We start from the raw sequence: 133,123 nt of genomic DNA, 5'->3' as shown, positions 1-133,123 counted from the left end.
AAAATCTACAAACAATAAATGCTGGAGAGGGTGTGGAGAAAAGGGAACCCTCTTGCACTGTTGGTGGGAATGTAAATTGGTACAGCCATTATGGAGAACAGTATGGAGGTTCCTTAAAAAACTAAAAATAGAACTACCATACGACCCAGCAATCCCACTACTGGGCATACACCTTGAGAAAACCATATTCAAAAAGAGTCATGTACCACAATGTTCATTGCAGCTCTATTTACAATAGCCAGGACATGGAAGCAACCTAAGTGTCCATCAACAGATGAATGGATAAAGAAGATGTGGCACATATATATAATGGAATATTACTCAGCCATAAAAAGAAACAAAATTGAGTTATTTGTAGTGAGGTGGATGGACCTAGAGTCTGTCAAACAGAGTGAAGTTAAGTCAGAAAGAGAAAGACAAATACCATATGCTAACACATATATATGGAATCTAAAAAAAAAAAAAATGATCATGAAGAACCTAGGGGCAAGATGGGAATAAATACGCAGACCTACTAGAGAATGGACTTGAGGATACGGGGAAAGGGAAGGGTAAGCTGGGGCAAAGTGAGAGAGTGGCATGGACATAGATATACTACCAAACGTAAAATAGATAGCTAGTGGGAAGCGGCCACATAGCACAGGGAGATCAGCTCAGTGCTTTGTGACCACCTAGAGGGGTGGGATAGGGAGGGTGGGAGGGAGGGAGACGCAAGAGGGAAGAGATATGGGAACATATGTATATGTATAACTGATTCACTTTGTTATAAAGCAGAAACTAACACACCATTGTAAAGCAATTATACTCCAATAAAGATGTTAAAAAAATATATATATATATGACTAGTAAGAATCAAAAAAAAATGAGTGTGTATTCATCAAAAGACATGTACAAGAGTACTCAGAGCAATTTCTTTCAATGGCCAAGAACTAGGGACAATCCAAATGTCCATCAACAGATGAACAGACTGTGGTACATCCATACAATGGAATACCACTCAGCAATTAACAAGAGGGAATTCAGGCAACACAGATGAGTGTCTCAGACCTAATAGTGAATATAATTAGCCAGGCTCAGAAGAGAAGAGGACTCGTTTGGGCATTGCGCTTAGATCAAGTTCAAGAACAGGCATAATGGAATTCCCTGGTGGTTCAGTGGTTAGGACTCAGCACTTTCACTGCCAGTGGCCCAAGTTCAATCTCTGGTCGGGGAACTAAGATCCCGCAAGTCAAGCAGCATGGCAAAAAAACAAAACCAAAACAAACAAACAAACAAAATAGGCAGGATGAATGATGGGGTAGAAGCCAGCAGCTTTGGGGGTTTGGGTGGGAGGGTGCCCAAGGGGATGCTCAAGACTGGCACAGATCATTCCTCTGATCTGGGGGTGGAGAGAGCAGTAGGGGCCACACCTGGGCTCTGGAACACTTGAATACAAGAAGTGTGGGGTATGCCACTAGTAGAAGCCAGACTAGTAGAAGCCAGGAGAAGACGACTTTGGGCTGCAGAAGCCTTCCAGCTGAGAAGAACTTTGAGAGCCAGGAAGAGTTTTTGCCACAGTCAGCAGAGGCTGCGGAGAGACACAGCCCCACAAGAGTTCTCCCTCAGAACTACCAAATGAGGTGAGGACCATGGAGATTCCCATTGTAAAGATGGACAAACTGAGGTATAGAGAGGTTAAGCCACTGCTCAGGTCACCAGCTAGTGAGCATTGGAGCTGGGACCACATCTCCCCAGAAATGTCCCTCTCAGTCCCCAGGACCCTGTGATGCCCGGGTCTCAGCGCCTCAGAGCCGGCTAAAGGGAGAAGGATAAGTCTTCCTCTTCTTCTCCCTTCCCTGTAGCCCAAGAGGATGTAAGCTTAGTTGGAGCTGTGAGGATTGATGTGGCCCAAGTCAGGAGTTGGGGGCTAAGGGGAGAGGCTCCATCGGGACTTTCCGGCCCCTTTGTGAGGCTGTTCCCAGGCCCCGTTGCACTCAAGAGGGTTGGGATTTTGCAGAGTGAGTGACCTGGCAATGATGGTTGATCCAGTCGGACCCAAGGCCAGTATGGGTCGTCCGGGGCCCCTGGTCACACACAGATGCCCTGGAAAGTGATCTGGGGCTGGTTTCGGGGTGGCCAAGATCACAACCAGAGAGAACAAACAGGCTTTGCTTCCCAGCTGGATCGGATTCCATGGCCGGCGCCAGAGCAACCTGGGTGGGACCTGGCAGGTGCTGGCTGCGCCCAGAGTGGAGAGATCCGGGGAGATATCTTAGCATCAGAGGCCTAGTTTTTCCAAGGCAGCTGAAATGGGGTGTGGGGAGGGGGTACCGTCTCCCCCCACCCTCCCCTCCAGGATAGTTCACTGTCTCCGCCCTCAGACTCCCAGGGCAGAGGACTCTTTTCCCTCAGATCCCTGTGCAGAGCAGTATCTCCCCCTTCAGGTCCCCAGGCCAGTGTCGTTAGACACAAGTGCCTGGGTGGGTGGCACATCCCCTTGGGATCCTGTGTGACCCCTTCTGGCCAATGAGCTGTGAGCAGAACTTTGACAAGGCACTTCCAGGCCAGAGCACTTGACAGCGTGAGATCCTTGCCACTATGACGAGCAGCCTGTTGCCGCCCTGCCATGGGCACGTGAAGTGGATGAGAAATAAGCCTTAAGCCTTCCTACGCTGCAGAGATCTGGGGAATGTTCCTGACCTGGGCCACCCTGACGCTATGGGTACCTGGGGAAGAGAGAGTAGAAAAGGAAGCACATGCGTGGGAGAGACAGTGTGAGCCCTGGGGTGGTTCATTTCACAAATAGTTTGTGGAGTCCGTATTCGCCAATTCTCCTACTGGCTCAAATCTGTGACCCCCAGACCGATACTCACAGCGCTTTTGCGGCTATTGGTGGACATGCACAGTGCCGGAAAAAATTTGAGTCCTCAGAGGTGCACGTTCCCAGCTGTGGTAGGACAAGGCGATGTCCTGCCTTCCTGTTCCAGCTCTGACTGTAAACAGGCATCCTTCTTGAGGTCTAGCCAGTGGCCCATTTTGCATTTTTGTGCTTTTTCATTGGTGAGTTTTGCTGTTTGCAAAGGCCCCCAAGTGTAGTGCTGAGGAGCTATCTAGTGTCCCCAGGTGCAAGAAGGCTGGGATGTGCCTCCGGAAGCAAATACTCTCCGACGAGCTTTGTTCAGACGTGAGTTCTAGGGCTGGTGGCCGTGAGTTCACCGTTAACAAATCGGCAGCATGTATATTAAACAAGGTGTCTTGAAATGCACAGAAAACAAGGTTACGTATTGATTACTTGACCAAAATGTGACTAGTGGCTTACAAAAACCTACCTGTATCTCCCCGAGGAATACAGTATTTCCTAATTCGGTTTTCACGCTACTTTACAAGAGGTAACTACCGCAATTCGTGAGTATCCACCGTTTGTGTCTACCACACAGCGGAGGAAAAGGGACGCACAGAACAGAACAGCTTGGTGGTTAAGAGAGCAGGCTCTGGGTTGGAATCCCAGCTGTGAATTTAGCCGCCTCCTGCTTCAGTTTTCCTATCTGTGAAATGGCCACGCAACCAGGGCTTCCCACTGAGCTGGGGGAGGACTAAATGAGATACTGTACATCAGGTGTTGGTGAGAAGGTCCTCGAAGTATAAACGGTGGCTGTTACTATTATTACTGTTATGCGCAATGATGGAGGGGCGGGACCCGGTCTCCTCTGTGATTCGGAATCCCGGCTCAGGCACTCGCTGAGCCTCAGTTTCTCCCTCTGTAGAATGGGAGTGGTGGCAGCGCCCCCTGCCCTCCAGGATTTCACCCGCTTGCTGGGTGTGCGTCCGTCCCTGGCTCCTGCGAGCCACAGAGACCCACAGTCAGAATGGAGACTACAGACGGCCCGGACAGCGTGGTGTTTTATTTCCTGGAGGGAGGACGCCCGCGTGGCCTCCAGGCACCAGCGAATTTTGACACAAATGACTTGAAGGCACTGGTTTCCGTCCAGCCCCCTACCCCTTGCCTTGCCCATCACGGCCCGGAGGGCAGGAGACCCATCACCAAGCAGACCGCTCCCGGCCCCTCCTCCAGGGCTGCTGCTCCGCTGAGTGGCTGAGGGTCCATAATGCCTTGCGCCGCCAAAGCTCCCAAGATTCAATGCGGTGGGCAGCTGCCGGTCCGGAGCTGTCAGGCAGGGGACTCTTCCCTGGGGCCGGTGAGGGGCTAAGAGACGCTAGGGGGCAGGCGGGCAGCTGCCGTCTTCTCCACCACGAAGCCGTAGTTGTACTGGGGGGTGGGGAGTGGGGTGAGCGGAGAGCACAGAGCGGAGGAGGAACCACTGGGGTGCCGGAGAAATGGTGGGGCAGGGGGATCTGGAGCCCTCGAGGTGGGTTATAGCTGGGAGAGAAGAGGGACCCAGGGGAGACTGGGGGGCTGCACCCCCCAACCCCACCCCCTCCCCTGCACCCACCTCCTCCTCAATGTCCGCCAGTGACTTGATGGTCAGATCAGCAAAGGCAGAGAAGACCTGGCAGGCAAGGGGCATGTCAATCTCGGGCACGGACCCCAACGTGGAACCCCCGTTCCCTCGTCTGAAAGGAGGGCCCCCTCAATATTTGCCTGAATGTCCACTCCCCTTTCCTGCCACCATCTCTCGCCCCCAGCATCCAGCTGCTCCTCCTGACTCCCCCATTCCAGGAGACCCTCCCGCCCCCTTGCCTTGGCCTCCAGCCTCCTCTCACCCAGGAACTCCCCTCTGTGCTGAGGTGCTGGTTACACAGATGATGCTCCCTGATTCCTGTTGCCTAGAAACGCAGTGGGAAGGGGCGGACCCGGACTCACCAGGGGACCACAGCTCTTGCCCTCGAATCGGGGGTGCAGCGTGAAGGGAACCCCATCCATGGCTGAGGAAAGCAGGTGGGGGGAAGGAGCTGAGGCCCAGGAGACTTGAGGCCTGCCTGCTTCCCACCCTGAGAAGCCCATCCTGGAGGTCTCGGCTTTTCCCAGTCTTGACAGAATGGGGGAAAGCCCAGGCCTGGTCCAACCCTGCCCTTGCACCTTCCTGGCTGTACAATCTCGGGCCAGTCTAGCCCCACCCCCACCCCTGTGCCTCAATTTCCCTGCTCTGTGCTCACCTGAGATGCCGTAGAGGTTGGAGGCCTCGTAGATGGAGTCGCTCCTCCGAAGTGTAGACGCCCGAGAGCCCAGCCTCGAGAGCGTCCGCTCCGGGAAGCCACCCTTGCTGGTGGAGGCAGGATGACCCAAGTCAGAGGCCTGATAGCCACCGCCCCCCGCCCCATGGTCGCTCCCATCCCTGAGCCCGAGGACTCACCTGGGCTGGCCAGGTGGGTCCAGGGAGAGGTCTCTCATGTCTCGGCTGAGAGCTCGGGGCTTAGGCACTGGCCGCGGGGCCTTGGCCTTCTTGCACCAGATGGCGAAGCCCCCCATGTCCCTAGAGGAGGAGGAAAAGAGAGAAGGGGCTCTGGCCCAGTGTGCAGCCAGGGCTGAGAAGAGCTGCCAGGGGAAGGCAGGCCTCCGGTGACCTCACATCGCAGCCCACACGCGCGGCAACATACTAACTAGTATGATGGGTGCAGTCACCATACCAGGTGCTTCAGACACACCAACTCATTTGGTTCTCACCATCACCCTATGAGATTGGTACAACTGTCCCCACCTTAACATGTGGAAACTGAGGCACAGAGAGGTGGCAGAAGGGACGGAAGGACTCATGGGGGTCCCTGAGGGTCAGAGGGGTAGGTATGGGGGTTGGGAGGCCAAGGAAGGAGGGCTGGGGGGTGGCCCTACCCTACTCGCAGGTATCCAGGCACCGTCTTGGTTTTCCCACTCAGCCGGACGTCAAAGACAGCTGTGTCCGCGACCCCCAAGGGCACCAGCTTCACACACATGCGTTTCTTCTTGGACACGGAGGCCTCTGGGAGTGAGGGACAGGGGAATGAGAAAAGGGGAGAAGCAGGAAAGGGGTCCAAAGATGGCTCCAGGAGAATGCTCGCCAAGGTGCTGTTTAAGGCAGCCATCTGGATGGAGCTGGGTCAGCAGTTACATCATGAATGGTAAAGCCATAGGAGGGGAATCCATGAAGCTTTCAGGAGCCATTGGGGCAGGCTCATCTTTGGTGACATGGAGGAGCATTCATGGGGTGGCCATGGGCACCACAGTGAGGGTGGGTAGCTGTGGGATCAGACAGAACTGGACACCCATCCTGGCCCTCCAAACACACTTTCCCTCAGCCCTCTAATCCCGAGGTCAGCAAACTACAACCTATGAGCCAAATCCGTTTTTGTCTGGCTCATGAGCAAAGCATGGCTTTTACATTTTTAAAGAGGTATATATTATATATATGCAACAGAAACCATCTGGGCTGGAAAGCCTAACATATTTACTACCTGGCCCTTTACAGGAAAAGTTTGCCAAGTCCAGTACCAGTAGATATATGCTGAGAGCCAAACAGAAGTGACAAGACATGGAGAGGGCATGAGAGGAAGGGAGAGCCTGATGGTTAGAAAGCAGAGCAGTCGGGACTGGGAGGGCAGCTCCAGGGTAACCGGAGCCCGTGTGCAAAAGCGTGGAAGTGGAAAATAGAACTGCGCGTGGATCAGCTTAGCTACAGTGTAAGAAGAAGGCGGAGTAGTAAAAAACAGGTCGCATTGACTGAACACTTACTCTAGAACAGAGACTGTACCAATGGCACATTTTTACGCAGGGTGGGGTACATCGTCCCGCCCTAGATCAGGCCTCTGAGTCCTCAGCCAACACTGTCATTACCCAGTGCATCAAGGGGGCGGCCAAAATTCAAAAATCGCATGCCTGTGGTCCCTCCATTCCTTTCCTGGACCCTCCCCGCAGAGACGCGAACGTGCCCCTGACCCCCCACCCCACTCCCGCCTTCGACAGGGGACTCACTGGAGTCCAGGGGGTCGCAGACCGGGGAGAATCCCGGCGGAAGGGGGCTCTTGTCCACCAGGACCTGGATATCGACCACCACGTTCTCCTGTGGATTCTGGCGGGGGGGGGGGGAGGGGATACATCGAGAATCACTCAGCAGCAGGGACCGTGTGCCTAGCATAGAGCTCAGCGAATGGACAAAGGGGAGTGGGAGGACCCCGGGGACTCCGAAGGTGAGGGCCCCTTACCTCTAGGCTGCCCAAAGGATTGAGACACAGGAAGTAGCCGGATTTCTGCCCGAAAGTCTTGCCGAAGCTGGCGGGCGCCCCCTCCACAGTGCAGGAGATCTACAGCGCGGATGCGGGTCAGCGCCAGGCTCTTACCCGGCCGCAGCCGACTCTGCCCCCATTCAATCCCCGGCCCCTGGTGTCGCCGCCTCTCTCCCTGTTCGTCCCTGGTCCCCTGACATTGCTCACCGCACTGAACCCCCGCGGCGGGGGCCCCGAGGCCGACGACCAGGCCAAACCAGCCAACGGGGCCGCGTCGGCCCCGGACCCCGGATCCATCCTCCAAGCCAAGCACCGAAGGCGGGGGACGGCCTCTGACCTCCTAGCCGCAGCTGGACTTCGGAGTTCGGGCAAGAGTCTGAACTACAACTCCCAGACGGCCTTGCAGGACCGGGGGCCCGGAAGCGCCGTATGAGCGTGCCGGGGAAGCCGCCGGCCAAATGCGCAGGGACAAGCAGCCACACCCTTCATGCCCACCCTCCCCGCCCCACAACCCCCCAACCCCACGGTGGGCCTTTGAGCGACGTTTGCGGAAAACTGTCTCGCTTTCTTCTCACGCCCAGCAACTTCTGCCGGAAATGTCTCGCTAGCTGCAAACCAAAACTACATTCCCCAGAATTCCTTGCGGTATCAGCCTCTACTCCAGAGATACGGTCGGTGTTTCACGGAAATTGGGGGGAGAAATATGAAAAACTCGCAATTCTAGCTCCAGGAGGTCATCCGAAAGGACACTTACATGTGTTATGCTGCGATTAGTTTAACGAAAAATACGGACCAACTTGAGCCATGAAATCTTGGTGTAACTTGAGGAATTATTCACAGATACAATTAGTTTTTTTAAAATGTTATAAAAGTATTTAGCATGGCTACATGCTTTTACACGCCTCAGGGGGAAATATGGAAAACTAGGGAAGAGAATATTATCTACTCCTGTATATTTTCCAATTTTTTACAATATCCTGGGTTAGCCCACTGCCTGTTTTTTGTACCACCTGTGAGAAAAAAAAAATGGTTTTTATATTTGTGATGAAATAAAATTGTTTTTAAGGCAGGACAAAAAAACTTTTAACATAAAATTCTCTCTGCCGTTTGGGCCACTACCTGCTCCCCTTTAGCGTGCATTGTGCATCTGCATTATACGTTAACTAGATATCCTTAACACAGTCGTGCCTGCTTGAAAGAAAAGAGCTTCCGGCGCCAGGAAGGTAGCTCCTTAGGAAATAACATTTCTTTCTCAATCCTGTAAAGGGTCATGATAACCCACTACTCACCTTGTATGTGCAGATCTGGACTACTTAAACTGTCAAAACCTTGACTCAAAAACTATACAACTGTGCTTTGACCTCTAACCGGTGGAACAGTCCTCAGAACTTTCTGAAAGACTTTCTTTCACTTTACAATCTCAAGACTATGGGGTCCCCTTGAAGTACCCCATTATTCCCACTGCTTAGGAGGAATGTTGGTTCCCAACCCCAGGAGTTCCCCAGGTGAAATTTGAAACTGACCCCCATACACAGAAGGCAAGGAGAAACCAAAGAAAGAGGCAGACCACTCCGGATTTGTAGGTGGCAGGTTTAACAAACGAGGGAACTTATATACGAGGCTTGTCTCAGGCAGCCACAAGATGAATAGATCTCCACACTGAGATAGGAAAGGGGCAGGGCACAACCTTTAAAAGAATGACATAGCCATTGAGGACACGACATAAACTGGTTATGATCTCGGAGAGACGGCAGTGAGTGGTCCTGAAGAGAGATCTCAGTTCCCTGCCCAGGAATTGAACCTGGGTAGCCTGGATGAAAACCAGGAATCCTAGCCACTATACCACCAGGGGCTAGAGACTAGAAGCAAAGGGGCCCTGGCTGTTTCCCCCGTTTGAAAGCAGGAATGTTTCAAGGAGGCAAAAATTGTAAAAACAGGTACAAAGTTTATTATTAGAGACACAGCACCGTGGTGTATGGGAGGGCACACAGAGAAGAAGTTTATTTATTTAAATCAGGCAGAAATACAGAATACACAGAAAGCTAGGCAGAAATACAAACCTAGAGAGAAAGGGTATGGGCCACCTCTCTAATGAGGAAGAGTGCAGTAAAGAGCTGATACAAATCCCTTATATAGGACAGTCCTTCCGGGTCTTTGTTTATCTTTGGCCAATTATCTCATTTCTTTTCCCACATCTGACCTGTTCTAGGTCACTCCCCAACATGCGTGCACAACTTTTTGCTAAGATGGATCCCACCGCAAAGGCCTGTGGGTGCATGTCCACACTTATGTGGTGGTGCCCCCTCCCTTTTTGACCCCCAAGGAGCCTTCCTGAGCATGTGCAGACAGGGAAGTTTTCCTTAACCTCAGGAGTTGTCATCTTATCTCTTTACTTCAGCAGAGCTCAGCTTCTGCCACCAGCTTCGTCCTTGGGGCGTCTGGGTGAGAGCAAAGCTTCAATTTTACTCCACTTGACAAACACCAGCTGTCCAGCCCAGGGGCCCATCTATCTCCTACCTCAGTTAGAACCAACTAGGTCCAAGACGGCGGAGAAGTCGACTTCCACTAGACCTTGAGCCTCAGTATACACTAATTGTAATACATCAGTAAGCTAAATGTCACACCCACAGGCGCCCTGACAGTTCTGAGGCCTACCGTAAAAGGCCAAAAAGTTGGCGGTGGCCCAATTCCTGGAAATCCCCTCCCCTTCCCCAAAATAGTTGGAATAATCTTCACACTCATTAACCTATGAAATTACTCACCCCTATAAAAACTGACAACCCCATATCCTGGGGCCTCTTGCCTTCTGAGATGGCCCACACTCTGTCTATGGCATGTGTATCTCCCTGAATAAACCTTCTTTCACTTTACTATGGCTCGCTCTTGAATTCTTTCCTGTGCAAAGCCAAGAACCCACACTTGGTGGCCGTCCCAGGGACTCACCTAAGACCTGGGATGTGACCATCCTCTCATACCCCACTTTCTCTCCCGCAGCAACACTGCTTACCAGAATCTTGAAAGTTTATATAAAGATCTTAACAGGATTCAGTCGCATATACCGTTCAGATTGTCTCAACAACACTTTACTCTCTCAAGGCTGCATCCTTGAAAATGGCTCCCTTTGTGAGAACAGTGGGTGGAACATACATTCCAAGGATGGAGAAGGGGTGAGGGGCCTCTAGTTCCCTGGGTCCACCTCGAGGGTCAACTGGTAGCCACGTCCTCTCAATGACCTCCTCCTGAAACGGAGCAGGACCCTGTAGTCGGTCCTTCCCCATGTCCTCAGCCTGCCTTTTGTTTGTGGAAAAATTTTAGTCGAAGAATAAATTTAATCAGAAAAATGAGAAAATGCAGAAACAAAGGAAAACAGTCTAGCAAGACTAAATAATAATAGTTTAGTCACTAAGCATAGTCAAGGACTTTTAGTTCCTTCTCAGGGGCTATAGATAATATTCTGAGCCATATCCCGTGAGCTGTCTTGTAGATGCCGAACCCCCCCACCAGGTGGAAGAAGTTAACTACATGATGACCAGACTGCAGCCAGGACCTAAGCTGCTCCAATTTACGGGATTCCAAGAACTGGCCTCAAAGAAATGGGAGCAAACCCTGGAGCTGAAGACTAACTGTACTTAAAACAATGAAGATGATGCTGGTCAGACCACCGCATGACCAATTTCAAGACGACTGTCAGAGCTGACTGTGCAGTTTCTGCATGTAGCCCCTGCATGCAGGGACCTCAAAGGGAGTTGGCCTTTGGACAGGAGTCCATCCTCCCCGCCCCCCGGTTGCCGGCCTCCAAAATAAAGCAAACTTTCCTTTCCACCAACCTTGTCTCTTTATTGGCTTTTGAGCAGTGAGCAGCCAGACCCCACTCTTGGTTACACTCCAACACTCCGCCCCTCATGACCAGCTCTTACAATTTCACATGGCCCCCCTCTTTCACGATATGCACTGAGTAGTCAGCCAGGGATTGCATTAGCATTGGAGGTGGCTCGTTAGGCGCCTATGTGGCTCTGGAGGCAGATAGCACAGAGGCAACATAGGTACTCAGGAGAGGAAACACAGATTAAGATAAGGATGCCCAAAACAAGTCACAATTTTTCCCACCAAGAGCCCCATTGAGGCAGGAGATAGATGGGCTCCAGGCTGGACATTTACAACTAGCCTTCTGTTTACACTTCCTGAGGCAAGAGGCAGGTGGGCTCCAGGCTAGATATTTACAACTGGCCTCCCGTTTGCACTTTGAGATGGAAATAAGGGTAACTAGTTGGACTTTGTCTCCTGTGGGCACTTTAAGATAACAGTTACGGCAGGGACAGAGAGAGGCTATACCCTGTTTAAGTAAAAGATCAAGAGGTTGGCCACTGGGTGGTCCGGCTTGCGCGGAGGCCCTGGGACTCCCGCGGGTTCCCCGGGGAAGCAGCGCAAATTGACAGATGTGCGTGAGGCGGTTCCTGGTCGGCCTCACGTTTTGTACCTGCTACCTGGCTTCTTACCTCACGAACAAGTATGTCCTGTCTGTCTTGAAATTCACCTACCCTACGTTCTTCCAAGGGTGGCAGGCTTTAATTGGTGGACTTTTGCTTCTTGTGTCATGGAAACTGGGCTGGGCAGAGATCAACAGCAGTTCAAGATCAGATGTTTCCACATGGCTTCCTGCTTCAGTGCTGTTTGTGGGTATCACCTATGCTGGTTCCAGGGCACTGTCCAGACTGGCCATTCCTATGTTTCTCATTTTGCATAATGTAGCCGAAGTTATCATCTGTGGGCACCAGAAGTGTTTTCAGAAAGAGAAAACATCTCCTGCAAAGATCTGTAGTGCCCCCTTCCTCCTGGCAGCCGCAGGGTGCCTGCTCTTCAGTGACTCCCAGTTTGATCCAGATGCTTATTTCTGGGCTGTAATTCACTTATGCTGCATAGGGGCTTATAAGATACTACAGAAATCCCAGAAACCCAACGCGTTAAGTGACACTGACCAGCAGTACTTAAACTATTCAGTGTGGTGCTCCTGGCATATGCATCTCACCCCACAGGGGATCTCCTCAGCGTCCTGGACTTTCTGTTCCTGTATTTCTATAGATTCCATGGCAGCTACTGTGCCAGTGGAATTTTAGGATTCTTTCTCACGTTCAGCACAGTGAAGCTAAAATGCCAGGGCAGTGTGCAGCCTGGATTTTCTTTGCTAAGGGGCTTCCCTGGTGGCGCAGTGGTTAAGAATCCGCCTACCAATGCAGGGGACGCGGGTTCGAGCCCTGGTCTGGGAAGATCCCACATCCTGTAGAGCAACTAAGCCCGTGTGCCACAGCTACCGAGCCTGTGTTCTAGAGCTCGTGAGCCACAACTACTGAGCCCGCATGCTGCAACTACTGAAGCCCACGCGCCTAGAGCCCGTGCTCTGCAACAAGCCACCACAATGAGAAGCCTGCGCACTGCAACAGAGAGTAGCCCCCGCTCGCCGCAACTAGACAAAAGCCTGCGCGCGGCAACGAAGACCCAATGCAAGCCCCAATAATATAAATAAATAAATAAATAAATAAATAAATAAAACACCAAACAGAAAAAAAAAGAAAAAGAACTTGGCCACTTCCCTGGTGGTCCAGTGGTAAAGAATCTGTCTTCCAATGCAGGGGACGTGGGTTCAATCCCTTGTCAGGGAACTAAGATCCCACATGTCGCAGGGCAATGAAACCCACACAACACAACTACCGCGCTCGCGCACCTCAACGGGAGAGACTACGTGCTGCAAACTACAGAGCCCACGTGCACGAGAAATAAGCCCGCACACTGCAACAAAAGATCCCACATACCTCAACGAAGATCCTGCATGCCGCAACTAAGACCCAACGCAGCCAGAAATAAATTAAAAAATAATAAATCTTTAAAAAAAGTAGATCAAGAGGTCACATATTTCCCATCCTTGGGGCAAGAAAGACACTGCACATGCGTTAAAAGGCTCCTTGGGGCGTCAAAAGGCAGGGGACAGGGACCTCCCTGGTGGTCCAGTGGGTAAAACTCCACACTCCCAATGCAGGGGGCCTGGGTTCAATCCCTGGTCAGGGAACTAGATCCCACATGCATGCCACAACTAAGAGTTTGCATGCCACAACTAAGAAGTCCACATGCTGCAACGAAGAAGTCCGCATGCCGCAACTAAAGATCCCATGTGCCTCAACAAATATCCCCCCTGCCGCATCTAAGACCCAGTGCGGCCAAAATAAATAAATAATAAATAAATAACTTTTTTTAAAGAGGGGCAGCCAGGGGACACCAGACCATAATAAGTCATGTCAATTCCCCGCCCCCATCCCGCCAGAGGCCCTTGTGTTAGAATCCATCTTGTCTGAGGGCTGTGTGCATCTACGGAGGGTCCTGAGGCAAATCAGCCATGGGCCCAAAGCAAGATGATTGGCCAGAGGGGAAACAAAGACCCAGAAGACTGCCCCCTTATAAAGAATTGAAACTTCCCAAAGACTCGACTCTCTCGCTGAGTTCACCCGTCCATCTGTACTCTGCTTTTCTAATAGATGCTTTACTTTCCTTTCTACCTTCCGTCTCCTTGTCAGAATGTTCTCTTTTAAAGGCAGACAAAGACTGGGGCCCAGACTCTAGCCACAGTCCCTCGTGGTCTAGTGGTTAGGACTTGGCACTCTCACCACCACGACCAGGGGTCAAGCCTTGGTCAGGGAACTAAGATCTCACTTCAAGCTGTGGCTCACTGCCAGCTATACCGCTCACTGCTGTGTGTGTTCGAAATCACCATGATCTGAACCACTGAATTCTTGAGTCCCTGAGGCCGGGGGTCACTCAGGGCATTCACTGTGTCCTCATGTGCTTTAATAAAGATGCTACGTGAGCAGACTCATCGGGTATGAACACACAACATTCTGCTTGGATAACGGCCCAGGTGCCTCCTTGCAAGGCAGTAGTGATGTCCAAGGCCATCTTATTTTGGAGGACAGCTCTTCTCATTTAAGGATTGCTGGGTGTATTGACTAAGGGCTTCTATGTGTGCTATAACGTCCTCCAGGCCAATAGAGGGAATAAAGACAGTGGCCAAATGATCGCACCAGTGGAAAACAGAACTTGCCCGCCTGGGAGATAGCAGATGAGGGGAGGGAAGTTGGCAACTTTTGTTACTGTAGGATGGATTCTCCCCATACCCAGGGTGTAGTAGCCCAACCATCCAGCCACAGCCAAAGGGTTTTCCCACACATCATTGGGTCCTGTTTAGGGTTACCCAATACATATGTGGGTGACGTGACCAGTCAGTGCCAGACCAGTTGCTGTTCTTTAATATGACAGGATACCTGCACAGTTCCAATGGTATCCTCCCCATATTCCTGGTACAACTGGGTTGGTTCTGTTGAAAGTGTTTTTTCTGTTCCCAACATAGGGGTGCCTAGGTGCTCAAATATCCCTAACCCGGGGTAAGCCACATGAATCCATTGCAAATCTGAGCGTTGCCACCCATGCTTCCGATGGTGGTGCTTTTAGGACCTTTCTGGTCAGCAGTTGGCTGGGCTGCCTGTGTTGATCGATTGACAGAAAAAGAATACCCATGTCCAGTGTTACTGACGGTTTGTGCCCCAGGCAATATTGGTAATATCAGATGAATTAAGAGCATTCATCCTAATTTGTTTTTTTCTGTAATGTCACATACTGCTTTAGTGCCTTCTTATTTCGTTACTGGAGTGTTGGTACCCACCATGACGATCCCAATGAACTAGAGAGGAGCGGCTGCCCACATACCCAACAGCTGGATTGATTGCTGGGCGTATCTGTGGGCCCACTGTAGGAAGGTATTTCCATCATGTCCCCATCCTGTGACCGAACACCATAGGAACAGCAGAAGTCTAAGGTCAAAAAGACAGATTAGGGGCTTCCCCGGTGGTGCAGTGGTTGAGAGTCCGCCTGCTGATGCAGGGGACACGGGTTCGTGCCCCGGTCCGGGAGGATCCCACGTGCCGCGGAGCGGCTGGGCCCGTGAGCCATGGCCGCTGAGCCTGAGCGTCCGGAGCCTGTGCTCCGCAACGGGAGAGGCCACAGCAGTGAGAGGCCCACGTACTGCAAAAAACAAACAAACAAGCAAACGAAAAACAGATGATTTAGTAGGAACTGGTACTGGGAGGTCTTCCCTTCTAGAAGAATTACACCTGTGGCCTGATCCTTAGATGTTAACGTGGCTGCAGCTTTAGGAACTTGACCTGGTTGTACATAGCATATATGTTGGCCAGCAGAGGCAGCGCTGTCAGGCGTGAGATGGACTGGGAGTGGGATATGTCAGACCAGGACCACCACCTTGTCGTCCGTCTCAGTGGTACGTGTTCCATTCCAGGGACAGTGCATTTCCATGGGCGCAGCTTGTAGCAGGACAATAGGATTCCTCCTCACCTGGGGATGTGAACTAACTCACCCATCCCTGTGGGACGCCCCACTGCAAAGTCCGGTAGACAACGTCTGTCTCAGGTGTGATGGGGCTTGGTGATCTCAGCCGCACAACGTGGTGATCCACCATGATGAGAGTCGAGCCAGTGGCTGTCTCCCGTCACTTCCGTAACTTTACAGTGTTGGGTGTCTTGGCAGGGCTCCCCAGTCTGGCATACGAGGCAACAGGCCCTATTGGTCAATCATTTAAACGTCTTAAAGCCGGGGCTTCCCTGGTGGCGCAGTGGTTGAGAGTCTGCCTGCCGATGCAGGGGACACGGGTTCGTTCCGCGGTCTGGGGAGATCCCACATGCCGCGGAGCGGCTGGGCCCGTGAGCCATGGCCGCTGAGCCTGTGCTCCGCAACAGTGAGAGGCCCGCGTACAGAAAAAAAAAAATGTCTTAAAGCCTGCGATAGTACTTTAGTCGAATCGGCCAAGGTGGTTTTACCTGTTAGTCATTTAATCTGCTGCTTTAAAATCCCATCCTTCTTTCCTACCAACCCTGCTGCCTGCGGCTTTTAGGGGAAATGGAACTTCCGTTCCACATCATGTGCTTTTGCCTAATCTTGCACAACGTGACCCTTAAAATGTAACCCCGGTCACTGTCTTTTCGAAGAGGGTATCTGTACTCCGCTTCTCTAATCCCCTAATGGTGGCAACCCGGCTTGGGCGGCCACAGGAGAAAGCTTGGGTTAGGCTAGATGCCGGGTCCACGTAAACCAAGACATTTAGAACCCTCGCTTGGAGGGAGGGGGCCAATATAATCAATTTGCCAATCCCTCACTGGTTGGGAACTCCAGTGGAGGGCGCCAGAGTCCTGTGGCAGTTGCCTGGGGTGTTGTTTAGAGCACACATGCTGTGATGGCGTTAACCAAGTCACTTTATTTCAAGGGCAATCCAACATCCTTGGCAATATGCCATCCCAGTCAGGGACTGCAGTGGCTGCGGTTCCTATGCGCCCAATCTGCTGTATCTACGGAGGGGTCCACTAGGGCTCATACTGGGCTAGAGCATCAGCTCCCCATTTGCCAGGGGGCGTCAGCACCTTAAGAACCAGGGACATGGAAAACAGTGAGGGCTGCCTCAGGCTGTTGGAAGCGAACCCAAATGTCTCTCCACATATCCTCACCCCAGAAGGACTTATTCACGATCATCTACCCCTTGGCTTCCCGTTGTCCAAGCCATAGGGTTAATCTCTTCAGAACAGTCCAACTATCAGTGCAAAGGTTAGCAAACAGCCTGGGCTCCTGAGTGATCCCCAGCCAAATCGCTCTGAATTCAGCCCCCTGGCTGCTGCAGTTCGTTTGACATCCAGATGGTGTCAGTGTTGGGCTGAATAGCCACTACCATCCCTGTCACCGGTTGCCCGACTAGACCCGTAGGTGAAGCAGGCATCAGCAGGAATCTCCCCGACTTCCTCTCTACAGGTTACAGGGGCTACACAGGAATAGAGGTGGTGGGAGCAGCGGGTGTTTGGAGGATCTACATACTCTACAAAGCCTGGGAGCGCTCGCATTTCTAGAGAGAGTGGGCTGGCCGACCGGGTGCTCTTCTGCTGCGCAAAACGCTGTCACTAAGTCAACGTGGGAGTCTGAGCCATGGCAGAGGTGGGTCAATGGAGCGTATTGTCAATACACCCCTTGATAAGAAGGGATGTTATTACCATGATACGCTGGTTTTCGCGAGAGGTCCTATCTAACTCAAACTCAAATGATAGCCCTGCTTGGGAGATGCCCAGAGCTTTCAACTGCTTCACTAGTATTTTTTGCCTTCTCAACGGCAGCTTGTTGCTCTAATCCCCACATGCCCTTTCTTTACTTTAAAGCTGGTATAAAGGATGGAGACACCACTTCCTATCTATATATAGGAAGGGTAACAACAAGGTCCTACTGTCTAGCACAGGGAACTATATTCAATATCCAGTAATAAACCATAATGCAAAAGAACATGAAAAAGGATATATAGATATATGTATAACTGAGTCACTTTGGGTACAGCAGAAATTGACACAACGTTGTAAATCAACTATACTTCAATAAAATTTTTCTAAAAAGGATGGAGGCGTTGCATCAGGTGGGGAATAAAAGTCCTCCAAAACCCCCAAACCTGTATGAAAGCTTGGACCTCTTTCAGATTCTTAGGGATTGCCCCTTATCAATCACGGCTTCTGGGACAATGTACCTCTCACCCAACCAAATGACTCCCAGAAGCTTTACAGTGGTGCCTGGGACTTGAGTTTCCTGTGGGTTCATCCACATCATCGTCTCCCTCACAGATGTTCCAGCAAAATCTGCAGAGTGTCCTGCAGCAGACGCAAGTGTTTACCTGTCAACATTATATTATCAATGTAATGGGCTCATTTTAGTGATGTGGGGAAGGAGAACAGGGACAGGTCTGGGGCTCCCATCCCATGACATATGGTGGGGCTGTGCAGGTAGCCTTGGGGAAGTGCTTGAAACGTCCATTGTTGCCCCTCCCACTTGGAGGCAAATCGATCTTGTGACTCAGTGGCCAGGGGTAGATTGAAAAAAAGCATTTGCTAAGTCCGGCACAGCATGGTACACTCCTAGGACTATGGCCAAGGTATCTAAGATGGTGGCAATTTGGGGCACAACCGCATGGATGGGGGACACCCCTGTGTTCGATTCTCGATAGCCCAGGGTCACCCACCACGACCCATCTGGCTTTTTAACAAGCCATACCTGTCTGTTGGAAGCACTATGGGCAGGGTGTACAATACCCACTTGGTGCAGTTTGCGGATAGTTTCTCCTATTTCATTATGCCTCCCGGGCAATTTACATCATTTGACAGTAACCACTATTTTTTTTTTTTTTTTTTTTTTGTCGTACACGGACCTCTCACTGTTGTGGCCTCTCCCATTGCTGAGCGCAGGCTCCGGATGCGCAGGCTCAGCGGCCATGGCTCACGGGCCTAGCCGCTCCGCAGCATGTGGGATCCTCCCGGACCGGGACACGAACCCGTGTCCCCTGCATCGGAAGGTGGACTCTCAACCACTGCGCCACCAGGGAAGCCCAGTAACCACTATGTGAGGGGGCCGGTAGACTTACTGGTTCCCAGCTGGCATCTCCCCTCAGCATTGGTTTGATTACTCTAACCTCAATGTGGAAGTCACAGGTAGAGGTCTGTAGACTGAACTTGTAGGATGTCAATACCCAATATGTTCTCTGGTATTGGAGAGAGAAAAACCTCGTATTCTCGGTGGGGAGAACACCCAATTTACAATGTCAAAGGGACCTTCCTAACCAAAGGCATTGCCCTCCATGATCATCAGTGGCACAAAGGGGGCCTGAAAACTTCTGAGTGTGGCTATGTGGTGGAGTACCTTTGGCTCCAGTGTCAACCAGAGCCATCACCTTTTATTTATTTCAAGGGGACTAGTGAACAGTCACTTCAACTTGGAGCCTCCAATTGCTCTCAGTAGGCTTCACCTGGAGGAGATTTTGCCCTGCATCCTACACCTGAGGCATGGGAGGCACCCATCCCGAACAGGACTGTATCCCTGAGGCTTCTGTGAGAGCTAGCAGGGCACCAGGGATAGTCAGGGCAGGTCTGAACTATTCCAGTCTTAAGGCTTTCCACAGGTTGACTAATTGGGTTGCTCGTCTTCCTTTTCAGGTGAGGTCCTGGCAGCAATGAGGTTAAACCACATTTGCTCCTGGGTTACTTTTACTGAACCCTTTACAGCCAACTGGGATAGCTTTTTGTCTTCTCTAGTTCCCCCTCTGTCTCGGGGACCCATACCCATTCCCATGACTTAGCTCAGCATGGATATCAACATCCCATACCAGTCCCTACCAGGTGCTGGGGGCAGACTGGAGTATCTTGGCTTTCATCTCTTCAGTGAATGTGGCCCAATTAGGACCCTCAAAGACAAGAGCATAGATGGCCTCCCTTATTCCCAGCTCCCTAAGAACTTGTTCTACCTCCTCTATAGATTTTCAGGGTCCCACATACCCAGGGACATCTCCCTCACTGGGCCCTGGAGGCTGGAATAATCTATAAGGGAGTGAGTCATTTGAACCCCCAAGTACATGCAGGTGCTGCTAGAGGGCAGGGTGTGTGGTAATATTACTCATTTTCTCTGCCTCCTGGCCAGTCAGAAAAATGCCACGACCCCAGGTATCCCAAAGCCGCACTAACCACTTCTGGATACTTTCCTTAGCCTGTTGCTGGAACTTGGCTGTGTTGACCTAAAACAATAAAACAGCCAATTATTTTACCAATAAAATGTGTTTATTTGGCAACAGCAAAGAATTGCAGTTTGAGACATGCAATCTATGGTGAACCACGGGGAAGTCTGGAAAACAAAGAAGAAGAATATTCTTTTATAGAAGAGGGAGTTGGGAAGGGCTGCTATAAACAAAGAGTCCGTCAGAGGAAACTGGGAGTTTGAAGTGTAGTGGCTTTTCATTGGCTGAGTTGTTTTTTTTTTTTAACATCTTTATTGGGGTATAATTGCTTCACAATGGTGTGTTAGTTTCTGCTTTATAACAAAGTGAATCAGTTATACATATACATATGTTCCCATATCTCTTCCCTCTTGCATCTCCCTCCCTCCCACCCTCCCTATCCCACCCCTCCAGGCGGTCACAAAGCACCGAGCCGATATCCCTGTGCCATGCGGCTGTTTCCCACTAGCTATCTACCTTACGTTTGTTAGTGTATATATGTCCATGCCTCTCTCTCGCCCTGTCACAGCTCACCTTTCCCCCTCCCCATATCCTCAAGTCCATTCTCCAGTAGGTCTGTGTCTTTATTCCCGTCTTACCCCTAGGTTCTTCATGACATTTCTTCTTTCTTAAATTCCATATATATGTGTTAGCATACGGTATTTGTCTTTTTCTTTCTGACTTACTTCACTCTGTATGACAGACTCTAGGTCTATCCACCTCATTACAAATAGCTCAATTTCGTTTCTTTTTATGGCTGAGTAATATTCCATTGTGTATATGTGCCACATCTTCTTTATCCATTCATCTGTTGATGGGCACTTAGGTTGCTTCCATGTCCTGGCTATTGTAAATAGAGCTGCAATGAACATTTCGGTACATGACTCTTTTTGAATTATGGTTTTCTCAGGGTATATGCCCAGTAGTGGGATTGCTGGGTCATATGGTAGTTCTATTTGTAGTTTTTTAAGGAACCTCCATACTGTTCTCCACAGTGGCTGTATCAATTTACATTCCCACCAGCAGTGCAAGAGTGTTCCCTTTTCTCCACACCCTCTCCAGCATTTATTGTTTCTAGATTTTTTGATGATGGCCATTCTGAACTGTGTGAGATGATATCTCATTGTAGTTTTGATTTGCATTTCTCTAATGATTAGTGATGTTGAGCATTCTTGCATGTGTTTGTTGGCAATCTGTATATCTTCTTTGGAGAAATGTCTATTTAGGTCTTCTGCCCATTTTTGGATTGGGTTGTTTGTTTTTTTGATATTGAGCTGCATGAGCTGCTTGTAAATTTTGGAGATTAATCCTTTGTCAGTTGCTTCATTTGCAAATGTTTTCTCCCATTCTGAGGGTTGTCTTTTCGTCTTGTTTATGGTTTCCTTTGCTGTGCAAAAGCTTTGAAGTTTCATTAGGTCCCATTTGTTTATTTTTGTTTTTATTACCATTTCTCTAGGAGGTGAGTCAGAAAGGATCTTGCTGTGATTTATGTCATAGAGTGTTCTGCCTATGTTTTCCTCTAAGAGTTTGGCTGAGTTTTGACAGTCTCATTGGCTGGACAATTGCTGGGCGAGGAGAAATTCTTTCTTCCTCCTGCTGGGTAGCAATGTAGTAACCTTCCTCCTGTCGGAAATGCAAAGATACCATCTCTTCCTGTTGAATCTGCAATTGGGAAGGAGTGGTAGCACGAACCCATTCTGGCCTCTTGACTGCATTTTAAGTGAGGTTTTTTTTTGTTAATTTTCACATTTTCCCCTCTTGATCAAAAATCTTTCTCTGAAAACATTGTTGATCAAGAGTCAGGTTTCTTTTTTTTTTTTTCCAGATTCAGTGACCTTTTGTCCCTTGATGCGAGGAAAACTTTCCTGGGTGTCATGGCCCAAGCTGGAGGGAGAAGTGCACAGATTGGAAACCTACTGAGGTCACATTCCAGTAACAAGGGGTAGTAGGAGGGAGACCTCTCCGGCATTTCCCATCTAAAGTCTGTATCTTAGAGTAGTGAGACCAGCAAGAGGACACTCAAAACTGAAAATTAAACACGTGGTTTGGGAAGACAGTGCAGGATTAAACAGGAAGCAATAATTGATGGACTTTTCACAAAAATAGCAAAACTTCAAAGACTTGTTTTTAAAAAAAATATTGTTATCTCAAAAGAACTATTTGGAACTAAATGTTTTATCAATAATACAGCCTGTAGTTTGCAAATTCAGAGACCAAGGATTTGGATAAGAATCCAGAGTCAATTAATAGTCCAGATGAAAGAGAGAGGCTTCTAAGCGAGAGAGAGGCATGGACATATATACACTACCAAACGTAAAATAGAGAGCTAGTGGGAAGCAGCCGAAGCAGCCACATAGCACAGGGAGATCAGCTCGGTGCTTTGTGACCACCTAGAGGGGTGGGATAGGGAGGGTGGGAGGGAGGGAGATGCAAGAGGGAAGAGATATGGGAACATATGTATATGTATAACTGATTTACTTTATTATAAAGCAGAAACTAACACACCATTGTAAAGCAATTATACTCCAATAAAGATGTAAAAAAAAAGAGAGAGAGAGAGAGTGAGAAGCTTCTGTGAATTCCAAACCTTTGAGCCTGAATATCTTGGGAAAGCTTCCTCACCAGATGTCGTCTGCCTCAATTCTGGGATATCTTTACCTTCAGGTCACCAGATGATGTACAAGTCCAGTCAGGATTTGTTATTTAACCCAAACGAGAGCTCTCTCTTTTTATCAAATGAACAGTTACTAGATTTTCAACATTGCTTTTCCTTTTCTGGGGCCAGTGGTTGGGCATTTCTTGTCAATTTTTCTAGATCATCATCTTAGGGAGCATCCCTTTGGACCATGACAGAAGTTTGGCCATTGGTCCCTTTTTTTTTCCGGTACGCGGGCCTCTCACTGTTGAGGCCTCTCCCGCTGCGGAGCACAGGCTCTGGACACTCAGGCTCAGCGGCCATGGCTCACGGGCCCAGCCACTCCGCGGCATGTGGGATCTTCCCGGACCGGGGCACGAACCCGTGTCACCTGCATCGGCAGGCGGACTCCCAACCACTGCGCCACCAGGGAAGCCCCTGGCCATTGGTTCCTTTGAGAGCAGTTTTTGGCAAAAATATCAGTGAGTTGATTTCCTTTAGCCTCTAGGGAGTCAAGCTTGGAATGCCCAGGGATCTTAATAGTAGTTAAAGCGGCTGGCAAGAGCATGACATCTAATAGATTTTGGGTATAAGAGCCTTTTTTTTTTTTTTTCCAGCACGCAGGCCTCTCTCTGCTGTGGCCTCTCCCGTTGCGGAGCACAGGCTCCGGACGCGCAGGCTCAGCGGCCATGGCTCACGGGCCCAGCCGCTCCGCGGTGTGTGGGATCCTCCCGGACCGGGGCACGAACCCGCGTCCCCCGCATCGGCAGGCGGACTCTCAACCACTGCGCCACCAGGGAAGCCCAAGAGCCATTTTTAATATTTTCCCCATTAGAGGTAAGGAAACTTTGCTGTTTCTGTAATATCCCAAAGTCATGGGCTACCCCAAAGGCATACTGGATATTGGTGTAAATGTTTACAGTTTTGCTTTTGCCTAAGTACAAGTCTGAGCGAGAGTGTATAATTCAGCTTGTCAGGTCGAAGTAGCCAAAGATAAAGGTGCTGCCTCAACAATTTTCAGAGGTGTAATAACATACCCAGCACGATGTTTACCATTGTCATCCTTTAATTAGGAACCATCAGTAAACCATGAACTATCTACACTGGTTAGAGGAGTCTCCTATAAATTATTACAGAGAGTCAAAGGGTGATCTGTCAGTGTTGAATAGTCATGAGGGGATGCGTCAGTGAAGGAGAGGAGAGAAATAGCAGGGTTGAGGTTACAACAACGTGAGTTACGTGAACAGCAATTAGCAAAAGGATTTCATAGGAGGTAAGCAACTGAAAAGTGTTGAGTGTGCTGGGAATTCAGGAGAGGTTCTACTGCATGGGGTGCAAAGATGGTTAAGGGGGATTCCATAATTATTTCTTTGGTGGCCTTAACCAGAAGGCCAGTAGGAGGAATGGTTCTAAGGCAAAGGTGGTGGGTATTCTGTGGCACACAGGGTCCAGATACTTGCTATAATACCCTATGGGTCAATGACGGTCCCCATATTTTTGGATGAGTCCTCCAAGAACATTCCCTTCCTTCTCAAATACAAAAAGGAAAAAGGGAAGCTGATAATTAGGATATCCAAGGGCAGGTGGTTTCATTAAGTTTTTCTTTAAGGCTCCAAAAGCTATGCCATCCTGACCTCCCCAAATAACGGGGTCAAGTTTGCTGTTTATATGTTTTTAAAGCATATAAGGGCTGGACCATAAGAAAGAAATTTGGAATCCAATTTCAACAGTAGCCAGCTAGCCCAAGAAAACCTCATAATTGCTGCTTAGTTTTAGGTTTTGGGAAGTTCAGGATGCTGTGAAGCCTACTTGGATCCAAATGTAGTCCTCGTTCCAAGATCAGGTACCGTAAACATCAAACCTTAAATTTGAGCAAAATGCAATTTTTCTCTGGAGAATTTATAAGACCAAAAGTTGTTTTGTTTTTTCTCTTTCTTTCTTTCTTTTTTTTTTTTGGCCGCAAGATCTTATTTCCCTGGCCAGAGATTGAACCTGGGCCACTGCCGAGTCCTAAACACTGGATCACCAGGGAATTCCCAAGACCAAAAGTTTTACCAGGTGGATGCTATCTTCCCATGAAGAGGATTGAGAAAAGAAGCATAGGAGCAAATCATCTATATATTGCAACAAAGCAGAGTCTGAAGAAAATTTTGCATTATCCAAATCAGCTTTCAAGATTTTGTGAAACGTTAAGAGACTTCCCTCGTGGTCCAGTGGTTAGGACTCCATGCTTCCACTGCAGGGGGCAAGGGTTCGATCCCTGTTCTGGGAACTATGATCTCGCATGCCGTGCAGTGTGGCAAATAAATAAATGAATGAATGAATAAATAAATATTTATGAAAAGTTAAGAGGGACTCTCTGTGAAACCCTGGGGCACTACTGTTGAGGTGTATTGTTGTCCTTCCCAGGTGAAGGCAAAAAGATATTGGCTAGCCTTATCAACTGGAATATTGAAGAATGCACTGCATAGATCAATTATGGTGAAACTTTTGCTTTCAGTGGGAACGAATGTTAGTAGTGTGGATAGGTTAGAAACAACAGGGTGACAAGGGATAACAATGTTGTCTATTGCTCAGAGCTCCTTGACAAACCTCCATCCTCAGCCCTTGAGTTTTCTCACAGGTAAAATAAGAGTGTTACAAGGACTAGCGTAAGGAATAATGAGGTGCTGACCCTTGTAATCTTCTGTTATGAGCTTTATAACTTGAAGCACATCTTTACTTATAGAGTATTGATTAATTCTGGGGAGAGGTTTGTTTTTTTTTTAATAAATTTATTTATTTATTTATTTTCGGCTGCTCTGTGTCTTCGTTGCTGCCCGCGGGCTTTCTCTAGTTGCGGCGAGCAAAGGCTACTCTTTGTCGCGGTGTGCAGGCTTCTCATTATGGTGGCTCCTCTTATGGCAGAGCACGGGGTCTAGGTGCAAGGGCTTCAGTAGTTGTGGCACGTGAGCTCAGTAGTTGTAGCTTGTGGGCTCTAGAGCGCAGGCTCAGTAGTTGTGGTGCACGGGCTTAGTTGCTCCGTGGCATGTGGGATCTTCCCGGACCAGGGATCGAACCCGTGTCCCCTGCATTGGCAGGCGGATTCTTAACCACTGTGCCACCAGGGAAGTCCCTGGGGAGAAGTTTTGAGAGATCTACTTGAATAGCAATGAGAGATGCACTGTGGATTTTGCCAACACCAGATGGAGATTTTGCCCATAAGGGGGGTGGTAGCTGAATCAATAGGGACAAATGATCAGGGTTTCCAGAATCAGCTCCAGTATCATCAGAGATGGGGCAAATAAAAGATGCTGAAGGGTTATTTAATTCACCTGATTGGTTATTTTGATTGCTACTGTCAAATTCAAGTATTATTTCCCCATTTTGGGAGAAAGAAATTCTGGCATGATACATTTCTAAGAAGTTTCAGCCTCATAAGTATGGGCAGAGGAACTAAGGAGAAAAGGGTGGGTATCCCTCAAGGGACCTAAACAAAAGGGAATAGGCTCAGAGACAGGAACCTCTGGAGGTTCATCAGAGATCCCCGATGTTTGAACTGTTTCGGTTCTCCAAGGCAGGGGCTGCTGTAAAGCAGTGGGATTGGACACCCAGAGTGTGGCTCCAGTGTCCATAAGGACAGAGAGAGGTTCATTCCCAGTCTGGAGAGTTGTTTCTCTGAGCAGATTAAGATAGAGTATTGGGAAGAGCCGATGTAATTCCTCGGAGCCTCAGCATTGGGAATTAGAAAGGCTGGTTAGAAAACTGAAGACGTCTGAAAGCCTAAATTTGTAACAATCTCATTTCCAGCGTCCTGGCTTTTTGCAATAATAGCAGAAGCTAGAAAGGTTTGGTTTCATTTAGAGAACTTCATTTTTCAGAGTTGAAAGTTAAGAATTTTGCAGGTCTTTCTTTTAGATGACGCATCTAGGGTGTGAGCGTGCTGATTTGCCAAATTAACTAAATCTGGAGTGGACATAGTTCCCCCTCGACCCTGGTCCTTTTTTTTTTTTTGACCCTGGTCCTTTTAACTAAAAGAGAAAGATCCCAGTTCAGCACACTAATAAACACAGAGTTAAAGGCTACCCAAGTGGATTCAGCATCTGAAGGAAGACCAGAATTTTCTTTGAAAACAATCTGAAGTTGATTATAATAGTCATGAACAGGTTCATCAGATTTTTGTGTGCAAGCCTAAATTTTGTTCCAATCAATAGGTGTAGGAAAAGCTCCTGTAACTTATCCGTGGAGGTCTCCAGCAAATGTTCTAGCTTCTTGCCAAAAGGTAGGGGTTTATTTTTCTAAATCTCTTTCAGAGGATGTTCCCATTTGTCTAGTTTCATCCGATATTTGTCTTGACCCTCACCAACAAGCATGTGGGCTAACTGATATAGATCTGGAAAACCAGGTTGGTAAGTTTTGAGACAGGCTGGGACCTGGGACCCTTTACTGGAAGGCTTGCACCGGGACAAATGTCTCCTCTAGCAACAGAATACAAAGAAACTATAATATAAGGGACTGAAAATAACTACACGCATGCTCAGTAGGGGCAGTTATGAACAATAAAATACAGAAAGACCACAAACCAACTGCTATTCCTGTGGTGCCAGTGAAAGCAGGGTACTGTGCATGATTCCTGTACACAGCACCGCCAAGGTGGTACACAGACCACTTAAGTATGCCTCTGCCCAACCCACCGATCCACCCTCACTTTCACCCCATTTAAAGAACCAGCTTGAGGGCTTCCCTGGTGGCGCAGTGGTTGAGAGTCCGCCTGCCGATGCAGGGGACGCGGGTTCGTGCCCCGGTCTGGGAGGATCCCACATGCCGCGGAGCGGCTGGGCCCGTGAGCCGTGGCCGCTGAGCCTGCGCGTCCGGAGCCTGTGCTCCGCAATGGGAGAGGCCACAGCAGTGAGAGGCCCGCGTACTGCAAAAAAAAAAAAAAAAAAAAAAAAGAACCAGCTTGACCCCCCCGCTTGGGGAGTAAATAGCACACTTCCAATAGGAACAGCCAGGTTGCAAAGGAATTAGACTGAGGACTAGTACAGTTCCAGGAGAAATGGCCTGGTTTCAAAAGTCAGGCCAAAGTGCCAAATGAGTACTCCCAGAAAGGACAGAGCCTTTAACAGAAAGGATGAAGGCTTCAAAAATAAATAAATACAATAAGCAGATTCCCAAATAAAGCCTGGAGACTTTCAAAATGCAAAAAGAGCAGAGCTTGAATCCAGGGGAAAATTTACCCTCAAACTCAAGGGTTGGCAAGGAAGCAGGGAGTTCAGTGGGCTCTGTGGGTACCAATACCTGTTTGCTCACCAGCCTCAGAGTCACTGGGGGTCTTCTCAGAACTCCACTTCTCAGATACCAAGTAGTATTGACCTAAAACAATAAAACAGCCAGTTATTTTACCAACAAAATGGGTTTATTTGGGAACAGCAAAGAATTGCAATTTGGGACATGCCATCTATGGAGAACCACAGGCAAGTCTGGAGACATAGGAGAGAAACGCTCTTTTATCGAGAAGCGGGGGAGTTGGGAAGGGCTGTTATAAACAAAGAATCCATTGGAGGAAACTGGGAGTTTGAAGTGTAGTGGCTTTTCTTTGGCTGAGTTGTGACAGTCTCTCATTGGCTGGGCCGTTGCCAGGCAAGGAGAAATCCTTCCTTCCTCCTGTTGGGTAGCTAAGTAGTAATCTTCTTCCTGTTGGAGATGCAAAGGTACCATCTCTTTCTGTTGCAGAACTGACACTGAGGGGTAAGGTATGAGAGCTCGTCTTTCAGGCTTCCCCACTCCATTTTAAATTAAATGTTTATTAATTTTCCCAGACGCTATATCAGTAATCTCAGCAGGCATATATTCTCTCATCATGAATGTTTCCTGAACTGGGGGCTGCCCCACTGGCTGAGTTTGTCATTGTTGTGCTTTTGCTTTCCTTGGTCTCAGGGGTCCGACAGCACAGAGTGCTTTGTCTGTTTCACCATCAATCACCACATCTTCCCGTTCACTCTCCTCACTTTCCCAGGGGTCCTACCTCTTAGTGGCTTTGTCACAAGTGTCCCGACCTTAATCTGAGACAGCTTGCACCCTCCTAGTTTTGAAAAACAGCACACTCAGTTCTCCAACTTAACATCCTGCTCTCTCACGTTGTCCATCAGCCCCAAAGTTAGGAGAGAAGTGAACAACCTCACATCCTTCTCTAACCTCAGCTCTTCCCTCAACTTCTAGCTCAAACTTCAGCCTCTGGTTGGGCATCAGTGGCCAGCCCCCTGTGGAAGCCATTAATCTCCCTTCTTTCCTGAAGTGCACTCTGCACAGTTCCTCAAACAGAACATCAGACCAGTTGGTGTTTTCAGGACATCCCTGAACTTATGCAGAGGTCCATGAGCATCTACATACAGGCCACTCTTCCCCACAGAGAGGTTGATGACCAACCTGTAATTTCCCTTGCAATGCCTCTTCCCCAAGGCCCATTTTTTCAGTCTCCTGGCTGGCTCACCAATTGTTCGTTCCCAACCTCTGGAATTCCTTGAGTGAAATCTGAAACTGGCCCCTATAGAGAGAGGGTAAGGAGAGATGGAAGAAAGAGGCAGACCACTCCAGATGGGTAGGTGGCAGGTTTAATAAGCAAGGGAACTTACTTATGAGGCTTGTCCTGTGTGGCTGCAAGATGAGTAGATATCTACACCCACCCACCAGAAACTTACAAGTTTATACAGAGGCCTTAATGGGGTACAGTCAGATATATCATCTAGATGGTCTCAAAAGTACATTACTTTCTCAAGGTTTGTCTTGAAGTGACTTGAAAGGAGAAAAGTGGGCATAATATACATTCCAAGGATAAAGGAAGAGATATGGAACCTCCAATTGCCCTGGTCCAGCTCCCAGTTCAACCAGTGGTCACATCCTTTTGGTGACCTCTTGCAACAAGAAACATGGTTTGAATGCCCACACTCAGCCCTGGGACTGAGAAAGGAGTGCTGATTGAACTGTGGACCCAGGGAAATGTCCAATGTGGGTGGAGGACACTCTGGAGCTTCTGTGTCTTACAGGAGAGGGAGGAGATGCTGGAACAGGGACCATGGGAGGAGCTGGAAGGAAAACAAGAATGACTGTGACATATCGAGAGACAAGAATCCACTCAGGGGCAGGCAATAGATTAAATTCTGGATTCCTCTTTAGGGAAAGCAAGAGCCAGGGAGACGTGCCTCCCCTTGGACCCAGTAACCCCATTTCTGGGAACTCAATCTAAGGAAAGAATTCAATTGAATCCAAAACTTATCAAATGGTGACAGGGATGAACTCTCACAGGGGTGTGAGAAGGCACCAGGTATTGAGCTAAACACTTTTGATATATTGATTTATTTCATCATCATAACAACTTGGGAAGGACCTGATATCACACCCATTCGATAAGAAAGCACAATCTGGGACTTCTCTGGTGGCGCAGTGGTTAAGAGTCTGCCTGCCAGTGCAGGGGACACAGGTTCGATCCCTGGTCCCGGAAGATCCCACATGCCATGGAGCAACTAAGCCCGTGTGCCACAACTACCGAAGCCCATGCGCCTAGAGCCCGTGCTCGGCAACAGAAGCCACGGTGATGAGAAGCCCTCCCCCAGTAAGGAAGAGTAGCCCCTACTGGACGCAACTAGAGAAAGCCTGTGTGCAGCAATGAAGACCCAACGCATCCAAATAAATAAATAATTTTTTTAAAAAAAGATGAGCTAATTCTATATAACCATATATTTTTTAAAAAAGAAAAGAAAAGAAAAAAGGAAGCACAATCTCAGCAAGGTGAAGTAGCTGGTCCAGAGCCAAGATGGAATTTGAGGTCGAGTCTAAGCTGCACCTAAGACCCTCCAGGGCAATGCTTCTCACCCTCAGAACTGTCGAGACCCAGCATCCTCTGTAGTGGAGGGGTCACCGTCCTATGTATTATATAGGATGTTAAGCGTCAGCCCTGGTTCCCACTCACTAGATGCCAGCGCATTTCCTCCCCCAGTTGTGACAACCGAAACTGTCTCCAGCCATTGCCAAACGTCCCCTGGGGGTGGAATCGTCGCTGGGTCAGCGCCTTCCTATAAGCACGGCGATGTCCTCTGTCGCCCACACATGGCCATATATAACTGAAAACACCTCAATGTCCCAAAGTAAGGTGTTCTGTCAATGCAATGAAATACATGTGTAGTTTCATGAACAGAAATAAAGCAGTTAAGTGAAGGAAGGATTGTGGATGAGCTTTTGGTCCTTTACGAAATGTGTTTCTTTAACGTCTTACATTATTCTCTTATAATTAACCACAAAAAGAAAAATCTCCTATGGGAATTCCCTGGCAGTCCAGTGGTTAGGACACTGCACTTTCACTGCTGAGGGCCTGGGTTCCATCCCTGGTCTGGGAACTAATATCCCACAAGCCATGAGGCACAGCCAAAAAAAGAAAAAGAAAAGGAAAGAAAAATCTCCCTTGTGTGTGCTCCCTGCTCCTAAAATAGTGTCTCTGCCCTGCCCGCCCCAGAGAATGATGGTGGCCTCCTCTTAACTGAACCCCTTATGAGCCTGTGGTTTCTACTTGCCTACAAGGAATGTTCCAGTATGTTTTGGTGGAACTAAGTTTGTCAAAAGTAACAAAGAGCCAAAGTTGGAACAATTTGAGTGACAAAATAATGTCGAGTGTAAAATTGATATCCACGAGTCCACACAGATATAAGTAAATGATTGAATAAATAAATAAATGAGGGAGAAGAGACAAATCTCTCAGGCAGAAGAATCCCAAACAATGTACACAAATGTTCTGCCCTCGAGGAGGTAGAGCACGACTCCCCATCCCTTAGGTGTGGGCTGTAAATAGTGACTTCCTTCCAAAGGGCACACCACCTCCGCCAGGTGGTCAAGGTCGACATCACGGGGATAAGTCACACTGACGGCGCGTGCCCTGGACACATGTGTAATGAGAAGGGCACTTCCCCTCTGTGGTTCTTCTCTCCAAAGCCCAGTCCGACCACGAGAAAAACACCAGACAAATCCCAACTGAGGGCCCTCCTACGGAACACCTGACTCCAAACTGTCAAGTTCATCAAAACCAAGAAAGTCTGAAACACTGTCTCAGCCCAGAGACATAAATGTCCTGTGAGGATCCTGGGGCAGAAAAGGGACATTAGCGACACACTGAGGAGATCTGAATAATGCATGGACTTCAGCTAATAATAATGTTATCAATCAGAATTTGTTCATTCATTGTAACAAAGGCACCATACAGCTGTAAGAGGGTCAAAGTAGCGAAAATGGGGTGTGGGGTCTTTGGAATGTTTTTGTACTCTCTTCGCTATATTTCTGCAAACCAAAATAAAATGATTCTTTAAAAAATAGCAAAGCTAAAATCAGCAGAACGGTGGCATAACTATTTCCATTGGGAATTTTAGCGGGAAAACCCACAGACTTTCTGTTTGCAGCACTGGGACTAGAGTGAGGTGAATAAGGCACTTGCTTTGGTTGCAGAATGTAAGGGGGGCACCCAAAGGTTCTATTATGATCACCCCCATTTTACAGCTATGGAAACTGGGGCTATGAGGAAATCTCTTGCCTAAGGTCCCATAGGGAGGCAGGGCTGCTCACACACTCTCTTGGCCTCTACCTGAAATCATGGTCCCAAGCTGAACCTAAAGTCTGAAGGCCAGCACAGCGGGGCTCCAATAAGTCAGCTTTCCCAAGGGTCGTGTCTTTGCACTTGGAGTCCTGGCCTGGAACGGAGGACCCTACTCATGGGACACACAAGCTCCCCCTGGGCCTCCTCAGCAAGATCATCACTGATCCCTTGTCAATCTGGCTGCTGAGTGGTTTTAATGGGGGTCTTCTAGGCAGAGAGATGTCCAACTGGGGACATGGGCCCCTGGCCTCGGCCCCATGCACCATCTGACCCAGCTGACTGCAAACACGGCAAATGGCTGATGCAACAGAATCTGGGCTGTGGTCAGGCTGCGGCTGAAGAAGCCACAGGAAATGCACGCAGCTGCCTTCCAGAGGTCACAGCTGGCAGCTGGAAGCCTGTAATCAAGCCAATTTCCAACAGGAAGTTCTGGCTCCCCAGGCCACATGGAGGGGAGATCAGTGTGGCCTGAGTTTCCTTGAAGCTCACTCCAGGGTCCAACCCCCTTTGGAGGCCTCTCCCCAGACGACCCCCGGGCCCTCTGGGTTCAGCGTGTTCCAGATGGACATGATCATCTTTCCTCAAAATGTGCTCCTCACTCCATGGCCGTGTTTCTGCATTACCCACCTCTCCTTCTGCCCCGAGCCACACAGCCGTCCACACATCCACTGAGTGCCTACTGGATGCCAAAGCGTTTTACTCAGAACTCCTCACCGGCCCCTCCTGCTGAGGCTGCTCCTGTTATGGCCGCACTTTACAGATGAGGAAACTGAGGTTCTGTTAGCACAAGTCCGTGTGCCCTACGCACAGTGAGGTCAAACCGAAACGTCAGAGTTTGGAGCAGAGAAAGGTTTATCGCAGGGCCATGCGAGGAGGTGGGAGGCTCGTGAACGCGGGGTTCAGAAAAACCCTGAACTCCCCGAAGCGTTTCAGCAAAACATTTTTAAAGTCCGGGTATGTGGGCGGCGGCGGTGGGGGGAGGTGTTGGTCACAGGGTCTGTGATCAGCTCGTGCACAATTCTCTGATTGGCTGATGGTGAGGTAACAGGGTGGTGTCACAGGGGTTAGTTAAACATGATCAATCCTTAGGCACCACTAGGCCTGGGGGCTACATGCTCACGGTCATCAAGTAGTTAACATCTTCCGTTTGGCGAGGGAGGCGTTTCTCATCTGTAAAAACAACTGAGGAATGAAGGCCCCACAGGGTCCTGCTCGCTGACAGTTCAGAGGGTTTATGTGGAGTCCTGGGGTGGTAGGGGCAGATTGTGGAAGTAGGAGCCGGTTCCTGGGTGGAGCTAGAACAGGGACCTGGTTTGTTGGCTGGGGCAGCCTCTGGTGGCCAAATAGGGGGACTGCAGCCTTAGTCTCGTGGGTCCATCCAGATCGTCTCTCCGCTCCCACAGGCTACGGTCCCTCCTCTGACACCCTCCATGGCACCCTACGGTCCCCTTGGTGGGGGGGAGGGGCAGGGATGCTAAGTGAACCCCTGCTAGGTCACCAGGGACACCCCTGAATTCAAAACCCAGCCTCTTCTGTCAGACCCAGACCCTGTCCCCAGTCCACTAGTCACCTCTCAGCCTCAGTTTCCCCAGCTGGGGACTTGGGAACCAAAAATGCCCTCGGCCTCTTCAGGTCGTGGTACAGATGAACACAAAGGTGGCATGCACTAAACACTCAGTAACTGCAGTTGTCACCCTCAGAAACATAAAGGAGAAGGGCAGGGACTTGAGATGGGGTGTCGCAGGTAGCCCCAGCTCCCCTCCCACAGGATCTCACTGGCCAGCAACCAACCCAGAAAGTCCGGACGCCATAATTAGGCAGAAACAACCCACCTCTTTTTCTGAGAAAGGGAAAAAGGAAACCGAAACAGAAAGCCTGGGCTCTGCTCTGCCTTTAGATGCCCTCTTTCAAGTATCTCCAAGTCAGAGGATCCTCCTGGAACTTGTCATTGGCCAGCACAGCTCCTATGCTAATAAGAGGGTAGCCCCAGCCCAGAAGAGGTTCCAGCGCCCTCCCCTAACTCCCGTCCAGACTCCCTACGGACAGAGCTGGAGGGCACCTACTTTGTATCACTACAGCCCTGTGCCCATGGTTGACCACTTGAATGAGTCGGTGCTGCGCTGCTGCAAGCTGCCGCGGTGCCTGTGCTTCCTGCTGCTCCTGGTGATTCTGATGGCTCTACTTGTACCCTTGGTCATCTTCGCTGTCAGGGCCAACAGCAAGCACTGCACGGATGGCCTCCAGGCAGAGCAGGAGTGTCAGAACCGCACTCGGTACGTGCAGCACCTGCTAACCCAGGCCCAGGAAGTCTTACACGAGATGGAGGTCCAGGCCGCCACCTGCAACCAGACGGTGGTAAGCCACTGCACCCCCTAGAGAGGGCCCTGTCCTTGCGGGGGGGGGGGTTCTTACAGGGTCTACGTGGAGATCAAGATAGACCTTAAAACTCCCCCCTGGATGTCCCCACCAGGGTTTGGAGACCTGTAAACTCTCTCCAGGGTGCTAGTGTGGGGTGGGGTGCTCCCCAGAGCAGGGGCCTCAGTATCCCTGCTAGGATATGGGGGAACCTCCAGACTCCAGGGCACTGGGGTGTGGGAGCTAGAAACTCCCCTCGGGCCCCAGTCTTGGGAGAGCAGAAGCCCCCCCTAGGGGTTGGGATCGGGACCTCACCAGGTCCCAGAGAAAGAGGCTCTTGATACTCCCACCGCATCCTGAGAGACTCTGGAATTTTCATCTGTGTCCCGATATGGGGGAACCTTGAAACTCCCACTGGTCCTCTCCTTGGACTCCGAAATCCCCCCTGTGTTCTGGTTTTGGGAGGACCTCTCACTCTTCTTGGGCAATAGCCCCGGGGGATCTGGAAACTGCTCCTAGAGTTTGGGCATGGGGAGCTTCCAAATTCTCTTGGGGAGGGCCTCAAAACTCCCATTTCGAGGATCACACCCTTATCGGTGGCCCTGGGAGGGTGGGAGTTATGGCCACTCTTCAAGGTGGGAGACTGAGGTGCAGGGGACGGTCGGAGTGGAAACTGAAGGGGGTTTGGACCCAAGCTCCTCTGATCCCAGGGCTTAAGGAGGGGTCCAGGGCCCAAGGACAGAAGTCCAGTTTCCCACACCCCACCCCTACCCCCGCGTCGCAGGTGACCCTGAGGGATTCTCTGACGATGGAGCAGGCACAGGTGGCAGAGCTTCAGGGTGAGAAAAGCACAAGGCCAGCGTTCCACGGACGGGGCTCGGAGGGGTGGGCCAGTTACTGAAAAGGACTAAGGAGGGAGGGTCCCAGGGTTGGGGTCGGGAGGGAGGGATGGTACCAGATTCCATTTGGAGTAGGGGAGGGGGGAGCACGCCAGGTTTCCCAGCGTGGGTTGAATGAGGGCGGGGCTAGAGGCGGGGACATGTCCCGGGTTGGAGCCAGGTGAGTGGGCGTGGTCAGTGTGTTGACGCGCCCCTTGATTCTGTGCCCGACCCCACCAGGAGAGGTCAAGATTTTGAAGCAGAAGCTGGAGGACACTTTGGCGGAGGTGCAGCGACTAAGGTCCGAGACGACCCCCCCCCACTGGCCACTCCCCTTTCACCCCACCCCGAAGACTCGCGACCCCCTTGGCTTCGAAAAACCCCGTTGCTCAGGGGGCAAAGTTTAAGTCCCAGCCTTGTCCCTTGTGTCACACAGCCATGGGGTGGCCGCTGCCAGCTCTCTTCCCCAGTGACTTGGTGGGGGAGGAGTGGAGATTCTTAGGGGCGCAGCCTCCAGCTGCTGGAGCCGGCTTGGCAGTTGTCTGAATTGTCCCGATCTCTACTCCAGAAGAGGGAGTGAGGCCTCAGCTGAGAACAACTCTTCTAGCTGCTCGAGCGTCCTGTTCGCTGTGGTCGTGGTCATGGTCCTCGAGGCTCTGCTGATCTGAGGTCCCAGAAAGCCGGCCGGTAAGGAGGGGGCAGCTCCGGGGAAAAGAAAACTGGGAAAGGATGGGAGTCGGGGATGGGTCACGGTCTGGGGGGGTGGCCTACCTGCGGGGCAGAGGGCTGGGCCCCGAGGAGAAGAATCTTGGAGAGGGAGGGAGAGCCCAGTGAGCAGGGAGGGGGTGGGGGTGGGGCGGTCCTGGAGCGGGGCAGGGCTTGAGGGCGCGGAGCCCGTGTTGTATCTGCCTCTAAGTCCCTGTTTTGATGTCTTTTAGGCCACAACCTGGACTGGTCCGGTTCCCTCTCTGCTTCCCCCTTTGAGGCTTCCTGACCTGGCCCGTTCTGAGGGGACCACATGGCAACACGGCTGTGGGGAGGAGAGGGGGGATGGGGTAGCCTAAGGGGTCCATGGGGCAGCTCTGGAGGGATACCTTGGGCATGGAGAAGTAGCGGAGTTGGCCCAAGGCTGCCCTAGAGCTGAGGAGGGCATGGGGGTGGAAGGTGGGGCGCCTGCTTCTTGCTGACACGGTTTATAGAAAGTCACTTTCTTCTGGGGTCTTTGGGCTCCGAAAAAGTAAACACCCCTCTGTGGGGGGGAAACTTTTCTCTCAAGTTTTTGGAGTGTTACTGTGTCACCCCCAAGCATCTGGGGGCTGCCCTGCGGGCCAGGGTGGACACCCATTGACATCCACATCCAGCTTTCCCTGCTCTAGATTGTTCTCAGGAATCCCTGCGGTTCTGGCAGCCACCACCCCACTGCCTCCCCAGCCCTCTTGTCCATTTGGATCATCTTAAAGAACTCTACACCCTCATCAGCTCGCCTGCAGTGTTCTGCTCTCATCTCCTCGCCGGGATCTTCTGATGGCAGCGGTCCCATGAGGAAACCGAGGCTGTGGTGAGGGACACTTTGTCCTGGTTCCCAATCCCTTCCCACAGAAAGTGCAGGGCTGGGGTCAAACCTGGATCTGCAGACACACACAGGCCTGTGTCACAATGCCCCCTCCTCCAGAGAGCCTCTCTGCTTCTCAAAATTGAAGGCCACCGGGAGTCCCCTGGTGGCCTAGTGGTTAGGATTTTGAGCTTTTTCACTGCCGTGGCCCGGGTTCAATCCTTGGTTGGGGAACTGAGATCCCGCAAGATGCGTGGCACGGCCAAAAAAAAAAAAAAAAAATTGGAAGGTGTTCAAAATTGAAGCCTACCATCTGATAAACCCTTCAACCCACTTTCTTGGATCCTCCCATGGCCCATAATTCCTTCCTCCTCTGTTATCTTCCTTCCTCCAAGTTCCCCTGGAATCCTGACTATTGTCCGGGCAACTTCTTGTGCGTGGCTGGGGGTGGGGGCAGGTCCCTTGCATCTGCCCAGAATTCCCAGAATTCTGCACTGCCCTCACCATGGTCCCGAGCCCAGATGGTCGGGCCCCCCCTCCATGGCTCCCACTGCCCTCCCAGGGACCCCCAAACCCCATCCCTGCCACAGGCCCCCCTGACGCCCCCCTGACCCCACCCCCAGCCCCTAACTTCCTCTTGCTCCACCCCCTGTGACCATTTCTCTGCATTTTTTTTTTTTTTTTTTTTTTACGGTACAGGGGCCTCTCACTGTTGTGGCCTCTCCCGTTGAGGAGCACGGGCTCCGGACGCGCAGGCTCAGCGGCCATGGCTCACGGGCCTAGCCGCTCCGTGGCATGTGGGATCTTCCCGGACCGAGGCACGAACCCGTGTCCCCTGCCTCGGCAGGCGGACTCTCAACCACTGTGCCACCAGGGAAGCCCTTCTCTGCCTTTTGATTTGTCAAGTTCCTTCCTGCCTCATGGCCTCAGCTAGTCTCTACCTCCTGCTCGGAGCACCAGCTTCCCACTCTGAAGTTCTAGAACAGGGTTTCTCGGCCTCCAAACTCTTGACATTTGGACTGGACCATTCTATGCTGTGGGGCCTGCCCTGGGCACTGTAGCACGTTGAGCAGCATCCCTGGCTTCCACCCACTAGAGGCCCATAGCACCTTACCCCGAGGTTGTGACAACAAAAAAATGCCCCTAGACATTACCAAGTTTCCCCTGGGGGGCAGAATCAATTCCGGTGAGAACCTCGGCTCTAGAAGGTGAGGCTTGGGTGCCCGTCAGTTCTGTGAGTGTCCCCAGCTCACAGGGGGACTCAGCAGGCGCTCCCATGGAGTCCCTTTACAATGACTGAGTCATTTCACCACCACCCCCATCGGCAGCCCCATCTAACAGATGAGGAAACTGAGGTCCAGAGGAGTGACTGGACTCGCTCAGGGTTTCTCAGCTGCTCAGGCATTGGAACCCTCTGCTTCCAGCAGGTTCTCTTGATTGCCGGGAAGCAGACCTTTCTCACATGACCTCAGTCCTTTCCCATCCCCACTCAACATCCTTCCCCCCAGCTCCCAGCTTGGGCTACTGGAAAGTCCCAAAACAGCTCCGCCTCCCACCCCCACCATACCTGGGCTGTGTTTCGCTGATGGAGGGGGCAGGTTTGCCCCAATATTATGGGTTTGACCTGCTCAATTTCTTCCCCTAAATTCCCACCCAATGGCTAGGGTATAAATGTCCCTCTTTCCTAAAAAGGCCCCTCTTCCCTGGCTGGTTGGGGGGATTCCAGCTTCAGCAGGAATCTGGCAGTGACCTGTGGCTGCTGTGTGTCCCTGGCCTGAGACTTAGCCTCTCTGGGCTCTGGTTTCTTAATGTGGAATTGGGGGGGGGCGGGGGGCTGGGCAGGTCAGGGAGGGACACAGATTCTAGTTCATAGTGTTCACTCAGCTCACATTTCTGCCAACTACTGTGTGCCACGCCCACGCGGTGGCCTGTGAACAGGGCAGGTGCAGGCTTTGCTTTCTAGGGGCTCACCCAGTCTGATGGGGGAGGCAGCCAGGAATCACACACAGGTAAAATGACAGCAGAGCTGAGAGAGCTGATCAAAAGGGGCCTGAGGGCTTCCCTGGTGGCGCAGTGGTTGAGAGTCCGCCTGCCAAGGCAGGGGACACGGGTTCGTGCCCCGGTCCAGGAAGATCCCACATGCCGTGGAGCAGCTGGGCCCGTGAGCCATGGCCGCTGAGCCTGCGCGTCCGGAGCCTGTGCCCCGCAACGGGAGAGGCCACAACAGTGAGAGGCCCTCGTACTGCAAAAAAAAAAAAAAAAAAAAAAAAGGGGGCCTGAGTTAGTGGGGAAGGGGGAGGGTTCTGGAGGAGGAGACATACTGGTGGACAGGGGAGAGCTGGTAGGAACTGTTAACTGGTCAAAGAGGGAGGAGAGGGCTCTCAGGCAGCCCTGGGGTAGGAATGCGCTGGCCTGAAGAGCGCTGAGGAGGGCAGGAGGCAGCTAAGAGCAGGAAGTGACATCAAAGACCTGCTAGGGGTCTTGCTGGGGAGGAAGAGGAGGGGGAGGGATTAGAAAGGGGGGAGGGGTAAGATGGGGAGATAGAGGGGGAAGAGAAAAAGAGAGGGAGTAGGGTGGAGGAAGAGGAGGAAAGGGAGGTGGAAATGGAGGCGGACCAAGAGGAAATAAGGGGAAAGAGGGCGGAGGGGGAGGAAGAGGATTTGACTCAGAGGGAAGTCTGGGGAACGGTGTGAACGCGCCTGGATCTGATTCACGTTGTAAGGTCTCCCCCTGGTGGCCTAGTGGAGAACGGGCAGGGAGATGGGACGGATCCACCCTTGGGTCTACCCTCTGGTCCTCACAGCCAGCCACAAAAAGTGTGGCAGCCTGAGCCAGGCCAACCTCAATTGCTCGAGTAGCCTCCCGTCTTCTAGGCTTGGTCATTCCGTGAACAGAATGGGGACAATATACCCCCAGACCCTCGCCAAGCACCCCCTGTGCAAATGGGTGCTTTGCGCAGATGTACTCAAGTGATTCCCACAAAGCCCTACGGGGCAGGAGCTACTGTCATCTCTGCTTCACAGAGGGGGAAACTGAGGCTCAGAGGGTCACGTGGGATGCAGATGTCAGACTGGAATCCAGGACCCCCCAGTCCTGTCCTGGGCTCCACTAATCTGGTCTGGCCCTTGGCGTGGGTCCAGCCCCTCCCAACAAACTCGAAGCCACCGCCAGGCAGGGCGGAACCGTGGGTGTCCCTGGAGCCCCAAGGTGCCAATTAAATGCTCGTGGCCGTCTGGGGCCAGAGCTGTGGACGGCGGTATGGCCGAGCCGGGGCCGGAGCCAGGGCGCGCCTGGCGAGTGTTCGCTCTGTGCGGGGCCGCTGTGTTCCTGGCAGCGGTGGCGGCTGGAGCAGCCCTGCTGGCCTGGAATCTGGCCGCCTCGGCCTCCCGGAGGCCTCGCTGCCCAGAGTCAGGGGCCAACACCACGGCGCCGCCTGGAGACCTGGAGCCCGAGGTCGAGGAACTTCGGCGCCGGCTGGCAGAGGCTGCCCAGCGCGAGGAGGCCCTGACCAGGCAGTTGAACCAGGCCGAGGGTGTCCGACAGGAGCTGGAGGAGGCCCTAAGGGCCTGTGAGGGCCGCCAGGTAGGTGGGCAGGGTGGGGGGCTGGGGAATCCAGAATATGGGGGAGAGAGGGTGCATACACATCCCTGGGGCTCCCCCCCCCGCCCTGTGCCTTGGTTTCCGCCATTCTTCAATTGAGGGAGGCAAATAAGAATATACACGTAATTCCTTCCAACTCCTACAATGCCAGTTCAGCCCTGAGTCTACCTTCTGACCAAGAAGGTGTCACTGTCCTCTGCTATTTGCCAAATCACTGGTGGAGGCTAGGGAAGCCTCAGACCCCTAAGCCCGCCTGGGGAGGCCCTGTGCTAACCCTCCCCCTAGGTACCCACTCAACATCCCACCTCCCAGCCAGTGTACAGCAGCCCTATTTTGAGAGAGGGACATTCATGTCACCTGTAATTAGGAGGCTAAAGTTGGCCTCTTGGGGGAGGTACCAGCCAGGTCCTCCCTTTTCCTCCTGCCACCCTCTTCAAACTCTTCCTTAACCCTTCCCAGCCCTGGACCTCGCAGAAGAATCCTCCTCAGAGTCCCAACCGTTCACATTTATTGAGTAACTACTGTGTACCCCTGTGTCCCAGGCGCAGCAGAGGTTGGGCAGTGTATGAATTTTTGAAAATTCATGCCTTTTGAAAATTCATCCCTACACCTTTCCTGACTGCCTAAGGGAAAGGCCTGGGGTAGCCGAGGTTAAGAGCAGCCTGCACTGGGTTCAAATTCTGTCTCTGCCTCTCCATGGAGGCTTCTCCAAGGAAGCCAGGCCAGTGGTTTTGCAGAATGTCTTGTTGCCAAAATCTCGGCCTCTGTACCCTGGTACCAAATAGAAATATGGAGACAGAGTTTTGGAGGAAATAGAGAGTAGCTTTATTTCTTTGCCAGGCAAAGAGGGAACACAGCAGGCTAGCACCTCAAAAAAAACTGTGCCCCCCTCTCTGGGGGAATAGGGAGAAGTCTTATAGTCAGGGCTTGTAGTCTGGGGTAGGTGATAAGGATCAAGGAAGTGATGGACTTGCATTCTTCTTTCTTCTGGGAAATTTCAAAACGGCCACAGCAGACATCAGGCAGCTCTGTAACTGGGTCTGGTCATCTCCAAGATTATCGCTGGTGACCTCCTCTCTGAAATGAAGAAAGCTACAAGGGAGTGTTACAAGGGAGTGTGGGAGAAAAGAATGCCAGGTGCAGGATATAATTCACATAGAGTCAGAGAGTGATTAAGGAATTAGCTTTGTGTAGGACAATTCTAGTTGCATGCACTACAGATTAGTAACAGTTAAAGTGAAACTAGGATTGCTTAACTTTTATAGACCTGCTTTTGCTGTTTCTATAGGCATTCACTCATTCCTTTGTTTTCCCGGCTTGTTAGTAGGAAAGAAAAACCCCATTTTCCACTTCTACTGTAACAGTCTCACAGAGGTGACTAAGTATACCCTTGAAACCCAATTGTCAACCACCAAATTGGCTTGTGCTGGTCTGAAACCCCAGTCCGCGAGTCTAGACATAGCTAGGATTGGAACCAGATCCTGTCGGCAGAGCTAAACCTTTTCTACATCTAGTTGGCCTGGAGTAGGGGCCGGATGACCTGGACAGAGAACTTCTTCCAGGCAGGCACCTGTCACCACTCGGTACCCCAGACTTCAGAGGCCACTTCTGTGTTTTACAGCTACAGGACCCCCAAAGGTCCAAATAAAGCTCAGGGAACACCAATGTAGTCTCAGTCTCCCCTAGAAAGGGCGGGGTCAATTCACTCCTTCTCCCCCCCCCCCCCCCCCCCTCACTTCCCCTCCACTCCGCAGAGTCGGCTTCAGACCCAACTGATGACACTGAAGACTGAGATGGACGAGGCCAAGGCTCAGGGGACCCAGATGGGGGCAGAGAACGGGGCGCTGACAGGTGTGTTGGGGTGCAAAGTGGTGGGCAGGGCTAGAGGTGGGAGGAGCCTAGAAGGTTCCCAGCTACGCAAATGACACGTACAGGTGCAAACGTAAAGCAGACGAACGCGAAAATTTGTGAAAGAAATGCGCATAATATGCAAAGGTCATGCGAATATCAGAGAACAATGCAAATACAACAAAATGTGCACACGCCGTGTAGAGACTCCCCAAAGTAATGTAAACCTATGAAAAGCTATGCAAATGACACGTAAAGGTCGGGCAAACAGCACACAAACAATTCAAATAAAACAAACCACGCAAATAGTAGGCAGACTATGAATTCGTAGCTGGTGTGCGAGGGGTATGAGCCTGGTCTCCAGCCTGATCCTGCCCCCTGCGCCCGCAGAAGCCCTGGCGCGCTGGGAGGCGGCGGCCACGGAGTCTGCGCAGCGGCTGGACGCGGTGCAGCGGCGCGCGAGCGCGGCGGAGGCCGAGAGTGAAGCCTGCGCAGCCCGGGAGGCGACGCTGCGCGAGCACGTGTGAGTAAGGAGTGGGCGGGAAGGGTCCGGGGGAGGGCGAGCCCATGCCCCTGCCCATGTGGGCGGGGCCTTGTGGAGAGTCAAGGCCCTCCTGAAGGTCAGGCGTTAGAACCTGGGGGGCGAACCTGGGGGGCGGGGGAGGCGCTCTTTGGGGACGGGAATCCGCCACGTTAGCGCTGGCACTCTGGAGGCATGGGTCCCTGGGGTCGGGCGCATATTGGGGGCTCAGGGGAGGGCGGGGAGTGCAAGTAGAGGATGCAAGAAAAATCGAGTACCGAGTGAGGGGCCGGGGGCCTGGAGGCGGAGCTTCTGGGGAAAAGGCTGGGAGTCCGCGGGGAGGGGTCCTGGAAATGGCCAGGGGTGGAGAAGGGATGAGGGATCCTGGAGCATGGGATCTCTGGGGAGGGGGCGTTCCCAGGAAAGGCGGAAGAATGCTGGAGGGTCTCTGGGGAAGCGGGGTCCAGGTGCTGACGGGACCCTCCCTCCTTCCCGGCAGTTACGCCCTGGAAGCCCAGACGGGCCCCCAGCGCAGAGTGCCACATCCCCGGACCCGCTCCGGGTCCCGACCTCGGCCCAATCCCCGCTCGCGCTCTCGCCCGGGAACTTCCGGGGGTTGCAGGCGACCAGCGCGGCGTGCAAGGGGGTGAGTCAGACCCCAGCTGGATCAGGGCTCGAGGCCAGGAGGACAGACACTGGGGGCCCTGCTGGGACACTTACAGAGGTACCCACGCTAGATGAGATGCTCAGTCGACACCCGTCAACGCTCAGCTTTCGACCGACAGCCGTCCTGAACGGAAACTGTGCAGAAAGAAGACCCGACCCTCTCTCTTTGACCATCTAATGCTTATTTTGCAGATGGGGAAATTAAGGTCCATTTGGTCACGAGGTGAGATAGTGCAGAGCTGGGACTTAAGTCCCCTCTAAGGACAAGGACAGTGTTGCCCTCATCGCACAGACATGAGGACTTAGGGTCCAGCCCTGACCTGGGAGTGACCTGAAGGGGTTACTTCTCCTCTCTGGTCCTCAGTTTACCTTGCCTGTAAGATGAGTAATTGGAATGGTGAGAGCCAGCATATCCTTGACATCAAAAGCTGACAAAAATGGCACAATAGGAAAACTACAGACCCCTCTCCCTATGAAGAGGGTACAAAACTCCCAAATGGAATTTTAGCAGAGAACCAAGTAACACGTTTTTAAGATACACCATAACAAAGTGACTTATGCCTGAGGTGCAGAGATGGTTCAATATTTGGAAGTCTGGTAATAAAATTCGCCATACTAAATGGATCAAATGAGAAAAATTCTGAAAAGGTCATCAAAATAGCAACAGTTGCATGTAAGTGAGATTATACGGTATTTGTCTTTCTCAGCCTGACTTATTTCAGTTAACATAATACCCTCTAGATCCATCCATGTCGTTGAAATGGCAAGATTTCTTTTTTATGAGACTATTATGAGTAATATTCCATTGTGTGTGTGTGTGTGTATATATATATATAAAACATCTTCTTTATCCATTCATCTATCGATGGACACTTAGATTCTAATTTCCAGACCGTAATCAGATTTTTCCAACTGTTCTGATAATGTCCCTTGTAACAAAAGAGTATCCTAGCTTACACATTGTATTAATCTGGAACATTCCTCAATCTGTCTTTGCCTTTCATGACACTGGCTTTTTTTTTTTTTTTTTTTTTTTTTGACACTGGCATTTTTTAAAAAGCCGAAGCGAGTCATTTTGTGGTGTCTGAGTTTGGGTTTTTGTGATGTTTCCTCATGATTAATTGGCATTTTTGGCAGGAATGCCTCAGAAACAGTCAACCCAATAATATTATCTGCTGTTGGTATGACTATATATAGAAAACCCAAGAGAATCAATGGAAACTTTCCTATATCTAAACAACTAGGTAGAAAATCCTTTCGAAGAAAAGAAAAATCGCTTTCAGATAATTTTTTATATCCAGGAATAAACTACGTTCCTTATTATGTAAGGATCTATTCTACATTATTTTTTCAAAAAATAACTCAGTAGAAAATGGGCAAAGCACATGGGCAGCCTGGTCATCGAAATATATGAAAAAGGGGCCCAGTCTCACTGCTAGAGAAGAAATGCAAACTGAAAAAAATGTGATATCGTTTTCTACCCTTTAGTTTGTCAAAGACAAAAATAAATTAAAAGTTTGTGAATACGTTGTGTTGGCACTGCTGTTGGGACTGCTCATTCGTACAACCACTTGGGAGGGCAGTTTTCCAGAATCTCTCAAAATTAAAAGTGCACATGTTGTTTGACCCATCAACTCCTCTTGAGGCAATTTTTCAGCAACCATATTATTATTATTTTCTTTTTTTTGCGGTACGCGGGCCTCTCACTGTTGTGGCCTCTCCCGTTGCGGAGCACAGGCTCCGGACGCGCAGGCTCAGCGGCCATGGCTCACGGGCCCAGCCGCTCCACGGCGTGTGGGATCCTCCCGGACCGGGGCACGAACCCGTGTCCCCTGCATCGGCAGGTGGACTCTCAACCACTGAGCCACCAGGGAAGCCCAACCATATTATTTTAATTAAAAAAAAATTTAAATCTACAACCATATTTAAATGTATACAAAATGATGGACTGAATGCAGTGGAGAATCCTGTGTTGGATCCTGGAACAGAAAAACACTTAGGAAATCAAATAAAGTCTAGAGTTTGGTTAATAGTAATATACGAAGATTAATTTCTTAGTTTTGACCGAGAAATTGGAAGAAGCTGCATGAGGGCTATTCAGAGACTCTGTATTATCTCTGCAAAGTTTCTGTAAATCTAAACGTATTCCAAAATTAAAAGTTTACTTTTAAAAAGATGAGGGTGGGGGAGAGGAGAAATGAAGACGTTATTACCACATTCTTGGTAATTGCAAAAAATTGGAAACAACCTCAGTGTCCATCAGTTGGGGACTGTTTAAATGAGTGTCCGTCCATCCACACCATGGACTGCTATACAACTGGTTTGTGTGGGTTTTTTTATTTTTTGTTTTTGGCCAAGCTGCCCGGCTTGCAGATCTTAGTTGCCTGACCAGGGATTGTACCTGCGCCCTCAGCAGTGAAAGTACAGAGTCCTAACCACTGGACAACCAAGGAATTCCCACTATAAAACTGTTAAAAAGGCCAAAGCTGATCTTCTCTGAGACGCATTAATGTAAAAAGGAGGAGAGCAGGGCTTCCCTGATGGCGCAGTGGTTGGGGGTCCGCCTGCCGATGCGGGGGACGCGGGCTCGTGCCCTGGTCTGGGAAGATCCCACATGCCACGGAGCGGCTGCGCCCGTGAGCCATGGCCGCGGGGCCTGCGCGTCTGGAGCCTGTGCTCCGCGATGGGAGGGACCACAACAGTGAGAGGCCCGCGTGCCGCAAAAAAAAAAAAAAAAGCAGGAGAGCAATAATTTGTGTACGTCTTTTAAAATTCGGGGCTGGGGGAAACTTTTATCCAAATATCTCTGAAGGAAACACTGGTCACAGCTGTGGCCTCTGGAAAAGGAATCAGGGATCTGGGGATCGGCGGGGGAAGCAGTCTCATGCTCCTCTGTATACCTTTTTGTAAAGTTTGCATTTTAAAAATCATGTGCATGTATTACCCTTAAAATAATTAAAATTTGTTTTGAAAATTTTCTGAAGAGGCTGCTGTAAGGAGGGGAACAGCACACTTGAAACTCTGATCCCCCCTCAGCCAGTCCTGTTTATTATCCCCCCACCCACCTTGGAGGTGGCTTGGTGGTGCCTGATCAGGGCCTTTACTGGGAGAGGACCAACTTGGGGTGGGGGGAGGAATTGGAGCCCCCCCCCCCAAAGGAGGAGGTGAGGCTGAGGGGAGGGATGAGAGTCTAACCGCTTTGTTCCGTTGCTGGCCACCAGGGGTCACCCCAGTCTGCAGACCTGGTTGCTGCTGGCTGAGGGCCCAGAACTTGAGAGGCAGGGAAGATGGGTCTGAGACACCCTCCTCCCCCTGCAACTCTGGCGTAAATCCAGAAGTGAGCAGGAAACAGCTTCTCCTTCTGGAGTCAGCTAGGGCTGGAGACTGGCCCTGCCTTGTCTGGGGCCCCAGGGACTTCAGACCCTCACTGTGGGGTCCAGGGCTGATACACACAAAGGGCTGGGCTCAGGGCTGTAAATGGGACCTAAAATATGATCATTACTGTTCACTTATTCTGCTGGCTTCCCCTTGGCCATACCTGCCAGATCCCTGAAAATCAGCGCCGGGGACATGTGGAGCCATGGGAGGTGTGTGAGCAGGAGGGGTACTGTCAGATCTGGTTCCCCCGCCGGAACGGAGAATCCCCCAGCTGCCTTGCCTTCCAGACCCCACCTGCCTCCCTCCCCACAGGGCCAGCCCCCAGCCTGCCCTTGCTCTGTTGTGCCTCCCTGTCTCCACCTGTCCAGTTACCACTCAAAGTCTCTGTCTGTCTCTCTGCCTCCAAGTCTTTACCTCTGTGTCTCCACCTTGTCCCCAGCACACTCTCCCAGGTCCCTGCCCTGGCCTCCCCTATTCATGGTCACCCTGGGGTCCCTCCGTGGCTACAGAAACAGGAGTGTATGGGAGGGGGGGTGGAAAGGGGAAGGCTGGCACAAGCTGGGTGGAGGGCACTGGCGATAGCAGCAGCCTGACCTTGTTGGCGCCCAGTCCCAGGTAAGAAAGTGGGTCACCTTTTTTCAGGAAGGAACACGGATGCCCAGAGAGGACAGGCTCTTGACCGCCCCGCCCCCCCCCCCCCCCCCCCCCCCCGCCGCCCACAAAGGGCTCTCCTTGCCTCCTCTGTCAACTCCAAAAGCCCAAAAACTTAATTTCCTTTGCATTTAACCAAAACCCAAACACGTTGGCATAAAAGTGGAGGGTTTTCTGAACTTTGCTGAAATTTTTCTTCGCCAGAAATATCGCTTCCTCCAGAACCTTCCTGAAGTTCTGTGAGAGTTTTTAAAAACCTCGTGTCTCCTTGAGAACTTCAGTGTCGGTCTTCAGAGTGACACAGAGCTGACTTCCTCAGGACAGTCTTCCCGTCTCTGCCCAAACAATCAAATGAAACCAAATGGATTGTTTTTAATTTAGAAAACAATAATTAAAATCGAAGTCCCTCCAAAGGAATTCAGAGAGATTCACGCACAAAATTTCCTGTCACTATGACAAATGGTTTTCAGGGAAAAACCAAATGCTCACATCATTCGATGCATTTGACCTCATGTGAATTCGAAGACCAGTTGCTCACCTCCTCCCTCTGGAATTTTCTGGCCAGGAATTCAGGCAGAACGTGTTCAGAGAGTCTGTTTTTAGAAATTTTAGACTCTGCTGGCAGGAGTGTCAATGGAAACAAACTCTTTGGAGGACAAATTGATGACAGCTGTCAAAATGTAAAATGTTATTGCTTTAGGACCCAGCAATTTCACTTGTGGAGATTTGATATCAAGTCTTATTTTGTTCACTGAAACAAAAAATTTAGAAACAGTCTAAGTGCCCATTGGTAATTATTATGGTAATGTATGTGCTGAAAACCTAAACAGCGGTCAAAAGGAATCAACAATCTCAAAGTCATAATGTTGAGCAAAAAGAGGAAGTTTCATCATTACCTTTTCCATTTAAAAAAAAAATCTAGCTTTTAAAACAAATTATTGGAAAAAGAAACATTACAAAGCAAAGTTGTGAGATCAAATTGCCAAAAAGAATGTTATTTTTGAGCTTGATACAAAAGACATTAGTGTGTATGTTGAAAACTCTTGTTCTTACACTGTGGCAGTTGCTCAAAATTGTAGCACATCAGGTCTAGAGTGGCTTTTTGGTTTTCCAGGAGTTTATGGTTGCCTTTCTTTTCCCTTGACAACAGATATCATGTTCATACATACGTATATGCAACATCTTCAATATACAGTGAAAGATAGCCAAGATCTTAAGTTCATACCAAGACTGTCACAGCTCCTGGCATTGGCCTAAGCACTGCCCCCTTGCCTGAGCTCTCAACTGGACCCTTGTCACCCAGGCTCTACCCCTGTCATGCCCCCTTTCCCCTGGTGATCCCACAGGCCCAGGGCAACAACAGCTGGGACAGTGTCCCTCCCCTGTGTCTCAGTTCCCCAGCCTCACATCAGAGGCTGTGGATGATCCAACCCCACCTTAAAAAACTACCACCTTTTATTAAGGTTAACTGTGTGCCAGGCACTGTGACAAGTGTCTCACAACTGGCTTTGTTGCCTCCACTTTAGACAGGAGAAAACTGAGGCTCAAGGAGGAGAAGTCACTTGTCCCGGGTCTCACAGCGGTAGGTGGCCCAGCCAGAACTTAACTCCAGAGGCCTGCATTGAAACCATGTATTCACTCTGCCTACATGACTCCCCATTAATGCAGATGGGAGATGTCCTCCTCCCACCCTGCTCCAGGGGACTCTGGGTGGGCCTGACCAACCCAGAGAAATAGCTGGTTGGGCACCACTTGCAGCCCCCAACCCTCCTCCCTCCCAGTAGTGGCTGGGAAGGGTCCGGAATCAGGAATCAATGGGTAGCTGCAAAGGCCAAAGGTCAGACAGGGGTTTCCTGCCCATCCCTGGGAACTTCCTCCATCCCGACCCAACTCCCACCTCCTTGATGAACACCACCCTGGAGGACCCCTCCCCGCTCAACTACCCCCCACTCCACTACCCTGGCTAATAGGGGGCTGGGTCCCCATGCCACCGCCTTCAGCCTGCTGTGCCCCCCACAGGCAGTGGACAGCAACTGTGTTATCGTCACCCACCCATGGTCCAGCCTCCTTTCCATCCCCTTGCCCCGTTCCCCTCGGATCCTGTCAGCCTTGACCCCATGGGGCTAGGGGCTGTGTCCCACTCTGTCTCCCCAAGACTGAGGACCCCTCACCGCCAGGCCTGGGGCTCTTGGTGAGGCCTCTGGCATCACCCAGCATAGGGGTTTTCCCTGGAGCTCCTGAATCTGGGGGGACATGTAGGAGGGCATACCCAGAATCCTTTGCTCCTTGGTCCCGAAACCCCTTCCTTGCCCACCTGGGGGTGACCCACAGTGAAGCTTGACCCCCTCTATCTGGCGCTTCCCCTTCACCATCTCACAGAGCCCCAAGATGAGGTTTCCAGCAGGAAATGGTAGTAATAATAGCAACGGCAAATCATTTCTCCCAGCCCCCTCCCCGGCCCTGGGACCTGGTACTGTGCCCACCTCATCTCACAGAGGGGAAAACTGAGACAGGAGAAGCCCCTCACTCACGCTCACCCTGGCCCCAGGTTCACTGCTGCCTGTGTTACTAAGCGCCTCCACGAGCCGGGCATTGGGTGGGATGACAGCTAGGGGAACCCGCGCCACAACCATCCACCCATCAGCCCTCTGTGAGGCCTTCCTGTGCCAATTACTGAGCACCTACTGTGTGCCTGGCCCTCAGCTAAGCGCGCCGCACAATTTAGCTCCTGTAGTCATCACTGCCATGTAAGATGGGCACACATCTGTAGCCAGCCCTCCCTGAGGGGAGGTGAGTCCAGCTCTGTGAACGACCAGGGTGAGACACCCAGGCGGTGCTTTCTCCTCCCTTCGTCTCAGTATCCTCCTCCCCACGATGGGGATGTCGACATGAGGTCACAGGCAGGTGAGACCAGCTCTGGGCCCAAAGCAAGGGCAGGTGGGGAAAATGAGGCTCAGCAAGGCGGAGAACGCCTGGTCCCCTCGCCGGTGCCCCACCCAGCGTTAATCAGAGAGGCCCAGACGTGACACGGTGCCCTCCCCCCTTCCCTTCACAGCCCGGGTGGGAGTGTTGTGATAACCCACAGCCCCCGTTTCCTCCTGGCCAGGAAGGAGCCAGGCAGAGGAAGTATTAAGAGGAGTAATATAAACACTTCCCCCCTCCCCCCTGCCGTGGCAAGGTCTAGAAGGGGCAGAAGCCACCACCCAGAGCAGACCAGCCAGCAGAGCAGTGCCGGCGCACCGGGCAGAAGCTGGGAGGAGATGGGCTCGGCGATGGAGCACGGGGGACCCTATTCACGGGCGGGGGGCAGCCCGAGGGGCTGCTGGTACTATCTGCGCTATTTCTTCCTCTTTGTCTCGCTCATCCAATTCCTCATCATCCTGGGCCTTGTCCTCTTTATGGTCTACGGCAACGCGCACGTGAGTACCGAATCCAACCTGCAGGCCACCGAGCGCCGGGCTGACGGCCTCTACGGCCAGGTGGTGGGGCTCACAGCCTCCCAGGCCAACCTGTCCGAGAAGCTCAACCTCACCTCCCGCGCCAAGGATGCCATCATGCTGATGCTGCTAAACGCCCGCCGCGACCTGGACCGAATCAACGCCAGCTTCCGCCAGTGTCAGGCCGACCGGGTAAGTCCACAGGCTGGACACCCGTCCCGGGGAACCCCAGGCTGGTCACCTCACCTCTCTGAGTTTCACTTTCCTCGTTCATGAGACAGGGAGAGTCACGGACCCTACGTTTTGCGTGCCGAGCCCGTGTAGAGAAGCAATGCGTATTTTGTCTGTATATCTCATGCAATACTTGGGACACACTTAGACTAAAATATGATTTGTGGTCTATCTGGAGTTCAAGTTGAACTGGGCATCCGGTCTGTGGTCAGACCTAGGCCCATGGCTTAATGTGTATAAAGCGCCCAGAACGTACCAGCACACACTAGCTGCAAGATAAGAGCGGGCTTAATAAATGCTCAGAGTGTTGGATTCTTAGCAATTAGTATGAATGGTTCAGGTTTGCCTGAGGTTGGATGTCCGCTTAGGAAATATTATCTCTTCGTTGAGTCCCAGGAGGTAGGGAGAAGATTTCAAACCCTTTTGCAGAGGGGAAATGGAGGCCTAAGAAAAGAGGTGGCTTGTTGGGGGACGGGGGGGCAGCAGGGAGCAGAAATGGGCAACCCTGGGTCTCGTGGAGACTGTCATCCCCCCCCTCGTACCCCCAACTCCTGTCAAACGCACTCAGCAAGATCCCCCATGTTCTCACACATACACGATTCCTCTGAGGAGGTCCCGTTCCTGGGAACACTGAGGAGATGTTGCCTCCTCAGGCTTTGGCTGGAATGGGGTGAGAGAAGGGGTGGGCAGGGGAAGGGAAGGGTTGGGGAGAGGGGCAGGCTCTCTTTCTCCCACAGGAGGTGTCTGGGCTGTTTGGGGCAGGGGACCGTGGAAACAAAAGGCCTTTACCGGGGCTTCAGACCACCCAGCCCCTGCCACTGGGCAGCTCCCCTCAGAACTGCCCAGGCAAGGGTGAGGTCTCCCCATCTCATTCCCCCAGGACAGGGCCGGTCCCCCTTAGATCCTCAGAAAAAGGTGAGTCTCCCTCAGACCCCCAAATGAGGCAAGTCCCCCCTCAGACCACAGGGCTGGACCATGTACCCCCTCAAATGCTCCCCACTCCTGACAAGGGCAGCTCCCTCAGACTTCTCAGTTCCCGGGAACTGGCCCTTTTGAATCTTTCAGGACATGCATGGTCTTCCGGTCCAGGAGCCATTAGCAATCCCAGGATCATAAAGTTTTATTCTTTTGTTTTTTGGATTTTGTTTTTCGTTTCTGGCCACGCTGCGCTAGGATCTTAGTTCCCCCACCAGGGATGGAACCCATGCCCCATGCAGTGGAAGCGCAGGGCCTTAACCACTGGACCTCCAGGGAAATCCCTTTTTTGTTGTTGTTTTTGGTTTGGGTTTTTTTTTGTTTTTATCATAAAGTTTTAGACATTCACACGCATCTCCGAATCCTGGACGGCCCCATCGTAGAATATTAGAAATCTAAGAATCTGCCTCTTTACAACTTTAAATTTTGAAAATCGTAGCTTTCCCCCCACACACAAGTTGACAAATTCCTCTGTCCTGGAGCCCCTCAGGGTTTTCTCCAAGGACCCCCCAGGAAGCGGGCACTGATGCTGGGGAGTAGCCCCACCCCTGCCACGGCAGCCCCACATGTCTGATGGTACCAAGTATGAATTTTGATCTTTCCCCGATCCTGGTGGTGCTATGAGACGGATTTTTTTTCTTAAATTCTCTGCAAATGCAGTTGCATTTCTGGCTCTGAGACCCTGGGAGAGAAAGGGGAAATTAACTCAGTGTGGTTTTTTTAGGGTATGCCCCACTCTGCCTGGGTCAAGGAAGCACCTCCACCCAGGACGCATGCGGGAGAGATTTTTTTTGTCATGGATTTTTCTTTATCCAGCATTCGTAATAATCTTTTTGATGGTCAAATTATCCTGAAATAGGCCGTAGGAACACCCTCAATCTGGCTCCTGTGTCTTTTGGTGGAACTCCATTAGTCTTTGAGAGCTTCCTTGCTTTATGTCCTAACAAATATTCCAGAAAACCCTTCAGACTGTTTATACTTGTTCACTAATCAATTAGTTCTCTCCCTCTGAGTCCAGGGCAGCCATGGCTACAGGAAAGTGAGGGAGAGACTCCTGAATTACTTCATAAAGATGTACCTGAACACTCCTTAACAAGAGAAGATACTTTTTTTTGTATTGTCGGATTGCACTCGATCTAAGTAAATATTCTTCTCATCATCTTGACATCTGGGAACCTGTGCAGAAAGATACTTCTGTATTTTTGGGAGCTATTTCCTCCAACTGGAAGAAAACCTCTTTCGCACTTCATCTTTGGAACCAACTCGTACCCTGAGATCTTCCCTTTCTGTAGTTAAGGCTTTTGAAAACAGACGTCACTGGAGCTTCCAGAGCTATTTCTGTCCTCCCCCATGCCCAGGTCATTAGGACAGGGCCAGCTTCCAAAGGAGTAAGGACAAAAAGTGACAGAAAGGCACACCCTCTTCACCCTTCATACCTTTCCTTGTTATATTTCTGCAGAGCGTTCTGTTCCAAAGTTTTAAAGACATAAAAAACGTTATAAAGTTAAAATGTAATTCACATGCCATACAATTGGCCCATTTCAAGTGTACATAACGGGGACTTACCTGGCGGTCCAGCGGTTGTTGACTCACACTTCCACCGCAGGGGACACTGCAGGGGACACGGGTTCGATCCCTGGTCCGGGAACTAAGATCCTGCATGCCGTGCAGTGCGGCCAAAAAGAATAGTAATAATTAAGTGTCTATAATTTTTTTAAAAAAGTGTAGATGAAAGAAAAATGTGTACATAACAATGATTTTTAGTACATTCACAGAGTTGGGCAACCGTCAGCACAATTCAGTTTAGAACATTTTCATCACCTCCAAGAGAAACGCCACCAGCAGTCACTTCCCCTTCCCCCTCACCCAGCCTCTGACAAACACAAATCTGCTGTATGTTTCTATGGATTTACTTACTCTAGAGATTTCCTTTAAATGGAATCCTGCACTATATGCCCTTTTGTGTCTGGGTTCTCACCCTCAGCATGATGTTTTCAAGGTTCATCCTCATTGTAGCATGTGTCAATGCTTCATTCCTTTTGATAGTCGAATAATATTCCACTGTACGGATGGATCACGTTTTATCCATTCATCTGTGGATGAAACACTTGGGCTGTTTCTACCTTTTCGCTACTGCTGTGAATATCTGTGTGCAAGTTTTAGTGTGAACATATGCTTCCATTGCTCTTGGGTATATATACCTAGGAGTGGAATTGCTGGGTCATAGTGTAATTCTATGTTTAACTTTTAGAAAAACTTGCCAGGCTGCTTTCCACTGTGGCTCCACCATTTTTACATTCCCATCAGTACTGCCTGCGAATTCTGTCTCTCCACATCCTTACCAACACTTGCCCATTCTTGTTTTTTGTTTTATTTATAGCCATCCTAATGGTTGTGAGGTGATATCTCATCATGGTTTTCATTTGCATTTCCTGATGACTGAAGATGATGAACACCTTTTGATGTGCTGGTTGACCTTTTATATATCTTCTCTGGAGAAATGTCTATTTCTCTGGAGAAATGTTCAGATGCTTTGCCTAGTTTTCAATTGGGTTGTTTTTTATTATTAATTTCTAAGAGTTTACTTTTATATATTCTGGTTACTATTCTCATCATCAGACACACGATTTGCAAATATTTTCCCATCTATGGGTTGTTTTTTTCCCTTTCTTAATGTTGTCCTTTCATGCACAAGTTTTTAAGTCCAATTTATCTGCTTTTTCTTCTGTTGCTTGTGCTTTTGGTATCATATCTAAGAAACCGTTACCAAATCCAAAGTCATGCAGAGTTAACACCTGTTTTCTTCTCAGGAGTTTTATAGCTTAAGCCCTTACATTTAGGTCTTGGACCCATCTTGAGCTAATTTTTGTATATGGTGTGAGGTAGGGGTCCAAATTCATTCCTTAGTATGTGGCTGTCCAGTTGTGCCAGCACCATTTGTTGAAGAGAATCTTCTTTCCCATGAAACGATCTTGGCATCTGTATTATTTTGCTAGGCCTGTCTTACAGTACCACAAATCAGGTGGCTTAAATAACAGAAACTTATTTTCGCACAAGCACACGTTCAAGATGTTGGCGGAATTCTTTCCTTCCCAGGCCCATCAGGATCTGTTCCATGTCTCTCTCCTTGGCCTGTTGATGGCTGTCTTCTCTCTGTGTCTTCACATCATGTTCCCTCTGTGCATGTCTGGGTGTCCAGATTTCCTCTTACAAGGACCCACCCTAATGACTTCATCTTAACTTAACTGCCTCTTTAAAGACCCTGTCTCCAAATACATTTACGTTCTGAGGTCCTGAGAATCAGGGCTTCAACATGGGAATTTGGGGTGAGGGACACAATCCAGCCCATAACAACATTCTTGTCAAAAAAAAAAAAAAAAAAATCTGTTTTTCGGGGAATTCCCTGGCGGTCCAGTGGTTGGGACTCAGCGCTTTCACTGCTGAGGGCACAGGTTCAATCCCTGGTTGGAGAATTAAGATTCCCCCAAGCCACACAGCACAGCCAAAATCCATTATTAATTGGCCGTAAATGTTTTCAAGGTTCATTCAAGTTGTAGAATATATCAGTGCTTTGTTCCTTTTTATTGCCAAATAGTATTAATCATAACTTTTTTTTTATCTTGGTTGACTAAAATGCCTAGGGAAAGAGGTGGGGTTTTTTTTTTAATTTATTTATTTTGGCTGCGTTGGATCTTCATTGCTGCGCGTGGGCTTTTCTCTAGTTGCAGCCAGCGGGGGCTACTCTTCGTTGCAGTGTGCGGACTTCTTATTGCGGTGGCTTCTCTTGTTGTGGAGTACGGGCTGTAGGTGCACGGGCTTCAGTAGTTGTGGCACATGGGCTCAGTAGTTGTGGCTCTTGGACTCTAGAGCACAGGCTCAGTAGTTGTGGTGCACAGGCTTAGTTGCTCCACGGTATGTGGGATCTTCCCAGACCAGGAATCGAACCCATGTCCCCTGCATTGGCAGGCAGATTCTTAACCATTGCACCACCAGGGAAGTCCAGGTGGGGTTTCTTTTAACTTTGTTTTTAATTGAATGAATGGAAGATCCTTTAAATTCTATAGTGCTTTACAGTTTTCAAAAGTTTCACACACATGATTTCATACAATCCCATAATGCCCTTTCTTAAATTTCCTACCCCTATATTCCCCCTCCCCTCTTCCCTCTCCCCACTGGTAACCACTAGTTTGTTCTTTATCTGTGAGTCTGCTTCTGTTTTGTTATATTCACTAGTTTGTTGTATTTTTTAGATTCCACATATAAGTGATATCATACAATATTTGTCTTTCTCTGTCTAACTTATTTCACTTAGCATAATGCCCTCCAGGTCCATCCACGTGGCTGCAAGTGGCAAAATGTCATTCTTTTTCATGGCTGAGTAGTAGTCCATTGTCTATAATCATAACAACTTTTGAAGATCAGACCAGCATCCCCTGTAGAGAAGCCATGTCCTTGTGAACTATGCCAACACAGACCACCTGGGTGTTGGATCTGAGGCCCCAGCCCTGAGAATCTGGGCAGTGCCGGGGGCAGGGGGTCCCACAGGAGCCGGACACTGAGCTCTGTCCTGTGTCACATCCGGACAGGTGATCTACATGAACAACCAGCGATACATGGCTGCCATCATCTTGAGTGAGAAACAATGCCAAGAACAACTCAAAGAAAGTAACAAGAGCTGCGATGGTGAGTGGGTTAGGGTTAGGGTTACAATTATGGACGGTGGAGAGCAGGGTAGCTGACTCCCCACCCAGTCTCTTGGCAGCCCCCAACCTTCCTGACTCTTATGGTCCTATACCCTTAGCTTTGGCCCTCACACTGAACCAGAAAGCCAAGACACTGGAGGTGGAGCTGGCAAAGGAGAAGCTGGTATGTACCAAAGACAAGGACAGTCTGGCGTTGGGCAAGCGAGAGATGGAGGAACAGCTGGCCGAGTGCAGCAAAGCCCAGGAGCAGCAGCGGCAGGAGCGACAGCTGGCCGAGGACCGTCTGAAGAAGGTGCAGGCCCTCTGCCTCCCGCTGGACAAGGACAAGTTTGAGATCGAGCTGCGCAACCTCTGGAGGGACTCCATCATTCCGCGCTCCCTTGAAAGCCTGGGCTACAGTATGTTCCATCCCCTTGGCTCGGAACTGCCCTCCATCCGGAGAACCTGCGACCACATGCCCACCCTCATGAGCTCCAAGGTGGAGGAGCTGGCCCGGAGCTTGCGGGCTGGCATCGAGCGTGTGACCCGTGAGAACTCGGACCTCCAGCGCCAGAAGCTGGAGGCCGAACAGGGTCTGCGCGCCAGTCAGGAGGTCAAGGAGAAGGTGGAGAAGGAGGCCCAGGCCCGGGAGGCCAAGCTCCAGGCTGAATGTGCCCGGCAGACCCAGCTGGCCCTGGAGGAGAAAGCAGTGCTGCGGAAGGAGCGTGACAACCTGGCCAAGGAGTTGGAGGAGAAGAAGCAGGAGGCTGAGCAGCTCAAGATGCAGCTGGCTGTCAGCAACTCGGCCCTGGACACCTGCATCAAGGCGAAGGTGGGCCAGAGGTCCCTGGCTTCAGGTTGCATTCGGGGTGGGTCTGGAGGCCAAGCTGATGGTGATGTTGAAGTTGGGTTTGAACTTTTTTTTTTTTTTTCTTGGTGTGGAGGTTGGCTTCCCAGTCTAGGTTGGGTTACTTAGACTCACTTGAGAATTTCACTGGTTTCACTGATGTCAGGATTGAGGCAGAGCTCGGAATGGGGATCAGCATTGAGAAAAGGTGTCGGGTTAAGACTGGAGTTGGAGGTCGGGTGGCTGTCAGGTCCAGGGTTGAGTGAGGGGCAAATCTAGAATTGTGGTTGCTTTGGGGTTGGGGTGAGCTGAGACACTGAGGGTGGATTTAGGCTTGAGGCTGAGATCAGACATGGGTGACTGTGCGTCTAATGCTTTAGGACTGTGGTTATGTATTAACGTAGGGATTTTATTGGCATTAGGTTTGGGGTGGAGTTTGGATTGGGAATGACATTAAGAAAGGGTTAAGGACTGGGGTTGAGTTTAGGAAGGCAGGTGGGCCTCAAAATTGGCTTAAGTTTAGGATTAGGGACTCATCCAGTGTCGGTGTCAGGGTTGGGATGGGTTTGAGTTGAGTTGAAGGATCAGGGGGCACCAGGTTAAGGACTGGAAGTGATACTGGGGTTAGGGTGAGGGTTAAGGCAGGTCTAGAGAAAGGCTTCACGTGGACTGTAAATTTGTGGTTAGAGTTGGGTCAAGGTGGGTTCTTGGTGACTCCTGTGTCTAGAGTTGATTTGGGTTAAGGTTAGGGTTCCACGTAAGATTTCATTAGTCTTAGAATTAGGTTGAGTTTGGAGTTTGGATTGTGAGGAAAGGTTAAAAGTTGGGTCAGGGGTCACATGCAGGGTGGCTCTTGGATCAAGGATTTGGGGAAGAGCGAATCTAGGGTTTCAGTGGGTTTGGGATTGCATTAAGTTGAGGCTGGAATTGAAGCTTAGGCGGGTGTAGGTGGTTGGTGGGCCTAGAGACGATTAGAAGTTTGGGGCCAAGGGCGGATTCAGAACTTCATGGGCATTAAGATTGGAATTGGCATTGACCGTGGGCTAGGAATTGAGATTGGGCTGCATTTAGGGTGGCTGGTGTGAGGATATATTTGACGTGAAGGATTAGGTGAGCCTGGGCTTCGAGTGCAGGTCAAGACTGGGTCTAGAGTAGAAGCCGGGTGGACGTTGATCTTGGGCTGAGGCTGGGCTGGGGTTCTAACTCAGGTAGAGGCTGAGGTCTGAGGTTGAGCTGGGGTTGAGCGTGGTATTGGGAAGGTATTTATGGGTGGCTGTAGTGGAGTGCCGGGCTGGCGCTGAGGGAATGGGGGTGGGGGGTAGATTTTTCATAGCGGCTGGGTCTAGGGGATGGGCTATGGTCAGAGTTAGATGTAAAGTTATGATCAGATCAGGTTTGTCATTGGGACTGGGTTAAGGTCAGGCTTTGATTCTAAGGGAGGTTCTGGTTTCAGGTTGGGATCTGATTTTAGGTGACTGAGTTCAGAACTGGTTTTGGATTTCAGGTTTGGAAGGATCCTCTCGGGGTCCTTCAAGGGATGGCATTGAGGATCGAGGGCCAGTTGGTTTACAGAGTGGGTCAGCTTCAGTCTGGAGCGGGGCTGGGTTGGGTGGATGGACTCCAATGGGGTCTTGAATTGGAGTCAGGCTGGCACCAAGGCTGTAATGGAGACCGTGGCAGGACCCCTGCAGAGTGGGGCCTCCGGGGGCTGCCAAGGGAAGCCGGTCCCTGCAGTCCCCGATCATTTGAAGGCAGGTGTCTACAGGTGATTATATATCCATCATCACGTGTCCTTCTCCATGGGTATCTGTCTGTTTTCTCTGCCCTGGAAGGAACTCAGGTCTCCAAGGGTGTGGAGAGGCAGGAAACTCCCTGGGACTCGTGTTTGGGATCCCTGGCCTCCACCAACCTCCTTTCACCCTTCTTCCCACAGTTGCAGTCAATACCAGTGCCAAGACCTGCAGGCCCTGCCCCCAATCCCCCGCCCATTGGTGAGTGACAGAGGGCAGAGCCAGGAGAGGGGGGCGGATTCCACCTTGGATCCTGGGTTGCCAGCCCATTCCCTGACGCTGGGGGGATGGTTACTAAGGCATTAGGTTGGGGCTGACCCCTCCCTCTCTTGGCAGACCCAGCTGGGCTGGAGGAATTCAAGAGGAGGATCCTGGAGTCCCAGCGACCCCCTGCCAGCAGTGTCTTAGCATCAGCTAGGTGAGGCTCTGGACAGGCTGAGACAGTTCAGTCTCAGGCTTTGGATGAGGCTGGGTACAGGACTAGGGGTGGAGGGAGGCTCGTATCACACTTGTTGCTTCCTTAATCGGGCACTTGCTGTATACCAGGCCCTATGCTGGACCCAGGGGATACAGCAGTGACCAAGACACACACAGTTCCATTCATGAAACTCCCGAGTAGTGGGCCAAAGAGACAATGAAGGAGGCAGGGTAAGAAGAGTGACCAAGAACCTGCCACGATCGGATGCTTACTGTGATCTTGGCACAGTCCTAAGCTCTCTGCCCAATTAACTCATTTAATCCTCAGAATCCTAATCCGTGGGTGAGCTACTGTTATCCCCACTTTCTGGATGAAGCAAATGAGGCACAGAGAGGGTGTGCATCGTGCCCCAGGTAACACAGCCAGAGCTGGGACATGAACCTAGGCGATCAGACTCCAGACAGGAAAGGGAGGGCCTGGATGAGGAAGGGACCTTTGAGCTGGAGGCTAGACAAGAGCTGGCCTGCGGGAAGGCAAGGGGAACAGTGCTCCAGGTGGCAAGAACAGCCAGGGCAAAGGCCCTGTGGACGGACTAGGGTGGCAGAAGTGAACAGAGCCGAGGAAGGGGAAGAGGGACAGCAATGTCCGAGAGTGACCCTGGGCCTCTCACTCCACCCTTCTGAGCCGCACTTTCTACTTCTATAAACATGAGGGTCTCTGGGCTTCCCTGGTGGCGCAGTGGTTGAGAGCCCGCCTGACGATGCAGGGGACGCGAGTTCATGCCCCGGTCCGGGAAGATCCCACATGCCGCGGAACGGGTGGGCCCGTGAGCCATGGCCGCTGAGCCTGCGCGTCCCGAGCCTGTGCTCCGCAACGGGAGAGGCCACAACAGTGAGAGGCCCACATACTGCAAAAAAAAAAAAAAAAAAGGGGGGTATCTGAAATCAAAGGCATGCAAATGCTCTGCCAGCCCTCAAGTGCTGTCCACACATGGCTGGAGGAGCAAGGAACCCAGGGCCTCAGTGGGGAGCATCAAGGGTGCCTGGCACATGTTCAGGTGATGGCTCCATGCCTTTGACCCCCTCACTGCCTCCCAGGGCCTGGTCATCTCTTGGACGACACCCTGTGCGTCACGGGGAAGGTGACTCAGACCACAGCTCCAAGAACACCCTGTGCTCCCTCCAGGGTCACTCTTACACCCCCCCCAACCCCCCACCCCCTACCCTGTTCAGGACCACACTGCTGACCTAGGATGGGCAGCCCATTTGTAGTTTAGGACCTGAGGTTTGAGGAGGTATGTGGGATTTTTGTCAGACCCCTCTGATCCCAAAGCCTGTGGCATCAACAGTTTTGCCACCAGGCTACTGTGAAGCTAGGTCTATTTCAGCCCCAGCATGCTAAACAAAGCCCTTGGGGCCAAAAAGATTTCCAAACGTCTGTCATTAACTCCCCACGGTCCTCCGCACCCAGCTCCATCTTCACTATGCCTCTTCTTACATACTTCCTCTGACGGGGAGCTCACTCCCTTACGGAACTGGGTCCCCTCGCTCTGGATAGCTCTGCCTGGGAGAAATCCCTCAGCCTCGGGCAGCCTGCAGAGAGGGAAGCAAGGGGGTAGGGAGAAGACCCTGCTCTGAGCAAACAGTTTTCCTCTCTCCATCTTGGCCTGAAGCCATCATGGCAAGGAAGGAGGTTCTATTATTATCCCCATTTCTCAGAGGAGGGAACTGAGGCCCCAGGGAAGTGATCAGCCCGGGGTCATGCGTCAGCAAGTCAGGGCTGGAGCCAGGCTCCCAGTCCAAGCCTGTCCCGGTCGCAGCTGAGGATGGGGAAGCTCTTGACATTGTTTACCCCAAATGACGTCCCCCCCCCCCCGCCCACCGCCACGGAGGAAACAATGTGTACTTAAGCCTGTGCCCCTCCTGCTTCTCTCTGCAGTGTCACAGGAAGGGCTTCTGGTCCATGGGCTCCCGCCTTGATTTGCCTTCCTCTGAGAGAGGGGCCGGGCATGAGCAGGCTGGGGTCTTCGGCTCCGGTTTTGAGCCCCAGCTCGGCCAGGCACTCAGTGGACAGCCAGTGAGTGACTGAATCGTAACGTCCAAATTTTATATGCACCCAACAGGGGACCAGATCCAAGGCCCCGCATCAAATCACCCACCCCATGATGGGGACTGTTGATTCCTTTTCCACTCATTCCTTCCGGGCCTCGAGAAAGTCTGCGCTGCTGTTAACTCACCCTAATGCCTCCCAGACCCTTGCAGTTCTCCCATAGTCACAGAGGGAGGGCAGACCCAGGCTCCGGCGTCAGCTGCACTTGAGAACATGGTCTTGCTTTTTCATTGAACATTTTTAAGTGGTTTTCTATTAATGGCAAATGCACCAGCTTTCCTTTACTTGGTAAGACTGAGTATCCTTTGGAGATCACTTTATTTAAATTAAAAAAACACAACACAGTGGAGGTGAAGACAAATATTAAGTGCATATTGGTGTAGCGGCTACGTGGCTGGAGATGGCACAAGTCACAATGTGGAAGGTTGAAGATGGGAGCTCAGCCCTCGCTCTGAGCCGAGCACACAGTGAGTGTCGATTCAAGTTCACTGCCATCACTATGACCGTTTGTTTTTTCATTCAACCCATATTTCTTGAGCAGCTGCTGGGTGCTGAGGACACAGGGAGGAATAAGGCACAGAAATCCAAATCCCCACCCTCGAGCGGCTGACAGTCTAGTGGGGGAGGTGGATGACAAACCAGATGAGGGAGCCATGATAGGGACCCTTGGTGATGAGTGAAACAGAAAAGGGATGAGGGAGCTTGAGGAGGTTGGAATTTTCCGCGGGGGTGGGGTGGGGGCGGGGCCAGGGCAGGCTTCACTGAGGAGGTGACATTTGAGCAGAGAACTAAAGAAGATGAGGGAGGAGCCATGAGGGGATTCTCAGAAGGGTGCACCAGGCAGTGAGCACAGCCCGTGCAAAGGCCCTGAGGCAGGACCATCCATGCCCGGTGAGTTTGAGTGAGGCAGCTGGTGTGGCTGGAGCTGAGTGATCGAGGGGAGAGTGGGAGGAGGTGAGGTCAGGATAAATCAGGCAGGGCCTTGGGGCTGCAGTGAGGACTTTGGGAGCCCTGGGAAGGCTGTGAACAGCAGAGGATGTGACCCGACTCAGGTGTTCACAGGCTCATTCTGGTCGCTGTTGTGGAGGGTGAAGGTGGGAACCTGAGACAGGGGTGAAGGCGACTGTGCTGGTCCAGATGAGCGATGGGGTTTAGGAGCCCCAGTCTCTGAAAATGGCCAGGGATGACCCTCCCTTGCAGGCTGGTGAGCAGGAGTAGTTAAAGGATGTCTGTCGGGGCTGCCGTGGAGCCTGTGAATCCTGGTAGAGGACAGAGCCTGGAGCTGGGAAGGGGGGCACCAGAGCCAGCCAAGGAACGTGAGGCTGCGGGGGCCCCAGGGAAGAGCCAGGGAAGGAAGGGAGGGGGCCAGCGGAAGCAGGACTTGGCAGAGGCCCCCACCTCCCCCATCAGGAAACAGCCTCTGAGCCAACCTCTGACCCCTCGTGAGAACCTTTGGCAGGCCCGGGAGGGGGAGGGCATCCCAGACAGCGGGATGGCTCCTGCAAAGGCAAGGGGGAGGGGCGGAAGTGAAGTGATGGCTCTGAGAATTTGGGGGGTACTTTGTCAGGTTTTGATTCCCCAGTGGGGAGGCCTGGTGGGGGCATAGTGGGTGGAGCCTTGAATGCCAGATACAGAAGATCTGGCTTTGTCCCAAGGGCGCTGGGGAGCCATGGGAGCATGTGAGTAGGGGCAGGCTCATTAGAAAAACCTTCCTGGGAATGAGTGAGGGGCCAGGTCTAGGTCAGTTCTGTGTAGACCAAACGGGAAACTGAGGCCCTGCCTGGGGGCCGGGGGGCCGGGGACTTTGGGCAAACACCCAGGATCCCCAGGGCCTTAGGGAGCAAAGGGGAGAGAGTCAGACAGACTGCAACAGAGGCCTGGAGCGCAGGAGGCGGCCCCTCTGAACCTCAGTCTATATAATGGATAGGCACACATCTCAGTCCCACCTGTCCCCCAGAGGTTCAACAAGGCGAAATCTAAGGGCAGGTTGAAACCAGCAGGAGCCCTAGGGTTCTTGGGAACAAGAAGGGGCCCAGGGGAAGAGGCAGGCCCAGGCGAGGTTTGTCCTGCCGTCTGTCTGTCTGACTGACTATTGTATTCCCATCTCCTTCCTGCCCCAGTGGCTGAGGAGGCTGTAGGCCCCGAGGAACGAGGGGTGGCCCCGACTCACCGGTCTGGAGACTAGGTGCAGCGAGACGCCCACGGCGAGGGACACAGCCAGGGTGGAGTCAGATAACGCACACACGACAAAGGGGGCGCCCTTGGCCTGCGTCCTCTGCTCATCCTCCGCCACACCGCACCCACACCCCCTAACACTCTCTCCGCACCACACAATCCCTCACCCCCTAGATGCCGGGACGACGTCACAGATGCAGTGACATCAATCACACAGACATGGTGGTGACGTCACACAGAGACAAGGCAATGACATCACAGAGATACACGGCGCCATCACACACGCACTTTCTGCCCAGCCCTTGCCCAGAATCACATCCCTTTGTGCACGCGGGTCAAGGCACCCACAGCATCCCACACTCAGCTGGAGCATCTTAGCGCTCTAGGTCTGGGGGAGTGAGAACAGGAAGACATTCACCTTCGTCCTCCCCTGAGAGTTTCCAGGCCCCTGAGAGAGGGAGCATCTGGTCCAGGGGACCCCTCAGAGCCCACGAGGGTGCTGCCCCTTCACTCTCTCTCCCCTCCATATCCAGCCCTGCCTGTGACCCATATAAATGTTAGTGGCACTAAATAAATGTTATCAAATCCCTTCAAAGACTCCAGAGTCATGATTTCTGCTTTGAAAAGGTACCATCAGGCTCTGAGTGAGAAAAAAAAACTAGGAATAAGATGAAAGCTGAAGAATCCCATCGCCAGCGTCCCCAGGTCAGAAGACCCTTCAACCCGGAGCAAACGTGAGTAGACACCAGCTTCCCCCAAGCGGTAGGCATCTCCATATGTGAAGAGAAATGGCAAAATCATAGTCAATAAGGGTTTCATGAAATGCCTACAAAACCCCACATTGTGACAGCATTGTTGTCAATTTAGTGTTTGTTTAAAATAGCAGCTTTTTTTCCTATTTTTTTAAAAAGCATATATTTAAAAAGCAGTTTCTTAAATAAATACAAATAAAAAGCGGTTTCTGAAAAAGCAGATTATCTATTTGTAGCTTTTGTTTTTGCTAGGTTTGCAGAGATTCCCCCAGGTACAGACAACAATTACTGAGGTACCACAGCCTGTTTTGCAGTAACTCCTCCTCACCAAAATGATTCCAGAACAATATCACAAAAGTCCCAGGCATTTGTTTTGTTTGAGGTTTTTTGGTGGGAAGATGGGATGTTAGAAAGGGCACCAGTGTCCAATTAGGGAGCACTTCAAATGACTGATCACTAAATTAGCAGGAAGCCGGGGAAATTTTGCACATTAGAGGAACACAGGGACATCACAACATACCCAACAGACTGGGGAAAAAAGTGTTAAAAAGCTATAATACCGACTGCTGGTGAAGATGTAGAGAAAAGGGCATTTTCCTACGGGACTGGTAGAAATGCACATCTCATCCTGGCCCTTCTGGAATTAGTTTGATGATATTTAATAAAAATGAAGACAGGGAATTCCCTGGTAGTCCAGTGGGTAGGACTCTGCCCTTTCACTGACCAGAGCCCGGGTTCAATCCCTGGTCGGGCAACTAAGATCCCGCAAGCTGTGTGGCGTGACCAAAAAAAGAAAAGTGAAGACATACAAATCCTTCGGCTCAGCAATCCCATTCCTGGGACTTTATCCCCGAGAAGTGAAAACTCCAGGAAACAAAGCAAATGGCCATTGGTGGTAAATGGCCTAAAAATTGTGGTCAAGGGCTTCCCTGGTGGCGCAGTGGTTGAGAGTCCGCCTGCCGATGCAGGGGACACGGGTTCGTGCCCCGGTCCGGGAAGATCCCACATGCCGCGGAGCGGCTGGGCCTGTGAGCCATGGCCGCTGGGCCTGCGCGTCCGGAGCCTGTGCTCCGCAACGGGAGAGGCCACAGCAGTGAGAGGCCCGCGTATCGCAAAAAAAAAAAAAAAAAAAAATTGTGGTCTAGAATCTCAGCTTGTCTGTCTCTCCACTTTGATTCCCTCCCAGCCCATCCCCTGGGACCTTGGACAGGGAGGGGATGAATCACGAGGAGCCGAGGCTGGCAACGCCACGCTTAGGGCAGGCTAGTCAGGAGGGACAAAGGAGCGATATTTCCTGGATACAGGAACCCGGGCGAGAGACGGGCTGCTGCAGGAAACACTCGGCTGGGGCCCCGCCAAGCGAGGGCAGGAGGGTCAGCCAGGCCTGGCCGCCCAGACGGGCCAGTCTGGAGGCCCCAAGGAAGCAGGGACGTCCCTGACCCTGAGCCTACTGCCTGAGCAGCCTGGAGTCCTGGGGAGGATGCCGACAGCAGCCAACCCCAAGCAACCGTGGGACACCTGAGTTTGGCTTCCAGACTCTGACATTCCTGCATTCAAATCTTGGCTCAGTCCATCTCAGCCTCCATTTACTCACCTAGAAATAAGTGTAATAATAATCACCCTAGGGGCCTCCCTGGCCGTCCAGTGGTTAAGATGACGTGCTTCCACTGCAGCGGGCAAGGGTGCGATCTCTCATCAGGGAACTAAGATCCCGCAAGCAGTGCGGTGCGTCCAGAATCGTCATCATCCTCCTCCTTAACTCTCTGGACCCATGGGCGCAGGTCTCTGATTCTTGGTTGGTCTCTCCCATTCAGAGCATCCCAATATCATCCTTCTAATCAGCCCCCACACCCGATCTATTCGTCATGGGATCTGACCATGTGCCTCTCCCGCTCACATACCCTCCATGGCTCCTCATTACCCTGGGAACAAAGCCCAGTTCCTCAGCTCTCTTGTGCCCTCCCTCCTCACACACAGTGCCGCCTTTGCCTCCAGCTGTCCTGGACCTTTGACTCTTTGACTACTCAGTGACTTTTGTGTTGTGCCCTCAGACTAGAATGCCTTTTTCTTGCCTGCAAATTCTTCTTCCCCCAAGGCCCAGCCCTAGAGATCTCTCCTCTAGGCAGCCCCCCTAGATGCTCCAGGCATAGTTCTTGCTCCCTCTGGGTACCTCTTGGGCCCCATCCTTCCCTCTTCCCAGCCCTGACCCTGTAGCTCTGACTTCTCCAGGCTGGTGTCCTCCCCATCTCCACCCCCGCCCCGCGGGGAGTCAGGTAGGGGTTGAGTACCAGTCAGGGAGTAATTGGCAGACCCTGTGGTCCAGCCGCTGGGTGAGGTTCTGACTCTTTGGGGATTTCCTGTGACCTCTATAAATAACCCCCATGGCTGCTTCCCACAAACCGCCTCTCCCTTCTTGGAAAAAAGGGACCGTAGCCAAGGACCTCAGTCCAGCTGTGTGCCAGGGCCCAGGCATCCTTCCCCAAAAGCATCTCCCCCACCCAGACCCCACTCACCCCTCCTGGGAGCCCTCCAGGCCCTGCCCACACAGAGGACATCTGGGCACCCACCTCTTCTAGACCCAGATTTTTGCTTCTTCTTGTCTTTCTGCAAAATGGACATAATAGTAATATCCATGCACTAAACTCATGGAGTGACCCTTTCCCTCCAGAAGCCTTTCATGGTGGGGGTTGGGGGGCAGCAGCTGTCGAACAAGCAGACAAATCAACAGACTGTGACATATTGCAATGAAGTCATGAAGAAACGGGGTCGGAGGTCCCTTTAGTTGGGTGGTAGGCCCTGGACACCTCCCAGCCTCTGCTCACGTGTCCCCTGAAACCGAGTTTGTATCTTCAACTACTGGAGGTGATTTTTTTCTGATTCTGGAAAAGATCCTGACCCTATTTGAGACTCCATGTCCACCTCTGGCAAAAGGGGAGTTAACCGTTCATATGCCACCAGGTGGGTGTGGAAGCCTAAGGTCCCGGAGCTTCCCTGGAGGACTGCCAGGCACCTTCTTTGTTAGAGCAAAGCGCCCTCTGCTGGTTCATCACCACCACGTCAGGTCACCCATAAGCCTTGGAATCAAAGGCCTCGCTATCAGGATCTTCCTCTCCTCCTGGATCTCTTCTCCCTCCTCTCTAGCCCTCATCACTCTACTTCCAGCCACACTAGCCACCTTGCTGTCCCTCGAACACACCGTGATGCTCCCACCTCAGGGCCTTTGCACGTGCCGTGCCCTCCGCCTGGGATGCTCCTGCTAGCCTCTCCCATCTGGTTTCCTTCTTCTCACCTTTCAGACGTCGGTGCAGACGCCACCTCTGCAGGGCAGCCTGCCCTTATGTCCACCCCTGACCAGGTCAGGCTTCCTCATTGTAAGTTTGCCCAGCAGCCATCAGGCCTCACCGAAAGGAACTGTGTCTCTTCTTTAACAAGGGCAGGATTTATGTCTGCTTATTCCCCTCAATGATCCCAGCCCCCTACACACGGCCTGTTGCCCAGAAGGCCTGCAGTGAACTCAAATTGAACTTGAACAGACCTATGTGCAAATCCCAAAGCTGGGGACCTCCAGCAACTAACTACTTCTCTGAACCTGTTTCCTCACCTATAAAACTGTAACAAAATACCCACTGCATTGTGCTGTTATGAAGATCCCATCAAAAGATGTGTACGGTTCTAACACATAGTAGGTGCTGGATAAATATTCACTGAATGAATGACTAAGCATGAAAAGCAAGTAGATAAAAGAAGATAAAAGAAGCAAAGTTTCGGGACTTCCCAGGCAGTCCGGTGGTTAAGACTCCGTGCTTCCAATGCAGGGGGCGCGGGTTCGATCCCTGGTCGGGGAACTAAGACCCCACATGCCATGTGGTACGGCCAAAAAGAAAATAAATACATACATAAATAAATAAATAAAAATTAAGGGCTTCCCTGGTGGCGCAGTGGTTAAGAATCCGCCTGCCAATGCAGGGGACACGGGTTCAAGCCCCACTCTGGGAAGAACCCACATGCCGCGGAGCAACTAAGCCCATGCGCCACAACTACTGAGCCTGTGCTCTAGAGCCTGCGCACCACAACTACTGAAGCCCGCGCGCCTAGAGCCCATGCTCCACAACAAGAGAAGCCACCACGATGAGAAGCCCGTGCACCACAACGAAGAGTAGCCCCTGCTTGCCGCAACTAGAGAAAGCCTGCATGCAGCAACGAAGACCCAATGTAGCCAAAAATATAAATAAATAAACTTATAAAAGAATAAAATAAAAATTAAAAAAAAGAAGCAAAGTTGCAAGATTAATACTACAAAAAGGAATGACAGCTTGCAGAGCAATAAACACCAATTTGTGTACAAAATACAAGATACAGCATACTTTATAGGTGCAGTCCCAAGTATGCAAACATGAAGAGAAAGTTCTGGAACTATACAAGTTAAGCTGTGACCCCAGGGAGGGGGCGTTTAAATGTTTCCGGATCACCTGAGTTTTTTATATTCCTTTGGTATTTGCAAAATAAGTTAAAAACTATGAAACAAAGACCCCTGAGACCCTCTGACCTCCATCCCAACCCTCCACTCCTAGTCCCCCAGCATCAAGTGCCAAAAGAGACCTCCATTCAGCCCCACTCCTGGGCCTGAACCCCCAGCAAGTCCCTGCTAGGGAATCTGGACAGCTGTGGCTTGGTCACAACCAGCCACAGAGGCTTCACCGTTTGGGGTCAAGTTCTTCCCCTAGGGGCTGAGACTCCCACTTGGCCTAAGCTGTTCCCAGATGCCTCAAGGCTTCTGGGTGTCCACCCAGCCTGGGTCTGAGCTTTGGCCGCCCCCTCACTTGCCCACGCAGAAGTCTTGGAAGATGATATCCAGGATCTCCTCGGTGCCCCCTCCGCCGGTGATGCGGGTCAGGTGCCCTCGGGCGACCCGAAGTGCTTCGGCCGCCAGGGCTAAGTCTTTCGCCTGCTTGTAGTGGCCAAGGGCATCCAGGCAGCCCTGGAGGTGATGCTGGTGCCTCGCCCGTGTCAGAAGTGGTGGGCCTGTGGATGGGTCCCCACACCTGGAAGGGACAAAGGATGGGGTCTCTCTCAACATTCAAAGGGGTGAGAGATAATCATACCCATTTTTTAGATACAAAAACTGAGCTGGCAGGGTAGGTTCGTGCCCAAAGCCAGTGGCTCAGACCCTGAACTTGGACAGAGGGAGGCTGCCCAGCGGGCAAGGGGGGCTCACAATGCAGCCAGCTCCTTCCTCAGCGCTTCCAGGAGGCCATCCAGCCCCTCGCCAGTCAGGCAGGACAGCAACAGGTAAGGGGGCAGGTCAGCACTGGGATCTGGGCCCCCAGCTGGCAGCAGGTCCGACTTATTCAGCACCAGCAGGAGGCGCTGGCTGCACCCATTTGGGCTCCCGGCTCCCGCAGGGATGACAACGGTGTCCAGGAAGTTGCAGCTGGACGGAGAGGCCAGGTCAGAAGCATCCAGCACGGCCAGGATGAGGTCAGCCTGCTCCAGCCTGGGGAAGCGGGAAAACGGAGCGTGGACCTCAGAGTTGAGCAATTAGGAGCACTGGGCAGGGGCAGAGGCCGAACCTAAAAAGCTGCCCTCCCCAGATAGCTGGGTCCCCACTTAATGGGGCTTAGTAGCCTTTCCTCATTAAGGAAGAATGAAAAATAAATGCAACCGGTTGAAACAGCAGAGGAAGGGCCCCGTTTCCCCCTCCCACCGCCCTGCCTGCCCACCTTTTTTGGGCGCGCCGCACGCCCTCCTGCTCCACAGGCCCCACGCCCTCCCGCAACCCCGCCGTGTCGCTCAGCAGCGCCGGGAACCCGGCCAGGTCCACGGGGGTCTCCAGCACATCTCGGGTGGTCCCAGGCTCCGGGGATACGATGGACACAGGCTTCCGGCCTGGGGGTGGGGTCAGAGAAAGGGGGAGGAATGGAGATGAGGGAGCCCCTCCCCCAAGACTCCACCCCCACCCACCCCCACCCCCGGGCTGGACCTTTTCCACTGCCTTGGCCTCTCCCGTTGCAGAGCACAGGCTCCGGACGCGCAGGCTCAGCGGCCATGGCTCACGGGCCCAGCCGCTCCGCGGCATGTGGCATCCTCCCGGACCGGGGCACGAACCCGCGTCCCCTGCATCGGCCACTCTCAACCACTGCGCCACCAGGGAAGCCCCGGGCTGGACCTTTTCTTCGACCTCCCTGGCCCCTTCCCCATCCCTGAAAGCTCGGTAGCCACCCACCCCCACCCCGCCCGCTCCTAGCCCCCTGCCCTGGGCCCCGCCCCCTGACCACGCACTGAGCAGGTTCACTAGGCTGCTCTTGCCGGCGTTGGGAGGTCCCGCAACCACTACATGAGCCCCTGAGCGGAGCCTCTGTCCGCGCCTGGCATCTCGAAGATGTGCGCCCAGTGCCACCTCCAGCTCCCGCACTTCACTGTCAGCTGTGGATGGAGGAAAGGAGAGGGAGTAAGGAGGCCTTGGGGGGCTGAGATGCCAAATGTCCCCACCTCCCACGCCCCCGGGCAGGCAGACCCACCTCGATCCAGGACGCCCTCTTCCAGGTTGTCATCCTCACCAAAATCGATATAGGCCTCCACGTGGGCCAGAGCCTGAGGGAGGGAGGGGTGGATAGTGTGATCACACAGAAACCTACCCCTCAATATGCCCAGGTCCAGCCCGACATAAGGGGTCAGACTGGAGGCTTATAGACAGGAAGCGCTAATATAGGAGATGGTTAGGTAGGGTCTCTGAGGCAAGGTATGAGCGAATGTTGTACTTGCCTTAGTGAGGGTCTCGGCCCAGCCGCGGCAGAGATGGCTCAGCTCCCCATCTAGCTGCCTCAGGGCCTGCCGCCGCTGTGCCTCTGTTTCTGCATGGATCAGATCCGCCAGCCCCTCCACCTCGGTCAGGCTCAGCTTCCCGTGAGCGAACGCCCTCCTGGTGAACTCGCCTGCCTCCGCAGGTCGCAGCCCTGGCACACTGCCTACGGGAAGGTCCAGGGTCCTGAGCCCCCCTGGCCCCTACCTAGGCCCACCGACATAGCCATACCTCAAACCCAAGGCTGCAGACTCACCCAGGGCCTGCAAGACACCACTCACCACAGCCGGGCCTCCATGCACGTGGAACTCCGCGCAATCCTCACCCGTGAAACTCTGGGGACCTAGTATGTTGAGGAGATAGGTGTCAGGAGGATACAGCCTGGGCAACGCCTGGAAGGAGGAAGCTGGGTCATCGGAGCTACATGCAGTTCTGGATCTGGAGCCCCTCACCCGGGAACCAAAGCACCAGCGCGCGGTCCAAAGGCTCCCCAGAGCGGGGGTCGCTGAGCAGGCGTAGGCAGGCTTTGCGGGCCGGGGGTAAGTCCCGGGGGGCCGTGAGGCTCCGGAGGGCCTGGCCGCTGGCGGGGCCGCTGGTTCGGATCACCGCGATGCCGCAGCGGCCTTGGCCGGAGCTCAGCGCGAAGACAGTGGCTCCGGAACCGGGGGCCGGGGCGCCACTGCCCTGGCGCGTGCACGGTCTGGGACTGGAGAGGAGGAGAGTCAGTCAGTGCATCTGAGAAGTTCTGCCGTCAGAGTGGCAGGTGGATAGTGGGCTCGATGGTCGGGAGCTGACCCAAGTGGAAGTTCTGCGGCTAGGGGATGGACAGACTGGAGGGTCTGAGGCCGGAAGATGACTGGATTGAGATCTCTGAGAGCAGAAGTTGACCCAGATGTGGGCTCTGCGGCAGGGGGATGGACAGATTGGGGCTTGGAAGAAGGGGAAAGGTGGTTCTGCCGCAGGGAACTGCGCCCCCAGATCCCAGGGAGAGGGTTTGGGGCCCAAGTAGCGCCCTACGCTGTCACACCCCTTCCCCAGGTCGCCCCACCTGCGAGGCCCACGTGCCGCCCGGGCTACCAGGGTCCACAGCCCCCGCCACATGGATTCGCAACCAGCGACACGGCTGCTCACCCAGCCCGGGAGTCTGCAAGTCCAGGCAGGAAGCCCCGCCCACTCCGCGGCACGACTGGTAAAGCGCTCAACGATTCTCGATTACCATTGGGCCCCTTAGAAGACGTACCGCCCACCCACTGAAGATCTTCGCTTCTACTGGCTGATGCCAGGGAAAGAGGCAAGGGGCTTGCCCGCCGGGGTGCAGTGAAAGGGTGTTCCACCGGCAACATTAGACAGAATTTTTAGGATCCTAGAGCGGCCGGGATCCTAGACACCGGAAGTGAGAGGTGGAAGTAAGGACAGGGCTTGGCATAGAGCAGTGGGAATTATAGAGGCGAGTGTTTGAGTCGAAGCAAGAGCGTCTCAGTGGCGGGAGTGATGAGTTCCGGGGGACCTACGCATTGGCTCTGGGAAAATCTTGTCAAAATTTCTGGGAAGACTTCTACTTGTTTTCTCGTAACTCTACAGTTTCTCGCCCCTCCCCATCTTTCCCTCCCGCCGTACCCTCGGCCTCGGATACCCTTCTTCATTTGACAAACTCTGCCTCAGTGCCTAGCTCCAAGGTCCCCCTCCGCCAGGAAACCTCCCAAGGACCCCCAGCACAGTCTTCTTTCCCTTCTGGACTACTCTGGCCCAGGTCTGCTCCTGCAGAGTTGAGTGTCCGGTCTGTCTCTGGCTCCCCGGAAGCCAGAAAGGGGAGTCTCAAAGATTACTTTCAGGTTAACCCAGGACAGCGCCGGCTCGCGAAATAAAGCGCAGATGGTGGAATTCCAGGCACCAGATGGGCGGGGTCTCCGGGGGTGTTTTCTCGCGGCTAATTTTCTGGTTCTTGGACGGAGAGAGCGGGCAGCCCGCCTGTACTTCGGGAAGACGGGAAGAGGACACAGTTCTAATGACCTCACGCCTCGCCCTGCTCAGTTTTTTCATTTGTAAAAGACGGGCGAATGATGACATTCGCAGTCTCCGAGTTGTTCCATCTGTCAAAAGTATACATCAAACGCCTACCGTGTGACCACTAAGAATCAGTCTGGGTCCCTGCCCTCGCTGGCCTGTCAGTCTAACGGAGGAGGCTACACAGGATGGTCAGGGGGTCTGGGTGACAGGCAAAATACAGGGCACCCAGTTAAATGTAGATTTTAGATAAACAAGGAGTAACGTTTTAGTATAACTATGTCCCAGGCAATATTTGGGATATACTAAAAATTTATTCATTTATCTGAAATTCACATTTAACTAGGAGGACTGTATTTTTATTTGCTAAACTTGGTAACTCTATCGGGTCCTCCCTGAGGACGTTACATCCTGAAGGGTGCAGGGGTTAACGGGACAAAGAGGGCGTGAAGAGTGACCTAGGTAGCTAAACAGCATGTGCTAAGGTCATAAGGCAGGACCTGCATCTCAGATTCCAAACCGATGGCGAAACTAAGGCTCCGAAGCGGAGAATCCAGGCCCGGGGCGGGCGGGGACCGGGAAGAGAACGCACGTTCGGTGCGGGCGGGAACGAGCACCAGAGAGCGAGGTGGGCGGGCAAGAACGAAACCCAGAAAACAACACGGGCGGAGTCGAGAACCAGAGAAAGACGTGTCCGGGGCCGGGAAGGAGAATCGAGGTTCGGCGCGGGCGGGGACGAGAAGCAGCGCTCGGGCACGCGGGGACGGCGGCCGGCGCGGGCGGGCGCGGCCTTTGTCTCCTCCTCTGGCGCGCTCCGTGGCTGCACCCGCCCCATGAGCCCGCGGTCCCCCAGCGCCTGAGCCGCCCGCAGCCCCTGACCTGCCCTGCCCTCGCAATGGCCGAAACTGCCTCCGGCACCGGGGGCACATCCCTGGAGGGTGAGCGTGGCAAGAGGCCCCCGCCGGACGGCGAGCCTGCAGCCCCGGCGTCCGGAGTTCTGGGTATGTGTGCAGCGCCTGGATCTGACAGGGTGGCAGGTGCCTGGGGTGTTCGCGGCGGCTGTACGGGGAGGAGATTGGAGTCAGCGGTCCCGGTCTGGAGTCCAGTCGAGGGGCCCGCTCCTCCGGCACAGCGGCTGCGGCCGGGCGGGCGCGGCTGGGACGGTGCAGCGGGTGGGGGCTCCCAGCGCAGGGACACCGACACGCCCCTCCTAGAACCCCAGCCCGGGGCTGAGCCCAGTCACCCCTTGGGCTACCGGATCGCTGCCGAGCAGTGATGCGCTTGAGAGAGCCTCTCCACAGAGGCTACAGAATCGTACAGTCCTGGGTTCGAATCCCTGCTCGACTGTGTGACCTTGGGCGCGTGACTTAAATGCTCTGGGCCTCAGTTTCCTCGCCTGTGAAATGGGGGTAAGAACCGCGCCCAGCTATGAGGACGCACTGACATAATGTGGTGAGGCGCTCAGATTTGCTAGTGAGCGCCCCATCGATTGTGGTTTTGGAGGCGGAGCTGGGCCTCGAGAATGAGTAAGATTTGTAACGGAGGACCTGGGGGAAGGGCATTCCTGGAGAAGGGCCTGGCTGGTGCAAGGACGTGGAGGGAAGGAAACAACCCAAGGCCAGAGCTCGCAGGGCCTTGAATGCCAAGCTGAGAGCCGAGGAGCCCTGGCAAGTGTGTGATCGGGGGCAAGGGCTGGAGGGACCAAGACTGGAGGCCAGGGTTCTGATCCGGGAATGGTCTGACCCCAGCCTGCCCTGCCTGCTCCCCAGATAAGCTTTTTGGGAAGCGGCTCCTGCAGGTGGGTCGGTACCTGGTGTCCCACAAGGCATGGATGAAGACGGTGCCCACAGAGAACTGCGACGTGTTGATGACCTTCCCAGGTACCTGTGTCCATCCCCCCAGGGTCCAGAGTGAGCTCCCTTGAGCTGGGCTCCCCTGAGTAGGAGTCTGCAGGAGGCCTTAGACCACCCGTGGCAAGAGCTATCGGTCCCTGTGCCCCTTGGCAGACACGACCGATGACCACACGCTGCTATGGCTGCTGAACCACATCCGCGTGGGCATCCCCGAGCTCATCGTGCAAGTCCGCCACCATCGCCACACGCGTGCCTACGCCTTCTTCGTCACCGCCACGTATGAGAGGCGAGTCCCTGTCCCTGGCCTCTCGCTGACCCTGCTACTCAGGTCCCCGCCCTTCCAAGCACCAACTGCGAGGTCCAGCCACCCCGCATTTGTCCCTGACGGCCACCAGGTACACCATCCCTAGTTCCAGGATGGTGAGCCAGGGTCTCCCCTTGATCCCACCTCCCCTGCCCTTCCTGCAGCCTACTCAGAGGGGCCGACGAGCTGGGTCTGCGCAAAGCAGTGAAGACTGAGTTTGGCGGGGGCACCCGCGGCTTCTCCTGCGAGGAGGACTTCATCTACGAGAATGTGGAGAGTGAGCTGCGCTTCTTCACCTCCCAGGTGCGGCCGGCTCTGGCCCCCAGCGCACATTCCTAGCCCGTGGGCGGCTGCTCCCTGTGCTCACGCCCTGTCCCCTGCAGGAGCGCCAGAGCATCATCCGCTTCTGGCTGCAGAACCTCCGTGCCAAGCAGGGAGAGGCACTGCACAATGTGCGCTTTCTGGAGGACCAGCCAATCAGTGAGTGAGGCGGTCCCAACCTTCCAATCATATGTGGGGAGTTGGCTGGGGCTCTTAGAGGACAGCTATCAAAGTAGGAGGGTTAGGAAGGTGAGGCCTAGATGCAACCAATCAGGGACTACTGAAGAGTTGGGCGGGGCCTGGAGATCAATCAATGAGCTGAAGGGGTGTGGCCTCAGCAAAGGGGTGGGGCTTGTCCCCTCGGAGGCAGGTCCGGGAGAAATCCTTCTCTCTGGGTCTGGAATAAGGTAGGGGCAGGACCATGGACAGCACTCCGCGTACTGTGTGGTGCAGCCCTGGGCCTCAGTTTCCCCTCCAGGAAACGAGCCGCTGCAAATTCACCTTCTAATGCCAGCTTTGCACCATTCCTCAGACATCTGGAGCAATGAGCTGAGGCCAAATAGCTCTATTTAAAAAAGTGGTTCAGGGCTTCCCTGGTGGCGCAGTGGTTGAGAGTCCGCCTGCCGATGCAGGGCACACGGGTTCGTGCCCCGGTCCGGGAAGATCCCACATGCCGCGGAGCGGCTAGGCCCGTGAGCCATGGCCTCTGAGCCTGCGCGTCCGGAGCCTGTGCTCCGCAATGGGAGAGGCCACAACAGTGAGAGGCCCACGTACCGCAAAAAAAAAAAAAAAAAAAAAAGTGGTTCAGGGAAATTCCCTGGTGGTCCAGTGGTTAGGACTCCACACTTCCACTGCAGGGAGCCCGGGTTCGATCCCTGGTCGGGGAACTAAGATCCCGCAAGCCGTGCGGTGTGGCCAAAAAAAAAAAAAAAAAGTGATTCCCCACTGGGATCCCACCTTCTCAGGTTTCCTGCACCCTTCCCCTCCTGCCCCTGCACCTCCCAAATTTTGAGGAAGAACCGGATATTCCTTCCACTAAGAACTCCTCTCCTGGGAAGAGCCTCTGCGAGTTTAAGAGCAGGCAAAAAGCTATGACTTGGGTTTCAGCCGAGGGGGGCTGGCCAGGCCCAGCACAGGCAGAAGGGTTCTTGTCCCCCAACAGTCCCTGAACTGGCGGCCCGCGGGATCATCCAGCAGGTGTTCCCAGTCCACGAGCAGCGCATCCTGAACCGCCTCATGAAGTCATGGGTGCAGGCTGTGTGTGAAAACCAGCCTCTAGGTGTGGTCCGGCCAGGGGGTGGGGGTGGGGTCCCAGGAGACAGTCAGGGCTGACTGGGACACCCCTGTCCCTGGCAGATGAGATCTGCGACTACTTTGGCGTGAAGATTGCCATGTACTTCGCCTGGCTGGGTTTCTACACATCGGCGATGGTGTACCCGGCGGTCTTCGGCTCTGTCCTGTACACATTCACAGAGGCTGATCAGGTGCCGGGTGTGGACTACACAGGGGCTGGGACACCCAAGACACCTTCCTCCCTGGACTGGGCCAGCCAACATTTCAGCCCTCCTCTGCCACCCCCAGACGAGCCGGGATGTATCCTGCGTGGTCTTTGCCCTCTTCAACGTAGTCTGGTCAACGCTCTTCTTGGAGGAGTGGAAACGGAGGGGAGCAGAGCTGGCCTACAAGTGGGGGACGCTGGACTCACCCGGGGAAGCTGTGGAGGAGCCACGGCCCCAGTTCAGGGTCAGTCAGGGGGGATCTGAGTTCAGGGACTTTGAGAATGGGGTTAAAAAAAAGAGAAAACACACTGGGCGAGGAGCATTGCAAGAACAAAGGGAGGGGTGAAGTAGGGCTGCAGCGTCCGAGATGGTGTGCCAAGTGGGGGACTCTCCATGCCCAAAGGGAGAGGGGTGGGAAATTGGCTTTGAGGGGCTGGGAAGGGTGCATTAGGCGGGGGCACCGCAGTAGCAGAGCATGACAAAGAGACACTGAGGTCGAAGGGTCGGGAAGGGTGCAGGGCAGAGGCAGCCCCTCTGATCTCACGCGGGGCCGGGCCCCCACCCTCTGCCAGGGCGTGCGGCGCATCAGCCCCGTGACTCGGGCCGAGGAGTTCTACTACCCGCCCTGGAAGCGGCTGCTTTTCCAGCTGCTTGTGAGTCTCCCCTTGTGCCTCACCTGCCTGGCCTGTGTGTTCCTGCTCATGCTCGGCTGCTTCCAGCTGCAGGTGACCTCCAGCCCCTAGCCCTGGCCTTGGCCCCGACCTGGCGGCCACCTGTCCGGGTGTGCCGTGAGCGGAGCCCAGCTGCCGGGGTGACCTGTGAACGCCCTGCCCCTGCAGGAGCTGGTGCTGAGTGTGAAGGGGCTGCCCCGTCTCGCCCGCTTCCTGCCCAAAGTCATGCTGGCCCTGCTGGTCAGTGCAAGCGCCGAGGGCTACAAGAAGCTGGCCGTCTGGCTCAACGACATGGGTATGCCCTGCGAGGGGAGGTCCCACTGCCCACCCCCCAGGAGGAAGGGCCCCGCCGCCCTGCGGGGTGTGCCTGCCACCCATTACGGTCTGGGCCACCCCCTCACTCGCCTCCTTGGCCCCCAGAGAACTACCGGCTGGAGAGCGCCTACGAGAAGCACCTCATCATCAAGGTTGTCCTGGTGAGTGGTGGCCAGCAGGCAGGCAGGGGTTCTGCAGGGGATACACGGGAGCTCCTGGGGACAGAGGTGGCAGGGTGACCGCCCACCTGCCTGCTTCCCACAGTTCCAATTCGTCAACTCATACCTGAGCCTCTTCTACATTGGCTTCTACCTCAAGGACATGGAGCGCCTGAAAGAGGTAAGACCCCGGCCTGAAGCAGTGCCCCCCATGGCAGCCAGTGGGGGGGCCAGACCTGGCCCAACGGGTCCATGGGCTCTCCAGCCCCTCCCCCCCTCCTCCATCCTTCTCTCCTCTCTGTCCGTCTGTGTGTCCTCTCTCTACCTGTCGCCCCTCCATCTGTATGTCCACCTGTCCGTCGGTCCCTCCACAGCTCCTGATCGTCCTGTCCCTGTCCCAGAGCCTCGAGCGGCAGCTTTGGGCGGTGCTGGTCCCGCTCGCGGCCCTGCGGTTCTGCCTTCTCTTCCTCTCCCTCCGGGGCCTCCTGCTCATGGCCCGGGCCAAAGTACTGGCAGGTGGCGAGCCCTTGGGGCCTCGCCGGGGTGGGCAATGTGGCTATGCTGGGGGCCTCACACCAAGCCGAGGGTGCATGCTCTGAGGGGATGGGCTTCCGCTGACGGGGTGCAGGTGGCAGAAGCCCCCGGAGGCCCTGGCCACCAGCTGAGTGAGCTCCTGGGCGGCGCTGCAAGCAGGGAAGCCATGGCCTGCCCAGGAGATTGGCTAGGAGCGCTGTGACCTGCCCAGCTGCGGTTTGGGGTTGCCTCCGTGTCCAGGGACATCCAAATTGGGTTCAGGGTGTGTCTGGAAGCGTGTTTCGGGAGGGCGGGTGCCCAGTCCCCGCAGCCTGTCCCGGTGCCCAGAGCCCCGCCCGCCCCCCACGTGGCCTCTCTCCACCCCCTTCCTGCCCCCAGATGCTGGCCACGCTGCTGATCACCCGCCAGTTCCTCCAGAATGTTCGAGAGGTCTTGCAGCCGCACCTGTACCGGCGGCTGGGCCGTGGCGAGATTGGCCTGCGGGCTGCCTGGGAGCTGGCCCGTGCCCTGCTTGGCCTACTGAGCCTCCGGCGCCCTGCACGCCACCTCGAAGCCCAGGCTGAAGAGGGTGTCGGTGGCAACAGCGGTGGGGGGGGCCGCAGGTGTCTCAGTGGGGCCTGCGGGGCACCTGAGGAGGAGGAGGAGGCCACCATGGAGCGTCGGCCAGCGGGGGAAGGTGGGGAGGTGGGGGACGGGCCTCGGGGGGGCAGGGAGGAGGAGGAGGACGAGGAGGAGGAGGAGGACGAAGAGGAGGAGGACGAGGAGGAGGAAGGCGAGGAGGGCGGCCTCCTGGACTGCGGGCTTCGGCTGAAGAAGGTCAGCTTTGCTGAGCGGGGGGCTGGGCGGCGGCGGCTGGGCCCAAGCCCGGAGGCCCTCCTGGAGGAGGGGAGCCCCACCATGGTGGAGAAGGGGCTGGAAGCTGGCGTGTTCACGCTGGCCGAGGAGGACGATGAGGCCGAGGGGGCTCCCAGCAGCCCTGAACGGGAGCCCCCGGCTGTCCTGCTCCGCCGGGCCAGAGGTGAGGGCCGCGACCAGGGCCCCGATGGGGGCCCAGACCCAGAGCCGGGCTTGGGTGACTCAGCCCGGAAGCAGCGGCGGCAGAACCGGTCATCTTGGATCGACCCACCCGAGGAGGAACACTCGGCCCAGCTCACCCAGGCTGAGCTCGAGAGCTGTATGAAGAAATACGAGGTGAGGAGGGCGCCTGAGGGCAGGGGCCGGGCCCTCCGAGGGGCGCAGCGCAGTGAGGTGGAGGGCCTGGGGGTGATGGGAGGGAATAACGGGACCCTTCATGTGGTCAGGAACCTGCCCGAGGGGGAGCTCTGGGTCCATGCAGAATAATCTGGGGGGTGGGCTTGAGGAGAGGAAGGTGGTCCGAGGGAGGAGGTGTCCTGGGCGGAGGGAGAGCCCTAGGCCCCACCCAGCTGCCCGCCCACAGGACACATTCCAGGACTACCAGGAGATGTTTGTGCAGTTTGGCTATGTCGTGCTCTTCTCGTCTGCCTTCCCCCTGGCTGCCCTCTGCGCCCTCATCAACAACCTCATCGAGATCCGCAGTGACGCCCTCAAGCTGTGCACGGGGCTGCAGCGGCCCTTTGGGCAGCGGGTGGAGAGCATTGGCCAGTGGCAGGTGGGGGGAGGGCTGAGGGCCCCAAGCCGGGGTGCACCAAGGAGGAGCGGGTGCTGGGGAGGGTGGCTGGGCACCCCCTGAGCCCGCCTGTCCCCCTGCAGAAGGTGATGGAGGTCATGGGCGTCCTGGCAATCGTAGTCAACTGCTATCTAATTGGCCAGTGTGGGCAGCTGCAGCGCCTCTTCCCCTGGCTCAGCCCCGAGGCGGCCATCGTGTCCGTGGTGGTGCTTGAGGTGGGGCTGGCGGCCGGGTTGGGGGAGCCAGGCGGCGGGTGGGTGTCCCCGTGCCTGCAGCCTCCTCCTCTGTCACCTCAGCACTTCGCTCTGCTTCTCAAGTACCTCATCCACGTGGCCATCCCCGACATCCCGGGCTGGGTGGCTGAGGAGATGGCCAAGCTGGAGTACCAGCGCCGGGAGGCCTTCAAGGTATGTGGGCTGGGGTGAGTGCGCTTTATGTCTCTGCTCCGTGGGGCTTCTCCACCTAGCCTGGCTGGCCGTCCAGTCCTTAGCAGGAGGGTGGGTGTTCAGAGCCTGGTGTAATAATTAGCGTTCCGAAAGGGCCTGGTCCCCTCTGGGATCCTGGTGGCATCCAGCACCAGGTTGGCACTCACGAACTGTCATCCACCGGCTTGCCCAGCATTGCCCTGTTGGGGGCCAGAGACACAGCTGACGCTTCCTAGAAGCCCAAGCCTCTGCCGCATTCCTCAGAAAGCTGCAGAGAAGGCCAGGGAGCTCACTGGCGCCAACCGATGGAGCGCTCCACGATGATGGAAACGTTCTATATCCGTGCTGCCTATGTAGCCCCTCACTACAGATGACCAACGAGCACTTGAAACGGGGCTGGTGCCACTGAGAAACAGACTTTTTCTTTGCAGTTATTTAAATTGACAAAGCCGTGTGTGGCTACCGGCCACTGGATGGGGCAGTCACAGCTCTGTCTCTCACCAGTTCTCCAGAAAGCAGGGAACCACTGAGGCCCAATATTTGTTCACACTCTCCCAATTCCTAAGACGGTGTCTGGCAGGGGATCAGGGACAGAGGCGGTGGCCAGTAAATGTTCGTTCTCTTCTCAGGCCTCAGAAAGCACCGGCATGGGTCCAGGGATGCAGTTGGTGCCCCATAAGTGTTTAGATCTCTCCCCACTTCTGCAGAGAGCCCCAGGGTGGGTCCAGGGATGCAGCTGTACCCAAGAAGCGTTCGGATCTCTCCCAACTTCCGCAGGAGAGCGCCGGCATGGGCCCGGGCCTGGTTTGGTGCCTGCTCGCCCGCCTGCTCTTCCCAGTGTCCCCATAATGGCCCCGTTCTGCCCACAGAGACATGAGCGCCAGGCCCAGCACCGCTACCAGCAGCAGCAGCGGCGGAGGCGAGAGGAGGAGGAACGCCAGCGCCACGCAGAACATCATGCCCGCAGGGAGCGCGACGCCAGTGGCCGGGAGGAAGCTCGGGCTGAGGGCTCCGGGTTGGACCCTGCTGCCCCAGAGAAGGCCTCGGCCAAGGCCAAGGGCAGTGGGGCGGCAGGAGGCCATGGGCCGGAGCGGCCCAAGCGCCCGGGGTCCCTGCTGGCACCTAACAACGTCATGAAGCTGAAGCAGATCATCCCACTGCAGGGCAAGTTCCTGTCGTCCGGGGCTGCATCCTCGCTGGCCGGCGCGGGGGCCAACCTCACTGCCCGGCCGCCCCCTGCCCCGTCTCCCACAGGCAGTGACACCCGCCTGCCGGCCTTCCTCAGCTTCAAATTCCTCAAGTCACCCGATACCCGGCGGGACCCAGAGCGTAGCCACTCGCCGCCCAAGGCCTTCCACGCCAGCAAGCTCTTCCCCTTCGGCGGGGCCCGGGCTGAGGCCGGGTCCAACGGGGCGGGCGGGCAGGCCCGGCAGGACGGGACCCCCAGCGGTGGCAGTGGTGGTAGCCGAGCCCAGCGGAGTGGGCCGGCAGACGAGGCCGCAGCTGAGGAGCCGGACACACCCCGGCCCGAAGAGGAAGGCTCAGGTCACAAGCTTTAACTCGGGGGTGGGGACTCTGGGCCGGGCTTTGGGGATAGGGGTGGGGTGTCCAGGCCTGGGGAGAGGGGCTGAAGGGGACAGAGGAGGCCCAGTCTCCCGGTACCGGTTGGGGACCTGGGTATGTGGTACATGGAGCCTCTTGGTCAAAGCCTACCCAGTCTTTCCGGGACCCCGGAGAGCCTGGAGCCCTGTGCCTGACCCTCCTCACCCCTGGGGAGGGATGCCAAAGCCCCTCGTCCCAGTGCCCCTCGCACGGCCTGCCATGCTCCAGTGCCAGGAGAGATGAGGGAGGCCCCTTCACCACCTGGCCCTGCCTCTCCTGCCCCCATGAGACCCTACACCCAGCTCACTCTGGGGGCCCTGGACCCCCAGGCCTCTATGCAAGTCCCCATCCTGCAGCCCAGCTGTTCGAGGTGGCCTTTCTGGGAGGTGGAGCTCAGGCTGCCCACCCAGGGAGTTCAGGGCTGCAGCCACACGTGTGCCGAGCAGAGCCACAGGCCTCACTGCCGCCCCTCCCACCCCGTCCCAGCCCGGAGTCCAGCAGCCCATCCCAGGGAGCCCAAGAGGTGGCACCTGTAGCACCAGGGATATAGGTCAGAAGTCAGAGGGACTTCCTCAGACCGTCCTCTCTCCGTGACGGAGAGGGGCCCAGTGCCCAGAGGCGGGGGATGCACCCGAAGAAGCCCACCCCTTGTCACTGATCAGAAGCAATAAGGCCCTCCATGTGCCTGAAAGCCCGGAGGGAGCGCGGGCAGGGTCCCCAGCGGGGTCCAGCGGCGGGGCCGGCATCTCCCCGGAACGGCCCCTCTCGCCTCCGCAGGGACAGCGCCGGCCCCGGTGGGCGCCCCGGCCCTCCGCACCCGCCGCAGCCGGAGCCCTGCGCCGCCGCCGCCGCCGCCGCCAACACCGCTGCCCCGGCCCCCGACGCCACCCGCCGGCTGCTGGCAGTGGGACGGGCCGTGGGGCTGCGGGGGCGAGGGCGCCGCCCCCCGCCAGGCCCCTGCCGCCGCCGCCGCCGAGTGTCCGCCCTGCGCCCTCGCCGGGCCCCTGCCCGCTCCGGCAGCTGGCGTCCTGCCGGGGGACGCCAGCTTCTACAGCCTCCCGCCGCCGCCGCTGCCTCCCACCTCCGAGCCCCCGGAGCCCCCGGCACCGTCGCCCAGCCCCAGCTCCAGTCCCAGTCCCAGTCCCCAGGCCGTGTGCTGGCCCAGCGGCTGGCATTAGCTCCGCCCGCCCTGCCTTCCTGTTTTCATATGCAATATCAATCACGGACGGGGCGGCAGCCGCCACCCAGAAAACGCTGCTGTCGGTGTATCCCAGTATTGGCTGCCCCCTCCTGGGTCAGGGCCGGGGGCCTGGGGCCCCTCTATCTGCCGTTTTCCTTTCGACCAGGATGGGGGGAAAGGAAAGGAAACCCCCCCAAAACAACAGAAAACACACACAGAATAGGCGATTATTTATTTGTTTTTAATTTATTTTGTCATATTTTTGTAAAACGGCAGAAATGCAATAAAAAGTATATTTCAACAGTGCCGAAGGGCGGAGCTGTGGAAAAGGGACGTAAGGGGCCCAATGACGAGGTTGGGGCCAGCTCTTTGGGGGCCTGGCAGGCCTAGGGTGGGTACCCCCCCTGTCTATGACCCTTAGGGAACTCCTCCAAAGAACTGGGTCTCCAGGCCATGGCTGGAAAACTCCAAAAATCCAGGCCCAGGGGCCCCTGGGAGGAGCTGCAGAGCCTCAGGCCCCATCTTCGGCCTCCTAGACTAAGGAAGAAATCTCAAAGTGCTGATAGGACTCAGCAGTTTGGGCCCTGGGCCTGCGTCCTGAGTCGGCCTCAGTCGTGCAGGGCTACCCTTTCTGGCACACCCGCCTCCCAGGCTGCCATCTGAGGAGTCAAGGGCTGCGGGGAGAACTTGGGTGTGGAAGTCGGAAGGCACCTGGTGCCTGAGTCTCGATGTTGAGGGGATGGCATGTTGGGGTGTGGCTTCCGGGAAGGGCCGGGATGCCCCACTGTGGGACAGCTGTCAGACCCTATTCGCTGGGACCCTTCACTTGATCAGGGATGGACATGGCCTCTCCCACCCTCAGGTGTGTCCACATACAAAGGCTCAGGGCCCAACGGGCCCCACCCCAGGCAGGGCTGGGGGAGCCAGTGTGAGGAAGGGGCACTTGCGGGGGGGCCATGAAAGAGAAGTCAGGGTTCACTGGAGGCAGGAGAGCAGCCTGTGCAAAGGCACAGAGGTGTGGGAAGGCAGGGTTTGGTGTTTGGGGGAACAGAGTGAGTAAGAGTAAAGGCAAGAGGGGTGGGTGGAGGCTGGCTGACGGGCCTGTGCTGGGGAGACCACAGGGAGGCCACAGGACCCCCGCCCTCACCGTGGACAGCACTGGCAGGAGACAGAACCCAGCCCCTCAAAGGGGAACCTGGGGCCAGGGAGGCGTGGGCAAGCCTCAGGGAAGGACAGGCTGAAGCCTGCGCCTGCCCTGCCCCACAGCCTTTGAAACTAAAGTCCTGCCATCTACTCTGCCACCAACAAACAGCGACACGATGCGCCTGCCCAGGGTCAGGCCAACCCCTGGGACTGGGGATTCCAAGCTGGTCTGAGAACCCCCAGGGACTTAGCCCTCCCCAGCACGACCACAGTCAAGCTTGCATTTCCTAAGCACCTGCCTTATGACCACAGGAACTGAACACCGCTGCACATGTGCCCAGAGCTGGGCCCCACAGCTGGGCAGCTAATCCAGGAGACTTCCACCCAGCAGACACGGGGCAGCTCAGGCCGGAGCAGTCTGCCTCAGGCTGGGCCCTCCACGGTGACAACCTGGGGCAGGTGCCCCCCGCAGCCCGTGTCCCTCACGCACGCCGCAGCCCAACCCTTCACCGCCCCCAACACCCCAGCCATCAGCTCCAGCACTCTGGCTCCCACTCAGGGCTGGCGGGGGAAGCAGCGGCATTCCCCTGGCCCTGTGCCCAGTGGTCAGGAACTCAAACCTTCTGCCTGGAGCCCAAATGCCCCCCTACGTCCCCGGGCTCAGCCCCAAGCCCAGTCCAGCTGGCTCCCGGGAGTAGCCGTGGAACCTGCCGACTGAGGGCACTGGGGCTGGGCGTCCCGCGGCGCTCCACGTGCCTCCTCTCTGAGGGCGTGAGGCCGGGCCACCTGGGCTGTCTCCACAGAGGCTGGTGGGCGTGCCGCCCTGCTCGCCAGTGTCATGGGCGTGGGGCCCACCACAGCTCCATCCTTGGCAGCACGGACCGTCTCTCTGGGGTGTCCCAGTCCTCGAGGACACCTTGACGGCTGGGGTAGAGGGGCAGGTCCGGGCAGGTCTTGGCTCTGATCGAGATGGCCGCAGCAGGCCCACGAGAGAATCCAGCTGGTCCTGGGGCCCCAGCGTCTGGGGGCCCCTTCCGGCTCCTCTTGGTGATGATGGGACGACTCTCAGTGGCTCCATCCTCTGGGGCTGAGGCACGCCGAGCAAAGACGCGAGGTCGGGTAGGAAAGATCCTTTTATTGGGGTGGACATGGAGCACGCACTAGTCCATGATAAAATGACTTAAGAGAAAGATCCGGAAGGGCTGACTTCTCCCCCTTACGCATGCTCAGAGCAAGGTCTGGGCACAGAATAGGTCCCGGTGGAACTCGAGACAAGGCAAGTCTTTAAGGCCCGAACCAGCCGGTGGGAGCCGGGAGAAGGGCCCCCACCCCTGCCGGCCGGCTGCAGCAGGGGCCTGGCTCTAGACCCTCTCAGACACGCTCCAGTTTTCCAGAGGAGAACTGGGGGGCGAGAGGAGGGGGAACTGGAGGGGGGGAGGTGAGTAACAATTGTTGTTTTTAAAAGCATCTACCAACATCACACTACTGGGTCTGACGTCCCCTTTAACCATCGCTTGGTACATTTTACAGCATAAATAAAAACTCAAGGAAAATAAATACATCGGCTCCTATGAGGTTGGAAGTGGTGTGGACGGTGGGGCGTGGGTGGGCCGGCGGAGGGGTTGGGGGGCAGGGCGCTTACACAAGGCGGGCGGGCGAGGAGCAGACAAGACAGGAGGCGCCTGTGGGGGAGTGTGAGTCTTAAGTGTCCTCGTGCATGTCCGGGCTGTCGGTCCGTGCGACCTTGCGGGGGGGTGCCGAGCTCTCACCCTCGAGGTCCACTTGCTCCTGGTCTCTCTTCTTGGCGGCATTCTGGGGGGCAGGGGAAGCGGAGGGGCTGTGAGTCTTCATGCTGGGGGAGCTCCTGAAATCTGAGGCTGGCCCTGGGGCCCCAGCACATCACAGAGCCGGGCAGTCGACCTAGGGCCCGTGGCTAGCCCCTTCTGCCCCCTGGACCTGCCCCACCAAGCCATGGTCCCCTGGGGACACCAGCCTGTGACAAGCACTTCAAGGAGTCATCACAACTCTCAATGACCCCCACACAGCATTTCTCAGACACTCAGAGAAGCCATCCACCCTGCCGGAGGGCAAAGGGCACTCGTGAGCCACCCGGGGAAGCCCCCAAATAGCCACAGAGAGGAAAGCATGCTGATTTGGGAAAACCTCCTTTCCTCACTGGTGGGAATCAAGGCTTGTGGGGCGGGGGTGGCCAGGAGCTGGGGTTTTCTGAGCAGTCACTTCATCATGGGGTCCCCCTCCAACCTGGCCCAATCTGACCACACGGCAAAACTACACGTGCAGATTTTCAAGAAAGAAAAAAAAAATATCCTGTCAGAAAGGTGGCCTCTTATGGGAAGGACGGGGGCGACGACTTTTCACAGCAGCTACGCATCCTAGTAGGGCCTGGATTTTTAATCGTGTGTACTTTTCATCATTGAACAAAGACTCCAAGTAACAACACTGAAGTCTATCTGCCACCAGGGCCGTGCTCCCCACAAACTGTGGGGAGATGGGCTTCAGTACAGCTTACCTGCCTGTCCCTGAGCACTAGAGCCCTGTGGCCTCTGCACAGCCATTCCTCTAGAGCATTCTTCCTTCTCCTGAATCACCTAGCAAACGCCTATTCAGCCCTCAAGGCCCCACTCGAACACCCAGTCTCCCAGCCACCGGTGTCCCTCCGCTTCTCAGAGCCTCCTGCTGGGTACTGTGTTCCTTCCCCGAGCCCACGTGCCTTACCTTTTTGTCCCATTGCTGATGTAAGTAGCGCAAAAGAATGTTTGTTTTTTCTGTCACAATAACTGAGAAGGAAAGACAGATAAAGTTGCAGGAAGAAGCTGTGGGGAGCCGGCTGCAGGCGGCCCAGCCCCCATCCCAGCCTGCACTGCCCTCCCAGGACGAGCTTACCCCTTCCTGGCCTCTGGGCTGTCCCTGCCCTGGGTGGCCTTTGTGTGACTCAAGTCACCACCCCCAACCCTGGAGGAGATTTCAGGAAGCCAAGCATTCTCCCTCCTGAGCACAGGCCACTACCATGAGCCCAAGCTGGCTGCCCTGACAGGGTCCCTGCTTCCCAGAGAGAGGCCGAGTCCTAAGCTGAGCTCGGATTCCACCCTCGGGCGGGGGAATGAGCCCCGGCATGCCAGGTCACGTGGGTGTCTTCCCAGACGGACCAGGAGCACAGATCCACATGCTGTGCCCCAGTGACCACAGAACGCACCCAGCAGAGTCCAGGATTTTTTCACGGTTGAAAGAAAACACCGTGACTACAATAAATAACCTTGAGATCCCCCTGCTCTGCAGGCTCCAGGCCTTTCCCTGCAGGTCCCTCTGCCTAGCCGCCCCCTCCCCAAGTTGCCCACCCCAGTCTGGGCTGGGTCCCCCACCGTATGGTATGAGTCTCGAGACCTGTGACAGGAAGCCAGCAGGGGAGGCCTGACTTGATGCAGGGGTGGGGGTGAGGGCCAGCGAGCAGCAGACAAGGGCCAGCTTGGGACCCTGCAGGACTGGACGTGGATGCCGGTGTGGACGTCAGGAGGGTCCCAGGGAAAGCCAGGCTTCCCGCTGCTCCCAAGGGCTGGGAGCTGCCCAGCTTCCCACAGGTCACCTCCTGCACTACCCTCTGGCCCTTCCCCTCAGCAGCCGGGATGAGACAGAACAACAAAGGCCACTTACTCTGTTCAGACGGGTACTCCCGAGTGGGCAGGTAGACTGAGGGACGTCGGTTCTGTGGGAGGGTTGGGAAGGCGTGGGTTAGGAGAGTAGACAGGTCTGGGGTCCCCTCACCTCTCAACTCAGCACCCGCCCTCCAATGCAGATCAAAAGACGTGTGAGGATTTCAAGTGGGGCTGGGTTTGAAGCTCGGCCCCTCTTTCTGGCAAGACCCCGACCTGGGGGCTGCACACCACCCCCGGCCCTTTCCCCGAGGGCAGCTCACGGCCCACGTACTCACCGAGGCTTTGCACACAGAGTCGGCATGAAATCGACTAAAATTGCTTTTGTTGTAGACAGGCAGTCCTTTCAAAAAATCTGCCTAGAAGACAGGGAAGATGGTAAGTGAGAAATCAGGCAGCAGGCTGGGCCACCCCCGGAGCACCTGTGACCGGGTGGGCTACCTACCGGGTGACTTCTGGTTTCCTTCTTTCTGTTCTGTCATTCAAGTTTTCTAGAACTCACCCTTGAGCTGGCCACCTGATGTGTCCACTCTTATGACCAGAACAAAGTAACCAACCCCAGAGTAAGGGTATGATCTCCCACAGGGTCCTCACAATAAACCTGTCACCAGGCCAAGGAGTGGGGAAACTGAGGCTCAAACAGGCCAGGACACTTGCATCAAGTCAGGAGCAAGCAGCGGGGTGGGGAGCCGGAGCCGGGCCCATCCGACTGCACACCTGTCCTCTGTGCTAGCTGAATACTGAACTCGTGGTCTCACCTCCATTTATGCGCCTTTGATAGAGCCTGGGATGGAGACTTGTCCACCCTAAGAAACTCTGAGGGTCCATGAGACAATACATGGGGGTGGGGGAGCAGGAGGCTGGGTGAAGGGGAAACGGCAGCTGGGACACAGGGGCTGCTGGGACACAGGACCCGAAGCCTGGGGTCAACCGAGCTTCCGAATCCTGAGAAAACTCAAAAACCCAAGTTTCAGTGTCAGTGCCAGCTTTTTTCTTTTATGTTTTTGGCTGCGTCATGTGGCATGTAGGATCTTAGTTCCCCAACCACGGACCGAACCCGTGTCCCCTGCATTGGAAGTGCAGGGTCTTAACCACTGGCCCGCCAGGGAAGTTCCAGTGCCAGCCTTTTAAAACTGGCTGAGCTTTGCAGCAAACACTGTGTGGACCAGGGCTGGCTCGAGGGCTGCTCCTGGGGTCCCCACATCCAAAGGCTGCCCTGTAAGGGGAGAATGCCTCCCACTGGGGGGAGGGCCAGAAGCCTAAAGGAAGCAGGCTGGCTCCTCCCTGCCCCCGGTGCCTGGGGCAGGGGTTCAGGCACCAGAGGTTTCAGGCCCGCAAGGTGCCAGGGAGCCAGCGACAGATTCATTCACAGCTCTGACTCTTGGAAAGTCCTTTTTCTCTGACGCTCTGGCACCAACTGGGCAAGGAAGGGAGAAAGCTCTGGAAGGGGAAGACCCTGACTCTGGGCGGAGGGCAGGTCTCTGCCACAAGATGGGGGTGAATAAAGGCCAAGGGGAGCTGTGTCCGCCTCAGGAAACTGAGGCACAAGAACCCCGAAGAGGGATGAAGGCTGAGAACTTGGGGCAGGGAGTGACTTCCCAGCAGAGCAGGAGGGCAACGCTGTCGTCAGGCCTGGAGAGGGAGAACTGGGGAGGACCAGGGGTTTCCCAAGCTGGAGTCACCCCATCATACAGACGAGGAAACTGAGGCAAAAAGGTCATGTAACACTCATCTGAGGTCCCCCAGCCCCAACGAGAAAACAAGCTGACTGAACCCAGGTTTGCCTAACCTCAGAGGCCAAGCTCCTGTTCTGTGATGCCAGTGCCTCTGCTTCCTGCCTGAGAGCCGAGGGCTCAGAGCCTACAGGCTACGTGAACCCTCCCTCGGGTGCTCAATCGCCATGCCTGACCCAGGCGCTGCGCTCTCGGGGAAGCTGCTGTTCAGGGGATCCCCCATCACCCTCTGGTGCCGGCGGAAACAGGCGTCCTCTCCCCTGTGGGGCCCAACCCCTCCTCTGCTGGGCCCCAGCAAGAGCCTAGCGGGATGGGTGAGCCAGGGGAGCTGGAACGTGGACGGGCCTCCTGCTCCCACCCAGGAGGTGGCCCTCACATCTGGGTGACCTACGGCCCCAGAGCCAGCTCAGAGTGCCTCAAACCTGCCTCCCCTGTCCCAGGACCCCTGCCTCAGCTCAGCCCCAGACTATGGGGCCAGCTTCATCCATCCGGCAAAGTGTTCTCAGGACCCAGGGCACTGCGGAGAGCCACAGCAGACCTACTTCTGGCCCCAGGGAACAGCCAGTGCATGGGGACACGGGTGTGGATCAAAGCCATGCAGTGAATGCAGAGTGGCCATGAGGACAGGGCACCACGAGGTGCCATGTGAGGCCCATGAGAGCAGGGGGAGGGGGTAGGGAAGGCTGGCTGGTCTGGGGGATGGGGAGGACTGCCCAGATGCAGTGATGCAGGCCTGAGACCTACAGGAGAGGAGGGCTCCCTGCCCCAACTCAAACCCCTCCGCAGCCCTGGCTCGGCTTGGCCCACGCCAGCCTCCTGCCACACACCTCCTCAGCCCGTGCCACCCTCCAGGAATGCCCCTCTGCTCTCCACGTGGGAAACACCCGCCAAACTCTCCAGTCAGCTCGAAACGCCCCCTCCCCCTTCCCTCTCCCCACACCCCGGAAGCCTCTACCAGGGATCCTCTGCCAGAGGCACGCTCATACCCCAACGAGGTCATCTGTTTACACACCCAGTTCCCTCACTGGACTGCCACTTCCCTGAGGCAGAGGGCAGGGCAGGGCTGGCTCAACCCTGGGTCCCTGACAGGGCTAACATGGGGCCGGGCAGCAGAGTGGTGAGAGGTTCCGAAGCCCCAGGCCTGCACTGATCCTGGATGGGCCCCTCCCTGGCTGTGTGACCTGGGGCAGGTGACCTACCAGTCTGGCCGCCCCAGTTGTGAGCGTGGTTTACAAGAGGGACCCCTCCCAGGGTTATTCTGGGTTTCAGTAAGACAACACAGGGAAAGAGCTTTGCCCAGAGCACCCCTGAGGGCAGCTGTTAGTATCGATGCATGTGTGCTGAATAAATGAATGCAGACAGGGCATGGCCAGTACTTCCTGTCAGCTAAGCAGGAAAACCAAGCCTCAGACACAGGGAGAAATCCTCACCTCAGCCAGACAAATCCTAGCTACAGCTGGGCCCAGAAGCTGTCCATTGCCTCAGCAAACACTCGCTGAATATCTGTGTGCCAGTCCCTGTGTAGGCAGCCTGCCAGTGACCCAACCAAAGCAAGATGAGGAAAAGAAATGGTGTGCAGAGAGAGGAGGCATGGGGGCCTCCTGCAATCAGGAAGGGACCCTCTGAGCAGATGTTATTCACAGGAGGAAGAGCAATCCAGGCAGAAGTAACAGGTGCAAAGACCCTGGGGTGGCAGGGACTGAATGTGAAGATGTGAAAACAAGGCCACTGTGGCTGGAGATCACAGCGGGGAGGGGTGAAGAGGGTGGAGATGAGGTCACAGAGCTGGGCAGGGACCTTGGAAGCTGAGGGGGGGAGGTGGGTTTCATTGGGGTTACAACAGGAAGCCCCCTCCACTGTTTTGTAAGCTAGATAGTGGTATTATCTGATTGACATCTTTAAAAGCTCCCTCTGGTTCTGGGTGAATTACAGACTGCCAGTGGGGCAGGATGAAGGCAAGACCAGGGAGGAGGCTGGAGCAGGTATTCAGGCAGGAGGTGGCAGTGCCGGGACCAGGTGGGGAGCTGTGGACAGATTCAGAATTCGTTTTGGAGGCAAAGCCAACAGAACCCTCTTAGGAACTGGGAGTGGGCAATGAGGTCGCAGCGAGGAGTCAAGGACAACACCCAGGCTTGGGGACCCACGTGCTAGGAACCCACTTACCACTTTCCCATATCCTTCCTGACAAGAAGTCTTTTATCTATTCCCCACCACATCCCAAGGACTATGGCTTGTGGGCTGGGACCCTGAGTCCAGGAACAATGGGGTTTGACTTGCCCTGACAAAAGCTTCCATCACCTCTGTCAGCCCTGGGGATGCCAAAGAGTGGAGGGAATGAAGGGGGCTTCAGCCCAACTGTGAGGCTGTGTCCCACTTCACAGGTGGAGAGCCCAAACCCCAAAGAACCACCAGACCCAAATCCCAGGATGAGTGAGCGGCCCAAGGGGTACTTTAACCTCCCAAAAAGTTGTCATTATCCCCACTTCAAGATGAGGAGACAGCTAGGAGGGAATGTCACCATCCCCGAGTCACCCAGCTCATCTGTTGAGCGTTCACTGTCCCAAGCCCTTTAAGACGTCAGTTCCCCAAATTACCACAACCCTATGAAGTCTGGACTATTGCTACCCTCATTTAACAGGGATAGGGCCTGATAACTGGAGAGATGAAGTCGCTCCCTCTTAGAGCTGATCGGGACCGGAATGTTGGAGGTGGGGTCAGGGCTCTGGGGGACCAAGGCAGTTCGCGATGTCGCACTTCCTTTGGCGATAAAGCCCCGCATGTCACGATGTCAAGCCCCCTCCCCGCCCCGACGCTCAGGCCGGCCTCCCAAACCTTCCCGAACAGGAAAGGCCCAGGCCTGGCGCCCGGAGGACGAGGCCTCAGTTGGGGGTCTCGGGGGACCCCATCCCCACACCCCCAGGCGATTTCCGGGGGAGCCGCGACCCGGAAATGAATGAGTTGTCAGGGCCTGGAAACCTAGATAGGGTCAGGGGTCGGAGATGGAGCCAGGACGGGGTCAGCAAGAAGCTCACAGCAGGGTCCCGGGGGGTCGAAGGTGACAGGTCAGAGAGAGGGGCGGGGCCGGGCCCCCCAGGGCGGTGAGGGGCCTCGGGGGTTACTGGAGGTGGGTGGGCCCGCGGCGCCATTTTGTCGAGCGGAGGGGGAGTACGGCCCTGGCGGCCACCCTCACCATCTTCTGTTTCCTCCGTCGCCGCCTCAGCCACCGCCTCAGCCGCCGCCACCGCCACCACAGCCGCCTCCTTAGCAGCCGCCGCACAGTAACTTCTAGCCACGGCACAGCCCACACTGCTGGTGCGGCCGCCCTTCAGTCGTTGGTCCGCCCTCTGGCCCTGCCTCCAAGTTATGCGGTCTTTGCGCACTCCCATTGGCCAGATCCGGCAAAGTCACGCGGCCATTGGTCGCCACGCCGCCTCCCTTCGTTGTCAAGTTCAGTTGAGAGAGCAAAACCCCGCCCGGGACTTGCAAGCGAACAGCAGCGAAATCCGGAAGTGGGCGGAGGCCGCGCCCCCAAAGCCCCTTGGGATTTGTAGTCTGCAACACCCGGAGGTCCCACCGGTCTCTCTAGCATTTGCTACGCTTTTTCATATGGTGGTTCATGAGGTTCTTACAGCAGCCCCCGCAAGGATAGGGACCCACCGTTACACTCCCAGCCTCCTCCCTGGGGTCCCAACCTTAGGTTTCGGCATATCTAAACTGCTCCCACACTAGCCGCTTGATATCTTTAAGCTGACAGCATCTTTGAAACACTTCCCTTGGCTCCCCAGTATCCCAAGGATCCAGTCCCGCCTCCTCGGTCCCAAATTCTGGGCCCCTCCGGTCTCCTTCGTCCACCTTTTATCCTGACCCGTCCAATCCCTCCTCCCTTTGGACTCTCCCAGACCCTGCCACCTTCTCTAAGAAGCCTTCCTCGACTGCGTTCTTCCCAAGGCAAAGTCCAGTGCCTCCTCTGGGCTTCACAGTCCTCACAATCATCCTCCCAGCCCTGACTCCACTGTGTCCAAACTGCCTGGGTACGAATCAAGCCACCGCCCCCCCCACCACGACCACCATCAGCCTGACAGCCTGGAGAGAACAAGAACTTATTAAGGAAGTACTCAATAAGTTACTAAGTGGAAGCTACTAAGTATTATTAAACCAACATCACAGCAGAGGAGAAATAAGCATCTCATTTTAAGGATGGATCCTCTTTATTTTTTTGGCCGCGCAGCATGCAGGATCCCAATTCCCCAACCAGGGATGGAACCCGCGCCCCCTGCAGTGGAAACCTGGAGTCATAACCACTGTACTGCCAGGGAAGTCCCATTTTATTGGAACCAAATGAACCTCAGAGGGCTAAGATCTTGCTCAAGGTCACAGAGCCCATCCCCAAGGGGCAGGTGGAGGATTCAAACCCCTCCCACCTCTCCACAAGCCTTCCTAGAACTGTGAGAATTGACATTTTATAAGACAAGTGAAAATTTGAACATTTATTAGATTTTTAATGACATGAAGGAATTGTTGACTTTTTTTTTAGCTTTGAAAAGCTTTATGAATATGTATTAAAGGGCCATTATCTTAGAGAAGTGAGTTCTGAAATATTTACAGAAGAAATAACCTGCTGCCCGAGATTTGCACCTCAGGAGAGGGCAGGATAGGTTGTGGGTAGAGCTGTGTACCGGGTTACAAGGGCGTTCACTGTACCATTCTGTGGACTGATGCACATGTTCGAAATTCTTCCTAATTCAAAAGCGTAAAAAGGCATTTGGCAAGGTCTGACTTCCCACTCCCTCTTCCAGTCCAATCCCACAATTCTTCCCCTGGGCCAACCCCGAAATCTGAGAATTCATGTCCGTCCGAGTCCCAGTCGTCAGCGAGGAAAAATGCTTTAATGGGGGGGGGGGGGTCCAGCGGGCAGCGTCGCGCTGCTCAGTGGCTCAACGATTTTCGACCCTTGTGCATGCGGCGAAGAATGACCTGGACGCCGCTTGGCTTGCTCAAGCGCCGAATCCAACCATGCTTGTTCTTGCGCTTGATGTTGCTCGGCTGATACTCGTTCCCGCGCGCCTTGCCCCGGGTCTGCTGCACGGCGGGGAGTCCCCAGGCGTCGGGGAGCCCCAGCCAGGCCCGGGGCTGGAGCCACCTGCCGGGGAAGGTTAGAGGGGGCGCTGTGTGACTTCTGACCTCTCCGAGCTTGGGTTTCCCGATCAATGCCAGAGGGAGCCTGGCAGCATAAAGGCGCTCGAGGAGTTCTCAAGGCATTGGAAGGTCATGTGGTTGGTAAACAGCTGGGGCCAGTCCCCGACGCCGCCCTTACTCCCAGATTTGGGAAGGGGTCCCCCTGAGGACTCACCTGCCACCCAAAAGCGCCGCTGACCTACTGACTGGCCCCAACAGGCGCCCCACCGATCTGGTCGAGAAAGCCATGTCCGCCGCCGGCACGCCGTCCGGTGGCAGCTATTTCAAAGCCCATAGGTTCCGCAGCTGCGGGACGAGGACTTCTGGGAAATGTAGTTTCTTCTAGGCGGAGCCCTCATTGCCGCGGGAGTTGTAGTTCTACGTAGGCGCACCGCATCTTAGGCGTGAGCGTCAGGGCCCACAGGAGAGTGTAGTTCTTCTTGTGGACCAGCAGGTGACAGGCGAACGGCGTCGCCTCCGCATGCGCGTGCGTACAACACATTATGTCCCTGGGTCTGCTGGGAGTTGTAGTTCCTTCTCCTGTAGCTCTACAGAGGGTACCCTGGAGTGACGGTGGCGCAGCTGGTGGCAGCCTCAGGAAACGGCTGGTTGAATTTCCCACCCTCAGCGGGAGCCAGGCAGACGGCACACGGCTGGCAGCTTTCCCTTAACCCCAGCCAAGTCTCCGCCCCTTGGCGGGGAGCCCAGAAGTCTGAGTTGGTGTTGGCTGGATGTCCTTGGGGTGGTCATTCAGTTTCTCAATCTGCAGAACTCAACGGTTGCAGGCTTGCCCTTGGCGGTGCCCCCGTTCAGGCCCTATTTTTCTAATACTCATATCTGAGCCCTTTCCCTTCTTACACACTCTCTACGGCTCCCCATTGCCCCAGGGAAAATATCTGGCAGGCATTTGAAGCCCGCTCTCGCCATACACACACACCCTAAATTTCAGCTACAACCTCCTCTGCCTGGTGCTCCCCTAGTCATCTTTTTAAAATCCTCCTCAGATACTCTCCTTTCCCCCAATCCTATCCCTCCCTCTGGCCCAACACTGCCCCCACACAGCTCTCCCCAGACTCTCCCTGAAGCCCAGGGCGCCCTCAAGGGCCAGGCTTGCAGCTGAGTCCCTGCAGGCACCCCAGTATCTCCCAGCCTGGAGAGGGGGAGGGGAGTTTTTTCTGCATTAATAAACTGTAGTCTCCCAGGAGCACCTGAGTAGGCAAGAGTGGGTGGCTGGACCTAACCCAGCTCTGGCAGCAAATTCCAGGGGATAGGAGTGGGGAAGGGATGATTAACCCCTTGTCCTCTGAAGCCCATCCTACCTGCACCATCATTTAGCAAACCACTACAATACTACAGCAGTACAATAATAATGCCAATAATGTATGGAGCACTTTCCCTGCTGAGCAAACTCATGAGGCAATTAATTCCATAGAGAAATAAATGGAGTCTCAGGGAAAGGACTTGCCCAAGGTCACATATCAGCAAAGGGTAGAGGCTGGATTTGAACTGTGGGCTTTCTGGCTCCGGCTGGGACCAGGGTCACCAGTTAAATTGGCCTATTTGTGAAACTCCAATTCCTTAATTACCCATAGCTCCAAGATATCTGTTTAATGGTTTAACGAATAACAATTTGCAGAACTTGGAATCACACAGCCGTGGTTCCAAGTCCCATCTCTGCCCCCCAGCTTGCCTTGTGACCTTGTGCCACTTATGAGCCTCAGTTTCCCCACCTGAAATTGCAAAGATCTGGGAGACTGTAGAACGGAAAGGTCAGCACAGAGAGAGGGGCATGGGGGCTCCGTTTGGAGGGGACAGGGCAGTTCGGAGGCAGAGGCTAGCCGAGGAGATCCTCTTTGCGGCGAGGAGGGGCCCGGAAGACCTCAGGATGCGACCCCTTCTTGGCGGTTAACCAGGCCCAATCCCTCCCTCCACCTCCGTAAACCTTGAGGGAGGCGGGGTCGTTGCCCCAAGAGCCCGCCCTCATCCCGGAGTTGCCGCCTCTGATTGGCAGTCTAACTAGGCCAGGTCATTATGCAGCTGCTATTGGCCAAGGCTCCAGTCAGTCGGTGCACGGTCCCGCCCCCCCCCGGGGGAGACACTTAAAGGGCCGTCTCGCTAGGCGGTAGCGGGATGTCCCCGCACTGACCGCCCTGGGCCCGCGCCCGCCCGCGTAAACGCGCCCGGCCCGACCCCGCGCCACCATGTAAACGGCGCCCGCAGGCGGACGCCGGCTTCTCCGCCCGGGACCCCTTTGCCCTGCCCCGGGCCCCAGGGCCCTCGATGAGGTGAGCAGGGACCGGGCCGTGGGAAGGGGACACTGAGGCCCCTGGGTCTTTCACTTTGGATGGGGGGTGTCCACAAAGCCCTTAGGAAGCCGCGGAGCCCCAGTGGCCTCGACCCCCGCCGCACGGTTGACGGGCACCCAGGAGGCGGGGGCCTGGCTCTGTGGAGGGGGTCTGGCGTGGCGCATCTGCGCCCCCTTTGGCAATCCCGGGTTGGAACCCCGCCGGAGGTGGGGGGCGCGGCCTGCTTCCCCTTCCTCAGCAAGTACGCGCCACTGCAGGACGGGTGTTCGACGTTCATTATCCCCGCGGAGCCCAGGATGGGGACGGGGAGGGGTTGGTCCCATCACCAGGGCCTGAACAATGGGGGTGCGCTGCGCGGGTATCCCCCTCGAGTTATGTAACTGCCTGCAGTTGCCATGGACACGGAGTGAGGGCCGTGGAGCCCTCATGGAGCGGGATGGAGGCCTGGAGGCCCCCAGCCAGGGCTTTACCTTCTCCATCCTCATCTCCACCACTGGGGGCTGTGTGCCAGATTCCCCAGAACCCAAGGTACTGAACAGTGGGGACAGAGCATCTTCTTCCCAGAGTGTCTGAGCCTCAGCTTGTAGGTCTGTGAAACAGACCCATTGCACTCGTGGTCTTGGGGAGTTGGACAAGGGCTTCTGGAGCTCAGTCCTGAAACCCCTCTCCCAGGGTCTCACCTTTCAGAAGCCAGGTTTAGAGGCCTGGGATGGGGGCTCTTTGGGATCTGCACATTTTTAGATGCCTTTGGAGCCCTCAGGGTATGCTGGTTTAGTGAAAGTGAATTAAGGAAACAGTGCATGAATGAATGAATGGACGAATGAATGAGTGGGTTTAGGAAGGCATTACTGCTATAAACCTGAGCTGGAGGGTCCTCAAGGATGGGCCACATCTGCCACAACGTTCCCTCCTCTGGGAAGCCACCCCCAGTGAATGCCTCTTGGTGTCAGCCACGACCTTCTCTCTAGGATAGACTAGGCTGGCCCAGAAGGGTGGCCGAACGCTACACAGGCACTGACCAGACAAAACATCTCAGTGCGTGGCTGGTTCTGGCCACCCCCAAACTGGAGCCTAGATGGGGCCTCGCAGTGCAACTCACCTGACCCAGGTGTGGGGAGTGGGTGCTATGGGAGTGGAAGGCTCCCTGTTTAGATGGCCTCTGACCTGGCTGTCACAACCCCACTCACAGGACACACCATGCTGACCGGGGTGACCGATGGGATCTTTTGCTGCCTGCTGGGCGCGCCACCCAATGCTGTGGGGCCTCTGGAGAGTGTGGAGTCCAGTGATGGCTACACCTTTGTGGAGGTCAAGCCTGGCCGCGTGCTGCGGGTAAAGCATGCTGGACCCGCTCCGCTCCCCACCCCACCTCCACCACTGTCAGACGCCGCCCAGGGGGACCAATCTGGCTTGGTCCACTGCCAGCGCAGAATCACCGTGTACCGCAATGGGCGGTTACTGGTGGAGAACCTGGGCCGGGCACCACGAGCTGACCTCCTGCACGGGCAGAACGGCTCTGGGGAGCCACCAGCCGCCCTCGAGGTAGAGCTGGCTGACCCAGCGGGCAGCGATACCCGCTCGGGCCCAGGCAGTGCTGGGAGTGGCAGTGGTGGACGACGGCGGCGAGCCCGACGCCCCAAGCGGACCATCCACATTGACTGTGAGAAGCGCATCACCAGCTGCAAGGGCGCCCAGGCCGATGTGGTGCTCTTTTTCATCCACGGTGTCGGCGGTTCCCTGGCCATCTGGAAGGAACAGCTGGACTTCTTTGTGCGCCTGGGCTACGAGGTGGTGGCGCCCGACCTGGCCGGCCACGGGGCCAGCTCAGCGCCCCAGGTGGCCGCCGCCTACACCTTCTATGCACTGGCAGAGGACATGCGTGCCATCTTCAAGCGCTATGCCAAGAAGCGAAACGTGCTCATTGGGCATTCTTACGGGTGAGCCAACACTGGGGTGGGGATGAGGGTGAAGGGTGGAGACTGGCAGGAACTGGACTCCCACTCACAAAATACTTCTTGAAAGATTTCCCTTCTTGAAAAATCCCGCTAACATCTGCAACAAAACAGGGATTCCTGCCACCAATGCTATTGTTTCACAATTTTTTAAAACAGTATCTCAATCCCTGAACTATTGACATTTTGGGTCAGGTAATTCTTTTCTGTGAGGGGCTTTCTTGTGCACTGTAGGATGTTTGGCAGCGTCCCTGACCTCTGCCGATTAGATGCCACTAGCACAATGGTCTAGTGATGATCATGACAATCAAAATGCCTTCAGATAGTACCAAGGGTCCTCTGGTAGGCAGAATCACCCCTAGCTGAGAACCATTGTCTTCAACTAAGTTCAAAAATTGGTTGCTCTGGAGACCCCAAGGGCTCCAAGGAAAGACAAATTGGAATCCCATAATTTTTGTTTACAAGGGCACAGGTTGCTATAATTCATTCTTCCTTAAAAGGGTGACAGATAATACCACCTAGCATTTAGATGAGAGCCCACGCCATGGAAGGCTCTGGGCCTGGGTGCCCAATCACTGCCAAGTGGTACCATTCTGTCCTTTACCCAGGAGGAAAGGCAGGATCTGATCAGCCAGCCAGGTTGAGAACCACTGTTTTAGCAGTTGTAGCCCATGCAACTAGACAAGAAAAGGAAATGTTACATAAGTTTCCAAAAGAAAGGAAGCCAGACTGGGAAATAGCATAGCTCCTATTTGCTTATATGAAAACATACCTCAAAGTGGATGCTTATGCTAAATGATTCCTCCAATTAAATGAGCACCCACCTGTGGAAATTCCTGTGACCCCATAACAATGCTGTGAGGTCCGCACAGTTACTATGTCACAAATGTGGAGATGGTAGCTCAGAGAGGTTAAGCAATTTGCCCAAGGGCACACAGTGAGTCACTGGGACAGTCAAGTCCACCTGACTCCTGCTTGTATCCTGTCCCTCTTTTCAGCAAGGGTTGGCAAACTTTTTCTTAAAGAGCCAAATAGTAAATATTTTAAGTTTGCAGGCCGTAATGGTTGATCTCTGTTGAAACTTCACATGTCTACTGTTGTAGAAAGAAAGCAGACATAATTGTAAACAAATGGGCATGGTTTTATTCTAATAAATCTTTATTTATAAAATATTTTACACATTTACAAGATTGTAAACTTAAGTTTACAAAAACAAGCAGCTAGCCCACAGGCCATAGTTTGCAAAACAAACTCTGCTTTAGGGGGAATGAGGAGAGGTACCTGCACCCTTCCACCTTGCATAAGGCAGGCAGATGTGTCACACCCAGGGGCCAATGAGAGAAGATCCTTAAAGGGAAGGGATACGCTGGAAACAGGGACGTTCTCTGAGAAGCCAAAGGGTTGGTTTAATCAAATAGCTTTCCTAACACTTGGCAATAAGTAATTCTTACTCCTTTGGGGGTTATGATGACTTTGAGGATCTGATAAAAGTTGTGTATTTGGATCCTTTCTCCAAAAGAAAAAAAATCCACCCTCAACACACACACACACACACACACACACACACACACACACACACACACAGAGTCTCTCAATTTCAGGGCATTCGAGATGCCCCACCCATCCCTCACCCCCATTTGGTGCCCATGGACCCCAGGGGAAGAATCTTGGCCTTCAAGTATATGCCTCTGGGTGAGGGGAGGGCATTAACCCCTTCACTGCTTGTATCCTGCTGACCACTGCCCTTCAACCCTCCCCACCATCCATCCATGGGGCAGTGTCTCCTTCTGCACGTTCCTGGCTCATGAGTACCCAGATCTGGTGCACAAGATGATCATGATCAACGGTGGGGGCCCTACGGCACTGGAGCCCAGCTTCTGCTCCATCTTCAACATGCCCACGTGCGTCCTGCACTGCCTGTCACCCTGTCTGGCTTGGAGCTTCCTCAAGTGAGTGACCTGGCCCTGCCCTGGCATCTCCCCAGGGTGGATGGGAGGGGAAGCTATATGGCTGGGGCTGGCATGGGGGCACCCCTGGTGGCTGAGCTGTCATGAGGACTCCAACAGTGCCTCCCCACCCCCAGGGCTGGCTTCGCCCGCCAAGGGGCCAAAGAGAAGCAGCTGCTGAAGGAGGGCAATGCGTTCAATGTGTCTTCCTTTGTGCTTCGGGCCATGATGAGTGGCCAGTACTGGCCCGAGGGCGATGAGGTCTACCATGCCGAGCTCACCGTGCCCGTCCTGCTCGTCCATGGCATGCACGACAAGTTTGTGCCGGTGGAGGAAGACCAACGCATGGCTGAGGTATGGCCACCACACCCTTCAGATCCCCCTTGCACAGTCCAGGGGGACTCTGCCTTGTGCTCCAGCCCCAGGGACGTCAGAGCTTAGATGGAGAGTCAAAGGTGGAATCCAGAAAGTGGGGCTGCCTTGAACAGGTGGTAGGTTTATGTGCTGTCCCCACTGCACATTAAAAGTCAGTCTTCATGGGATTTCCCTGGCGGTCCAGTGGTTAGGACTCCATGCTTCCACTGCAGGGGGCACAGGTTTGATCTATGGTGAGCGAACTAGGATCCCACATGCCAGGCAGCATGGCAAAAAAAAAAAAAAGGCGGCACTCTTCACAGTTGGGGTTTGTGATGGGCTACATAATTCTTCAAGGGTGAGCTGGGGGTCTTTAGATCAGATTCCCCAGAAAGGGTCTTGAGATCCTTAGGGCTAAGAATAGCTCTGGGCCAGTGGTTCTTAACCAGGGATGATTCTGCCCCACAGGGGACACTTGGAAATGTCTGCAGACTTTTCTGGTTGTCATAACTGTAGGGGAGGGAGGTGCTCTGGTATCTGGTGGGTGGAGGCCAAGGATGTTGCCCAGTAACCTACAATGAGCAGGACATCCCTGCCGCAGAAAATGATCCCGCGCCAAGTGTCTGTCATGTGGAGGTTGAGAAACCCTACCTTAGCATGAGAGACTCTCCATCTGTCAGTGATTTCTCACCGAGGTGACTTTGCCCCCAAGAGACATTTGGCAACGTCTGGAGAGATTTTTTTTTTTTAATTTATTTATATTTTTTATTTTTGGCTGCGTTGGGTCTTCGCTGCAGTGCGCAGGCTTCTCATCGTGGTGGCTTCTCATTGCGGAGCATAGGCTCTAGGCAGGTGGGCTTCAGTAGTTGTGGCTCCAGGGCTCTACACCGCAAGCTCAGTAGTTGCGGCTCGCGGGCTCTAGAGCACAGGCTCAGTAGTTGGGGCGCACTGGCTTAGTTGCTCTACGGCATGTGGGATCTTCCCGGATCAGGGCTCGAGCCTGTATCCCCTGCATTGGCACGCAGATTCTTAACCACTGCGTCGCCAGGGAAGTCCCTGGAGAGATTTTAAATTGTCACACCGTGGCGGGGGAGTGGGATGCTATCACTGGCATCTAGTGGATCGAAGCCAGGGATGCTGCTCGACATCCTACAGTGCACGGAACAGTCCCCATCCCGGAGAATGATCCCACCCCAAATGGCATTAGTGCCCGGGTTGAGAAATCCTGCTCTGGACATATTGTAGGCACTTAATAAACGGCGAATGAATGAATGTCCAGTTGGGCTCCAGCAGGGTGACAGGCCATCTTCCAGATCCCCCTTGGGTGGAAGTGGAGGAATATAGGGTAGATTGCAAGAAGGACTTCCTGATGCTGGAGGCCATGCATAGATGAGGGGGGCGGGGGGAGTCCCAGGGCAGCCTGGTCCCGAGCTCCGTCGGCCTGTCTCTGCCTGCCCTGAGCCCGCGTCCTCCACAGATCCTGCTCCTGGCCTTCCTGAAGCTCATCGATGAAGGCAGCCACATGGTGATGCTGGAGTGTCCGGAAACGGTCAACACGCTGCTCCACGAATTCCTGCTCTGGGAGCCCGAGCCCTCGCCCAAGGCCCTGCCCGAGCCCCTGCCCACGCCCCCAGAGGAAAAGAAGTAGCCGCTGAGCTGGCAGGGTAGCGCTTAGTGAGCCGAGGAGCCTGAGGAGGGGCCCGGAGCCGGAGTTGGGTCTGCCGCCCGCGAGGACCACCTGGGCGGGCCGTTCGCTCCAGTGGGCGGGGTCAGGTCAGAGAGACGCCCCCCAGGCCGGCTGGGCAGGACGTGGCGTTCGTGGGAGCCAGGTGGACACACCGCTCTCTGCTAGTCCTGCGGGACCCATCGGTTTTTCGGGGCCATAGCCGGGACCCCCGTGGAGGATGACCTTGTACAGAAGCCCCCTACCCCAAAACGCCAGGGCCGAGGCAGGCCACCACCCCGCTGTCTTCCGTGTTCGCCGTGCTTGATCCTGGGACCCACGAGCCCCGCAGGGACCTTCGAGACCCCGCCCCAATGCCCGAGACCCCTTACCACCCCCCATTCCTCGGCGCTGGGAGCTATTGTGGCCCAAGGAGGGAGGGTTTGGGAGGGGCTGGCACCACCGAACCCGCACATCTCAACTTGTAACTCAATAAAAAGTGACAATCTGAGCCTCCAGGCCTGTGTTGGGTGACCGAAGCGCGGGGCCGCCCTGAGCCTCAGTTTCCCCAAGTGCAGACTGAACTGAGTCGAGTGCCTCCCCTTCAGGGCTGGCCCACAGAGACTTGAGGATGTCGGCCGTTCAGGCTTGTTTCCCGAGTTCCCCTCCCTCCTCAAAATGCAGGGGCTACTTAGGCAGTATTTCCGGAGCAGAAGGCGGATAGGGGGTGAGCTGCCCGTCCCTGGAGGGGAGAAGAACCAACTGAGGTCGATGCTGAAGTTGAGGTGAGGATCCGAGGACGGTTGCATCTGATTCCAGTAGCCATAATTGTGTCAGCTGTATGCAAAGCCCTGTGCTGAGTGCCTGACACCCATAGGTTCATTGAATCCCCTTCTCTCCACACCACACAGCAAGTTAGTACCTCTTACTGTCCGATTTTATCTTATAACTTGGTTTTGAGTGGCTTTTGTCATGATGATTTTTATTTCGAATCTTTTTTTTTTGAATCCAGATTTCTCTGGATTTCCCTGCTCCATGGCTGTGCTCTTGGTCCTCTATATTTTATTCTAATGTATGTATATCTAGGTTTACCCATGGTTTGTGTGTCCAGTGGGAGATTTGTCCCCTCAGTTGCTGCACAAACCACTGGTTTGTGAACCCACCTTTAATTTAAAGGGGTTCTTACAGGGGCACTGCTGTTGGTTGACAAATTCTGGAGATACGTTTGATTGTCACAACTGGAGGGGGAGGTGCACCTGGAATCTTGTGGGTGGAGTACAGGAATGCTGCCCGACACCCTACAGTACACAGGACGGCCCCCGGCCCCCACTGCAAGGAGTAACTTGGTCTCAAAAGTCAGTAGGGCTAAGGTTGGGATACCCTGTGTTTTAGACAAATCCCACCTCTTCTGGGCCTCTTTTTTTGGCGGGGGGAGGGATGTCTCTGGATTCTTTCTGTTTGTGTATTCTTGGGAGATGGCATGCTGTTTGGTTTTTTTTTTTAAAATAAATTTATTTATTTATTTTTGGCTGCATTGGGTCTTCGTTGCTGCACACGAGCTTTATCTAGTTGTGGCAAGCGGGGGCTGCTCTTCGTTGCGGTGTGAAGGTTCCTCATTGCGGTGGCTTCTTTTGTTGTGGAGCACGGGCTCTTAGGCATGCGGGCTTCAGTAGTTGTGGCTCACGGACTCTAGAGCGCAGGCTCAGTAGTTGTGGCTCGCGGGCTTTAGAGCGCAGGCTCAGTAGCTGTGGCGAACGGGCTTAGTTGCTCTGCGGCGTGTGGGATCTTCCCATCCCGGGCCAGGGCTTGACCCCGTGGCCCCTGCATTGGCAGGCGGATTCTTAACTACCGCGCCACCAGGGAAGTCCCAGCATGCTGTTTTAATTGCTACCACTTTATCAAGCACCTATTTGGTGTCTGGGAGAATTACTTGTCTTACACATGAGGAAAGGGAAGCTCGGAGTGAGGTTTCTTCAGCTCAGTTAAAATGGTAGAGCCCAGGCCCACTCCAGAGGCAGGAACCCTAATTACCATAGCAGCCAGAGTAGCCAGGGGCTCAGTAGTGGAGGCCAGGAGGCAGGTGGAACCTTAGCCCGCCCCCTGCAGGACCTGGTTCTCTGAGCCACGATGACAGGCAGGTGACGAACCCAATGAGGCAGCGGATCTCACCAAGTCCCTAAACCCACTGGACTGCTTTGAAGAAGCAAGTTCTGGAAAATTTAAGTGATCCTGCCACCACCTCACCAGGATAGTGGCTTGGCACTTACTGAAGCTTTTTGCATAAAGAGCAAAGAGGTTAGTGATGGGGTTAGTGATCCCATTTTATAGTGGAAGAAACAGGTTCAGAGAAGCAACACCAGGAGGCTCCAGTCACACAGTGATGCCAAGGAGAGCTGGTGTCTCACACCCACACCGCGATGACCTCCCCAGCTCTGCCCACCCCTCAATACACAAGTCGGTACCTCGAGAACATCCCCGGTACCTCGAGAACATCCCGACACCCGCCGCCTTCCCCCAGAGAATTTCCGCCTGCAGGGCTGCCTCTGGCTCAGTAGGGCTCTGAGCCGAACACTTTACCCCATGACGGTTTAATCTGATTTCCTCAGTGACCCCCTGAGGTAGAACCTCGCACTTTCCCCATTGTGTACAACTGAGGACAGTGAGGCTCAGACAGAGAACTTGCTGGTCCAAGGTCCCACAGCTGGGAAGCAGCGAAACCTAACTCTTGAGCTGGGCAGATTCCCTTCATGTGGCTGAGGAAGCCCCCAGCCCAGCCTACATTGTGGGTCCCCTGTGTCAGGGAGATAAAAATGGACTCTGTTTGCCCAAACAGGACCAAACTGCCAAAGCACTGGCATATTTCAAAGCACCAGAGTGTTCCAAAGAACCTTCTGGTCTACTTGTTCTCCTCCCACATCCCCTTATTCTCCACCCATGACAGGGAGCTCACTACCTATCCAGCAGTTCCATCTGTAATAAAATCCTCCCTCAGCCCGAGGGAGAGATTGTCCTGCTGCTCCCCCACCAGCCTTCTGGAGCTGGAGATGGGGGGCTGCTCTCAGCGCGGGGCAGCTGGAACATTCAAACACCCTGATCTCGACCTAGGCTGGATGGCCAATTCCCCAGTGCTCAGCCACGGGCCTGGATGTCCTGGGGCCATAGCTCTCGCTCACCCTCAGCCAGGAAGACAAGGAGGGCACGGTGCAGCAGATGCACCCCCAAGCGGCGGCGCCGGGTGGGTGGCCAGCTGGCCACCACTCCATAGCAGTGTCCTTGCTTCTGGTTGGTCAGCGTCTGGATCCCTGGGGAGATTAGGAGTAAGGTCACAAAAGCAGCCTCCAGGAACCCCAGGCAGAAGTACGTGCCAGTAAACCCACTGGGTATTGCCCTCGAGCAGGGATAAACCAATGGAGCAAAATCTGTGCATGTGCAGGTACATCATTGGTGCTCAATAATTGCTCATTGAATGAATGAACAGCCCTGAGGGGCAAGGGGTGAGGGAATCGGTAGATCAAGTGCCCTTCATGTGACCACCCCCCCCCCCACAAGCCAGGCACCTACCTAGAGCATCCACAAGACATGCTTCTCGAGTGTAAGCCTCCACAGCAACCACATGCTGGAAGCAATGCAGGGAGACAACACCGCGACCACTGGCCCAGATGTCTAAGATCTGGCGCACCTTGGGGCAGGCCTGGGGGGAGCCAGGGCAGGGTCAGAGGTCTGCCCCCCAACTCCCTCCTTCCTCTACCTGCCCGCAACTGTGCCACCCCTGCCATGAACCTAGTCCTTATCCTCACACCTGTTTTCCTGGCCACCCTCGGTGGCTAAGGGCCTTCCAGAGGTGGACATTCGGCCGGGTCCGTGTTCCCTTGCCCACGTAGAAGATGGCATGGACAAAAATCCGAAGGCATTCAGCCAGGGTCAGTGAGAAGGCTCGGGCTGGAAGGTTCTGAGTCTTCCTAGATGAAGTAGGTGGCTCAGAGAAGGAAAAGTGACGAGAGTCGCCCCAGAGGCAGTCTTTAAAGACAGAGCAACCCACGCCCAGTGACCCCTATTTTATAAAAGGCAGGGTGGGTGGCTGTTCGCCAAGGACACTCAGCAGCTTGAATTGGATCCAACTGCCTTTTATAGATAAAGAAGCTGATGACCAGAGAAGGCCAGTTTCCTTCCTAAGGACACACAGCAGAACAGAACCAATCTCAGAATTTTCCAGTTCCCACTTCTGGGTCATTCCTGTTCCAGGTACCTGGGGTCCAGCAGCAGATATGTGAAGCTGGACTTCATGACCCCCTCCCGCCACCGTCTGGTGGGTTCTGGCCGCTCAAACTGCTTGGCAAGTGCATCCTCATCTGCCTGGGCATCTGGGATACGGCCGGTCCGCAGGGCTTTGGCCAGCTCTGGGCTGTGCCCTGAGAATTCTAGGCCTGGGAGGGGAAACTGAGTCAAGAGAGACAAAGGAAAGGATGGTTCCCAGAGATGAAGGGAGAAGTAGGTTGCACTGAGAGCCACGGGTCTCCGAGGACTCCTGGAGGCTCCTTGGACTCTGGATACTAACCACGAGCAGCCTGGGCTTCTTCTAGTGGTTGGAGGTAGTATGGCCGGGTGAAGGACGTGATGGGACCGCGGCTCTTGCCAAGTGCCCGGAGCCCTTGCAGCAGCTCCAGGTCAGACGTGGTGGGGTCCGGTGGGCACTGGCAAGAGGTGATGGGGTCCCTGCCACCTGTGGCGCTCGCCTCATCCTCTGTCAGCCAGAGGGCAGCCACATCACTGTCGAGGGACAACTGGTCATCTTTTGGGATGTGGAAGTCAGAGGGTCCAGGCAGTGGTTCCCAAGGGGCACTATGGGCTGGGCTCCTCTCTGGGAAGAACTTGGGGGAGGGGGAGGCATCTGGCAAGGTCAGAGTCAGGGCCTGCAGACGGGCATTTAGTTCTGCCTCCCTGTCCTCCACGAGGGCTCGATGTTCCTGCTGTGGGGTACCCGAAGATCTTGGCACCCTCTGGGACGGTCGGACACCAGCCCAGGGGGACATGTGGGCAGTTGGGTCCTCAGCTCCAGAGGCCTCAACTGCGGTGACAAAGGAGGCAACTGAGCTGCAGTCCCAGCATCCTAGGGGGGACTCCAAGCTGCCATCTGTGCCAGCAATCTCAGGGTGGGCAAGGAGGCTGGGGGGTCCAGGGCCAGCCTCCAGGCTCATGTCCTTGTCATCACCTCTGCCCAGTGTTGTGGAGTCCAGTGTCACACTGGGAGGTCCAGAGGGGCTGATATTCAGCCCCTTTCCCCAAGGGCCTGGGCCTGGAGCAGAGGATAAGAGTGGGAGTCAGAGAGGAGGGGAGGAGGAAGTGAGAGACAAAGATGGAAGTCAGATCAGACAGAAAGAGGCGGCTGCAATCGCAAAGAGGAAGGACAGAGTCGGAGGCAGAGAGACGGACCAGAGACCTTAGTCGTGAAACAGAAACAGTGGGAGAGCGTGGATGTCACACACAGAGACCCGCAAAGCTAGATCAGAGGCTAAGCACCCCCAGCCGCACAGGCACCACTCACTGCCAGGCTTGGGCTCGGGCTCTGGCTCCTGGGGGTCTGCCCGGGTCCGTGTTGGGGTCCTGGTCCGAGCCTCCAGCTCCCGAAGGACACGCACACAGTTCTGGTGCCCCTGCTGCTCGGCCAGGTCCACAGGCCGGAGTCCGTCCTACATGGGCGCGGTCAGCAGGGGGCGCCCTCTTCCCTCCCTCTCTTCCTCCCTTCCTTCCTCTTTCCCTCCCTCCGGGTTTGCCCTGCTACAAACAGCGCTGGGACCCCCACCTGGTCGCGCAGCGCGGGGTCCGCTCCCTGGCTCAGCAGCAGCTCCAGGCCGCGGCGACAGCCCCAGGCAGCGGCCACGTGCAGCGGCGTCAGCGCCTCGGCCGATCTGGGGCAGGAGAGGAGGAGGGGTCAGTGGAGGAGGGAACTCGATCTCCGCCCCCATCCTCCCACCCCCCGCACGAGGCCTTGGCTCTCAGCACCCCCATTTCCGCCCTTCAGCCTGAGACACCACACTTGGAACCTAGATCCTGCGCCCTCGGGCCAGGACCCAAACCTCTGCTCTCTGACTCTAGAGCGCCTACCACCAGATCCGAACCTTTGATCCCTATTTGGCCTCAGCGCAACCTCATACCCCACCCTCGGTCTGGTACCCTGCCTCTGCCCTTGGACCCTCAAGATCCTTCCCCAGATTCCCCAAGCTCCGCCCCCGGGCATTGAGTCCGCATCCTTGAACCGTGGGACGCCCTCTCCAGGACTCCCAGGTCTTTCCCTCGGACTCGGGAGACCCCTCTCCGCGGAAAAGCTGCCCGGAGCCCAGACCCTGCCTCACCGAGTGTTGGGGTCCCCGCCTCGGCGCAGCAGGGCCTCGAGGCAACACAGACTCCGCGGGCGCTGGGCTCTGGCCGCCAGGTGCATGGCCGCCGCGCCATCCTCAAGCACCAGGTTGGGGTCAGCACCACGGCGCAGCAGCTCCTCCACTGCCCTAAGGACAGAGGGTCAGAGTGGACCGCGACACTCGCCCCCTACCCCTGGCCCACCCACCCCGTGCCCTGCCCTCACCGCAACTCCTCCTTCCGCAGCGCCGCCTGCAGCCGCCGCGCCAGGACTGTCGCCGAGCCCATGCCCCGGCGGTCCCCCAGACCAGCTGCCCGACCTGCCGATTTCCAACTTCCCGCGGCGCCCTTGTGCGCACGCGCCGCTCCGCCCCTCGGCCAGGGTCCCCGCCCCTCGGCGCAGCGCAGGGTCCCCAGCCAGGCTGACCCGCGACGCATTGTCGTCCACATCTAGGTTCAGGAGCTCTAAGGCTGGCCCGAGCCTGCGACACCAAGTAGTGCCCAGTCAGGGCTAGGGGCAGCCGATAAGGTCCCGCTAGGGTGGAGGTCGTCGTGTGTGCCGTTATCTCTCAAAACCGCGTAAACACTAACAGCCTGCTGGAGTGGGTGGAGCTACGCTCCCGGGACCCGATGGTGCCAAGGCATTAGGTCTTACAGAACCATCTGCTGAGGCGGCCTCCATTAGCGCACGCAGCCCTGATGTATGTTAGGCTTCAATTAATATCTCCCTCCTGCAGTGGCTCTGTGTTGCCCATTTTCAGTTCTGCGGAGTCGGGAGTCCATTACTTTGGAGCCCTGGGCCTCTTAGGGCTCTAGTTTCCCCACATGCAAAATGGGAGAATAATCCTTTCCAGGCTGGTGTGAAGTTGAACGAGGGGCCTGGCACACAGGTGCCTAATAAATCCTCATGGGAAGGAAAAGCTGTTTCTCGATAAAGCTATTTTTGTTTGATAAGGAACTGAGAAAACCTAGCTGGTAAGCTTTTTTTTCCCCACAATTGCTCATCATCCAGTAAGATAGTTGAGTGATGCACCTGTTCTCCCTTCCTCTGGGGAGCACCCACACTATTACCTGATGGAGCTATAAAGCTTCCTTCCCAGAGAAGCTTGATGGAGTCCTGGCCAATCAGAGTGTACCACAGCTCTGGCCCATGACTGGCCCAATGCAAGGTTACATGACCTAGGCAAGGCCAGTCATAAGGGGTGCTGTGCTGGGAGAGCCCTCACTTCACCTGGGTTGGGATTTGGGGAGCAGTCACAGCCATCTCACCCCTTTCCACGGGTTGGGAGGAAAGCAGGGCACACTGAACACCAACCATGCAGGGTATTTCAGCCCTCCCCAATGGCAATGTCAGAGCACCTGGATACAGCAAAGCCTGAAGCTACACCATGGCTTCTTATCCACAAGAACCAAGCCATTCTCCTTTCTGCTCAGTGGGTGGGTTTTCTGTCACTTGCAACGAAAAAGATTCCAATTAACACAAGTTGATCGTTGTGGACCTGGGTTAGGGATTCTCAGATTTTTATTTTGATGACAAAAATCACACAGGGCACAACAAGAATCACAACTGAAAAACTGGGAGTGGGATATGGGCTGGGAAACATAGGGAATGGGTGTCCAGAGTCCCTGGGATGCTTCCTGGAATCCTAGGTTTCCTTCAGGGCTCCCCACGTGCCTTGGATACCTCCCAGACCTCCCTCTGGGGGTCCCACAGAGCCCAATGTGAGAACCAGCATTCTCGGCCAAATGTTTCCTCGTATTAGAAGGTTGGATGTACGGGGATGGTTCAGACAGTGGCCTCAACCTCGGCGGCTTCATCGTCCTCCTCCAGCAGGCTGTAGGAGGCATGGCTTTGGCAGGGCCGCTGCAGTGGGTGAGCCAGAAGCTTGGCCATACAGTTGTGCAGCTCAAGGGCTGGCCCAGCCAGCGCCACCTCGTACTTATAGCTGGTACCCTTGGTATCCAGGCTTCCCATGAAGGCAAACATGTCCTATGGGGCCAAGGAAGGGCTGTTCAGGCAGAGGTTCCCCTGACAGGCCCTCCCTGTCCTGGAGGGCCTCCCAGGAGGGGGCCTCAGGAATGGGTTCCGAAGGGTAAAGAGGAGTTTTCGAGAAAACATTCCCACATTCAGCAAACATTTCCTGCCACCCACTCAGTGCTAGGGACCCCAAGAGGTCTCAGTGCTGGAGCCCCTAGTCTGGAGAGGCACAGTCGGATGCAATGACCTCAGCCCCCATGCTGATCTACCTTGAGGAGCAGGGAAGTTTTCTCCAAGTAGGGACTTCCCATTTGGGTACTGAAGTATAAGTAGGAGCTGGGCTCAACCCCCTCTGCTCACAGTTGGGTAAAGTGAGGCTCAGAGAGATAAGTGGCCAACTCGAGATGCCACAACTAGTTCAGGGCTGGGATGTAAAGGACCAGCAGAGCCTGGCAAGGCAGGGAGGGAAGCGTGCTCCAGGCAGAGGACACAGAGAAAGCGAAGGCAGGAAGAGAGAGAAGCAGGGAATGCTGGGGATGAAGTGGACAGGACCCTACATACTCATGGGCCACTGTCCCAACAGCCCCATTAGTTCACTGAAGACATGTGGGAAATGGAAGTTGAATGACCATGATCCAGCAGGACCAGGAACGCTAAAGAGAAGACTAATGGCAGAGCCGTGCGTGGGTGGGCAAGGATGGGTGACTTCCCTCCTCCTGATGCCAGGAGAGCACAGGTGCCTCTGAGCCTGTTGCCAGGTGCCACTCTGTCAGAGACACACTGTGTGACCCTGGCCTAGTTGCTGGCCCTCTCTGAGCCTGTTTTCCATCAGCACAGCTCATGAACTAGGGGGCTGGCATTAGATGCCCTGAAGTCCCTTAGTGATTCAAAGCCCCCCTTTCCCTCAAGGCCGGGGCAGGTGGGTTCGGAGCCATCCCATCTGCACCTACATCCGCCTGCCACCCACACCCACAGCAGCCTCTCACCTTCCAACTCATCTCCTCCTCCTTCTCGTCGGCGCCGTTGTGGATGTAAACAACATCAAAGAAGAAATACGGGCACTGGAACATTTTCTGCAGGGGAAGAAAGCCAGCCTTTGGGACTTTGGTCACCCCATGCCCCCATGATCACAATTTCCCAGCTACTGCCCAAGACTCTGGGAACCTGACTCTAGGCACCCCAGCTCCTGTGGTCAGGAAGTCCCTCCTAGTGTCTAACCACCATCCTGCTGGCTGTAGGCATCCCTCCCTCTCCCAGGCCTCCCTCACCTTCATGGGCTCCGTCAGGGAGAACTGGGGCTGGCAGGGTGGACGACTATAGACCAGGATGGTTCGGACAACGTACGGCGGTGGAATCGTCTGCACATTCTCTGTGACTGGCAGCTCGGTCTTCTGTTGGCTGCGCCGCAGGGATGGGGGACAGGTCAGAGCACACCCTGGTAGCACACCCCTATTGTCACCCTCAGAGAGCCCAGCTCCTCACCGTGTATGTGAGGCCCCACCTGACCCCTCCCAAGTTCACTGTTGCCTCTGAGCCTTCCCACATGCTGTTCCCTCTGCCCCAGCACCTCCCCAGCTTCGCCTTTCTGCCTGACCTCTCCTGCTCCATCAGAGGTTTTGCTGACCCCAAAGCTAGGGCCTGCTCAGGCCACCCTCAGCATCCTGAGCGTCCCCCATCACTGTGTTGAGCTGGACCTGCCCTACCAGGCCAGGAGACTCTGAAGCAGGGACCAGATCTTATACGCAAAGTCACTGCCCAGTTCCCCACTCAGCCACAGATGGTTCTCACACTGAGTACAGGGCACTAGGCAGGTAGAGGGCTAATGTCCTTAATATGTAAAAAACAAATCTGATCACCAACAAGAAAAAAGCCGACATCCCCCTAGAAAAACAGGTAAAGGGAACCAATAGACAAATTCACTGAAAGAATACTGAATGGCTTAAAAATGAATGAAAAGAAAAGCACAGCAAAATAAGATGTGGCCTCTTCCCACCTATCAGATGGGTAGGACTTTCAGGCGTGTGAGCAACCCCGGTGCTGGGGGAGGTAAACAGAGTTAATTTCCTGGGAAAGTGCTTTGGCAAAGTCTAGCAAAATTAAAAACACACACCACCTTGTTCCAGCCTGTTCTCCATTAGGAATTTACCCCATAGATTCACTTCCAAAATCTGCTGAGATGGGCAAAACAACCTCCTTGGCTACCATCAAGGGGCTGGCAAAAACAGGGCTTAGAATACTTGGGCCCACAAGCTAAGAACCTTTTTCATTTTTAAACCGTTGGGAAGAAAGAAAACCAAAAGGAGAATATTTTGTGACAATCAGAAATGTGAAATTCAAATCTGTGCCTGCAAATAAAGTTTTATTGGCACACGGCCACGCCCACTTGCGTACCTATGGTCTGTGGCTGCTTTCTAATTAAAATGGGCAGAGTCTGGTCGCCAAGACAGAAACGATGTGACCAACAAAGTCAAAAATATTTACTATCTGGTCCTTTAAAGAAAAAGTTGGCTGCCTCCAGGTTAAAAGAAAGTAGTGGGTCTTCCCTGGTGGCGCGGTGGTTGGGAGTCCGCCTGCTGACGCGGGGGACGCGGGTTCGTGCCCCGGTCCGGGAGGATCCCACGTGCCACGGAGCGGTTGCGCCCATGAGCCATGGCCGCTGAGCTTGCGCGTCTGGAGCCTGTGCTCCACAGCGTGAGAGGCCATGGGGGTGAGAGGCCCGCGTACCGCAAAAAAAAAAAAAAAAAGTAGTGGAGGGACTTCCCTGGTGGTCCCGTGGTTAAGAATCCGCCTACCAATGCAGGGGACACAGGTTTGATCCCTGGTCTGGGAAGATCCCACATGCCGCGGAGCAACTAAGCCCGTGCACCACAACTACTGAGCCTGCGCACTACAACTACTGAGCCCATGCATTGCAACTACTGAAGCCCATGTGCTCTAGGGCCCGCATGCTGCAACTACTGAAGCCCATGCACCTACAGCTCATGCTCCGCAGCAAGAGAGGCCACCGCAATGAGAAGCCTGTGCACTGCAACAAAGAGTAGCCCCCGCTCGCCGCAACTAGAGAAAGCCTGCGCGCAGCTACAAAGACCCAGCGCAGCAGTCAATCAATCAATCAATCAATCAATAAGAAAGTAGTGGAGAACCACTGGGCTGTCAGAGAATAACACAGAGGGCGAGATTTGAGAAGGAACCTCTTTTGCAAAAATGCTTCCGGACAGGTAAGTGAGCAATTGTTCCAGTGAGAAAGGGTGAGAACGGAAGGCTTTAGGCCTCCCTAAAGGACTATTTCTGGGCTGTCTGGAGCTTTTACCCAGAAGGGGTTCTTCTCTTCAAAGGTGAACAATAATTTCCCCATGGGGGACTTACATGAGGCTGAAGAGACCTTCCAAATCTGGTGGGAATGCTAAGGAGAGCAGAGCAGCGCATGGGTGGGCAGGGGTGGGTGGCTTCCCTCCTGATGCCGGGAGAGTGCAGGTGCCTCTGAGCTGGTTGCCAGGACACATGCTGTGTGACCCTGTCCCAGTCGCTTGCCCTCTCTGAGCCTGCTTTCCCTCAGCACAGATCATAAACTAGGGGGCTGGCATCAGATGCCCTGAAGGCCCTTAGTGATTCAAAGCCCCCTTTCCCTCAGGGTTAGGGCCATTCTCCTCATGGAGAGAGCCATGGGTGTCCCTGTCCCCCTCCCCTCATTACTGTTTTCTTTGTAACTCACAGGGATCATATTATATTTAAGTTCTGGGCTGCAGTGAGCCTTTAATGTTCAAGTTAATATGAAATGTGCTATGCCCAGGTTGGAGGGGCTGTAGCAATGATTGTGACTTTTCAGTCACATACGGACACTTGCTGAGCACCGACTGTGTACTTAGCCCTTCATGAAGTGTTCCCTAAGTGGATGCATTTTTGACATCCAGAGTCCAAATCAGCTGTTTTTGCTTCTGTATTCTGACTTTATCTTCACAGCGACCCTGTGGGGCAGGAGGTTTTGTGGCTCTCATTTTACAGATGAAGAAACTGAGGCTCAGAGACGTGGCTGGCCCAAGCCTGATGTGGCAGAGCTGGGATCTAGACCTGAGCCAGGCCGAGCCAGGCCGCTCCCCGGGGCTCCCTGTGTGGAAAGGATACTGAAGGTGGAGCAGGAGGCCGTCTCCAGGTCGTAGAGGCAGCTGCAGAGTTCTCGGGGATCAGAGGTCAGGCCGGACAGCTGCAGGGAAGCATGGGACTCAGCGAGGTGCTCCCTCAGCCCCAGGGGACCCCAGGGCACCCAGCCCTGCCCCAGCCTCACCCAGGCAGTGTCATCGTTCACCACCACCAGCGCGAACTCGTGGCTCTTGTCAATCTTGTGTTTTGTCCGCACGAACATCTCGATCATTTTCTGGGAGACGTTGAGGGCATTGGTTTTGGAGCTGGGGAGGGCCAGAGGGTGACCGGGTAGTTAAGGCCCAGGTCATGCGGCAGTGGGGGCAGCAGAGCCCAGCCGCGAACCCAGCCTAGCTGACCCCCCCTCCAGCTCTTGCCCTCTCCGATGGGTCCCTCTGGCCAGCCTGGGTCTCACATCTGATCTGTGGGAGGCACCCCACCTCTGCTCAGCCGCGGGTCATCACGAGTGCCAGGGAGGGCAAGGCAGGCTCGTCCTCAGGCCCCATCCAGGCCCTGCTGCCTGACCCCAATGAGACTTAGCTGCTCAGGGGCAAGGGTTTTGGAGTCCGCCAGGCCTTGGTCTGAATCTGGCTCTGCCCATTTGCTGGGAGGCCTCGGGCAAGTCATTTTACTTCTTGGAGTTTCCGAGTCATGGCTGTGACCTGGGTGGCGTGCGATCGCTCTCAAGTGCTTAGAACACAGCCCCGGTGGGCCGCAGCTGTATCATTACCAGTTATCACTGCTACTCTCCAATACCGCCAGGCCCCGGGGGTGAGTCTGAGAGAGACAGCCCTGCGTTTTTTGGGCTGGGCCCTTCCTAGCCATAGCTGCAAGCTCAAGCCCCCGAATATTCCTCTCACCTATTTAATGACTCTAGCTTTGGCAGCGACATTTCCTCCGACAGGTCCAGGCAGATGATCTGCAATGAAGTTGAAGGGTGGTGAGAGCTGTGACTAGCAGCACCGGGCGACTGAACATTAATGCAGGCCCCCACGCCACTCTGCTGGCCCTCTTCAAGCAGCCCCATTGGAAGAGGCCATATGATGACTCCCAATTCCCAGCTAAGCCATCCACTTTAGAAGGAGGCAGCTGAGGGAAAAGAGCACTGGACTAGGAGTCCAGGTTGATGAGTGAATAAACAAACCAGAGAACATTCAACACAGAAACAAGAAAACAAGGGAATAGTGGGATGAATTGTGGCTCTCTAAAAGATAGATCCACCTGGGACTTCCCTGGTGGCGCGGTGGTTTAGGAATCCACCTGCTAATGCAGGGGACACGGGTTCGAGCCCTGGTCCGGGAGGATCCCACATGCCGTGGAGCAACTAAGCCCGTGCGCCACAACTACTGAGCCTGCGTGCCACAACTACTGAAGCCCGCACGCCTAGAGCCTGTGCTCCAGAACAAGAGAAGCCTCCGCAATGAGGAGTCTGCGCGCCGCGACGAAGAGAAGCCCCCACTCGCCGCAACTAGAGAAAGTTCGCACGCAGCAACAGACCCAATGCAGCCAAAGATAAATAAATAGATTTAAAAGATATATCCACCTGGAACCTCAGAAAGTGAAATTATTTGGAATTAGGGTCTTTGCTGATGCAATTAAGGTAAAGATCTTGAGATAAGATCATTCTGATCTAAGAACAAGTGTCCTTATAAAAGAAAAGACTGGGGACTTCCCTGGCAGTCCAGTGGTTAAGACTCTGCGCTTCCACTGCAGGGGGCACGGGTTCGATCCCTGGTCAGGGAACTAAGATCCCGCATGCCGCTCGGCCAAAAAAAAAACAAACAAAAAAAAGAAAGAAAAAAAAGAAAAGAGAAGACTAGGAGACACAAAGGGGAAGGCTATGTGAAGACAGAGACAGAGATTGCAGTGATGCAGCCACAAGCCAAGGAACGACTGGAGCCACCAGAGGCTGGAAGAGTCAAGGAAGCCTCCTCCCCTAGAGCCTGCAGAGGGAACGTGACATGTTCATTTCAGACTTCTGGCATCTGGAACTGTGAGAAAATGAATTTCTGTTGTTTTAAGCCACCGAGTTTGTGGTAACTTGTTGTGGCAGCCCTAGGAGACTAGAACAAAGGGATTGTTTTCCAGAGTGGATCCTAAAAGACGATGTGTAACCCAAGGTTCCCTAACACCTCGAAGCCACTGGTCAAGCCCCCCACTTACCACTTTCTCTGGACAGTTGACCCTTGGCGTCCGCACCTGGACCTCTGGGGCTGGTGGAGGCACCTGCCACGGCTTGGGACCGGCTCCGGGAGGGTTGGCGGTCCCGTCGTCAGCACTGGCCGCCTCACCCTCGCCCTCGCTGCGGCTGCCCACACTGGCCTGGGCCCCCAGTGCCCGGTCCTCCGCCCCCTCAGGGTTGGAGCGAGTGCGGGGTCTGGGCTCAGCTGACTGCTCCTCTTCCTCCTCCTCCTCCTCTTCAGCGGGACTACTGGGCTCCGCCACCTCCATGGCTCCTGAGTGGCTGGATGGAGCAGGTATGGGGGAAGCCAGGATCCTTCCCTTAGGGTTTTTAAAAGCATTTGGTTATTGGGCAGGAGAACAGGGCATGAGTCGCTTACTAAAAGTAACTCCTCTCAGGGCCTCAGTTTCCTCATCTGTAGGATGGGTGCCTTTAACACTTATCAGCCCAGCATCCACGCTGACTCGAAATAACAGTCTCCCATTTTTTTTCTGTAGGGCTAACCCCTTCCCTCCCCCTTTTGGCTAGTGAGCCACTGGGAATGGCTCAGAGGTAGGGACAGAACCCAACACACGCCAGTGAGGGGCAGCTCTGAGGCTTCCAATAGTGCTGTTAGAGAAAAGGAACTCGTCAGAGTTGCAAAGCTGGGAAGTTACAAGTCGAGAGCTGCTAGGAGCCTCTTTTGCCTCCAAGAAGGAAAACAGAGCTTGCCTGTAATGATGCTCACCCAAAAAACGACAGATACACTTCTGAGCACCTGAATCCAGCTATGCCTAAATTCCCTTTCTTGCTTAAACCAGATTGAGTTGGGTTTTTTGTTACCTGAAACTGAAGAGGTCTTGGTGAATAAAAGAATAATAACTTCTAGGGTTCCCTCCTCCGCAGCGGAGCGCTGGCTGCCTAGGGGGTGTCTGCACACGGAAGGGGAGCAGATCTGGTATTACAATTCCTCTGAGGAAAAACAGGACTCTAGTGGAACAGTTTGCCCATCTGGGCAATGGGTGCGGGCTGCCGGGGATGGTCTCTGAGCCTTGCAGTCCCCACAACCTCTAAGGAAAACACAGCTTAGCTGCAGCAAGAGGGATGGAGGCTAGACTACAGGAGAAACCAGAGCTGAAGGCGGAAACCTCAGGGCAAGTGAGGGGCTGAATTTGTGGGGCTAGGGAAGTGGGGCCTCTAGGGACGGATCCCGCACGCTTTCACCACCCAACTCCTGCTCACCGTAGCGTGAGCCTGCCTCCGACTCAGCAGCAACTCGCTAGGAAACCTCCATCTTTACCAGCCGGAAATGATACGGCGCGGCCGCCACGCCTCCTGGGAAATGTAGTTCAGCAGGCAGCAGGCCTAGAGGAGAGATGTATGGGACGAGGCTGGAGAGCCTTGGAAGCTGATAGGCTGATACTGTTCTAGGAGGTGGGGTTTGGATTGTGATAGACTGGAGAGGAGCTGAGGGGGGCGGGATCTGGAATGTGATTGGCTAAAGTCAGATAAGGCGGAGCTTTTATGTTTCTGGCAGATTCGGACTGTGCGGGTCAGCGTTTCTACCATAACAAGGCAGAGTGGAGTTGGGCTTTCAATGGGATAGTCTCAGAAAGATGCAGAAGTCCTAGTTTGCAGTGTGATTAAATGTAACGGGACTGAGTTGGGTGGGATTTAGAAGAGGTGGGGCTGATTGGTGATTAATAGAGTTGACTGAACCTCGGTGAGGGGTTTTTGCGGCAGAGGTGGGCGAGGTCCAGAGCCCAAGGGCCCTCCCAATTATTTAATTCTGCTCCTTATTTCACAGATATTTGCAAAAAATAAAAAATGCCAAGCCAGAACTATTTCAAACCACCCTTCCTTCTTCATGCACAGTTCTCCCTTCAGCTCCATAACCATTTAAAAACTGAGCCTCAGTTTCTTTATTTGTTAAAAGTCTGCTAAGCCTGTCCACATCAGCCAGGCTCTGGTTCAGTGACAACCCAGAGGGGCTGTGGAAAATGAGCCTTGAAGGATGGAGAATTTGCTAGAAAAACAAGGAAGGTCATTCCACGCAGAAGAAACCACCTGGGCAAAAGTCTGGAGGCTTTGAAGAGCCTTGGAGTGGTGAAACCTCTTACAGGTTAATATGGCCAGAGCAGAAGCTAAGAGTGAGAATTTCAATGCCGCGGGTACCCCCAAGTCAGAGAATTGCAACTTCTCTCGCTACTACCTTTGGGGACACAGAAACAGGAAGATTCAGCCTCATAGCTTCTGTCAGTGGGAGCAGGAAGATTCAGGCTATCCCAGGCTCTGCACAGTTTACACAGAAGTGCAGAAGCAAGGAAGGTGTGTTTCAGGCAGAGGTTAAGGCATGGCCAAAGGCACCAGGGTGTGAGAGAACTGAGAAACTTCAGCTGTTCACAGAGGAGGTTATAGCGGCTAGAGTGTGGAGTACACATTGGTGCCAGCCTCAGGCATAATTTTTTTAAAGACCTTGAATGCCAGGCTGAAGAGCTTGAAATGTTTCCCAAGGGCAATGGGGAGCTATGGAGGGTGTATGAGCCAGGTAGGTGAACAGTGAGATCTCTGCGGCCTTGGTGGGGAAGGGAGTGGAGGGATGGCTGGGGAGCCCAGGGAGGGAGCTGGGCTGGTATCCAGGTTGGGGAGGAGAGGCTTGGGCTGTGACTGTGGATGGAGATGAGGAGGAGGCCCTTTAGAGGTGGATGCAGGAAAAATGAGCAGGATGTAGGGACCATCTGGGCTCTGAGGAATCCAGCATTTATGGAGAAGAAACAGTAGCTGGCAGAGGAAGCAGAGATGGGATGGTCAGAGGTAGTAGGGAACAAGGAGGGTGCCTTATGATTCAGTTCCTGATGGTGCCTGGCCATGTGCAAATCGCTTGTTAAAATTTCTATAACACTGGAATATATGTATACACACACACACACACACACACACACACACACACACACACACAATATGGAATATTACTGAGCCATAAAAAAGAATGAAATAATGCCATTTGCAGCAACATAGATGGACCTAGAGATTATCATACTAAGTGAAGTGAGTAGACAAAGACAAATACCATATGATATCACCTATATGTAGAATCTAAAAAAAATGATACAAATGAACTTATTTACAAAACAGAAATAGACTCACAGACATAAAAATCAAACTTATGGTTACTGGGAATTCCCTGGCGGTCCAGTGGTTAGGGCTCTGCACCCTCACTGCCGAAGGCCCAGGTGAGGGCCTGGGTTCTATCCCTGGTCGGGGAACTAAGATCCCACAAGCTGTGTGGCACGGCCAAAAAACAAAGGAGGGGGGACAAAAAAAGAAAAGAAAAAAACTTATGGTTACCAAAGGGGAAGGGAGGAGGGAGGGATAAATTAGGAGTTTGGGATTAATAGGTACATACTACTATATATAAAATAGATTAAAAAAAAACAAGGACCTATGTATGGCACAGGGAACCATATTCAATATCCTGCAATAACCTATAATGGAAAGAACCTAAAAAAGAATAAAAAAGAATGAAAAGAATAAAATCACTTTGCTTTACACCTTAAACTAATACAACATTGTAAATCAACTATACTTCAATAAAAAGTTGTTTGTTTTGAAAAAAACAAACTCCCATGACACTGTAGGAAGATATAGAAATGAGGCTCAGAGGGGATCATCACTTGCTCAGGGGTACCAATCCCAGGTCTGTCTGTGACTTGAAGTGGAATGAGAACTCTGACCCTGACACTGAAGGTATAGGCAGAGGAAAGAAGTTCACAGGGGAGCCAGATGGAGAGCCTCAGCCCAGGGGAGCATTCTAGCTTTCGAGAAATAAAATCCAAGGGTCAGAGATGGAGGAGCCATGGGCTTGGAAGCAGAGGCGAGGAGGGACTGACATAGTGGGAGCTGGACATATGTCCTCCTGCTGGGGCTGGAGGAAGCTGCTGTCCTTGAAGAGGAAACTGCACAATAACAAGTCACATGGCCGGGGAGTGGGCTTCCTGTTTCCTGGCTCCTCCCAGGCTGGCCTTGGCCAGGCCAAGCCTGAGTAGGCAGTGGCCAGAGTGACCCCAAGAGTGTCCAGGGACTTGGTTTTCTGACCAAGGTGCCCCCAGAAGAACAGGGAATTAGAGCGGGCTGAGGGGACCAACCCCCAGGATTGGAATCTCTGGTTCAGGAGAGCCCTGGGGAGGAGAGAGGACTGTTGAAGTCCTCATCCCAAGCCCATATAGGGGAGGGAGGGGAGCAAAGAGGTAGTGAAAAATAAAGGAGGCAGAAAAGAAAGAAGAGGTGAGGGCAAATTTGAGAGGTGGTGAGCTGACCGTCAAGGGAGGCATTCAAATCAACATTGATAACTCAAGATCCTTTCGGAGAAGTGAAATCAATGCCTATATCACAGAACAGGAAATTGAGGCTATCATTTGCTTTGAGCTGAGATCAGGTGGTGGTTTTAGGGGGTGAGGAAGGAGGAGGATTCAGGGGACCCTGATTTCTGGATAACAATGAGTGCCAGGGCCACACGGCCCCGAAGCCGGCGAGGGAGGCACGCCGCTCTGCCCGTAAGTGTCCCCCCTCCCTGCCACACCCAACTCTGTGAGACCCCAGGACCCAGACCTGCCTGGCTTAGAGCTCAGCTCTGGGGATCATTTGCAGGGTGAGCTGGACCCTGTGGCAGAGAGTTCAGAAGAGGCTGAGGCAGCCAGTGGGAGCTCCGAGCCGGGCCCTGTGCCATCTCAGGATAGCTGCAAGCCAGAGCCGCTGGGCCCTGAGGCGGAGGCCAAAGGGCAGGGCCTGGAGAGCAGGTAAGGCCCACTTGGTCTGTGTCCCCCACTGCAGGCCCGGCACATCTTTCCCACCCATAGATCTGTTTATGTCCCTCCCCTACTCACACACACGCCATGGCTCCCATTGCCCTCAGTCTGACTTTCAAGGCCCTGCATGATGCAGTCCCAGCCTTGTTACAAAGCCTCTTTGTGTTAGCTACCCCAGATGACCCCATTTCCAGATCTTTCCATCTCTCACCTCTTCACAGGACTGACAAAGAAGTTGATGGGGACTCTAGCAGGGGACCTGCTCCAGCCCCCGAGGGGCCCTATGAGCCTGCCCAGGAAGCCCACCAGGCCCCAGAGGCAGCCCCACGGGACAGGGAGAATGTCCCCTCTGGACCCAGAGCCCCTGACGTGTTTCAGACTCTCCAGCAAGCTCTGAGCTCTCTGGAAGCGGCTGTTGCTGCCTGGCGCCACCAGCCCCCAAGATGTCCTGGGCCGTTGGAGGCAAAGGACAGAAGCGAGGGGGGACCAAAGCCCTGCTTGGAGCAAGAGCAGGCTGGGAGCTGCCAGCGGGATGCAGCCCGATTGACTGAAAGGAATGCCTGGTTGCGTTTGGTCCTGAGCAGCCGTGAGGACGAGCTGATCCGCACACAGAACTCCCTGAAGACCTTCCAGGCTGAGAAGGAGATGCTGCAGAGAGAGGTGAGTGGGGCAGGCCTGCCTCCCAGGGCTCCCTGGTGGGAGGGAGGCAGCAGGCCTGTTGTAGGACACATTCAATCATTTGTTCATTTGTAAAGCTTTTGTGGAGGCTTGGCTGCTGAACCCCAAAGAGACAAAGGTCCCTTGCAACCTTAGTTAAGGTGATCAGAGAGGCCCAGTGAGGAGGCGGCGACACTTGAATGAAGACCACAGGGGGGCAAGGGAGGAACCATGCAAGGAGCTGGGGAAGAGCATTCTAGGCAAAGGGAACAGCATATGCAAAGGCCCTGAGGTTGGAGTGTGATTACTGTGCTCAACGAACAGTGAGGAGGCCAGTGTGGGGCTGAGCAGGAGGAGACAAGGGTACGGAGGTGGTGGGAGCAGATCCCGGAGTGCCTTGCGGGCTGCAGGGAGGATTTGAGCTTTTGCTCTGAGTGAGGTGGGAGCCACAGAGGGTTCCGAGCAAGCAAGGGTGGAGACCAGATGCAGGCATTCACAGGCGCCTTCTCACCACCGTGGGAGGAACAGCTAGTGGAGGGAGAGGCTGGAATCTTGGAGATCCAGGAGGAGGCACTGGTCCAGACATGTAAGGGATGGAAGCTGTGGAGGTGGTGAGAAGTGGACAGATTCTGGGTGATGCTGAAAGTGGAGCTGGCAGGTGGGGTGTGAAAACTGGAGAGGGGTTGAGGACGAGCCCTGGGTTGGGAGCCTAGGAGACTGGAAGTGAGCCATAGGGAGCCTGCGGGAGGGGCAGGTTTGGTGGGAGGGAGACCAGGGCTGTTTGGGCCTTGATCAGCTCAAAATGCCATGAGCCACCCACACGGGGCATTAAAGGGACAGTTCTGTGTCCAAGTCCAGAGCCCAGGGGATGTCAGGGTAGGAGGGACACAGGAGGTGAGACTTGGGGCTGCGGGAGCCCAGCATGAGGAGTGGGGCTCATTTCCCTACAGAGTGGAGCACATTTACCAGCTGGGAAAGAGGAGTCTTTTTAAAAAAAATTTACCCACTCTTTTTTTTTTTTTGCGGTACGCGGGCTTCTCACTGTTGTGGCCTCTCCCGTCGCGGAGCACAGGCTCCGGACGCGCAGGCGCAGCGGCCATGGCTCACGGGCCCAGCCGCTCCGTGGCATGCGGGATCTTCCCGGACTGGTGCACAAACCCGTGTCCCCTGCATCGGGGCAGGCGTACTCTTAACCACTGCGCCACCAGGGAAGCCCTTTACCCGCTCTTTAACCCCCGCCTCTGGCAACCACCAACCTGTTCTCTGTATCTGTGAGTTCAATTTTTAAAATTTTTGATTGATGGTTGGATCAATTGATGGATTGATGCCGGGCCGCACGTCTTGCGGGATCTCAGTTCCCCGATCAGAGACTGAACCCCGGGTGACCACAGTAAAAGCCCTGAGTCCTAACCCCTGGACTGCCAGGGAATTCCCTTGTTTTACTTTAGACTCCACATATAAGTGAGGTCATACAGTATTTGTCTTTATCTGGCTGATTTATTTCACTTAGCATAGTGCCTTCAAGGTCCTTCTATGTTGTCACACATGGCAAGGTTTCTTTTTTTACGGATGAATAATGTTTCATCGTATAAATGTGTATACCACATCTTCTTATCCATCTCAACCATCAGCGGACACTTAGGTTGCTTCCATGTCTTGGCTCTTGTAAATAATGCTGCAATGAACATGAGGGTACAGATGTCTTTTCGAGTTAGTGTTTTGGTTTCTTTTGGATAAATACTCAGAAGTGGAATTGCTGGATCATGTGGTCCTTCTATTTTTACTCTTTTGAGGAAATGCCATGCTTTTTTTCCATAGCGGCTGCACCTATTTACATTCTCACCGATGGAGCATGAGGGTTCCCTTTTCTCCACATCCTCGCCAGCACTTGTTATCTCTTGTCTTTTTGACGCTTGCCATTCTAACTGACGTAAGGTGGTATCTCATTGTGGTTTTGATTTGCATTTCCCCAAGGATCAGTGATGTTGAGCATCTTTTCATGTACCTGTCGGCCATCTGTATGTCTAAGGAAAGAGAAGTCTTGAGTGGCTGAGTGACTTGTGCAAGGTTATACAGGGAGGGGTTTGGCAGGATGAGTGTCTGGGGGTCCTACCTTCCACCTGGGGCTCTTGCCACTGCTCCAGGAACAGGTCTTAGGGAAGGATGGTGGGTGGTTTGAGCACCCAGGCCTGGCATCCCCCATTCCCCCACAGGTCCAGGAGCTGCAGGATTCCCTGCTGAGGCTGAAGGCCTTCCCACCTCCCTCCTGTGACCAAGCAGGCGGCTCGGGTAGTGGTTCCAGCAGCTCTGGGGCTGATGGGGAGACCTGGGGCACTCAGGTGAGTGTGGGAAGCTGAAAATCATGCATGATCTTAAGATCCTTAGGATTCAGGGCCATGAGACCCAAATCCTGGTCATGTGAGCCAATAACTTCTGGGGTTGGAAAAGACCTAAACCCGTGATGCTGGGCTCTCAGTGACAATCTGGGTGAATCAAGTCACCTCCTTCTGGCAGGATCCCTTCTCCCTGGCTCACCCCCTGCTCCGGCGCCTCCAGAGTGATTCCAGCACCCAGACGCTTGGGTCTCTCCCCACCCAGCTCCTTGCCCCCGAGATGCACATCATGGAAGCCCAGATGGAGCATCTCCAGGGGTAAGAGCCACAAATGCTGAGCTCATAAGGGCACTGGTGCCTCCCAGCTGGGTTATAAAGCCAGGAGTCTGGAGCTGGATTTGGGGTGGGGTGGGGAAAGGTGGAAATCAACTGGGTTCTAACTGCCCTTCAAGGCCTCTCACTTTGCCTCTTCCCCACCTCTGGAGGCAGGAACATTGAGAAGCTCAAATGCTTCAACCGTCTGCTGTCAGCTGTGCTCCAGGAGTACAAGGGCCGGTGTGAGGGCCTCAGCATGCGGCTGGGCCAGCGGGAGGCTGAGGCCACTGCATTGCGTCTAGCCTTGCAGTATAGGTCAGTGCACCCTGCCCATGATATCACTGACTGGGAGGGAAATGGGTGTCCTCAGAGGATAGCCCCAATCCCCAGAGAGAGACAGAGTCCTCGCAGGAAAGTACTTTCCCTCACCACGGAAGTTAACTTAAGGCAGTTTTAGTCCAAGAGCGCTGAAGGAGTTTACAAACTCCCAGGGGTGGGGGTGGGAGGAGTAGTGAGGGGTCCAGGAGCAAGTGAGGATGTCACCTACACAGCAAGATGGGTGTCCTGGAGCGCTCAGAACTGGTGTCCCACAGTGAACACTGTGAGGAGGCATATGGGGCCTTGCTCACTCTTCGGAAGGCAGACTCAGGAGCAGGAGAAGAAGCCTTCATGGATGACTTGGAGGCGGCTGAGAAGGAAGCTCAGAGGCTTCTGGTGCAAGAGGAGGCTGCCATGGATGGAGGGATACTGCAGGATCCACGTCCAAGGTACCCCTGGGAACCCTGGGGACTGGGTGGGCCAATGAGTGGGGCTCTGATTGGAGAAAATGGGGGTCCCAGAACTGGCCACATGTTGGGGGTTGGTATGGCTCCTATGGTTGGCATAAGGCCTGCTGGAGTTGGCTGGTTGCTACACAACAACATTGGCACAGTGATGACAGCCATTGGGGTTGGTATAGGACCCACCAGAGTTGGCATGAAGATGGATGATGGTGCCCACTGATTAGAAAGGGCATGATGGAGCTTAACGGGGTTGGCTTGATGTTGGTACCCACTGGCGTTGGCATGATGCTGCCTGACAGGGTTGGCAAGTTGAGTGACGGTCCCCATGGGGTTGGTGTGATGGCATCCACCATGATAACGTGAGTGACTGTGCCCATCGGCATGATGGTGTTCATCCATCATTCATCACTGATGGCTGATGTTGCCCATTGGGGTTTACATTATGGTACCCACCATGTTGGTTTGACCATGCCCAGCATAGATGGCATAGGAAGGACCCATGATGGTCAGTAAGATGGAAGCTGATGAAGCCCACCAGGGTTGGCACGAAGTTAGCACAACCATGTCCAGCAATGTTGACATAGGCCCCTCTTCTGTTTCCTGTAGCCCCGAGGGCAGCAGTGTGGATAGGCCCACACCACAGGAGGTGGCTATACAGCTCCAGGGCTACGTCCAGCGTCTTCGGGAACGCCGTGCTCTGGTGAAGATTCCCCCAGAGCCTGGTCCCACCTTGGCACCCATGTCCGCTGTGCCCCGTGCAGAAGCCATGGTGCAGGCCATTCTGGGGACACAGCCTGGCCCAGCCCTGCCCCGGCTAGAGAAGATGCAGATCCAGGAGGACCTGGTGGCCACACGGGTACACATGGGCTGTGGCCACTGTGTCAGTCTTTCCTGGTGGGACCAAACCCTTTGCTGAGTCTGAGAGAGATGTGATTCAGGCACCAAGTAGCAAGGGAGAGTTTTGCTGGGCTGGGGACAAGCTTCCTGGAGGGAGGAGAGTTGGAGCTGGGGTTTTGAGGGATGATTAGGAATTCGTCCTCTGGAATTCAGTTTCTCACAAGACTTCCAGTCTGGCTTTCCAAAATGCCCCTCCTATGGAAAAGAGATAGGGGCAGGGGACATAACCTGGGGGTTATAACCTGGCATGAAAGCTGAGGTTTTGAATTTGGAGAGACTCAGACACTTCCACTGAACTGCTACTTGACCTTGTCTAATCTACTTGCTCTCTCTGAACTGCCATTTCTACAGCTGTAGTTTTCATGGATGATATTTCCCATCTTGCAAGATCATGGCGAGTGTTGGGGTTCTTGCCTGACCTGCTCTCAGTGGGCGCCTCCTAGAGCCTCATTTTCCCCAACAATTGACCCTAGAGATGCAAACCCTCTACCCTCTCCTTGGTCTCTTAGGAGACCCTAGCAGACCTGATGCTTCGGCTACAGCTGGTGCGGCGGGAGAAGCGGGCTCTGGAGCTGCGGGAGGCTGCCCTCCGAGCCCAGGGCCCAGCCCACGTGCTCCTGCTGGAGCAGCTGCGCTGGGAGCGCGCAAAGCTCTGGACTGGTGGGGCCAACAGCAGTGGTGGAGACAGCAGTGGAGGAGGGAGCAGTGGAGATGAAGAGGAGTGGTCCCAGGTGAGTGGCCCTGCCTGGACCTGATAGGGATAGCAATATATTACTGGCTACGTGGTCCTGGTTAATCATAGCCCCCTTTGAGCCTGTTTCCATTTCTACACACAAAAAAAGGAGTTGAATGTTTAAGCTGCATGTTTCTTTCTTTGACGGTATTTAGCCCAATAAGCCCCAAGGGATTTAGTGTCTTCCAGTCACACCTGTGCCTCCTCCTTCCCACCCCCAGGCTGATTCATTTTCCCCCTCCAGCTTCCTTCCTGAGGCTTTCCTTTTTGCCCCTTACTGTCTAATCATGTCTGTCCTCTGCTTAAAGCCTTAGCAGCTTCTGGAACCCTCCTTTGAATCATCTCTCCTACCTCCAAGGCTTTGTAAGTGCTGTGCCCCTGCCAGGAACACCAGTCACTTTCTAATTAAGTCCTCAACCTCCTACAGGTCTGAGCTCAAACATCACCTCCTCCAGGAAGTCCTCGTGGACTGCCTGTAAATGAGATATTATTTATTCCCCTGTACCTTATTGGGGTACCGTTATTGGGTATTGTACCCTTATTGGGGTATCTCACCAGAGTGGGGGCTCTGTGAGAGCAGGGGCTGTAGCCACCACAATCTGGGCAACTTCGATGTCCAACTTGGGCTGAGCACACACTCAGCCTAGGCCTGTGTCACTACCCTCCCTGCTGCGTCCCACAGGGCCCTCCGGCTGTCCCTGGTGGCAGCAGGGCTGTTGATGGAGGCCAAGTGAGCAAAGTGCAGAACCCAGAAGAGCTAGCCCAGGAACTGTCAGCATCACTCACCCGGTGTGTGCCTGGGTCCTGTGCTGGGGGATATGTGGCCTGGGTAGGGGAAATATGTGAGAGCCCGTGGGGGTGTTGCATACCGTGCAGGGCTGGGTATACACCTGCATACAGTTGTGTTCACATGGAAACATCTTGGGCAGGTGGGTGGGAGGAGGGAAGGAAGACAAGATTGGCTATGGCTGTGAGCCCCTCTCTCTCCACCCCTGTACCAGGGCTCTGGGCCTGCGGGAGCAGCTGCAGTCCTTGCGGGAAGAGCTGGAAGAGGTGGCTCAGAAGGGGCGAGCCAGACGTGCTCAGAGTACTGAGCTGAACAGTGATTTATGCAAAGCTCACAGGTAGGTCCCCCTATGTGACCTCAGAAGCATCCCTGGCTCTCCCTGGGCCTCAGCTTCCCCCCTGTAAGGTGGGTGGCAGGTTCAATCCATTCCACACCTCCTCTGGTGCCTGATGTGTGTCAGCCCCTGCTGAGTGATTCTGGGACCCCAGGAAGACCCAATCTCAAAGAGCTCCCGTCTGGGGCTGGGAGTACATAGCCCGTCTTGGGTGGAATGGGGGGCTGTTTCCTGGCTCATCCTCCTACTCCCTCCAGTGCCCTGGTCATGGCCTTCCGTGGTGCCCACCGGAAGCAGGAAGAGCAACGGCGGAAGCTGGAGCAGCAGTTGGCACTAATGGAAGCCCGACAGGCAGAGGAGCTGGCAGTGCTGGAAGCCACCGCAAGGGCCCTGGGGAGGCCCAGACCGCCCTGCCTGCCTCCCCGGTCAGGAGGGACCTTTCTATAAGCCCTGCTCTGGTTGTGTCTGGACGTGCCAGATAGTTATGGCAGGTCATGTCATAAACTGTTCTAGGTGATGTTATGTCATGTGGCATGACTTTGCATGTTGAGGCGTGTTTGGTGTGATGGGGGCTGATACCTGGGTGTCTGGGGCTTGATAGTGGCCAGGCATTTGAGATAAACTTGGTATCTTTGGCCTGACACCATGTGGCATGTGAAGAGACATGTCAGCAGGGTCATGCCAGAAGCAGCTTGGGCTGTGGGGACAGGATCCCCAGGGCTGGCTGGGGGGATTCAGGGTTCAGTGAGGTTACATAGCCAGAGCTGAAATTCCAACCCTTATCTGTCTCCAGAAGCCCAGGGAGGAGTCCACTGGGGCAGGGCACACCTTCCCCTGCGCACCTCCTTCCCAGGGAAATGCTGGGTTTGGCCTGGCAGATGTTCCCAAGAGGAAGATACCCATATCCCAGAAGGAAGACTGAAGCCTGAACAGTTCAGGGTGTGGAACATTAGCTGGAAGAGCATTGCTCCCTGAGTGAAAGTAGAGGGAGGAGGAATCAGAGGTGGCTTTGGAATTTGCATTCAAAGAATGTGGAGCTAAGGTAAAGGGCCTCTGGGTGGTGAGCAAAGCAAAGGGAAGAAAAGCTGCAAGCAGTCATTCAGGGGGTTTGTACAGCTGCTGATGAGGAACTCAGAGAGGTGCTAATGGTGGGCAAAGAGGCACACTGCCCTCCAGGGCCTGGATGGCCCTTGGCCAGGCTGAGAAGTTGAGTCTTTCACCTGCCAGAGATGGGAGCTGTGGGAGGTGTTAGAGTCAGATTAATAGCAGGCAACTGATTAGCATGTTATTTGCGTAGGCCACACCCCTTGCCCTTCCACCCGGGTCTGGCAGGGTTGGGAAAGGGGGGCTGGGCTCGACCCTGCCGCTCCGGATTAGTGGCCAGCTGTCCCGTCTTGGGCGGTAGCTGAAACTCAAGACGGGGATTAGAAAGATTTTCATTCTCAGCCCGGTGGTGGTGGTGGGGGCGGGGCGCGGGGTTCCAGGCAGCACCTGTGCAGGTGTGTGCGCGGCGTTACCGGCTCTCCCTGGGAGGGCAAGGCTGGCCTGAGGTCGGCGCTAGTAAGCCGCCAGGACTCAACCTGGTCTTCCGGATCCACAGACTCCTCGGGCAAGCGCTGGGGCTGGTGACCTTCGAACCCCTCGTACTCTCTCTGGACCGAGGCTTTGCAGAAAGCAGGCAAACTCAGGCAGGCAAGGTCGCCAGTGGCCGAACAGAGGAGCCGACTTTACCCCCCTCTTGTCCGTCTCCCTCCCTAAGAGTCTAAGTGATCTTAGCCCCGAGTCCCACCAGGTTGCCCGTGGAGGGGGGGCCCGAGAGGAGACAAGGTCACCTGTAGGAGGGTGGGGAAGGAGTTCGCGCTGGAGGTGGAGGCAGGAGCTGAGGTCGCCATTGGGGGGCGGGGGCAGGTTCCCAGGCCGCCCGGAGCTGGGTCTTGCGGTTCCCACGGGTGCCCCCGCGGCAGATGGGCCCAGGCCTCTTTGTCCCCGGTCCGCGGCCGCTGCAAGGTCAAATGTCACCGCGGGGCCGCGGGCAGGGGTCAGGGGGGCGGGGCAGGACTTCGACCCTCCCCCGGAGGGCCCAGGGTGTCAGGGCGGTGGAGCTACTGGGAGGGGGCGGGGCGGCGGCCGAAGGGTTGGACCAATCCGAGGTTCTGGGATCTGCTGCAGACCTCGCAGTCTCCAACCGGTCCCCAGACCGCCACTTAGGAGCCCCCTTCCTGCAGACTTGTGGCCCTCAAACCCCAGTTCCTTGCTTCCTCCCTTCTCCAGCCCCCCTCTGACTCCTTTCCTTGAGGCTTCTCTCCCTTACAAGTCTCCCTCTCTCATCTCTTCTCTGAGACACCCACCTCCATGTCTCCCCCCACCCCATCAAGGATCCTAGAAAGTCCAGATCAGGGACCTAGGACTCCCGTCCTCACCTCAAAACCCATCCAGCACCCCCATGTTCCCCGGCACCCCCAGAACCAAAGGGTCCTCTCTAACCATCCAGGCCCACCTCCCCTAGAGTGGCTTACAGGGCAGAGAACTCCACTCTAGTCAGACCCATGGAAAGTCCTTGCTCGTGTCTAACCCTAGTCCTTCTTGCTTTCTGTACTTGTTAAAACCTCCCCCACCTCACACCCAGCCAGACCCTCCCCAGAAGGCCCAGAGGCCCAGGGCTGGGCATCTATTGCCTGGCTTCTCCAGAACCTTGGTATCGTCTTAAATGCTGCATAATCTCCAAGCATCTCCTG

The 133,123-nt window shown here is 54.4% G+C and overlaps 12 protein-coding genes and 1 pseudogene across 26 annotated transcripts; 7 read left to right on the top strand and 6 right to left on the bottom strand.

Moving 5' to 3' along the window:
- Positions 1–3,846: 3,846 nt before the first annotated feature.
- On the bottom strand, positions 3,847–7,578 carry MVB12A (multivesicular body subunit 12A). 3 transcript variants are annotated; one of them, XM_027084630.1, is made up of 9 exons: positions 7,342–7,573; positions 7,114–7,212; positions 6,884–6,980; positions 5,768–5,894; positions 5,292–5,411; positions 5,095–5,201; positions 4,802–4,863; positions 4,431–4,487; positions 3,847–4,246 (listed from the first exon to the last, which is right to left on the bottom strand). In XM_027084630.1, the coding sequence occupies exons 1-9, from the start codon at positions 7,429–7,431 to the stop codon at positions 4,184–4,186; spliced, it is 822 nt and encodes a 273-aa protein (XP_026940431.1). In that variant the 5' UTR covers positions 7,432–7,573; the 3' UTR covers positions 3,847–4,183. The 3 variants fall into 3 exon arrangements, 2 of the variants coding, with proteins under 2 accessions (XP_026940431.1, XP_026940433.1); XR_003428322.1 differs by having other exon boundaries at positions 4,186–4,246; positions 4,702–4,863; positions 7,342–7,576; XM_027084632.1 differs by lacking the exon at positions 7,114–7,212 and having other exon boundaries at positions 7,342–7,578.
- A 3,992-nt stretch (positions 7,579–11,570) lies between these two features.
- LOC113608867 (transmembrane protein 241 pseudogene) lies at positions 11,571–19,200 on the top strand (annotated as a pseudogene).
- Positions 19,201–33,944: 14,744 nt separating this feature from the next.
- Positions 33,945–36,506, top strand: BST2 (bone marrow stromal cell antigen 2). Its single transcript, XM_027084629.1, has 5 exons — positions 33,945–34,353; positions 35,138–35,192; positions 35,472–35,532; positions 35,800–35,918; positions 36,170–36,506. Exons 1-4 carry the CDS (start codon positions 34,087–34,089, stop codon positions 35,897–35,899), a joined length of 483 nt encoding a protein of 160 aa, XP_026940430.1. The 5' UTR covers positions 33,945–34,086; the 3' UTR covers positions 35,900–35,918; positions 36,170–36,506.
- A 2,864-nt stretch (positions 36,507–39,370) lies between these two features.
- On the top strand, positions 39,371–44,202 carry CCDC194 (coiled-coil domain containing 194). Its single transcript, XM_027084628.1, has 4 exons — positions 39,371–40,365; positions 42,138–42,234; positions 42,622–42,754; positions 43,251–44,202. Exons 1-4 carry the CDS (start codon positions 40,042–40,044, stop codon positions 43,399–43,401), a joined length of 705 nt encoding a protein of 234 aa, XP_026940429.1. The 5' UTR covers positions 39,371–40,041; the 3' UTR covers positions 43,402–44,202.
- Positions 44,203–50,621: 6,419 nt separating this feature from the next.
- On the top strand, positions 50,622–64,700 carry PLVAP (plasmalemma vesicle associated protein). Its single transcript, XM_027084627.1, has 6 exons — positions 50,622–51,075; positions 56,676–56,772; positions 56,891–57,603; positions 59,552–59,609; positions 59,745–59,826; positions 64,056–64,700. Exons 1-6 carry the CDS (start codon positions 50,707–50,709, stop codon positions 64,060–64,062), a joined length of 1,326 nt encoding a protein of 441 aa, XP_026940428.1. The 5' UTR covers positions 50,622–50,706; the 3' UTR covers positions 64,063–64,700.
- Positions 64,701–69,202: 4,502 nt separating this feature from the next.
- GTPBP3 (GTP binding protein 3, mitochondrial) lies at positions 69,203–74,240 on the bottom strand. 2 transcript variants are annotated; one of them, XM_027084621.1, is made up of 9 exons: positions 72,793–74,240; positions 72,114–72,367; positions 71,918–72,004; positions 71,625–71,827; positions 71,381–71,453; positions 71,142–71,285; positions 70,583–70,748; positions 70,078–70,356; positions 69,203–69,904 (listed from the first exon to the last, which is right to left on the bottom strand). In XM_027084621.1, exons 1-9 carry the CDS (start codon positions 73,002–73,004, stop codon positions 69,679–69,681), a joined length of 1,644 nt encoding a protein of 547 aa, XP_026940422.1. In that variant the 5' UTR covers positions 73,005–74,240; the 3' UTR covers positions 69,203–69,678. The 2 variants fall into 2 exon arrangements, with proteins under 2 accessions (XP_026940422.1, XP_026940424.1); XM_027084623.1 differs by having other exon boundaries at positions 72,710–72,888.
- A 116-nt stretch (positions 74,241–74,356) lies between these two features.
- Positions 74,357–84,273, top strand: ANO8 (anoctamin 8). Of its 4 annotated transcripts, XM_027084620.1 has the most exons (18): positions 74,357–74,666; positions 75,435–75,545; positions 75,672–75,804; positions 75,987–76,125; positions 76,206–76,302; positions 77,306–77,422; positions 77,500–77,627; positions 77,725–77,886; positions 78,215–78,367; positions 78,482–78,608; positions 78,734–78,789; positions 78,893–78,967; positions 79,699–80,511; positions 80,759–80,950; positions 81,052–81,183; positions 81,265–81,375; positions 82,263–82,938; positions 83,773–84,273. In XM_027084620.1, the coding sequence occupies exons 1-18, from the start codon at positions 74,561–74,563 to the stop codon at positions 84,171–84,173; spliced, it is 3,729 nt and encodes a 1,242-aa protein (XP_026940421.1). In that variant the 5' UTR covers positions 74,357–74,560; the 3' UTR covers positions 84,174–84,273. The 4 variants fall into 4 exon arrangements, with proteins under 4 accessions (XP_026940421.1, XP_026940418.1, XP_026940419.1 ...); XM_027084619.1 differs by lacking the exon at positions 74,357–74,666 and adding an exon at positions 74,676–75,336 and having other exon boundaries at positions 82,263–83,803; XM_027084617.1 differs by lacking the exon at positions 77,306–77,422 and having other exon boundaries at positions 82,263–83,803.
- A 124-nt stretch (positions 84,274–84,397) lies between these two features.
- On the bottom strand, positions 84,398–94,120 carry DDA1 (DET1 and DDB1 associated 1). 3 transcript variants are annotated; one of them, XR_003428321.1, is made up of 6 exons: positions 93,910–94,120; positions 89,265–89,341; positions 88,988–89,039; positions 88,055–88,116; positions 86,961–87,130; positions 84,398–86,405 (listed from the first exon to the last, which is right to left on the bottom strand). XR_003428321.1 is itself a non-coding variant. In XM_027084624.1 (5 exons), the coding sequence occupies exons 1-5, from the start codon at positions 94,103–94,105 to the stop codon at positions 87,020–87,022; spliced, it is 498 nt and encodes a 165-aa protein (XP_026940425.1). In that variant the 5' UTR covers positions 94,106–94,120; the 3' UTR covers positions 86,434–87,019. The 3 variants fall into 3 exon arrangements, 2 of the variants coding, with proteins under 2 accessions (XP_026940425.1, XP_026940426.1); XM_027084624.1 differs by lacking the exon at positions 84,398–86,405 and having other exon boundaries at positions 86,434–87,130; XM_027084625.1 differs by lacking the exon at positions 84,398–86,405 and having other exon boundaries at positions 86,434–87,130; positions 89,265–89,345; positions 93,910–94,016.
- Positions 94,121–95,191: 1,071 nt separating this feature from the next.
- Positions 95,192–96,213, bottom strand: MRPL34 (mitochondrial ribosomal protein L34). Its single transcript, XM_027084616.1, has 2 exons — positions 96,070–96,213; positions 95,192–95,859 (listed from the first exon to the last, which is right to left on the bottom strand). The coding sequence occupies exons 1-2, from the start codon at positions 96,141–96,143 to the stop codon at positions 95,646–95,648; spliced, it is 288 nt and encodes a 95-aa protein (XP_026940417.1). The 5' UTR covers positions 96,144–96,213; the 3' UTR covers positions 95,192–95,645.
- Positions 96,214–97,986: 1,773 nt separating this feature from the next.
- ABHD8 (abhydrolase domain containing 8) lies at positions 97,987–104,626 on the top strand. 2 transcript variants are annotated; one of them, XM_027084609.1, is made up of 5 exons: positions 97,987–98,179; positions 99,390–100,137; positions 101,931–102,101; positions 102,236–102,452; positions 103,930–104,626. In XM_027084609.1, exons 2-5 carry the CDS (start codon positions 99,398–99,400, stop codon positions 104,098–104,100), a joined length of 1,299 nt encoding a protein of 432 aa, XP_026940410.1. In that variant the 5' UTR covers positions 97,987–98,179; positions 99,390–99,397; the 3' UTR covers positions 104,101–104,626. The 2 variants fall into 2 exon arrangements, with proteins under 2 accessions (XP_026940410.1, XP_026940411.1); XM_027084610.1 differs by lacking the exon at positions 97,987–98,179 and adding an exon at positions 98,248–98,728 and having other exon boundaries at positions 103,930–104,623.
- A 1,187-nt stretch (positions 104,627–105,813) lies between these two features.
- Positions 105,814–111,841, bottom strand: ANKLE1 (ankyrin repeat and LEM domain containing 1). 2 transcript variants are annotated; one of them, XM_027084608.1, is made up of 10 exons: positions 110,696–111,841; positions 110,466–110,618; positions 109,916–110,021; positions 109,658–109,802; positions 108,671–109,408; positions 108,362–108,539; positions 107,915–108,074; positions 107,677–107,806; positions 107,289–107,417; positions 105,814–105,860 (listed from the first exon to the last, which is right to left on the bottom strand). In XM_027084608.1, the coding sequence occupies exons 1-10, from the start codon at positions 110,917–110,919 to the stop codon at positions 105,841–105,843; spliced, it is 1,983 nt and encodes a 660-aa protein (XP_026940409.1). In that variant the 5' UTR covers positions 110,920–111,841; the 3' UTR covers positions 105,814–105,840. The 2 variants fall into 2 exon arrangements, with proteins under 2 accessions (XP_026940409.1, XP_026940408.1); XM_027084607.1 differs by lacking the exon at positions 105,814–105,860 and having other exon boundaries at positions 105,889–107,417.
- Positions 111,842–111,969: 128 nt separating this feature from the next.
- On the bottom strand, positions 111,970–120,110 carry BABAM1 (BRISC and BRCA1 A complex member 1). 4 transcript variants are annotated; one of them, XM_027084611.1, is made up of 10 exons: positions 119,988–120,085; positions 119,589–119,677; positions 118,748–119,086; positions 117,445–117,503; positions 116,730–116,850; positions 116,570–116,648; positions 115,814–115,838; positions 113,716–113,845; positions 113,434–113,520; positions 111,970–112,459 (listed from the first exon to the last, which is right to left on the bottom strand). In XM_027084611.1, exons 3-10 carry the CDS (start codon positions 119,033–119,035, stop codon positions 112,256–112,258), a joined length of 993 nt encoding a protein of 330 aa, XP_026940412.1. In that variant the 5' UTR covers positions 119,036–119,086; positions 119,589–119,677; positions 119,988–120,085; the 3' UTR covers positions 111,970–112,255. The 4 variants fall into 4 exon arrangements, with proteins under 4 accessions (XP_026940412.1, XP_026940415.1, XP_026940414.1 ...); XM_027084614.1 differs by lacking the exon at positions 119,589–119,677 and having other exon boundaries at positions 119,988–120,110; XM_027084613.1 differs by lacking the exon at positions 119,988–120,085 and having other exon boundaries at positions 119,589–119,702.
- Positions 120,111–122,797: 2,687 nt separating this feature from the next.
- Positions 122,798–130,910, top strand: USHBP1 (USH1 protein network component harmonin binding protein 1). Of its 2 annotated transcripts, XM_027084605.1 has the most exons (12): positions 122,799–123,298; positions 123,393–123,541; positions 123,772–124,210; positions 126,421–126,546; positions 126,722–126,858; positions 127,030–127,170; positions 127,449–127,622; positions 128,244–128,493; positions 129,044–129,265; positions 129,950–130,056; positions 130,269–130,391; positions 130,646–130,910. In XM_027084605.1, the coding sequence occupies exons 1-12, from the start codon at positions 123,242–123,244 to the stop codon at positions 130,833–130,835; spliced, it is 2,115 nt and encodes a 704-aa protein (XP_026940406.1). In that variant the 5' UTR covers positions 122,799–123,241; the 3' UTR covers positions 130,836–130,910. The 2 variants fall into 2 exon arrangements, with proteins under 2 accessions (XP_026940407.1, XP_026940406.1); XM_027084606.1 differs by lacking the exon at positions 127,030–127,170 and having other exon boundaries at positions 122,798–123,298.
- Positions 130,911–133,123: the final 2,213 nt, after the last annotated feature.

This window comes from Aethalodelphis obliquidens, unplaced genomic scaffold (genome assembly GCF_003676395.1).
Source record: "Aethalodelphis obliquidens isolate GAN/ISIS:26980383/991018 unplaced genomic scaffold, ASM367639v1 scaffold53, whole genome shotgun sequence".
In the NCBI taxonomy this organism is placed as follows: Eukaryota; Metazoa; Chordata; class Mammalia; order Artiodactyla; family Delphinidae; genus Aethalodelphis; species Aethalodelphis obliquidens.
The sequence above is the reverse complement of the archived record's forward strand: the minus strand, read 5'-3'. Positions and strand labels throughout refer to the sequence as shown.

Coding starts and splice junctions, on each gene's coding strand:
- PLVAP (XM_027084627.1), top strand. CDS start 50,707: ATGGGCTCGGCGATGGAGCACGGGGGACCCTATTCACGGGCGGGGGGC. Junction 56,773..56,890: donor AAGTAACAAGAGCTGCGATG/GTGAGTGGGTTA, acceptor CTATACCCTTAG/CTTTGGCCCTCACACTGAAC. Junction 59,610..59,744: donor CCCCAATCCCCCGCCCATTG/GTGAGTGACAGA, acceptor CTCTCTTGGCAG/ACCCAGCTGGGCTGGAGGAA.
- CCDC194 (XM_027084628.1), top strand. CDS start 40,042: ATGGCCGAGCCGGGGCCGGAGCCAGGGCGCGCCTGGCGAGTGTTCGCT. Junction 40,366..42,137: donor GGGCCTGTGAGGGCCGCCAG/GTAGGTGGGCAG, acceptor TCCACTCCGCAG/AGTCGGCTTCAGACCCAACT. Junction 42,755..43,250: donor GCGACGCTGCGCGAGCACGT/GTGAGTAAGGAG, acceptor CCTTCCCGGCAG/TTACGCCCTGGAAGCCCAGA.
- MVB12A (XM_027084630.1), bottom strand. CDS start 7,431: ATGGATCCGGGGTCCGGGGCCGACGCGGCCCCGTTGGCTGGTTTGGCC. Junction 5,895..6,883: donor CTGCGACCCCCTGGACTCCA/GTGAGTCCCCTG, acceptor CCTCACTCCCAG/AGGCCTCCGTGTCCAAGAAG. Junction 4,247..4,430: donor TGGCGGACATTGAGGAGGAG/GTGGGTGCAGGG, acceptor CCCACCCCCCAG/TACAACTACGGCTTCGTGGT.
- ANO8 (XM_027084620.1), top strand. CDS start 74,561: ATGGCCGAAACTGCCTCCGGCACCGGGGGCACATCCCTGGAGGGTGAG. Junction 78,368..78,481: donor TCGGCTGCTTCCAGCTGCAG/GTGACCTCCAGC, acceptor CTGCCCCTGCAG/GAGCTGGTGCTGAGTGTGAA. Junction 78,968..79,698: donor ACATGGAGCGCCTGAAAGAG/GTAAGACCCCGG, acceptor TCCTGCCCCCAG/ATGCTGGCCACGCTGCTGAT.
- BABAM1 (XM_027084614.1), bottom strand. CDS start 119,035: ATGGAGGTGGCGGAGCCCAGTAGTCCCGCTGAAGAGGAGGAGGAGGAG. Junction 113,846..115,813: donor GAAGGTCTCTTCAGCCTCAT/GTAAGTCCCCCA, acceptor CCTGCGGCGCAG/CCAACAGAAGACCGAGCTGC. Junction 113,521..113,715: donor CCCTGACGGAGCCCATGAAG/GTGAGGGAGGCC, acceptor CTTCCCCTGCAG/AAAATGTTCCAGTGCCCGTA.
- GTPBP3 (XM_027084621.1), bottom strand. CDS start 73,004: ATGTTGCCGGTGGAACACCCTTTCACTGCACCCCGGCGGGCAAGCCCC. Junction 72,005..72,113: donor GCTGGTGCTTTGGTTCCCGG/GTGAGGGGCTCC, acceptor TCAACATACTAG/GTCCCCAGAGTTTCACGGGT. Junction 70,357..70,582: donor GTGCGGCGCGCCCAAAAAAG/GTGGGCAGGCAG, acceptor CCGCTTCCCCAG/GCTGGAGCAGGCTGACCTCA.
- USHBP1 (XM_027084605.1), top strand. CDS start 123,242: ATGAGTGCCAGGGCCACACGGCCCCGAAGCCGGCGAGGGAGGCACGCC. Junction 124,211..126,420: donor AGGAGATGCTGCAGAGAGAG/GTGAGTGGGGCA, acceptor ATTCCCCCACAG/GTCCAGGAGCTGCAGGATTC. Junction 129,266..129,949: donor ATGAAGAGGAGTGGTCCCAG/GTGAGTGGCCCT, acceptor TGCGTCCCACAG/GGCCCTCCGGCTGTCCCTGG.
- MRPL34 (XM_027084616.1), bottom strand. CDS start 96,143: ATGGCTTTCTCGACCAGATCGGTGGGGCGCCTGTTGGGGCCAGTCAGT. Junction 95,860..96,069: donor GCGGCGCTTTTGGGTGGCAG/GTGAGTCCTCAG, acceptor CTTCCCCGGCAG/GTGGCTCCAGCCCCGGGCCT.
- BST2 (XM_027084629.1), top strand. CDS start 34,087: ATGGTTGACCACTTGAATGAGTCGGTGCTGCGCTGCTGCAAGCTGCCG. Junction 35,193..35,471: donor ACAGGTGGCAGAGCTTCAGG/GTGAGAAAAGCA, acceptor CGACCCCACCAG/GAGAGGTCAAGATTTTGAAG. Junction 35,533..35,799: donor GCGGAGGTGCAGCGACTAAG/GTCCGAGACGAC, acceptor TCTCTACTCCAG/AAGAGGGAGTGAGGCCTCAG.
- ABHD8 (XM_027084609.1), top strand. CDS start 99,398: ATGCTGACCGGGGTGACCGATGGGATCTTTTGCTGCCTGCTGGGCGCG. Junction 100,138..101,930: donor CTCATTGGGCATTCTTACGG/GTGAGCCAACAC, acceptor TCCATGGGGCAG/TGTCTCCTTCTGCACGTTCC. Junction 102,453..103,929: donor AAGACCAACGCATGGCTGAG/GTATGGCCACCA, acceptor CGTCCTCCACAG/ATCCTGCTCCTGGCCTTCCT.
- DDA1 (XM_027084624.1), bottom strand. CDS start 94,105: ATGGGAGTGCGCAAAGACCGCATAACTTGGAGGCAGGGCCAGAGGGCG. Junction 89,342..93,909: donor GACGGAGGAAACAGAAGATG/GTGAGGGTGGCC, acceptor TCTTCTAGGCAG/ATTTTTTGAAAGGACTGCCT. Junction 87,131..88,054: donor ATCAGCAATGGGACAAAAAG/GTAAGGCACGTG, acceptor CCTGCCCCCCAG/AATGCCGCCAAGAAGAGAGA.
- ANKLE1 (XM_027084607.1), bottom strand. CDS start 110,919: ATGTGGACGACAATGCGTCGCGGGTCAGCCTGGCTGGGGACCCTGCGC. Junction 109,409..109,657: donor GCCCGAGCCCAAGCCTGGCA/GTGAGTGGTGCC, acceptor CCTCTGCTCCAG/GCCCAGGCCCTTGGGGAAAG. Junction 107,807..107,914: donor GAGGGTGGCCAGGAAAACAG/GTGTGAGGATAA, acceptor GGCTCCCCCCAG/GCCTGCCCCAAGGTGCGCCA.